At 36.1% G+C, this 144,179-nt stretch overlaps 4 protein-coding genes across 5 annotated transcripts in view; 3 read left to right on the plus strand and 1 right to left on the minus strand.

Moving 5' to 3' along the window:
- The first annotated feature begins 6,721 nt into the window (after positions 1-6,721).
- Positions 6,722-22,661, plus strand: LOC306875747 (uncharacterized protein). The gene is made up of 12 exons (XM_079426465.1): positions 6,722-6,827; positions 10,196-10,322; positions 12,607-12,678; positions 12,786-12,912; positions 14,036-14,168; positions 14,459-14,620; positions 14,850-14,918; positions 15,042-15,227; positions 16,147-17,632; positions 19,158-20,110; positions 21,342-21,459; positions 21,540-22,661. Exons 3-12 carry the CDS (start codon positions 12,621-12,623, stop codon positions 21,734-21,736), a joined length of 3,489 nt encoding a protein of 1,162 aa, XP_079282591.1. The 5' UTR covers positions 6,722-6,827; positions 10,196-10,322; positions 12,607-12,620; the 3' UTR covers positions 21,737-22,661.
- A 1,562-nt stretch (positions 22,662-24,223) lies between these two features.
- creg2 (cellular repressor of E1A-stimulated genes 2) lies at positions 24,224-28,486 on the plus strand. The gene is made up of 4 exons (XM_079426996.1): positions 24,224-24,737; positions 25,532-25,701; positions 27,020-27,133; positions 27,663-28,486. The coding sequence occupies exons 1-4, from the start codon at positions 24,330-24,332 to the stop codon at positions 27,802-27,804; spliced, it is 834 nt and encodes a 277-aa protein (XP_079283122.1). The 5' UTR covers positions 24,224-24,329; the 3' UTR covers positions 27,805-28,486.
- Positions 28,487-30,535: 2,049 nt separating this feature from the next.
- Positions 30,536-76,773, plus strand: LOC306876408 (alpha-1,3-mannosyl-glycoprotein 4-beta-N-acetylglucosaminyltransferase A-like). Its single transcript, XM_079427542.1, has 16 exons — positions 30,536-30,700; positions 31,025-31,296; positions 47,840-48,007; positions 48,672-48,812; positions 53,138-53,271; positions 57,900-57,946; positions 58,077-58,190; positions 61,343-61,418; positions 64,897-65,011; positions 65,835-65,965; positions 66,951-67,058; positions 67,567-67,760; positions 70,825-70,903; positions 71,347-71,407; positions 72,157-72,269; positions 73,009-76,773. The coding sequence occupies exons 2-16, from the start codon at positions 31,203-31,205 to the stop codon at positions 73,033-73,035; spliced, it is 1,602 nt and encodes a 533-aa protein (XP_079283668.1). The 5' UTR covers positions 30,536-30,700; positions 31,025-31,202; the 3' UTR covers positions 73,036-76,773.
- An 11,260-nt stretch (positions 76,774-88,033) lies between these two features.
- LOC306876440 (inositol polyphosphate-4-phosphatase type I A-like) overlaps positions 88,034-144,179 on the minus strand; it is a 58,763-nt gene continuing 2,617 nt past the window's right edge. Inside the window, exons 2-23 of one of the 2 annotated variants that reach the window (XM_079427606.1) lie at positions 137,848-138,061; positions 103,383-103,427; positions 102,730-102,848; positions 102,473-102,589; positions 102,321-102,400; positions 102,093-102,201; positions 101,454-101,544; positions 100,855-101,002; positions 99,666-99,796; positions 99,453-99,557; positions 99,248-99,356; positions 97,602-97,788; positions 95,615-95,833; positions 95,387-95,528; positions 94,568-94,600; positions 94,287-94,459; positions 93,228-93,351; positions 92,871-93,138; positions 92,011-92,108; positions 91,806-91,918; positions 91,465-91,619; positions 88,034-89,762 (exon numbers count right to left, since the gene is read on the minus strand). In XM_079427606.1, coding sequence (XP_079283732.1) covers positions 89,630-89,762; positions 91,465-91,619; positions 91,806-91,918; positions 92,011-92,108; positions 92,871-93,138; positions 93,228-93,351; positions 94,287-94,459; positions 94,568-94,600; positions 95,387-95,528; positions 95,615-95,833; positions 97,602-97,788; positions 99,248-99,356; positions 99,453-99,557; positions 99,666-99,796; positions 100,855-101,002; positions 101,454-101,544; positions 102,093-102,201; positions 102,321-102,400; positions 102,473-102,589; positions 102,730-102,848; positions 103,383-103,427; positions 137,848-137,947 — 2,799 coding nt within the window. In that variant the 5' untranslated portion in view covers positions 137,948-138,061 and the 3' untranslated portion in view covers positions 88,034-89,629. Of the gene's footprint in view, positions 89,763-91,464; positions 91,620-91,805; positions 91,919-92,010; positions 92,109-92,870; positions 93,139-93,227; positions 93,352-94,286; positions 94,460-94,567; positions 94,601-95,248; positions 95,529-95,614; positions 95,834-97,601; positions 97,789-99,247; positions 99,357-99,452; positions 99,558-99,665; positions 99,797-100,854; positions 101,003-101,453; positions 101,545-102,092; positions 102,202-102,320; positions 102,401-102,472; positions 102,590-102,729; positions 102,849-103,382; positions 103,428-137,847; positions 138,062-144,179 lie in introns of both variants that reach the window. The other variant, XM_079427605.1, reaches the window with a different exon arrangement.

Here is a 144,179-nt window from a genome sequence, read left to right on the forward strand (position 1 = left end):
TAAAAGTGATTTTTCGAGATCTGGAAAAGATATGGAAATTGATACAGTTTGGGCATTTTGACATGGAAATTTTCTAGTTATGCCAAGCTCTAAAATATTTAATCAGAAAAAAAAAAAAAAAAAAAAAAAAATATATATATATATATATATATATATATATATATTTACAGTATAAATATACAGTACAGTATATATATATATATACTGATCCACTGATCTAATAAAATAGAATAAACCATCTGTAATATATATTTTAGTTTAAAATGATTTAGACAGAATACAGTTAATTCTGATTTACTGGAGAAAGATGCCAGAACATGTAAAAATGACCAGCAGGGGCAAACGGGACCATGCTAACCAGCCAAACCTTGACTCCTTCATGCACTGCAGTCAGTGGTGGATTAAGACCCTTTTGTGCCCCTGGGCAACGACACGTAGAGTGCCCCCACACGCCACGCCACGCCACAAAAAAACTTGTGAACCCACCTCTTACAGGTGTAATCTGTTCTAAAATGAGATATAAATCTGAACTGTATGCAGAAAATTGAAGCATTTTAGAACTAGTGAAGCGAACTGTTACAGGTATAATAATCCAATCTGTTAATCACTTCAGACTCTATGGCCAACAAAGAAAGTGTGGATAGTCTTTTTAGTGCCATTGTTGCCCTCAGCTCATTTTTCATTCATTTATATTTCATTTACAAAATCATTTTCTAATGTTTTACTCCCTTGTGTAAAAAGGGTGTTTTCAGAAATGTGACAACGAGTGCATGGTCTTGTTTGCAATTACATATACAGTGCTTAACAAATTCATTAGGCCACCACCCAATGTTAGGTTTGTGCCACAGCTGCCCTAAACTAAGTATTGTTGTATTGGTGATTACCAAAACATATTTTTATGTTTCTGCAATGGTTAATCCACCAGTATGTGTAAAATCTTTAGTCACAGTGGGTTCGAATGCTAAAATATAATTATTGTTGGGATTGAATGGATTCGAAGATAGATTGCACAAAGGTTTAATCAAAAGCAGGTCTTTGGGAACAACTAGAAACTATTTGGAAGTCAGTAAACAACAGAGACTGTGGAAAAGTGCATAACAAATATGCCAGCAAGAATACAAAAATAAATTATATATATATATTATATATTTTTGCACTGAAATACAATACGTTTTTCAATATGTTTGCTGAATCAAAAGCCCACAAATGTTGCATGATGTGAGTGTACAGGCCTTTGTGAACCAGGGAAATCTGGTGCATTTCATAAAGCATCAGCAGCATAGATGAAGTTCAGTTTAGTTCACACTCTTTGTGCCTTTTGGAAACATTAGTTCAGTCATGTAAGCAAATGCACAGCACTGTGCGCACACTGTTTTCTGTTTCAACAGATACTTGTCAGCAAGCATCTCCACTTCTCTCCTTATCCTCAGCTCTTCTGTGACAGTAAATTGAAGATGGCAGCTTCGTGGGCACACTAATAGTCTCTAGAGTCGAGTGCTGGGTAAGGTGCCGCCCCCTGGCCGAACTGTTCCCATTGCCTTCTCTCCCAAAATCCGGTCTACTTGCTGCCATGCATGAATTGCCAGCCACAGGAAAGTTAAAAAAGAGGAGGCTAAATTAAGTGCCCTTTCATTCCAGCATTTTCATGGTTTGGCTAAAAACAGGGTGCAAGATGATTCACATTTTATAAGCCCTCTCTTGCGGCCGCCTGCGTCACCCTGGCGCTCGGACTCTACAGCTCATTCACACATCTCTCTCCCTTTCTCTCTCTGTCCTGGTCTTATACTTTGTCTTCTCTAGCATTCTGTGCTCACAGATAAATCTCTTTAATCGCAGGTGATATGGAATAGTTCACATAAATGCATGGGCAACATTACGCATTTCAGAATATTAAATGACAATAATTGCTGTCTCGATATGTTATTAGACTTTTCAGCGTTTGCAATGTGTCACTGAATAATGCCTTGATGAATAACGCCTTGATTCATTCTGGTTGCTGAATGAACAAGACAGTCCATAACAACCCTGTAGCAGATGTAGCCTAACGTTCATGCTTTTAGCAGAACACAAACTTAGTGGTTGGAAGAAAAAGAAATAGGAAGGGGATAGACATTTCTCTAAACAAGTCTGACAGCTACTACCATTCTGACCACTGTCCATTATCATTTCCGCACCATGGCTGCTGTTGGCCTGGCAACTGCTGCCAGAAAAAACATAAGGCAGAGGAACTGGTATGGGTGAAGTGCACAGATGTGCTACTGGACAGTGAGCTTCACCTCAAACTCAAAGCCTATATGTGTTGTGTAATACTGCCCTCTGCTATTCATGAGTAGTTTTGCAATGAGCATTAAATGAAAAAGTCATTAGATTGTGTGAATTGGTGGTGTATGTTGTGTGATGACTACATTTGCATGTTTCCTTGTATGAAACATTTGTATGAAAATGACTTTATACTCTAATGTAGGCTATACATTTTCATGAGCCGCTGTGAAATTACCCCAGACAGTAAAATATTTATAATAAATCTTTGTCTGACAATGGAAATGACTGAGTATCGGTTTTCTGTGACAATATTCTATCAATAATATCATGTATGTTTTATATCAGCTGTTTAGAATCAGAAATAGAGATGTCAGATCATGGATAAATCACTCTTTCAAGATCTCACTGGTCAACAGTTTGCAAAAAGCGTGCGATTCAGTTTGATTCATTCGAAAAGCATTCATTCGAGTCGTTTGTACTAAAATAGTAAACAGGATGTTTTATAGAAAACAAAATGCTGCATGGGGTGAATGTTTACCTACGCATTGTAGAAAACAAAACTTGCAAATTGTTTGTCAGCGATGATGCACCTGAGCATGGAGCTTGCGTCTGAGGAGAAAGACCTGTACCAAAAAAAAAAAAAAAAAAGAGAGAGAGTAGGCCTATCACTCACCTAACAAAAAATGTTAGGCTATTTGGTAACACTTTATAATCATGTCATGAATATGAAGGAGGTTTGATGCATGTTTATGACAACTGTCCTTAAGTGTCATTTGCTCAGTTATGTAATTTTTAATGCAAAGATGACATTTTTTTACCTAACTCTACCCCTAACCCTAGCCCATAACAAAGACATCTCAAACAATGTCATCTTTGCATTAACAGTTCCATAACTGAGTGAATGACACTTAATGACAGTTGTTATAAACATGCATAAAAAACCTTCATATTCATGACATGTCATATGCACACCCCTTTAAGTAAAGTTTAACCGGCTATTTGAACATTTTGCTAACGTCCCATTAAGTTATGTAGGCAAAATGTTATTTTTGAAAGTCATTTGAACAAAACATTCCAAATAACGTTGAAACAACTTTTTATTTTTATATATTTATTTTTTGTTAATATTTAAAAAACTTTTTTTATTTGGTCATGTGACTGTTAAAGGTAACATTAAAGGTGCACTAAGCGATTTTTGCCAAACGATGATATTTGAAAGCACCGAAACAAACACGCCCATACCCCAAGAGGACCTCACCCCTATTTTGAAATCTCCGCCCCACATGTACGTACACAACCATGGCAAAGGCGATCGCAGAAACAGATGACACACAAGCATATTCAAACAAAAGCCAACACAGGTAAGTTGTGTGAAATGAAGCAAAATCAACGTTACTCACCTATCAAGAAGAAACAATGCAACCTCAGCGTCCGATTCCAGCCCTTTCTGCTCCTTGAGTTCCCGCCACCGCTGGAAAGTCCTACCTCTTGCCTGATCGTAACCCTCGTTTTGTTCCTCCGATATTTTCCTCTTTTTTTATCTACAATTTCTCTCTTGTCTATAATCGATCTGCTAATATCTCTATCAAAACAAGACACGCCCCCTTACTGCTGATTGGCTGCAAGTGTGTTTTGGGACACGGTCCGACACTGTGGTTCAAAGCAACTTTCAAAAATAGCTTAGTGCACCTTTAAGGGGGACGTTCCATTTTATGATTTTGCAAACATTATGGGAATGTTACTTTTGTACGTTCTCTAAACTATCTTAAATGAACGTTCAACTAAAATGTTTCAGGAAAACGTTCCATAAATAATGTAGGCTATTGCGTTAATGTTTTGAGAATGCTATTAAATACCAGATAACTTTGAATGAACGTTCTATTAACATTACTGGAAGATCTTTATTCAGAACCATTAGCCAAAGTTCTGAGAACGTTAGACATGTTTTTGATGGGGGGCCTATTTTCTATCCCCTAACCCTAACAGAACCTACCCCTTACAGAAAACCTTTGCTTTTGTTAATCTTTGTTTGCATTGTTAAACTTTCAGATAAACATAATTTACAATTTTTTTCCCCCCTCATGGGGACCTCAGGCCACCCAATGTCAAATAAATTCAGGTTTTACTATCCTTGTGGGAATATTTGGCCCCCACAATGTAGTACAAACACACACACACACAAAATGATAGTCCGATTCATGAACAAATGATTCTCATGGGTCGGAGTTACCAATTTGAATCAGTCTGACGAATCCTGAATCACTGCAATTACTTCAATGTCATCCAGTAAAATTTTATTTCAAAAATGTATTTCTTTCGCCTAGAATGTCTAAAATATTCAGTTAATAAAATTAAGAGATTTAAAATGAACTTCTAATTAACATCTATCATAGCTTCATCCCGATCAGGCCAATCTGCTTTTAGTTTCCAGGAAAACATGCTATTTTGGACACAGTTTCCTTCTTCTAGCAGCGGGATACAGTGAACTACACATGTGCTTCAATATTATGACCACATATTTACTAAGGATGCTATTCCACAGAAAATAAAAAGATCCACCACAAAGACATGGTAATGAATTACATTCCATAGTTACAACTGTACACAGACTGACTGAACAACTCTCCAACCTCCATTCATGCCAAAGCAGGAGGAAGCTCTGGGCAGTTGGCGAGAGGAAATGGCGTGGCCGGTCTGAGGTTTGGAGGAAGAATGGGAAGTATGCTGTTACTGTGGTGCTGGTCAGACAGCAGGCTTTAGGTTTGCTCACCACAGCTGCCCTGACCACATCTGTCCTTTGCTCTCACTCAATCTTCTCAGCCATATAAACTATAAAATGCTTCCTCACTAAATGCGGCTCCACCCAACTCTTAAACTGTGTACATTAAAAGAACACCCCCTACTACACCCACATAACAGTGAATAAAACGGGCTTGCTCGGCTGTTAAAACTGTTGGAGCGGCCCAGCCAGCTCTTCATTCACATGTTCTGATGTTGTCTGTGGTCATCGTTGCCCCTTTATGAACAAGCAGGAGAAAAATGAGGAGTCAACATCACTACATTTTCTTTCAGTAGATGAGCTGCAAGTTAAAACCATCCTGTAGCGCCAATTTATTCTGAATCATATTTGAATGCTAGATTTACAAAACATCCTCTTAAACCAGGTTTTATCACATTATTTGTCTCACTGAAACATTTCTTAACCATATTAGCCTCACAGTCATATTTATATGTTTTATCTGTGATTATAATCTGAGAGAATGTCTGGAAATTACAGGGAATGTTTTCTATGGTATTATTGGAATAATCTAACTATTTTATTTTTTATGAATTTATTTTTTTATTTTAAATGAAACGTAAACCTGTGAAATATTCAAAAGAGAACCTGTTATTTGTGCATGTTTGCATAACGGATATATAAAAGTCATTATGTTTTCTTTTAAGGGTCGCTTCTCTGTAGGATACTGTGATTATGATCTGAGAGAGTGAGACTACTGTGGACATTTTTCATACAAAACACACTAAGAAGACATAACCTTGCTTCAAAAGCTTCTCCACTGTCTGGCATATCTATGGGACGTATACTAACCCGGACAACTGGAAATGTGCTTTTGATCCCATTTACAGCTTTTAAATAATGCGAAAGGAGTGATTTTATCGCCTCTTTTAAAATGTTCTGATATGAATCATTAGCATTATAGTAATTACAACTATAGTAATTGCTATTACTTCTATTCTGCTGTTTTTAAATATTTTTTATGCACTACTATATGATGGGGTGAATGATACTGATATGTATTTATTATATGTTAGCTTCTGTAATTATAATAAAAACCGAAGTGCATTTGTAAATAAGGTAGTAGGCCTAATCTGTAAAATTTTCATTGCTAGTAAGTACCCTTAATAAAAACGTTTTGCAAAGGGGTCATTTTTACCGACTCTGTTCATATCAAATAAAGTATATATGTGACCCTGGAGCGCAAAACCAGTCTGAAGTCGCTGGGGTATATTTGTAGCAACAGCAAAAAATACATTGTTTGCATCAAAATTATATATTTTACTTTTATGCCAAAAATCTATAAATTTCCTACCATAAATATATTAAAACTTCATTTTTGATTAGTAATGTGCATTGCTAAGAACTTCATTTGGACAACTTTAAAGGAGATTTTCTCAATATTTAGATTTTTTTGCAACCTCAGATTCCAGATTTTCAAATAGTTGTATCTGGGTTAAATATTGTCCTATCCTAACAAACCATACATCAATGGAAAGCTAATTTATTATTCATCTTTCAGATGATGTATAAATCTCAATTTCCAAAAATTGCCACTTATGGCTGGTTTTGTGGTCCAGGGTCACATATAGTGTGCAGCAGCAGCGCCATCCTGCGGTCACTGGGGGAACTTCCAGTCGTCGTGTAAAAGGGATGATTTGTGTTATATTACACCTTGTGTGTGGATAACGTGACGTATCGCTTGATAGGACGGTGTTTTGCTCCACCGCCTCAGTTAAAGAGCAAGTGAACGCCTCACCTGCGCTTTCTCAGTGATTTCCATCAGCAGGTGAGTATACGCGACTACATTATATTTATATGAAGTTTTAGGACAGTCGTGTTAGTTATCGTGTTAATTGTGGTTACGGTGAGTTTATGTTTTGATTTTTAAATTGAAACTCATAAATATGCGGGAATTGTGACATGTACAGTGATTGTTCAAACGATAACCAACATTATTTCATGCGTTTTTGAATATCTTTTTATATAAATTCATATTTACATGGGCCACTTGATTTGGGATATTCATAGCCTACTAGAAAAGGCTTGCTGTTTGTGAAAGGACTGATGATTTTTTTAATAACTGTGAATCAAAAGCAGTCTGTGTTTGTGTTGTATTTGTTTGCTTGTTTGTATGAGTTATTGCTTCTTTTGCCTGTCATATTAGAAACCATTAGTTGCAATGAAACATGCATGAATTCCCTGCAGGAGGAGATTAAATCTATAATCGCCCTTAATCTCGATATGTGCTCCTCATCTCAGTTCATGAGAAATATAGAGAGCTGTCTCTAAATAACACTATTCATCATCTCTCAAGGGAACAGACTGGAGTGATGATGGTCATGATGCTGAATCTCATACTGAGATTTTTTATATTTTGACAATATGTGACCCTGGACCACAAAACCAGTCATAAATATAAATTTTCCAAAATTGAGATTAATACATCATCTGAAAGCTGAATAATAAATAATCTTTCCACTGATGTATGGTTTGTAAGGACATGACAATATTTGGCCGAGATACAACTATTTGAAAATCTGGAATCAGAGGGTGCAAAAAAATAATCTTTCTTAAAAAGTTCTTAGCAATGCATATTACTAATATTACTAAGTTTTAATATATTTACAGTAGGAAATTTACAAAATATCTTCATGGAACATGATCTTTACTTAATATCCTATTGATTTTTGGCATAAAAGAAAAATGGATAATTTTGATGCAAACAATGTATTTTTTGCTGTTGCTACAAATATACTCCAGCGACTTCAGACTGGTTTTGTGCTCCAGGGTCACATATTTTCCTGAGAATTCAGCATGATTCCCCTGTAATACAATTTTTTATTACAGTGACTTTACGTTGCATTTTTCTAACAATTTTGAGAGTTTTATTAATTTTTTGTACTTTATGCACATAATACATAGGTATAACATATTTTCGCCACAGATCACCAGACTAAGAGGTATTTAAAAGGAAAATATATAAATCAAATCAGACTATAGTATGAATGCAAGCAGGCCATAAATATCTGAAACAATTCAGCATGCAATGTCAATAGGCTATATTTTCTTGTCCAGCAATAAATGGAGGAAAGTGTCAGCATTATTGAAATCCGGGTTGCATTGAAAGAGGAATATGTGCAGATTACTTTTGCCTTCAATATGCATGTCTGAATATGAAAATGCAAATTGACAGATGGATTAAACTGAAGGCCAGACGCATAATGTAGGCTGGCTGAAAGTCACCCAGATGTCGAGCTGACTTTTGTCCAGTAGGAGGAAAGGAGAGGGATTTGCGGCCAACTCTGGATCCTGACACAGATTTATGCCTGTATCTGGGGCAAAGCTGCTCTGTGCTTTGTGGAGCGCCATATACAAAACGTTCCATCCTCAGAGATAATGGCTAGTTTAATGAGAGAATAACATTGTTAGGGTTAAAAAGTCAGTGAAGGAGACACACGTGTCTGGATGTTTGTGTACCATGGACCCAGTACTTTCTTTTGACAGCCTTGTCTGTCATTTCTTTATCTCACCTTTTAAACATTTCAAATAGGCTGTAGCCTACTTTCACAGTTACTTATAGTAACACAGGAGGGAGTTGAAAGCTCCTGTCGTTGTCTGCACAGAAGGAAAGGAAGCACATCATCTGTTCAGCTCCACCGTCTCACCTAAGCGTATGAATCTAAACGTGCTTATGATCTCAGATAGCAGTATCTGCTCATTTATTTCTTGTCATGCTCACAATACTGAAAAGTAGATCATGAGTCTGGTTCAGATGTGGTTTAACAAGTGGTTATTAACTTACTTATATGGTAAAATATTAATAAAATAACCAACCACATGTAGTTAAGACAGCTAAATATAAGCTTAATATTATTTTCATATTTCAAATTCATCTGTCACTTGGTAATATGGCTAATGCTAAATTAATATTTTGCCCTATATTTGTAACATTTGTTACATTATAGTTTTTTTTATTTTTATGTTTTTGGAAAAAAGTCACCCAAGGCGGCTGCATATAATTGATCAGAAATACAGTCAAACAGCAATATTGTAAAATATTATTACAATTAAAAAATAAAACACACAGTTGATTATTCCTGTGATTGCAAAACTGCATTTTCCGCATCATTACTCCAGTCTTCAGTGTCAGATGATCTTTCAGAAATCATTCTAATATGCTGATTTGGTGCTTAAAAATATTTATTATTATTATTATTATTAATGTTTTTGAGAAATCCTTAGGATACTATGATGAATAGAAAGTTCAAAAGAACAGTATTTGAAATCCAACAGCTTTTGTAACATTAAAAATATCTTTAATGTCACTTTTGATCAATTTAATGTGTGTCTTTGCAGAATAAAAGTATTCAAAATAAAATAAAACAAGCTAAATTTAAAATACATGCACTAAAGAAGAAGAAAAAACTTCTCAATGCATAATTATGCTGTAATACAGAGTATGCCAAGTGTGTAATACATGATGAATCATTAAAGTTTAGAAACAAAAGAATTTAACCTGATGTATCAGGTATACGCACATATTTCGACAAACAAATCCTTACAAAAAGCATGTATTTACATACATAGGTATCCATAAACACACAAAGAAATTCAGACCACAATCATAATGACATTTAAGTATTAACATATACGGAAAAAAAGACACTGAATGGGTCCCAGATCTCAAAAAATATACAAAAATAATCATTTCTTTCTAGAAATCATACTGACCTCAGTGTTTTGAATGGTAATGTATATATACAAAAATAGAAGATGGATTTTTCATCCAGGTTAAGTGACCTTTGAGTGGAATGTGATGGTGTTTAAATGATTTGCATACAAAACTGAACTACTCTGACGTGTCGATGCAATGCATGATGCAAGCAAAACAGGGTGGTGTCTTGATGCCTTCATTCGGCCAGCAGCAGCACACTCTCTCTGCTCCAAAAGCTGTTTAGTGTTTAGTAAGAAGCTTAAGCATGCAGGGAAAGTATGAGTTGGAAATGTAACAGAGTTCGCCAGTCAGTGTGTGTCCAACTCCTTACTGCCAAACATCAAATCCATCAATGCGTCTCTTTGTCAGAGCCTGCTTTTCCTTTTTCTCTTCTTTGCTTGCTTTTTTTCAGTAGTTGCTCTCTCCGGTCTGTCTTTCAGCTCCTCTATCTCTCTGCATGTTTGTGATTGGGACAGAGCTGCCATGGTTCATAGGATGTAAGGACCTGTGTATCTTCTAAAAGGAAGAACAGAAGCTAAATCACACAGAAAAGAGGAAAGAGAAAAAGTAAGTAATGTCATTTATCTTGCTTAATATTATTTGAAGTATATATGTGACCCTGGACCACAAACCCAGTCTTAAGTCGCTGGGGTATATTTGTAGCAATAGCCAAAAATACATTGTATGGGTCAAAATTATCAATTTTGCTTTTATGCCAAAAATCATTAGGATATTAAGTAAAGAGCATGTTCCATGAAGATATTTTGTAAATTTCCGACTGTAAATATATTAAAGCGTAATTTTTGAACAGCAATATGCATTGCTAAGAACTTCAGTTGGACAACTTTAAAGGCGATTTTCACATAATTTTTTTTTTTTTTTTTTTTTTTTTGCACCCTCAGATTCCAGATTTTCAAATAGTTGTATCTCGGCCAAATAATATCCTATCCTAACAAACCATACATCAAATGGGAAAGCTTATTCATTCAGCTTTCAGATGATGTATAAACCTCAATTTAGAAAAATTGACCCTTAGGACTGGTTTTGTTGTCCTGGGTAACTACAGTACATCATCATTCATAGCAATTTCATTATTTATATATAATATATAAATATTCAATACGTAATCAAAGTCAGTCATTAGTATTAATGTTTAAAGTTTGGGGTCAATACGATTTTTATTTTTGAAAGAAAATATTTTTATTCTGCAAAATATTACGAAAACTTTTTATTCATCGAAGGAAGTATCATTAAAAAAAAATGATGGCTGTTTCTACAAAACATCTACAATAAAGCTCCTCAACATTAATAAAAACAACTGTTTCTTCAGCAGCAAATCATCATATTAGAATGATTTCTGAAGGATCATGTGACACTGGAGACTGGACTAATGATGCTGAAAATTCATCTTTGCATCACAGGAATAAATTACATTTTAAAATATATATTAAATTAGAAAACAATTATTTGAAAATGTAATAATATTGCTGTTTTACTGTAATTTGGATTGAAATAAATACAGCTTTGGTCAGCAAGAGACTTCTCACTGACCCCAAATATATGAATAGTATTGTATGCAAGGTTTGTTTTGGTCCATTGCTCTTCTGTGTGTATTTATATTTGTCATGGCAGCATTTCGGGCCTTTTCAGTTGGGAAGTTTCTGATTAATCTTTAGTTGTAGGATTAGCGCTGAGTGAATATTTACATTGATCTCTATGCAGTGTCATCCAGCACAAATATTATCTTTATATTCTGTGTGATTGGTGTTTGATGCTGCTGTAGTTATAAGCCTTGTTGACATGGCAGCGACTGCTTTACAAATGTCAAAAAAGGGATGGACTGGGTGGACTTTGCATGTTTTTTTTCTGTTGCATATCTGCATTATCAAGGCATGATCAGTGATAAGAAAGGTTTGTTGTTATAATTAAGGACAGTGACGCCCATAAGGTTGAAACAAGTGTGAGGCCCATTGTCCAAAACAAGGACACCATCTCACATATTTCACTTAATGTCTATGTAAACAGGACAACTGGTTCTAAACAACTCCGTTTGACAATGAGGAAAGAGTACTAAATAAATAACAATCTAGCTTGCATGCCAATGGTATCATACATGACCCCTGATTTAACGCAGCCTGCTTTTAATATGCGATTCATATACAGCACAAAACAAGTTAAATAAAACATCACGTATATACACTACCATAGAGACAGAAATACAGTAAAAACAGGAACACTGTGAAATATTATTACAATTTCAAGTAACTATTTTATATTTTAATATATTAAAAATGTGTTTATTCCAAAGCTGAATTTTCAGCAGCCATTACTCCAGGCTGTATTATTTTTTTGTGGTAACTGGGATACTTTTTTTTCAGCATTCTTTGATAGAAAGTGTTTATTTGAAATATAAATTTTCAAATAAATTTTTTTTTTATGTCGTTACTGCCAATTTTGTTCATGTTCATGCATCCTTGCTAAATTAAAGTATTAATTTCTTTAAAAAAAATATTAACATGGAAAACAATGATCACATGGAAAATATGACGGCAGAAGAAACCTTTGGTCTCTGTTGGGTTGAGAAAAGCCTTCTGTTATCAGATCCAGAATTTAGCCACGTTGATATCATATCCATTCCAGAGATATGATATTCCTCTGCGCTCCTTTGAAGAACAACTACTTAACTCTATTGTGAATTTAAGAACAACAGTTAAAAGTTAGTAAACTATAATTTGCTATTGTCTTACTACATTAGAACAGTCCCTTTGATAATTTTCCAAACCCCGCCTGTATTTTTTTTTACTCCTCATTCTCTCTCCTCTGATTTCTGTGTAACTGTCCTCATTAACAGCTGTACCGGTGAAGATGAATGTTCTGGAGGCTTCAGGAGACCCAGAGGGAGAAGGCAGTGACGACTTAACAGGTCAGAAATCTTTCAGTAAAGCTCAATGCTGTCATCAGTAAATCCAGACTCAATTTATTTGAATATATGACATACTATTCTAAAGACATGATATGTTTGATGTTTAGGAAGGAAGAAGTCCAGGTTAAAGTCTAGGTCACGCCTGTTTGGGAAGATAAGGAGGAAACAGGATGACAGTGGCATGAAGCAGAGTCAGTCTGAAAGTGACATCACACGGAGTCTGGAAGACTCGGAGTAAGTGTTCACAGCGTCAGCATGCTGTGATTTAAGAAAAGCTAAACTCACCAATGTTAATATGGACAAATTTAAAATGCACATTTGATCATAAAATGAAAAACTTTGAAGCAAGTTAAAGCTATACATGTTTTGATGATCCCTTGTGAAAATGAAATGTACGTCATTGCATTTAAAGTAGTGTACTTCAAATCTTAAAAGTATATTTTAAAAAAATAGTATATTTAAAAAAGATAATATTAATGAAATGAATGCCACTTAAGTGTATTTAAAGAGATGAAAACCTTTCATGTTTCTTAACACACTAAAGTTCTCATAAAATAACTTAAAAGTTTTGCTTTAAGGTATATTTTACATCAGTGTTTTACTATTTTGTCAAAGACTTGTTTTAATGACAAACTAAAGCATGTGTAAAGTACTTGACTATAATTCTAAACCTAGTTTGTTACTCCCATTATTACACTTCTTTTTTCATTACATGTTGCCCCAAAAATACATTAATATGCAAATTAGATTGTATATAATGAGAAACCCGTTTATGGCCATTTTACACACATTTTACAGAAAGAAAAAAGGTATATCGAATCATTCTGTTATAACATAGTTGATAATCATCTTTATACAAATTTTGGTAAAAAAAAAAATATATATATATATAAAATCTTAAACTAAAAATGTATTGGTGATTTAAAAAATCTATTGTTTTTGCCTATGCATGTTCATTCATGTCTTTTTATTTTTTTTTAAAGAAATTGAGTCCCAATGTCCTCTAACGAAGACATAGCATAATATATGAATGAAATATAATTTTTTTTTTACATTATTCTAAATGATCTAAACAATTTAAAAACATGAAATAAACAATTTTTTTCCTAAAACTTTTTTCTCGGGTCTTAAGAGGTTAATATATTTGAAATGTACTAAATTGCAACTTCACCATTGCAAATGCATATGAAATGTACTTAAGTTCTAAATGAAGTGGGTCAAAAGGCACTTTTAGATTCAGCTAATTGCATTTATTATTTACATAACAAATGCTCTTTGTTTAAAAAAAAAAAAAATGTACTTCTTTTTTCACATGAGATAACATGCCCCTCTTTGCTTTTATATCTTTTCTTAAAAGTTGCTCCAAAGGCATGCTGGGATCCCGGGCATTTTCACATGACAGCATTTTTGATGCAGAGCACAGTCATTCAGACCCTGAACCACTAAGACGTTCTCAAGAGAACATTCATGGCAAAATTCGATCTCTGCAGGTAAGACAGACCACACTGACCACTTTAATTCAACGATGAACTGCCTTTAACTGAAAATTGAGTGTTTACTATTGTCCTTTTGCATTATTGACACACTATTTTTCTATTTAATGCTGCTTTGACACAATCTGTATTGTTAAAAGCGCTATATAAATAAAGGTGACTTGACTTGACCATACACAAAACACTCTTATTATAGCTAAAATGCCCCACTTTATAAACACTCATCAGTGTGACTGACGGAAATATTACAAATAGATTTTAAGATGATTTATTTTTTGTTTGATCAGATAAAACTCCAGCAGCAAAAGCTGCATTTAGGTCCTCCCCCACTTCTGTTGCCCATTAAACGGCGTGAAGACTTAGGTGGAAGTTCAGAAGATGACAGCCTTCCTCATAGCCCCTCTGAAGTATCCTGTGGAGAAGGACTATACATGAGCATATCGAACAAGGTGCTTCAACTACAGCAGCATTCCAGTATCTTTGTTGTGACATAGTGTATTGTCACTAATATGTGTATGTGTTGGTGTTAAATGCATGTTTTCTGCATAGCTTTGGCCTTTCAGACTATCATTAATCAAACATCTGCACGAGTTCGGGTGGCTCATTTTGTGTCTCCATTACTGCTGTTACTACCCCCGCCTAAATCTGATGTAAACTTCTATGTCATGATGTTTTCAGTTTTCTATCCCTCCCAAAAACCATAGCACCTTGAACTTAGCTGAAACAGGAAGTAAGGAGGAAAAACAGGTAGCCTGCTGCCATTTCACTGATGTGTTGACATTATACCTGTCATTCTTAAATTTGAATGTTTTTTTGGTCCTAAATATTGTCTAATGTAGCTTTTAAATGAGCACTCTCCTTTGCTTCCAGGCCTCTTCACAGCCGCTTTCTCCTCGGCCGGTCAGCCCAGCACCTGCACTTGCCCCTGGCTCAGTGGACTTCAGCACTCCTCCACAATTCACTTCCCTCCTGGACAACTCTGCTGCCCGTCACCGTATGTCCCTCAAACCTAAGAACCAAAGAGCCAGTGCCAAGAACAGGAGGCTGACCACTTCGGTGAGCCTTTTTAATGGACCCTTCTAAACTTACTATCCATCTTGTTATCCATTAGCGTCACCCTGGTTCCCTCAAAAAAAAGCCAGTCTGATTTTTCCACTGGCTTTTGAAATATTGTAGAAAGTAAGCTCTGTGACCAACAAAGGTTTGTGATTCTTACACGTTTTGTTAATCAAAAATCATCATCATCAGCCTTTATAAATTTTAAAGCCTAAATACAATCGCCAGAAATAAAAAGCTAAAGTTAGGCTATAAACAAACTACAGCATCAACGCTTAATCTTCTGACAACTCTTTCAGTCTTTATTTTAAATCTACAAGTTGGAAAGCTTGAATTAGCACAGTTAGAAAAGTGGTAATTCACAACGAGGCTGTGAAAGTGGACTAGTTAGTAGATATGTTTACGTGCTTGGCATGATGATGTTTAGTTTTCTCAATAACCTCTGTAGTCTCATTTAGCCACTTGCTAACATCCTTATTTTTAAATACTTTTAATAATCAAGAGTGTCTGCGCTGATAGCCTCGTGGGCAGCATGCCGAAATATGGCACAGTTGCTCTTTGGGTGTCCCGAGTTCGAATCCCGCCTCCTGTCAGATCTCCACTGTCCTATCAAAAAAAGTGCAAAAAAAAAAAAAATCACGAGTGGGGTATTACTGATATATTATATGTTGTAGAATAAAACATGGAAATATCATGAGCTTGTGTTAACCACAGAACTTATTTCAGGCATTTAGCCAAAAACCCATTGACTTGAGGACGATGGAACCAGAAGTTCAAAAATCCTAATTTCTGAGTTTTAGGACTTATTCCTGGTGCACACTAATGCTTGTGGAAGAACAGAACTTTTAAATATTCTTTTCCATATAACAGTTCATATTTAATAGATTTTCTATATTTGTACATTGCACTTCCTGTGTAGGCTGGAAGCAGAGCACGATCTGAGAGTTTGAACAATCTGGACCGATCACTGACTACTAGGGAGGAAGAGACTCCTGTAAAAGAGATACCTCGCGCTCGCTCGTATTCCTCTCAGGTCTTACGGGGGGAGAGGCTTACGACTTCACAAATCAAGAGTCCAGCTCCAGTTTCACCTTTAATGTCTCTGCAGACTTCTGGAAATAGTAGACAAGTTTCTGCTGAACCTGAGATTGAGAGAAACATTCTGTCCACATCACCTCCAAGCCCTAGCCTACGGGAAACAACTCCAGCTGCGTCACTAGTAGCCAAACCACCAATCCCAGTGGTGCCAATTGACAAAAAGGGACAAGGAGAAGTGAGTGAGTTGCTCAGTAGCTCCAAACTACTCAAGAACAGCCAAAGTAACATTGCGTCAACTGTAAGCCTAACTGTAAGACCGAGTGTAACTACCACACCAGAATTGAGTCCTGTGAAAGATGAGAAGTCTAATGCTGTGCTAATACAAACCAAGTTGGACAAAAACAGTGGTCAGAATTCAGTAAATATAGAGAAAAGCCCAGCCTCTACTCATGTTCCAACCAACGTGATTTGTGGAGTAAATCTGAGACCATCATCTCTGAGGAGAAATATACCTTCCACAGATGACAAACTTGAGTCCAGGACCCTTCAGCCAGTCAACACAGTGTCAGCTGTTAGTAATGAAGATCACACTCAAACAGAATCCATAAAGCGCCAAAGAACTGTGTCTGGATCATTCCACTTCAATGTCTCCTCAGACAAGAGTCAAGAGCGTCCAAGGACTGCAAGCTTCACTGGAGTAGTTGGACAAGCTGGACTGAAAAAGGAATCTCCATCTCCTGCCAAACCTCCTTTAAATTTCAAGATGGAGCAGCAAGTAAGTTCACAAGTTGAGAAAACAATAAAAGACCCATCTGTTAACTTACCACCAACATCAAAGAAGGAAGACAAAATGGACACTTCTCCAGTGTTACCAACAAAGTTCACTGATCTAGCAAAGAGCCGTCCTTGGGCCCCGGATGTGGAGGAGAGTCAGTACAATGAGAAGCAGGAGATTGGGGTAGAGGCTACTGAAGAAGGAGAACAGGAGGTGGAGGTGGCAGAAGAGGCAGTTGAGGATGTGATGGAAGATGTGACTGTAGGAAAAGAGAGAGAGGCTACAAATGCATTTGGAGTGAAGCTTCGCTCTACCTCTCTTTCGCTAAAGTTTCGCTTGGACAAAGCTCAATCAGAAGACAGAGTGCAACACCACAGTGCATCGATTTCACCTCCGGCCTCACAGTCTGATTTAACTAGCTATGTGCAACCTAAAGAGCAACGCTCTGGGATAGGGTCTACAAAAGTCCATGCTAAACTCAAAGAACCTCCTCTCCAAACCGATGCGTCCTCAACCTCAGTTCATTCCTCCAGTTCGCCACCTAAGAGTTTCTGTAGAGACAAAGAGAGAGCTGGCGTCCTCAGACAGGCTGGTGAGTGTCTTTTTGTGGTTCCCCAAGGTGCATGAAGATTAAGCCTCTGGCCTATTTAGTTGCAATTATGACAAATGTGAACAGCTACATATCCTATGAGAATGATGATCCAGGTCATACCAGGAAACAGTCTGTGCTTGTCTGAGTCAGAGCATTTAGAAAACTGATTTGTCCAAATGTTTAACTGTGCCTGTCTGTAATTACACTGATGGCAGTTACTCAACTGAGTAAACAAACGGTAGATTGGGCTCATAGATCTCTAAGTTATATCTTGTCTTATTGAACTAACAAAGGACTTTACTAAATCACTAAACCAATAAAGTATTTATTACCTTTATGCCTATTAATGATTAGTTGATTCTAGTGTAATTTAAAAAGAATACCGACCAGCAGAGCAGTACAATAAATAGTGATACATGATTATTATAAAATCATAAATAATTTATGTATTACAGTATGAAAATTAACCATGGTTTTACTAAAGTAAAAGTGTAGTAACCATGTTTTTGACAGATTGATTGCCATTTGTATAAATGCCAAGTTCTGTCATGAAACTAGATGACGCAGGCTGATAGATCCTTAATGTAAACTGATGATATTCACAGTGTTAAACTACTTGGCACAAGCTTATTGGTTTTTGTTGCATACGCGGCCAATGAGCTTGCTGCTTTACATTTAAAAGGCTTGTTAACATTCAGCAGAGCTGCTCACAGCACACTTTCAGAGTTCCTCTGAAACCCTCCACCTTCCCCAGCTCCACCTGTATAGATCTGCTATAGGTTATTATATGCTATTTGTGCAGCAGCAGTATGTCTGAAATACTCATAGCACCGTATCTGTGTATGTATTGTCAGTAGCAAGTTCCTGTACTTGCTCGCAGCAGCAGTGATAATCTACAATTACAGCAACAACCAACAGCAGCAGCAATTATATTGTCATATCCATTACCATGCTAAATTCTTCAGAGAGTTGTCATGATAGAACCACACTTTTACTACAAATACCATGGTTAAACTATGGTTAGTGTAGCAAACCTATGGTTAATTTGTTGTAACCATGGTTTAAATAAAATAACCATGTTTTTTGCTAATTGTCTATTTTTTATATCAATATTAAACAAAAATTGGTGCTACAACAACTTACAAGATGCATGCACATTAGCAAAATTTTGTGATCAAAAATGGTCCTCTGTCCATTATCAATTGTATTGCGATGCATAAAACACAGCTCACAGAGAAGTCACCGCTTTCTATTGGTCAGCATGTGAATTCACGTGAAATTTGCGTGGGGAACTTTTCATATCCTTACGTGAAACTCTTGAACCTATGCCTTGAAATTTCACAGAGCAAAGGTACATATTGGCAGTTTTAGTAGCATATAAACAAGAGCACACTTACTGTTTTAAGTCATACCTGATTTCACGTTTTACCCATGATGGTTAGATCACCTCTTTCTGTGCAAATTAGTAGTTTTGGGCCAAATAAGATGAATGGTATTTTGATAAATAAATATTCTGCATTTTCAGAACCTCCCCAGCCCTCATCATTAGCCAGCAAGTCCACTAAGATTGTACCTTCACTAGGGAAAGAAGGTACAGACTTGGCTCCAGAAGAGATTACAGCGGTATCCTCTCAGGAGAAAGCTCCAACATCTACTGCTTCAGAGGTGTCCTGGATGGAGATGGCCAGAGAGAAGACCAGAAGTCTCCAACAGCTCTTTACCAGTAGACTGCCAGAGTTTCCTAGCTTGCAATCACGACCAACAACCTTGACCACAACACAACCACAAACCCAAACATCCACTTCACAAACCAATTCAAGAATCACACAGAACATTTCAAGCCAGTCGACGACTACACAACCTCTTTTGAGACCTACAGAAACAAAACCGCTGCCATCTGCACAGCATTCTGGAAGATCCGCACAATCTGCCGCTCAGCTGATGCAAACTCAGACTAGAACAACAACAAACCAACCTTCAGCAAATTCAAATCAGACTCAGATTGACAGTACCAGAGAAGTCCAGTTTCAGTCCAAAATTCAAGTGTATAATTCGACAACAAAACCAACCCAGTCTACAGTTACATCGAATGTGCAATCCACTGCTGTATACACAGCAAAACAGCCATCTCAGGTATTGGCACCGCAGACACCACCCATCCAGCTGTCATCACCACTGCGAACAGCATCACAGACCCCCACACAAGCTATACTGCGTCCCACAGCACCCCCAGGTTACCCACATCTGTCGTCAAGCCCAAAGTTAACATCCCTACAGTCTGCCAATACTGTCTCAAAGGATCAGCCTCAGAATGAGGGGGGAGAGCCCAGTGTAATCTCAGGGAAAGCTGACTGGGCGTCTGCGTCTCAGGGGAAGGGGACCGGGCCTGAAGATGGCAGACCAGCGTGGGCAGCAGGATTAGGAAACAAGACCTCGCTCTTACAGCACTGGGAGAACCAAACAACTGCTGCAACCAAGGTATAATCTGCAAACACACTCAGTTTATTCAGTCACATAAAAAAACAAAGAGAGGACACTTACTTTTTCATCCTCAGAAAAAGGAGTGTGATTGTTTCACACTAGTCAAGTTTCCATCTGTCTTGCAAAAAAATAAAATGTTTAGTGCATCAATCAAATTGATGTCAATCATCTTTTTTTGTTTAAATTTAGTGCACAAATTTTATTTCGACACTTGTCATGAAAAATGAGTTTGGAAACACATTTCTGTCAAGAAAAATTACTTTAAGGTAAATACATGTGGGGGGTCACATGATAGAATTAAACTTGGATCCATGTCCGTAATATAACATTTGTTTGTTTGTTATTTTGATTCTTTTAAATTCGACTAACGTCACATTTATGTTATGTTTTTACTTTTATTACTTGGATGTTGGTGAAAAGTTAACACATAATGAATGCTAACACTGATGCAGGTAGCTATCATACAAAACTGGTCAGGGAAAATTATAATACTAATTAGTGTATGACTTAACTGAAAAATTGGATTTTTAAAATATGTTATTTCAAATTACTGAACTTGGTAGTAATGTTGTACTAAGGTAGTAAGACATCATTAAAATATGTGACATCAGTGGTGTCATATGTCACAATGTGACATCAGTGGTTCAAACTCAATTTTATGAAGCTACGAGAATACTTTTTGTGCTAAAGGAATACAAAATAATGACTTTATTCAACAATTTATTCTTCCGTGTCAGTCTTAGAAGCGTGTTAAGCCCGAATAAATCTTAATGACCCAACATTTGAACAGCATTGTTAGTTAGGACAGGTAATATCATAATGCATTCAAATATCTGCTTATCAAAAATCATTGAACTCATAATCCAGAGAGATGTAAAGACTTTAACAAGAAAAAAAAATACCACATGGTGTCACTAGAGTTCAAACTGTGTTTATTTTGCACCGAAAAATTATCTTATCCCTTGGACATTTATAAGCCACATTGACTTTTGAGGTTTAATTATGAATACGAATCATACATTTATAAATTAAAATAAAGGACTCTTTATGGAAGGGACATGTACTACACTGTACAAAATCAAAAGTTGCGAAAACTAAAAAATCTCCTGAAGCTGGTTGCCTTAAACGTTTTATTGTGTATTTGCGCATAATATCTACTACAGTATGTTCTGTTCTGCCGTTTTGCTTTGTCAGTTGTTTCAGATTTCCTCTTTACTGATTCCGATAGACAGGTGATCTGAAATCCACAGCAGAGTCCCAAACCACATCTCAATCTACAGCTCCTCTCAGACCGATCTCAAAGCTCTCTGGCACAGGCACAGGATCCGACTCAAGTTTGTCAATGCGTAAGTGGGTCACACAATATCGGTTTTACATGAAAGCTACAATTGAAGTATATGCTCATACATACCGTCTATATTTCTAGAAGCATCAGTCTCTCCTGTTTCCACGAGGTCAGCAGACAGAGAGGATAAATGGCAGCAGAAATCAGTGCCACCATCATCACCTTCATCATCACCGTCATCATCTCCTCTGCAGTCTATCCATGACACTGCCCAACCATCCTGGATGGAGCTGGCCAAGAGGAAATCCCTGGCATGGAGTGATAAGACTATGGACTAAAAAACAGAGACATGGATGAAGAGTTTACAAGTGCAAGAAAGAAATATTCAGGGTTGGAGGATCTGAGGGCATTTTCATGCTAGTGTTTCCTGAAGTTGCATCCATGCAGTCAGAGATTTGCTTCATGTGAACTTCAGTAGACTTTGAAGTTGATGTTAAAGCAGTGGGTTCTGGAAGTGAACCACTATTGCTTATGTATATTATTGAGGGAAAGTAGCACATTCATCAGTCAGTAAACCTCCTAATAGCGTTTGTCTTCTAAAACCTCATGTGAGCTGCTTGCGTTCTCTCCATGTGAAGTATGAATGTATGCACAGCAGATAAGTACCAACGAAACAAAAGGGAGAAGTTAATATCTTGAGCTTAAAGTCATGTTCTCTTGCAACACTGGCTAACAGCTGCTGGTAATGTATTTTGTAAATGCACCACAGTGCAGCACAACAGAACTGAATGAGAAAGTAGATCAGAGGTGGAAGGGGAGGGAAACAAATTCAGGTTGAGACCCAATCAAAAGCACCCTGAGTGAGATCTCAGGAAGAGAAATAGATGGCACCATATGTTTTCCCTACTCAGACGTGTGCAGACACACAAAAACAATAACCATCTCCCATGTAATATGTTGCAATATGTAATCAATGTTTCTCAGGTTTAACACATTGCATCATTGTTTTCGTGTGAAAATGATTAATATTATTATTTCCTTTCCAATGACAAATTTTATTTATTTGCATGAATTCCATCCAACATGTATTGTGACATTATATCACCTGTTGATTTTTTGACACCTATTAGATTTGAAGATTTCTGTTATTTTATGTTAAATGTTAAATTATGTGACTGTAAGAATATTTCAAATTACTCGGAGCTTGCTTTTGAAAATATTAACTCAACTTCCTTCACCAATAAATTAATCTTACTAAATCTGGGACATGTGATTTATCATTTATCATGAATATAAAATATCAATAACACAACAACAACAAAAATAATAAAATAAATATTGTTTGAAAGTAGAAATTAATTTTGATGTACTTTACACAATGTAAGAAGCTTCATCAGTTTAATTTGTTCTGTTTTATTTTAAAAAGTAAACAAACATATATATATATATATATATATATATATTAGTGCTGTCAAATGATTAATCACATCCAAAATAAAAGTTTTTGTTTAAATAATATACAGTGCCCTCCATAAGTATTGGAAAAGTAAAGACAAAATTGCTCTGTTGGCTGTGGAGTCAAGACATTTGCAAATATGATTAAAAGATGAATATGAGACAAAACTACAGAATGTCACATTTTATTATTAGCCGTTTCAACACATACATGTTTTACCAAATAAAAAGAACAGCACTTTTAGAGTTCATCCCTCTATCTGATGTGAGCATAAGTACTGGGACAGTTGAACATAAGGCAGATATAAAAGATTAAAAGCTATTATTTAGTTGCAGATCCCTTGCGCACAATCACAGCAGTGAGTCTGTGACCCATAGACATCACCAGACTCTTGGTCTCATCCTTTGAAATACTTTTCCCAGCCTTTAACGCAGCCGATTCCAATTGTTACTTGTTTTGGGGAGTTTCTGCTTTTACTCTCCTCTCCAGCTGGTGAAATTCATGTTCAATCGGATTTAAATCTGGAGATTGACTTGGGAAATCTAAGACTTTCCATTTCTTTGCCCTTATAAATTCCTGGACTGAACTGGCAGAGTATTTTGGGTCATTGTCCTGATGCAATATGAAGCACTTTCCAATGAATCTGGTGGCATTTTCTTGAATATTGGTAGGCAAGATGGTTTTGTACCCTTCTAAATTTATTCTGCTACTGTCCTGGAGTTGCCTAGCCAGTCTCCAGACCTGAAACCCAATAGAAAATCTATGGAGGGAGCTGAAACTCCGTGTTGCCCAGCGACAGCCCCAAATCCTGAAAGATCTGGAGAAGACCTGTATGGAGGAGTGGGCCAAAATCCCTGCTGCAGTGTGTGCAAACCTGGTCAAGAACTACAGGACACGTCTGACCTCTGTAATTGTAAACAAAGGTTTCTGTACCAAATATTAAGTTCTATTTTTCTATTGTATCAAATACTTATTTCATGCAATAAAATGGAATTTAATTATTCACAAATCGTACAATGTGATTTTCTGGATTTTTTTTTTTATATATAAATATATTCTGTCTCTCACAGCTGAGGTGTACCTACGGTGAAAATTACAGATCTTTCCATTCTTTGTAAGTGAGAAAACTTAAAAAATCGGCAGTGCATCAAATACTTATTTGCCCCACTGTATATATATATGACAAATATGGAATGACAAATTATACAATCAATTGTATTAAAAGATCTATTTTTTCTCTTTTGTTTACTTTTAATGTTACCTATTTAAAAAAAAAAAATATTGTACAATATTTTGTACAGGGAGGAAAATAAAACAGCAGAGATGAAGGTGACCCGCTGCGGTTCTCGGGCGGTCCAGCTGGTGTCGCGCTTTCAGAAGCAACAAGCCACTATCATCATCATGTAACGCCATACCTAGTGTTGCGAAACAAACATGCCGTTTGAAAGGGCGCAGCGTGAGTGAATGTGAACGCCATGCTGCTGCTTCATCTGCTCTCTGTATTGACGACGCTGCTGTGTGTCGGCGAGAGTTACACGATCCGCAGCGCGGTGTCGTGGGCTGTCGCCGGTGATGCGGCGGAGGAAGAGCTGGACACGCACTCCGACGAGGCGCCAGCTGTGCTCGTCGATAATATCGGGATCTGGAAACCAGCCTATCCGTCCTCTGTGTACCGGGACGCTTCAGAGAAGAAACCCGAGCAGATATCGAAAAGCGAGGATGTGTCCTCCGCGTCCCGTGTATTTTCGTACCGGATGGAGGAGGTGAAGGTGCCGCCGAGCGTCGCTGCGCCTCCGCCGCACGAGGAGACGGCCAGAGTCGCGCGATACATGGCGCACTACAGCGACTGGGGTCACCTGGCTACCATCTCCACACAGGAGCAGGTGGTGCTTTATTTCCTAGTCTGGATTTGCAAAGTTAACTTGCAGCTTTGATGTATTTTTTTTTTTTTCAGTTATCTACAAAAGTGTTAAGTCAGTGGTTCTCACCAGAGGGCCTCAGCAGACTTTGATGGACTTCAAGATGACTTAAATGATTTAAAATAAGCAACAAAAATCAATCAAGACATTAATTTTAATTAACCTCTTCAACAGCTGCTATTTTTCTTTGAAGATTCAGTGGGTGGCTGCATAAACTGCTTAGACTAGTCACTCATTTTTTCTAGTCATAACTTTATAAAGTCATTTACATAACTTATATTGGTCTAATTTGAATTCTAAAAGTAAGATTAATAACCACTTGGTTAACTACTAGTTAACGTAGTCTTGGAAAACCTGGATAATATACGAGGTAGCCTAGTTTTAATGGTGATTTCTAGACCTGGAAAAGTCATGTAAATTATTACATCTTAAACCATTGGCTTTTTTTGTAACAAATGTAAAAAAAAAATTATAGTTATGCCAAACTCTAAAATACTTTATCAGGTAGAAATTGTGAATACATTTATTTGAAAAAATCCTTATCCAGTAAATCATGCAGGACTTAAAGAAGTCATTGGAATATTGTTGCAGACAAAGGTTGATTAAAACCACTGTATTAAGTGTATTACAGTCTTAAGGAATAAAGTACGGTACATTAAGGCCAATCTTTATCACTAATCAAGTTCTTTTTTTTTTATTACAGGCACGCATGAAGTGTCTTTAATGTAGGCTGTTTTCTTTCCCCATCATCTTTTTAGATTAAAGGACTTCCTTTTGGAAACATTTTCTCTGTAAGCGACGGTCCAGCTGACAACAGCACTGGCGTTCCTTATTTTTATGTGACACCGATGGATAACACTGTAACGGATCTTCGCAGCTTCCCTTTTGCTTCCTTAACGTTTTCTGAGGCAGAGGGAGATTTCTGCAGGTATGTCTCTGAAATAAGTAGGGCTCGCTGCAGCCCACAAGATCCAGGGGGCATGGTTGGATCCACATCTAGGGGGTGGAGATGGGTAGGTTTAGGGGTGGAGATGGGGTGGGTTTAGGGATCAGGGGGTGGAGATGGGGTGGGTTTAGGGATCAGGGGGTGGAGATACGTAGGTTTAGGGATCAGGGGGTGGAGATGGGGTGGGTTTAGGGATCAGGGGGTGGAGATTGGTAGGCTTAGGGGTGTAGATGGGGTGGGTTTAGGGATCAGGGGGCGGAGATGGGGTGGGTTTAGGGATCAGGGGGTGGAGATACGTAGGTTTAGGGGTGGAGATGGGGTGGGTTTAGGGATCAGGGGGTGGAGATGGGTAGGTTTAGGGGTGGAGATGGGGTGTGTTTAGGGATCAGGGGGTGGAGATGGGGTGGGTTTAGGGATCAGGGGGTGGAGATAGGTAGGTTTAGGGGTGGAGATGGGGTGGGTTTAGGGATCAGGGGGTGGAGATGGGTAGGTTTAGGGGTGGAGATGGGGTGGGTTTAGGGATCAGGGGGTGGAGATGGGTAGGTTTAGGGGTGGAGATGAGGTGGGTTTAGGGATCGGGGGTGGAGATAGGTAGGTTTAGGGGTGGAGATGGGGTGGGTTTAGGGATCAGGGGGTGGAGATGGGTAGGTTTAGGGGTGGAGATGGGGTGGGTTTAGGGATCAAGGGGTGGAGATGGGGTGGGTTTAGGGATCAGGGGGTGGAGATTGGTAGATTTAGGGGAGGAGATGGGGTGGGCTTAGGGATCAGGGGGTGGAGATTGGTAGGTTTAGGGGTGGAGATGGGGTGGGTTTAGGGATCAGGGGGTGGAGATGGGGTGGGTTTAGGGATCAGGGGTGGAGATGAGTAGGTTTAGGGGTGGAGATGGGGTGGGTTTAGGGATCAAGGGGTGGAGATGGGTTGGGTTTAGGGATCAGGGTGTGGAGATTGGTAGATTTAGGGGTGGAGATGGGGTGGGCTTAGGGATCAGGGGGTGGAGATTGGTAGGTTTAGGGGTGGAGATGGGGTGGGCTTAGGGATCAGGGGGTGGAGGTTGGTAGGTTTAGGGGTGGAGATGGGGTGGGTTTAGGGATATGTAAGGTGGGAGGCATTGGATCTGGATCCAACCACGCCCCCTGTATCTTGTGTTCTGCAGCAAGACGCTCCTCGAAATAACTGGAGTGAGAAGCTTTTTACATGTAATTCATGTTTACATATCAAAACAAAAAATATCTTTGACAGAGATCATTGTATAATGATCATCTAAAGCATTTTGTCTTCTGACTTCATTTTCCTGTGACAGGAAGCAGGTTTATGACCCTGAGGACCCCAGGTGTGCTAGACTCACTTTGACTGGTAAAATGGTGGAGGTGGGACCGGAAGAGCTTGAGTTTGCCAAAGAGGCTATGTTCTCCAGGTAATTATGCAAATTATAAATCATGCACACATTTACATTTCAGTGACCGCATCTAAACATACTTGTTGATCATAAGATCTGTGTTCGTTTGTGTCTGTTGGTTAAGTATGATTAGTGATGTTTGCTTAATATTGACATTATATTCTAGGCTCTTCTGTATTTATATGCTGCTTTTTGTATCTGATGCAACTAAAATGTGCTAAAATGCTAATAAACAAACAGTTTAGTCTGAACCTTGCCTCTGCATTAGAATACTTTACATATACCAATAGCAGTAAAGTATAAATACAAAGCAGCCTCTGGGGCAGTTCCCTAAGTTGCAGTTTTATATCTAATGTCTCCCTGAAAGGTACATATTAGTATCATAAAAGTAAATATAATTATTGTAAAACTTCATATTATTAGTACATATTAGTAGCTTTTAAAAAGGTACCACCCCAATGGCAGTTCTGTACCTTTTTGAGAAATTATCGGGCAAGCAATATTCCAAATAAATATGTGTGTCAATTTTGGTGTGTGCTTTGTTTAGGCATCCTGTCATGAAGAAGTGGCCCCCTGGACATGATTGGTTTTTCATGAAGCTGGTTTTGCAGCAGGTTTGGCTGCAGGACTGGGTTGGAGGAGTCTCTGTCATTCCGCTTGAGGAGTATTTCAAAGCAACACCTTTCTGAGAAAAAAGCAACATCCTATAGTGAAAATTGTACAAGCAGAATTGACCTGATTGTGTACAGAAGGTGGTTATGTTTTTGTTACAAACTACTTTCAGCTAGTGTTTTTGTGTTTTTCTGGCCATGATGCCAATTCAGTGCCTCTGAACATATTCCTGAGGATTTATTGAATATAAAATTATGTTAACATTATCTATAAAACAATTTCATAGTTACTTAAGGTTTGGAGATCTTTATCACATGTAGACACTGTATTGAAAAGAAAGCTATTCATTCATTATAAATAAACAACTCTCTCATACTAAATAAATCTACCACAGACCTTCACAAAGAAATGTCATAAATACTTTAGTACACAAAGATGAGGAATATACTAAATAGTTGTGGAGTTCTTGCCTGTTTTCTCTGAAATCCTGTATTGAAGGTCTGACATTTTTCATTAACAGCTGAAATGTGTGTGCAAAAGAGTTTTTCATCGGTATTTATAGCATTTAATGCTTTTCAAGTTCAGTTTCAGGTCTGCATTTATACTTCTCGAGGACAGCGACTTGTGGTACAGTACATGTTACACTACCTTGCGCAATTACAATGTAATTGACACCTTAATGAAATATCGCAAATATCTGTTTGTGCCTTGCATTGCCTCTTCACAATGATATACATGTGCTGCACAAATAAACATATAAAAAATACATATTGTGTGGAAAGAGTAGTCATTGCTGTTTTGTGGTTGGCGTTTTAGTCTTTTGATGTAAATGAAGAACAAATAACATAGATTACAAAAGGGAGTAATATGATTATGTAATACAGAATTAAGATTAAAATACTATTGTCAAGAGACTTCAGCAAAAGTGTCTTATGTAACGTGGTATCTGGCTCAAGTAAAATTAAAAATGGTCTGTGCAGGACAGGTTATAATTATTATAATTAATCATCTCCATTTGAATGATTTCAGCTTTATCTTCAGCTGTACGAGTTCTTGTAATCTAAACTTTTCTGTGAGACGTACAAGAGAAAAAAGGAAGCTTTCGATGAGGAAAAATAATCACGTAGGCATCACAAAGTAGCACTGCTTGACTGTATGACTGAATTGCTGGCTGTAAACGATCTTGAAATAAAAGAGAAGAGCATATAAATAAAAATAGATTGGGGGGAAAGTCTGGAGGTGAATATGAAAGACAAAAGCGATTCGTACGGGTTACAGTAATACCACTTTAATGGCACTACATTCAAATAACAGGATTAGGGGACATTAAATGAAAAGATATGACATGTTTGCATACAATAAAGGGTTAGGCCCGCAAGCTATCAGATCAGAAAATCCGATCAATTATTCATTAAATGTGCATTCCCTCTGGCGTCTGCATTCAGACAGCATACATGCACATCTAGATGCATCTAAATATGGCAGATGACTTTTTTTTTTTTTTTTGGCCCAAATTAGTATAATTATATGAGTATAAGCTTATACATTTACTGTACTTGGAAAAAATAAGACATTGATGCGGTAGGAAAACCTTTTTAATAAAAATCTATATCCAGCCTTTGTTCAAATTTGAGTGTTTTCAGTGCAAATAATTTATTTTTTATTTGTATTATGCATAATTATGCACTAAAGAGAAATGTACATTCACATGATATAATATTACATTGTTCTAATAGTCTAATAGTAAATGTACAAAAGCAAGCAAACAGTATGGTTTAAAGCGATATAGAAAATGAGAAACATCATGATTTCTTTGTGTGTATGTAATTTTCCAAGTAATATTAATAATAAAACATATAAAAAAATGAAATAACTCATTAGGCCTATACCACATGCACCCAGTGGTAAAACTAATTCTGCACTTTCTTTTAAATGTGAATTTAAAATCAATTAATGACTTGACAGTGTTGGGGAGAAACTACAAATTACGTAATTTAATTATGAAATTGTAATCAGTTACTAATGTGTAATTAAATTACAGTTACTAATGAAAATGTGAATAATTACAAAGGGGGTTACATATTTATTTGATTCCTTTCATAAATTGCAACGACTGCTGTAAAATATGAGACGCCAATGTTTCAAGAGTTTAGGACAGAATAGGACACATGCTTATTATTATTTTGTTTTTTCCAAGGCATTGTTAGATGCCAGTGTTTCCTGTCATAGCTATGCAAAGATTTGATTTCAAAAACAGTATAATAGCAACTAAACTGTTTCTTGTTATGATTTTAAATCTGTACTTAACCTCAGAATAACCTTAAAGTAAGTCTTATTTTGTGGTAGCTGTGCTTTAAAATTAAATTATTAAAATCTTAATTCAAGTGATGAAGGGCTAATCAGTGTCGAGTGCTGTAAAATTAACCCTGCATGGTTTATATGTTTGAAAATGATTAACACTTGAAACCATTAGAAATTTAGAGAAGTAATCACATAGGGTAACTATTACATTTCCAGAGTAACCTTCCCAACATTGATTCCAAATATAGTATTGCATAGAGAAATATGTACAGTGCATGTCAGTCTCCATGCAGTGAGAGCTTGTTTATGAATACAATGGAATAGTATATCAGATGGAATTTATAGACTCCCAATAGTTTAAACAGAATTGAGGGAGCGTGCAATGTGTTCAGTGCGCCGCATGGTGGCAGACAGGAGCCGTGCGCTGACTCCAGCCAATCAACGTCAGTGGTGGGCGGGCTCTGATGACTCCAGCCAATCATAGGTCTGGGCGAGAGATCGTAGCTTACTGTAGGTGTTGTCTTCAACAAAGCTTGATTGAGAGATCACATCACCGCTGTCAGGACGCTCCGTCAAATTTGCTATTTTAATGATCATTAATAAACGTGTTTCTGCTCGTTCTTTGACTGGATAGTTTCGACGAGATCGAGCTGTTCAATAACAGGCTGAAAGGTAAGAAGTGTTGAACTTGGGGTTGTCTGATATATTTTGGGGTCCTCCGACAGGTAGCTAGTCAACAAGCCCCGAATTATATGGCTGTTTTTAACAATTCAGTGTTTTATTTGACCCAGTCAGCCCTTCCGCTAAATTAATTATCCTCTGCAGTATTTCTGTGTGTCTCTTGGTGATTAATTTCCTTAGAAATAAGGCTGCATATATATATATTTAAACAGCTGCTTAACTATGTTGTAATCGGAGCGGACCGCACAAAAAACGGAACCAAAACAATATGATTTCAGTCGGTTTCTGTCATTATCTGTTCATGGTCTCTTCCAGTAACGGTAGGCATGCAGATTGCACATCTTTCTCTGGAAATGCATCAGTTCCGCTGGGCTTCCTCGTGACTCCAGCAGCGCCCGAGAGGAGGAGGACCGCGGGCAGGCAGCAGATGATCCGGGTCCCGCTGATGCTCGGCTGGATCAGGAGGAGGACCAGAGGCAGCTGCTGAAATGAGATGAGGCTCAGACATGGAACTGTTGCCACTGCGATTGTTTTCTTCACGTCGTTTCTCAGTCTGTCCTGGTACACGGCTTGGCAAAATGGCAAAGGTGAGTTCATCTATTAATTCATTTATACGAGCAAGAAGCGATTGTTTCTTAAATCCAGTGCCGCAACACAAGTGTGAGGTTTCATCAAGTATCACTTGAATTTTAGTCAGTGTGTAGTGTGTATGTTTGGGCATAAAACGATCTGCGAAGTTACAAATCTCAAAGATTGTTTTTAAAAAAAATCCCTTTTCAAGAACTACAACGAACAGCTGGTTTGGACTACAAAGTTGTTTTCCTGTATTTGTGACGTCATAAAGTGTAAGTCCCGCCTCCGGACATTTGAATGGTTGGCTGGTTGAGCTCTGCACTTTCAAAATCAAAACCAAGTGCAGGTGTTTTCATATCACTGTATTTCTGAAGGAACCCAACTATTTTCAGAAAACTTTGGATGTCAATCTCGCATATGATTTGTGGCGACTCGCCACGATATCAAAACGGACCGATTTTCCAAAAGGCTTCGTTGAATAAACATGAGCACGTATGCACGTTTAAAAATCAAAACGAGGCGCGGGTGTTTTCATATCACTGTATTTCTGAAGGAACACTGTTTTTACAAAATGTTCGATGTCATTTCATGCTATATTACTGATGAAGTAGGGTTTGTAAGCTCAGCACTGCTTTGTGTCAACAGCCGTTACCCGCGAAACTTCTATTTCACCCGCCCTGCTGGCAGAGAATGAATTAGCATTTTTAATAAATCCGTCTGATTTCCGCAGCAAACATATTTTGCTTATCAAAAAAATAATCTACTCTAGAGGGGCTTAGCTGTTATTGATTCTATTTGGATGTCTAACGGACGTTAAGTTAGGGCCACAAAAGCGCGCATGCGCAGTAACGTTTGTTTATGTTGTTGCCGCTGAAACCATCTATATATGCCGCCACAAATAGTCTATGTTACTATGGTATAAATAAATTCAACTGTATAACAGTTTCAGTGCAATTCATGTTATAATGTTAGAATTAAAGAACAATAAACATAATACATATTACCGTTGCACTTATCTGTACATAGTCAATGCAGTTATTTTTAAGCTGTTGTTGACATCCTATCTAAAACGTGATTTAGCTCAAAAACACAATAACATACCACTTTAATATGTCTTGCAATATCCGTGCTTGCAAAGGTTCTGCGCGATCCTCTTGTTCAATATTCTCGAGGTCTGAACTGATATTCTTCTTGATAGACTCTGGTAACAAAAAGTGTTGGGAAATGAGACCTGTGGCCATTCTGTTGGGTTGTTTGTCCAGTCACAGATACCGTATGGACAGTCCGACCTAATACGGCTTGGTTTTTCAACGTATCTTGCTCTGTCGAGCAGCAGAAATTATTTTATGTAGACCATTTTGGGTCAACACCATGCTTTTCCAATGAGGGGGAAAGAACCGTTTTCCCCCACGCCGACTCCGCCCACACAGCTATGACGTGACACCGACGAAGTCTATGGCAATATTGACGAACTTGCTGTTTTGGCAAGGGGCGGGGCAATACTGAAACGCCGTCTAAGCTGTTCGCCAATCACAACGCACTGAGACAGCTAACCAATCACAACACATTTAGTTTTTCGGAAGGCGGGCCTTCATTAAACCCGGAACTAATCGAGCCGTTTGCGCAAGTCTGGGGAGAGAGGTATTGTAATAATGTAAATTATGTGAAAAATAATGCGATTTTCGAACCACCAAGCATGAGAGCATGTTCTAGTACACCCCCAAAACAAAATCAAGACTTTGTAAAAGAGCATAATAGGACCCCTTTAATTTGACACGCTCTAATGAGAGAAACCCACTCTGAGTGAGCACTGAGTAAAATAAAACGCTTGCAACGTCCGAAATCAAATGTGACCCTGGGGGCGTATTACAGAAACCTCCTAACTTGACGACAAACCCTAAAAACTGTCTTAACTTTGGGACAACCCCACAGCTGTCCTAACTTCAAAATTATTTGAAAGCTAACTGGACAAAAACGCTTACAACTGTGCTTTCCAACAATGGTATTACATTTATTAATAGTTGAAAAATGAAGAACGAAGATGTTTAATGGTAGAAAGACTCTTGGAGGACTCTGAAAATGTGTTATATTTTGGTAATTACAGTGCCGCACAACATATTACAGTTAGCACAGAAACTGCAACCACCATTATGGAGACCAACACAATTGTCACGGAGCATTACTGGTTGTAGTGCAAGTGACTAATGCCTTACGTTTTTTTTGCAAAAGGTGATTTTCAAAGTGAAGTATCTTTTGTTTACCTCATCAGCAGCTCGCGCAGTGTTGGCTGCTTGATAACAGACCTGAGAGTGGATTGTCGAGCTTGATTATGCCATTTAAGATTTCCTAACTAGAGATAAGATATTATTTTGTAAGATAGGATAAGAATCCCAAATCAAGTTAAGATTTGCTTCTGTAATACGAATTTGCGAAAAAACCTAATTTAACACATCATATCTTAAGTTAAGTTTAAGAAACTTTCTGTAATACGCCCCCTGGACCACAAAGCCAGTGCAAGTTAATATGCAAGTTCCTTCAAACTGATTAAGATCCTCTTTTTGTTAAATTTAACTTTTTGATAGCACTGGTGAGGTGTGCAAATTTGATCAAAGCTATTAATTGTAGTAACTATGGTATTTTGGCCTAAGCTATTGAATACTGTGGTAATATTTTGCAAGGTGCTTGATGGTTAAATAGCTGGGTGACCAAAAAGGTTGCAGATTCAAACCCCACAAGCGGTGGTCGGTGAACTGATATTGGGCACCACAGGTTGTGGGAATGCATCCAGTTGGCTGTACTAGATGACATTAATCTTAAAGGAACTTTATATTTTCTGTCCATAAAGTGTGTAACGCGAACTCCGGAGAAGTCTTGATGTGGGGAATTTCAGGTTAGGATAATACCAAACCACCCTAGTTGGAAATCAATGGGCTCTGGAGCACATTTTGACAGCTCATTGTTCTATGGTCGATCATTCTCTAGTTAAATCCATCCGTGTATTGATTAGTTGTATAAAGCAGAACGTACATTTGTGTATGCTTGTTGATGATGTTTGCCAAACTCAGATCTTTCATCTGTTTCTCCTTGGGATTTAGCCAAATCTAGAGGTTGACCAATTTGCATTCATCCTAATTTGCATTCCCAAAGCAAGCAAATGGAAAAACATTTGTAATGGCTGTGAGATGTTGTAAGATATCAGATATTTTAGATATTGGATTCCATTTTCATGCAAGTTAGGGTTAGAGTATAAGTTGGTTGGTGTTTTTTTCACTTGTTTTTGGTGAATTTCATTCTTTAAGAATTTCAAAAGTCTCTATTTTCCACATTTACATTATACAGACTTTTACTGTACATTTATTCATACAACTGTATAAAGTTATATAGATTTTTGACTCAAAGTTAGACTACAGTCCTGGAGAGGAATCTGAAAAATTCCCTCTCCCCCAAAAACCTGTTTTATAATATCATATTCAACCTGTCGTTGAGAAGCTGTTCATTTGTTGAAGATTATGTTTATCGCTTAAAGGCACAAAGAGACACTTGTGTGTCAGCTCATTGGACCGATCTCAGAAATGTAAGCTAAATCCAAAAAATTGTGATGTACAACTTTAGCAGTTGAATATCAGAGTCAGCTGGGAAAATCTTTGAGAGAAAGGTCACTGTATTCATTGACATGAAACCCTCCCACATATGTGCACACCTCGGAAGCCTGGTCACCGAGGGCATATAGTGACTCATTATTTCATAGTTTGATGCCACTCAGGTCTGAATAATTCTTGCATTGACTTGCTGCTCTGTTGCCTTTTCTCTGTCAGGCCCGATCTGCATAATATTGAGTGGTGTTTGTATAGGGAAACACATTTACAATGTTTTCAGTTCAGCCTGATTGCTTCGTTATTGCCTTCTAAGGTTCAAGGTTCAGCCTGATTAGAAGTTCAGCAGATCTGAAGTTTTTTGTGGGTGTTTGTGGCCTAGCATTGTCATAGTAATTGATTTGTACATGTGTACGGCGAACTGTATTTAATACAGTTAAATATGGCTGTGCTGAGTCCTATCATTATAAAATATTTCCACTTTATATAAAATATCTATTTCATTAGAAATTCTTTATTTCAGATCCTTTAATTAATGAATTTTTGTGTAATCATAAATAAGTACAAACTCACAGCATTTCTTAGCATGGTCAAAACCACTTCTATGAGACACCATACTGAAGATTCAATCAATATTCAGTTATGATATTCTGATGCATTATGATGTTAAAGTCACATGTTAATATTTGTTTAGATTTAATGAAAGAGGGAGAGGGGATGGAGTCATTTAGTCAACTTTACAATTATTGCTCTGTTATCAATAACAATTGCAATACCACAGCAACATTATTTTACAGTATTTTGGTAATTATTATATAATATAGTAAAACAATGTACTCTGCAGTTCTAAAATAGGTGCTCAGTAAAAAATCTTGAACGAATGATCATTTAGTAAGGATTCATTAAATTGATCAAAGTGACAGTAAATACATTGTATAATGTTATAATTGTTTTCACAAAAGATATTAAGCAGCACAACTGTTTTCAACATTGATATATATATAAAAAATGTTTTTTGAGCAGCAAATCATCATATTAGACGGATCATGTGACACTGAAGAGTGGAGTAATGATGCTGAAAATTCAGCTTTGCCATCACAAAAATAAATGACATTTGAATATATATTGAAAGAGAAACAGTTATTTAATATTTCAAAATCTTACTAATTTTACTGTATGTTTGCATTGATTAGCAGTATTTCTAAGAACCAGGTTTTTTACTTCACTATGGCATGGTTAAAGATTTGGCATCTTAACTGAAAGGTTATATATTTAGAGCTCATAGGGCTGATCTGTGTATCTTTCTTATGCCCTTGATCGAGGCACTTAACCCTAGGTTGCTCCAGGGGTCACTTTAATATGCCTGCTAAAAGTTGCTTTGGATAAAAGGGACTGCTAAATCAAACCAGTAATTAGATGTAGGGCTGCACGATTCTTGCTAAAATGTGAATCACGATTTTTCTCCATGGGAATTGAGATCACGATTCTCTTACACGATTCTCATTTTTTCAACCAAAATGTATTGCACTCAAGTACAAAAAAAAAAAAAAAAAAAACACAGGACATTCAGTATAATAAAGTACTGGAGTAACAAAAAAAAGTCTCTTTTCTTTATTTTAGACCCCTTAAATTGAATAATTTTAAAGCTTTAAGTTGTTGAACATAAGAGAACATTAACAATAATAAATAAAAATATAGCTTTTTTAGAAAGAAAGACTGCTTTCTTATCGCTCTCGTGGTACTTTGATGTCATACGGTGATCATTCTGCGAACGTGCCTATTGACTCCGTTTAGGTCTGCCGCCTTGTTACACGTCACGTGAGTGACAGCGGACCGTGGCCAATGAGGGAGAGGAGACAAGTGATCAAGATTTATGATGGATTGGTGAATTAATCTACTATTTATGTATGAATCGATATTTTTTCGATTAATCGTGCAGCCCTAATTAGATGGCACTTTACATCATTCCGCTGCTCTCCTGTTATAGTACCAGAGGTTAAAATGAACGGCACCGTTGCCTTATTCCTCCTATTTTCTTTTATCCTGCTCCGCTGAGCCCACAGAGGCTTTGCATCCTCAGGGTGTGTGGAAAGCACAATGGGCCAAAAATAGCAGGCCAGGAAGGCGTGATTAGCCAAGGAGAAGCGGTGAGGAAGGCCGCAGTTTTCTAATGAAGCTCACGGAGAAGAGAGACTCAGCGCTCATCACATATACAGTACTTACTGCTTGTGCTTTTGTTGGGGCTGGATTGTTTTTCTTCGGGAGGAGCCCACGCGTGCACTGTCAAGAGGAGAGAAGGAGAGCGAGGGGGTTGTGTTAAGCACACTGCTGAGAGAGAAACACAGAGATTTATAATGGAAAGCAAATGAACTCGCGAGAGTTTCACCATGCAAAGAACTGGATCTCTCTGACTTGCCGATGCTCTCATTAATAACCATCATCTCGTTCTGAGTGATGCACAATTCCCTATTTTGCCTCCAGGATCATTCTGCTGTCAGCATTCCAGACGAGTCCTCATTGAGTCACCATTACACTCTTATCACTGTGGCATCCCCTCCATTCTTCCTCCATATTAGGCTGGAGAACACATTCATCGTCGCTAAGTCCTTGTAAGTTTCCAGCCCTTGACATTTTTCAGCTTCACCACCTCACGTACTCATGTCTCCAGTGCCAACGGCGGCAGTTCTCGAGAGCTGTCGCTTGAATTCCTGTGCTGTCATTCCTGGCAGGTGTTATTGGCCTCCCTGTGTCACCTCGCTCTGTCTTTCTCTCACACTCTTATGTCAGGTGCTGTGGAGTTTGAAAAAAATGTGGTACGTTATTTCTCTGTAGGGTTGGGAATCGAGAACCAGAAAATACTGGAACAGTTTGGTTTTGTTTCATTATTAGAACGTTTTATTATAATTATTTCTGAAAGGGTCAATCTATCGTTATTTAGCTGTTTAAAGCCAATACCAACTTTTATTGTTGTTCATACGTTTCTGTACACATGAGCAAAAATATCTCTTAACCTTATATATCGGGCTGAGCAAAAATTCATATCTCGGTATTTTTGGGCTGATTTGCGGTATACGGTATATATCTCGGTATTTTGTGTTTGGTTTAAACCAAATAAAGTAAATGTAACCATGTAGGCGCATATTATGTGCAAAAAGGGTTAAAATCACTTTACATTCTAACATTGTAACATTGCAATCTAAAAACAAAAATAATGCTTTTTAAAGCAGAAGTTAAATTTACTAATAAAACAATAAAACAGCAGAGACTAGACTAATTGAGTAAACAGGCTATTTTGATTAGCCCATTACATACAAATAGACTTATTGTAGGTTTAAAATTCTACATATATCACATTTATTGTCCAACTACAAATATTTCAGCAAAATGTATATTTTAGTCAGTTATTGGTCTCCATTTTAGAGCCTTTCATTTAAAGCTTGTTACATGTTTGGAACAAATTGGATTATGCACTTTCTCCGCAGCAGTTCAAACTTGATATACCGCCCAGCCCTACTTATATATGGGGTTTGTTCTCTTTGTATTAGCGCTATCAAGCAATTAATCGCATCCAAAATAAGTTTTTGTATACATAATATATGTGTGTGTACTGTGTATATTTATGATGTATATATAAATACACACACATGCATGTATATATTTAAGAAAAATGTTACGTTTATAAATATACATGTAAATATTTTCTAGTGTCAATTTTTCTAAATTGAGATTTATACATCATCTGAAAGCTAAATAAATAATCTTTCCATTCATGTATGGTTTGTTAGGATAGGACAATATTTGGCCGAGATCTGGAATCTGAGGATGTAAAAAAAATTGAGAAAATCACCTTTTAAAGTTATCTAAATGAAGTTATTAGCAATGCATATCACTAATCAAAACTGAAGTTTTGAGATATTTACGGTAAGAAATTTACAAAATATCTTCATGGAACATGATGTTTACTTAATATCCTAATGATTTTTGGCATAAAAGAAAAATGGATAATTTTGACCTATGCAATGTATTTTTGGCTATTGCTACAAATATACTCCAGCGACTTCAGACTGGTTTTGTGATCCAGGGTCACATATACACAGTAAAATAAATGCTGTTTATTTACATTTTTTATTAGTTAGAATCTTGAAAAAAATGCATCATGGTTTCCACAAAAAAAATATTAAGTAGCACAACTGCTTTCATCATTGATGATAAATGTTTCTTCAAATCAGCATATTAGAATTATTTCTAAAGACTGGAGTTATGATTCTGAAAATTCAGTGTGCCGTCACAGTATAAATTACAATTTAAAATGTATTAAGATATATATTATTACTTTAAATTGTAGCAGTATTTCACAATATTACTCTTTTTTTCTATATTTTTGATCAAATAAATGCAGCCTTGCAGGCGATTCCTCATGATTCCCATCCATGTTCTACTTTCGGTATAGCTGTCTCCCATATTACGCTGACGGTTCACAGAGATGCTTAATCCAATCAAAGCTCACAGCTAATGGAGCCAAGCATTAGCTCTCGAGGTCCAAACATCAAAATGGGAACAAAATAGAGCCAGAAAGCACTGTAAGCAGAACCAGGAGCGCTTGACAGCTTGTGTGTCTCATCAGGGCCGGATCTGAGGGACACAGTGACAGGAAGAGGAATGAGGGCTGGACAGATAGCGAAAAGACACTGTGCAAAGAAATGTGACAGATGCCTCATCTGCATCGCAATATGGCAGTTAGCTTAGATTAGATTATCAGTTAGATTAGCTTTGTCAACATGCAATAATATTGAACTGCTGTGCTGACTTTAACAAAAATACTATAGATAACATTATAACAGTCAGAATACAAGACCGAATACTGAATTTACATAAAATATCCTTTTTGGCTCTCTCAAGTTTCTCAAAGGAGAGGAACTTTTAATTGATGAATACACTATTACAGGGCAGTACATGAAAAAGAGGATATACCTTTTACATATACCTTGTTTGTGGAATAAGCAGAGCTGTATTTAGGCCCTTGCTTGTAAAAGAATAGAGGATTTCCATCATTCTGTACACTCTGCAATTAATGAATGCAGTTTCTTTCTTTCTTTCCCGGCATATACGCTAACTGGCCAACAGGGGAAAGATAGAGTGACTCTTTCATTGTTTGTAGGGTCTGAGAACTACATTTGTATCCCAGCCATTCCAAACCCCTACCTTTCCCTTTGTTCTTGCTCATGGCCCTTTCTCTCTCCCAAAACAATTCACCCACATGTCATATGACCAACACAGTGACTGTGTCACACAATGGCTTGGAGCATTTCCTCTATCTGCATTCCTTATTCCCTCATTCATAATCTATTTATGTTTAGCGTCAGTCATTTAAACAAGCCCAGTGGTGATGAATTCAAACATGATGTGAAGTGGATTGATTTGGAGATTTCACTCTGCATGTGAAAACTGACACCATCGGTCTGGTTTGAAGATCAAGTAATAAACTTTAGTGAATGATCAGAGAGCTTTATCAACAGCCCTGATTTTTGTCTCTGTGTGTGTATGGAATAAAACAAAATATGCTGGTATTATGTGTTTTTGGACACGGTATCACAGTAATGTCATGGTTTGTTTATATGGTGTGTGATGTAGTAATAAAAGTGTCACTCTGGCTGATTTAATGCTTAATATTTGGCCATTCGAGATTGTGGCTTCTGCTTATAACTTTTTTGAATCCCAAAATATCCTGACAGCTTTATATTTGTTAAATTATTAATAGGTTAATATATATTAAAATAAATGATAATATAAATCCAGCCATACAGTGCTTTTGACAAGGGATGTTGAAGTCCGAAGGGTAAAAGGCCATAAATGCTAATTACTAATGTAGTACCTTGTGATCCCATCTGTGCAGTCATACTGTACTGTTGGGAAGAGATTTCTGAAGGTTATAAAGATTGAAGTTACAGTAAGTGAGCCGTGCAGATAAACAGGGTGGGCTCATTTCCTTGGGTGTGGCGATCTTGGCTGCAATCAACAGCAACTCTTGCCCTGTTTCTTATTTATTGTGTGTTAGATGTTGTGAACTTTCCATATCCCTTTGGATTTTGATCTCTGCACTCTGTCCTTGTTGGAACCATGTGTTAAAAGCATGTGACTTTGTCCTCTAAAGACGCTGAAACACACACACACACACACCCACCGATGACTTTTGTGCTGCTTTGGACTCTGGTCCCAGTGATTCTCAAAAGTGTTTGTGTGTGTGTTCTGTGAGTTAAAAAAAAACAAAAAAAAAACTTTCTGTTCCTCTAATATTCAGTGTTTATTAAAAAATAGTGAAATTTAATTTCCAGTCTAAAGCAACTAGAGGCGTTCTGTTTAATAATGATAAACTCATCTGTTTCCTGTGGGGTTAGGCTTATCTGGTGCAACATGCAATCATATTTGACCGTTTTTAATTTCTTAATGCACACTTCCAGTCTAATCGTGAATGATTCATTGGTGCATGTTGCTCTAAAGAAAAATCTTTGGTAATGTTTGTTTAAAATGTAATGACTTTTCTGTTTCAGCTGACGTCATCTAGGTCACACAGGCATTTGGGTAATGCTGAATATTGGTTAAATGGCTATTCTTACTTTGTTTTAGCAAACTGTCATGCGGTCTGGCCCATTTTACATGATCCGGCTAATTCCTGATGGACTATTCACACAGAAGGCGTTTTTGCATTGGAAAACACAAGATGCAGGCAGTGGAATGGGATAAAACGCAAAGTTGAGACTCGATTTCCTCGAGCACTGTGTTTCATATATGAGACCCTACGCAAGACGCGAGAGCAATGGACAAACACATCCATCAAACGCATGTTTACGTAGACAAAGCAATGGAAAAGCAGCACAGTGGAATGCAAAACCTGTGAAGGATTACTGCTGTATGATAGATATTTCATGTTTGCATGCAGGTGACAGCTTGAAGGGTGCTGTTATTGTTATTGGTTAAACACTCATCCCTGTGTAGAATTTGCTGTCCAGAATTTCTTTTTCATGTTGACTTTCCAGGAGTTTCACCCAAAAACCTTGAGAGCTGAGAGACTTTCTGGACTTGCTGGCCCCTTGAGAACATCAACTTATATTCCCATGATGGAACTGAACTGCATTTCGGCACTTTGATTCATATTTCATGATGCCGTTTGAAAGTCTTCTTGGCTTCACCTTGCTTCGGGGTCTTAAGCAGCTTTGTTTTTTCTCTTGCTGATGTGGTTGCCTGTGGACTTTCATCTTTTGTTCTCTGTAGTGCGTTTCTCCATCACACGACAGAACAAAGCCAGTCCCTCTGAAGGCTCTCTGTTCTCTCCGCTGTTCCACAGGTTAAATTTTTCCACTGATGTCCTCTGTGAGTGACTTTATTTTTTTCTCATGACAAATTTCAGTGCTCACCCTGAGTAATCCCTGAGGGGCGCGAGTGAAAGGCTGGAGCAGCGCTCCTGAAGTGCGTTTGGGTTTGAGAGGGGTCGGGAAGAGCTTTCACAGCTGCAGAAGAATAAAGAAAAGGTCACATGGTCATTCACACTACACTGTCTTCACCTAAAACCAGTAGCTCTGCCTACAATAACAAATTTACAGCACATAAAATTGATACCTATGCTTTTTCTGTCTCAGAAACATCTCTTTTTATAACCGAGGCCCCATAGCTGGGAAAAAGCACTTTTAAAGTGCGAAGTTTAATAAGTGAAATCTAGTCATTTCAATAAGAAGCTAGCTACATAATCCGAATGTTTCATGACTGGGCAAAAAGTTGCTCATGCAGACGTTGCTCGTGATCAAGATGGTCATGTGAATTTCAGCATCGACCAACAAAGTGCTTGGTTTGAAAATGACTTCTGCTTGAGTGTTGCTTCATGCAGTGCTGGACAGTGGCTTTTTTTCATAGAAAAAATCTGTTTCACTAATGTGACTGCACCTTTAATCAACAATCAAATACTTTATTCTGATTGGTCAATCACGGCATTCATCAGTCAAGTAATCTTTTCTAAAAAAAAAAATATTTTTCCTATAATAACTGTATTTTTCGTAAATAACTGTGACGGTTTATTGTCTATTATATCATTCTACACTCTTATTCTTGCATATTTAAGTAGCATTATAATAAGTGGGCTAATGTACACTCAGCCATTCGTTATAGGGAACACAGCATTTATTGTATGATTAATGTACGGATGACTGCAATATTTCTTATTTCATTGCAGTATTTCACCTCTTTAGACGCCAGTCAAATCCCGATGGATAAAATCAGCTATTGCCCTAAATAAATTTCACCTCAGTATTATCTTTCACTTGTGCAAATGTCACGTTTAATGGGTTGCTAATGCTGTTTTCTGTTGTCAAATACACTGATTGCTATGATGCCTCCAGATGTGTTTCTGGATGATGAACCAGAGCATGTGTCTGCATTTTGGTGATATAAGATATTGTGCATCAAGAGACATCCAATATGTTTAAGAGTAAAAAAATACAGGAGGAACATCCCCCATTTGGTTCAGTATTAAGGTTATTTTCCTTAGAGCGGTTCATTAGCATGCTGTTGGCAGGGTGGTTGACAGCGTGATTGGACAATGTGTCCATTTTTTGTCCTCAGTATGTAAATCAACAGCTTTTAGTAAAGTAAGCTTAATCCAACACCAAATGGATTTTAAAACTAGGTTGGGACTTTTGTATACTTCTGTATTATACACAGACAGGTTCGACGTGCCTTGAAACACAATCACCGAAATTCAGAGGATTTGCACACACACTTTGGCTCATCCATCACATGCACTTTCTATATGAACATCTGGGTAGAGGCCGGAGGGGCAGGGGAAAAGATGACAAGATTACTGGGATGTGCAACAGTTTATGTGCTAATCCATTTAAAGTGGCTGCAGTCTGTCAGGATATTGAATGGACTTTCTGTGGTTGAGACAGATACTAGGGTAATGGTGATTTAAAGGCCGACTGTCCTTCATGGCTGGTTAGTAGATTCTTGCAAAATTAGCTATAATCTGATGCTGGCATCATGTTGCAGTGCAGTAAAGAACTATTAGAAAAGTCATCTATTCTAGTGGTTTTTATTGTAGAATATCAAATTCTGGAAATTGCATGACATCAGGTTAATTCAATTATGTATGTATGCATGCAGTCAGTCAGTCACAGGCGGCTTCTGTTAATAATAAAAAATTGGGGGAAAAAACAGTTTTATGTTAATTACATCAGAATGACCAAAATATCATATGTATGAGGCCAGTATTTTGGCAGACTAGTGCAATAATTTGTAATGCTAAATCATACCAGTCAGTTTTTGTGAAGTCTGACTAACAGACTTGTAATGTGATTGTAGCTCGGCCTCGTCGTCCATCATTTATTCACATTATGACACTGTAAGACTTTAAATTGAGTTGGCTAGCTTCATGTATAACTGTCACTCTTCAGGATGGTGAAGTTGCTAAATACTGCAGAGACGTTGATATGTAAACACAGGTGAAGTGAAGTGCTCAGGTTCTGACGTCAATATCATGAAAATTTCCAAAAGGAGCTGTTTTTTCGGCATGAATGATCTGAGTGTACTGAGAAGGGAGCTTTGAGTTGAGAAAGTGAGTTGATTTTTTGTTGTTGTTATTGAAAGATGGTCTGTCTTATATTCACCAAGGCTGCATACATTTGATCAAATACAGTAAAAACAGTAATATAGTGAAATATTACAATTTAAAGTAATTGTTCTCATCATTACTCTAGTCTTTAGTGTCACATGATCCTTCTGAAATCATTTTATTATGCCTTTTTGCTGCTCAAAAACATTATTGTTGTCAATGTTAAAAACTGTTTGGCTACTTTTTTGTGTAGTCCACAATTTTTTTCCCCCTCACGATTCAAAGTAATAGCATTTATGTGAAATGGAAATCTTTTGTAACATTATGAATGACTTGATCAGTTTAATTGCTGAATGAAAGTATTAATTTCTTCTGTCTAATGTATCCCAGTGTGCATAGATGTTTTAAAATGAGTACCGAGCTGTTCAGTATGTGTTCTTGTTTGAGCCAAAACACCTTTCTCATCCTGTGTGCTGTGTAAAGCCCTTAAGGATGGCAACAGCTGCATCCATTCTCTCTTGTACATCACTCAACAAGCTCTCTGCCCAGGAGCTGCGGCACTGTGTTGCATCTTATTTAACGTATACGAGCTTGTGTGTGTCTGAGACAGACTAACATATAATAGGCCTGCAGCTCTTTAAAGTGTGCCTTCTTAATTCGGATTACAACCTAGAAGCTTGAACACACTTAGGGCAGTGTTGATTTCTTTATAGTCACACAGGCCTAACATTTACATTTTTGTTTGCCGATGGTGTCAGATGTGTTATGAAAATCTGCTGATCTGCTAACAAACGTGTAATGTGATGCTCTTGTTATTGTTGGATGGAGTGCCTTTACTCTCCGACATACTAAAGTCATTATCTTTGGGAATATGAGAGTTTCCCAGCAGCACTGGCTGATTGTTTGCAGTTCAGTAACAGTTCAGCGTGATCAGTAATATAGTGTTGAGCACAGTTGTGATCCCATGGTTGTATTTTAATGGGGTATTACAGCATGCCTGCATTAATCAGATCTAAACTGGTTTAGCAACTGCTACACTTTTGTGTGTAAACTGCATCTGAACAGCAAAACTGCCTTAAAAGAAGTAGAATCTTTTTGTAATATTATAAATGGTTTTATACTGTCACTTTTAATAAAGTGAATGCATCCTTGGTGAATAAGTGTCATTTCTTTAAACTTTTCTTTTTAATCAAACTTTTAATTGGCAGTGTAATGTGTGAAGAAAACAAAAAAGATATAATCTATGAACAAAATATTTGTGTGGTACATCATATTTCCCAGTCAAGCTGTAATTTTCTCTAGTTTCGCAAAACGGAAAGTTTAAAAATATATATTGTTTTACAATTAAATTTTTATGTTCATTCATTTAGCAGACATTTTCATCCAAAGCGACATACAAATAATTATATGCAGCTGTGAAACTAGCTTCTTGGGCATTTTATTTGCAAATGTTTCAAATTTGAGACGTTGTAGAAGCATTCAGAAAAAGTTTTCATTTGATTTTCTTACACTGCTGGACAGTTTTAGTACACACATTACTAGTTAATGAATTAGTAAGAGTGCAAAAAGTATGTTAAGAGTCCAAAAGAGCCCAGAGTTGAAGAAAGCCCCATTTAAATCCATTTATAAAAAGAAATGCAAGTCAAGAACACAGGATGTAAACCCTGCACTACTGTAGCTGAAGGGGAAACTGAAATGCTGAGATGCTGGATCCTTACAAAACCCCCTCCGTGGTAATATGAAGAGCTTGCTGGGAATGTAGAAGCTGAGGATAAAAGAGAGATCAAGAAGAAACCTGTGAGAGACTTGCTGAGGTCAAACAAACCGTCATTCTTCAGCTGTCATAGCAGAAGTTCAAAGCGATCAGGCTCCTGTCTGTGTGAAGAGACTGACATTTCTACGTAGACACAAATTGATGCTCTTGTGGCAAATTGGACGTGAACATTCTCACAGAAATTGAGCTTTTGGATTCGCTAAAGAAAATCAAAGTTGATTGACCGAAAGGTTTTGTTTCAGTCAGTACTGTCTCCATTGTGTGTAGAGACCAAAACATTGAGCTTCATGAAGCTCCGAGACCCTTTCAGATGCATTAAAGGCAAGGTCTTGTTTCAGGGTGAGGTCTGACTCGCAGCATGTTGAGTCTGCAAATAAAGACCCAAGGCTAATCTGCTCAAGCAGAGGGCACTTCCCACTGGCACAGCCTCAGACCACAATCTCTCTCTCTCTCTCTATTCTTCTCTCGCTCCTTTTCATACTGAGCAGCAGAAAGATAACCTTCCTGGAAGTAACCCCATGTCTCAGAGCAACTATGATGCAAACAGGAAAAGGCAGGCAGGTCTGCTTCCTGAAAATAAGGCTTTTGCTGACTTTAGTTCAACTGTAGTTTCTTTACATTTAGGAGGTTATTTTTTTCAGCCTCAAACTTGTGACAATTTCATGTTAATGTTCATTGAGCTTTTTTGTAGCCTAGCAGCAGTTTTATGCAAAACACCTAACAATTTAAAAGGGCACATTTATTTAGTCGTGACAGAATTGTTGTTTAAGTGTCATTTAGCAAGTGGTTTTTCATTTTATAGTCACCTGATCTTGAAAATTAATGAAGCGTTTTCATGCAAAATACTTCTTAATTTTTTTAATGGTAAGCAAAATCAATTTTATGTCCAAGCGAGTATATACAGGTCTAGATAAATTTGGACATGTTTACCCAGATGTGTCACTGAGCTTTACCTCCAAATACTGTTACACTATTATAAATTATTTCAATACATCCTGATATTTTGAAAATTAACCCTTGTCTTTGGTATATGAAAATAAAACTTCAAATAATGGTCCAGCACAATAATAATAATCACAATAATCCAGCACAATAAGGCTGGAATATTTGTTTGTGTTGTCTCTCGTTTGTTAATATTTATATTTGTATGTAAATGTAAGTTGTTCGCATAATCTCCAAGGACTCAACTTCTACTTTTGTCATCTTACCCCTGATGTTGGTTAAGTGCTGTCATTTGAAATCACTTATTTTTAGTTGTTCACGAAATAGAATTAAGAGTATTAATTGTACATCTCATTTTTGCTTGCCTAGCAGTGTCATTTAGTGTTATTCATATTATTAGCTTTTTTCACTTAAATTTTAGTTTTACTGGTTTGTCTTTGTGTCAATTTTATATATATTTTTTTCATTTAACTAAAATTATTTTATTTTTGTTTTAGTTTCAGTAATTTTAGTTTTTCAAATTAAACTTGTTTCAGTTAGAAAGGCTGTCTAATTTTTGTTTTTAAGTTTGAGTTTTTCATGTAATGCTTCATTTTAATGACCTCACGTTATGCCTCTCTCTCTGTCCACTCTTCCTCTTCTCTCTGTAGAAAAGCTGGTAGCCTATCAGAGGGAGTTTCACGCCCTGAGGGAGCGTCTGCGTGCAGCGGAGCACCGAACCCTGCAGCGCTCCTCTGAGCTCAACGCCATCCTCGAGCAGTTCAGACGGGCCATCGCGGAGACCAACGGCAGCAAAGATGCTCTCTCCAACTTCTCAGGTTACTGCATGTTAACATGGATCTACACAAAAGAGTTGATCACTGTATTATTATTATCTGTCATGCAGTGAACTGGCATATGTTCCACATATATATCCTTTGTATAGCTGCTTCCTGTTTTGTATTTAGCAAGCAGTTTATTTACCTACATGTTATTAAAGAGGGCAGCAGTGCCTGTTCAAGAATTTTTTTCTATTTATTTTTCCCATAGGGATTCAAATAAAGTTATAAGCCATGAACAAAAGCAACCCAACTATGAAGTGAATTATAGCATTAAAAGCTTTGAATAAAAAAAAAAGGATTTGAAAATTAGACAAAGCCAAACTTGAATTGAAGTGTGGGGGGGATTGTTAAATTTCCAAGGAACAGCTGTCTTCGACTTCATAATGCAGTTGTACCTTGAGTATTGTTTGATTTGCCTTTGCCTAAGTTCTGAGGATCAGTAATTTGAGTGAACAATAATTATATTTTAGCATACTGTGACTAAAGAGCGGACACATACTGGTGTGAATTAACCATTACAGAAACAGAAAAAAAAAATTGTAATCGCCAATAGTGTTAGTTTAGGGCGGCTGTGGCACAAATCTTACATTGGTTGGTGGTCTAATAAATTTGTTAAGCACTGTGTATTGTAAGAGTGCTGAAGTACTCTGGTTTCTTACAGATGAGACACAGAAGTTGCTGAAGGAGTTGGCTCACAGGAAGCCCCTCCAGGTGCCAAATATCTACCACCATCTTCCTCACTTGCTCAACAATGAAGGCAGCCTGCACCCTGCCGTACAGGTGGGCCAGGGACGTACCGGAGGTGAGCCAAACAACATGCTATTCATCAGCGATCACAGTAGATCATATCAAACATCTGATAAACAGACTGAAATATCACTGTCTTCAAATCAAAGCTGAAGTTTGAATGTCCTTTGAATATAACCAAACATTGATTATTGACTAAACTGTGCTAGTTTTCACTGTTCTTTAGCCAAGTTCACTAGACAGAAGCAAATCACTGTTAATAGCCTTGTTGTCTGCCACATCCTTGCTTGTCGTATTATGTTACACGCCTGTTATCCACAGGCCTGGTTAGTGTGTCGGAGTGGACGCTGCAGCCAGCAGCTCTGAGACCTTTTGTCCCTCCTTCACACACCCCAAACAGGCCTATCAGATTCTCAATAGAGAAATCCAGCCCTCCTGGGTTCAGTGGGGGTTATATAGAGGATAGTTTTGGGGATATTAACATGTGGGAACATAAGGAATAGGAGCCACTTACCAACATTTTTTGGGGGTAGCGCAGTTGTGAAATCTTTTGAGTTATGAAATTATTATAATGCATTTTTGGTTTAAATCAAGGTATTAGAATATAATTGTTATTATATCTCATATCATATCATAATTGTTTATCCTAAAAGTAAGAAATATTTGGTTCATTCATTCAATATTAGCTATTTTACATTTTGAACATTATATATTTATTTTCTCCTCCCTTTGAGTTGTTGAGCTTATTCATTTTTCTTTCTGAATTATGCACGAATATGTGGTTAGTTGCATTTTGCATAGCTCTTTACTCCTCCGGCTTCCTGCAGCCCTTCTGGTAGTTTTGAATTTTGAGTTTTCAAAACATAAGTAATTAAATTGGAAATGCACAGGAAAACTGGGAATTTTGTAAACGGACAGCAGTAAATGTGTTTTATGAGCTCAACACATGAACAAACACTGGGGAAAAAATATAACTGGTGCATGAATATGTGGTTAGTTGCATTTGGCATTGTTGCATAGACGTGCAATGATGTGCGGCACATTTTGGGTTCACACCCTACTCATTAAAAGCTATCGCATTAAAATACTAGGAAATACCTCAGATAAATTGTCTGAAGGAAATAAGACTGAGAAAAAGGAAATAAACAGGAACCCTGGTATATTTCTGCTGTATTTAATGTATCCATAAGCTGACATAGTGGTTGTGATTGTAGGCATGTAAACAAATATTTAAGATCTGTAGACAAAATGTAAAAGTTTAAGAATCTCTTGATTATTAATGTGCACCCTTAATGTCTGTAGTGGTTGCAGCCCTGTTTGATTGGCTGGGATTTTTTTCTTTTTAGCGTAGTGACCAATCCACTGATCTGGCTAATCGACACCCTAAGCCTGGAGCTGTCATGCTCTTTTGTGGTGCGCTCCATTTTGTTCTTGTTTGTATGACACATTGTACCAAACTATTCTGTATCAGGCAATATGTGGGTTAACGACAGATGAGTTAAGGCAACGGCTAGGTGGCTTTATTACAAGCGACATCCTATGCTAGGACAGACTGCAGTGAATGACAACAATGACGTTAGAGAATGTAAAAAAAAAAAAACCTTGTGTGACTGACCCCTGTTACACGAGGAGGTTGTTTTTCTGAGCATATGGGAAAAACAGAGAGAACTTATTGCTATTGGAAAGCTGAAACCCACCCATGCTTTACGCCCGCCTCCTCCAAACCCACAGACGGGCCTCTCCTGCTGGCTACAGTAATCTCAGCCTCCTGTTTCCAGACTGTCTGTGGGCAAGACTGCGGCCGGCTCTGGCTCGTGCCCGTGCCTGCGGTCCCTCTCTTCTCAATGAGATCGTGGCTTAGAGGGCTATTTTTAGAGCTGTAAATGGGGACATCTTCTTCTGCCCAGACCCTAGAGACTGTGCACCATATCCCATGCTCAACACCACCCCCTGATCGATATAAACTCGGGTTTGCAAACAGCCGTTTAAGAGTCCACGGAGAAGATCTAAAATATTCATGTCAGTTGTATGAACAATAACTAATGGTCTAATCATAAGCATTATACAAGGAAAAGTTTTTGAAAAATATTCTTACCATTCACATTTAAATGTAATGACTCTGAATGTCATGTGGTGTAACCATCATGTAAAAATTTAAGTTGTAAAATATATAAAAAGTGTTTTTAAAAATGTTATAAATTATGAATTCAGAAAGTTTTTGGAGTTGCGCCAGTTTCTGGAGAGTCGCACCACATGATTTTTTTTTTCACAAATAACGTTGTCTCGTTATAAAAAGATAACATTTTAAGGGACTTTTAAGAGACTTTTTTTGGTCGCACCACATCATTTTGGCAGGCAAAATGTCCTCAATTAAGCATTGCAGAAATAATGTTTTTAAAAGAAATAATAAAGAAGGAATATGCCAAATTCCTTCATTTTTATTTCAAGAGTTTCATTCTTGTAATCCCCCCCCCCCCCCCTTCTTTATGCCCCTAAAGAAAACACTTTATTTTAAGGTCTAATTCTCGCTATTAACAAACCATTAACTATGATTTTTGCCTCAATAAACTCCTGATTTGCTGCTAATTAGTAGTTAGTAAGGTAGTACTGTAGTTGTAGAATATGGTCACACAGAATATGTGCTTTACATTAGTACACAATAAGTACTAATACATAGCCAATATGTTAATTATAGGCATGCTAATAAGCAACTATTCATAGTGAGAATTGGTCCTGATACTAAAGTGTTACTTGAATTTTTATTCAAAACTAAAAAACGCTCAATTAATGAGCAATATGCAATATATTATGAATGCAATGCTGTTAATTTATTGCTAATTTATTTAATGGAAGTTGTTATCAGTTGTTAATGAGTAAATCTAGCTTTAGCTTTAGAGTCACAATGGGGGTACCTAAACCTGCAAAGGCTGAAATCCCTTGATATACACAATAAAAAAGAGAGGTCTGAGAGGATTTTTTTAGAGATGCTCACATTCAACAATATAGCATTTCAGTGAAACCCCCTACTGTCTCAAACACGCAGTTTTTCTGCCTCAGTAAGGTACTGTAACATCCCTAGAGACCGTCTGTGTATAAACCTGCCATAGTTTAGTCTCAAGGCACGTTGAGTGGCTGTCTCAAAGAGAAGCATACAGACTTCACATACTGAAGAAAGAATGATGCGGCTCTTTATGTAACCGAGCGCTGCTTTTGTGAAAGAGAAGAGGTGGCGTAGGAGAGGATGACTTGTGTTGAATGCACATTAGTTTAAAAACATGCTTTTTTTTTTTTGTAATGTGCCACTTTTATTTTTTTCTTTCTCTCGGGTGCTTTACCTCTCTGTCTGAAAAACTTCCTCTCTTTAATGTGCTCTCTCTATCTCTCCCTCTGTCTGTCTTTGATCCTCAACCTACTTCACTCCTTACTCACGTGGTGCTACCTCTCAAAACACTTTCTGCAAAACAACGACATATTTTACTATCTTCTGTGTGTTGCTGATGAAGTGTGACAGGGCTTCTGTCAGTCTGACACACACACAAACAAAGACAGACAGCACTTCAACCTAAGCACCTGTATGAAAGTGCTCCTGTCCATTGCTGACATTTAGTCTGCATGCTTGAGTTTTTAAGCAAGCGTGCATATCACCAATATGATTTATCTCATGGATTTTCACATTCAAAGATTCAGGTTTGCTATTTAAATCATGTCCAGATTTTTTTGTAGTTTGTATTTTTTTTTTTTTTGTAGAAGAGGATGAGAAAGCTTTTAAAGTTTTTAATAAACATTTTATATTTATTATTCATATATAACATTTATCATATATATATATATATATATATATATATATATAGAGAGAGAGAGAGAGAGATTTTTTTTATACAAAATTTTTATTTTATTATTATTTATATTGTTTTGGGGGGGAAATGTATGGAACCCCAACATGACGTGATCTTGAAGGATGAAGGATCTTGTTTACTCATTATGTACTGATTGTATCAGGAGTCAGAGTCTGTTCTTGTGCTTTGCTTTGCTTTTCTTCCTTCCTGAAGGGAAGCTGAATTTCATTGCTTTTATGATGCTCAGAGATGCAGTACAATAGAGCAGAGTAATGCATTTTCCCTGGGCACCTCCTTGTGTGTCTTTCATGTCTGGACTTTACTCTTGTGCTACTCTGGATGCTCTTTCTCCTTCTGATTTCAGGTATCAAGCCACAATAATACAGCCACAGAACCTCAATCAACTTCCGTGTCACATATTCATGGCAGTCTCTAAACAAACCGATTTCACATTATTTAGAGTAGTTTGTCATCTGCCAGGCGATGACTGTATGATGTGCTGGTAAATTTATGTTTATGAGGTTTTGTTCGCTTTTCTACGCAGTTTCCATGGTGATGGGCATCCCCACGGTGAAGCGGAAAGTAAAGTCATACCTGTCAGAGACGCTTCATTCACTCATCGATAAACTCTCGGCGGAGGAGAAGCTCGACTGCGTCATCATAGTGTTCGTGGGAGAGGTGAGCATTTTTCTCATTGGTTTGAGAAAGTGTGTTTGTTTGTGTGTGAGGATTGTGGCTGGCTCTGTCTTCCTGTTTGTGAAGATTTGTCATGAGCAACTTGATATGATGGAAATTACTGTGCCATGCCCACATGCAAACACTGACTAAACAAGTGGTTCTCAGTGAGGTTCTAAGGTCTCTCAAATGTCAAAAGCACACAAAAACATTCCTATAATGTTGGTTATGTCTGTGAATGTAAGCAGTTGGAGAAGAAATTGCATGTGTATCAGTATATTATATCTTTGAAATAGTTTCTCTTGGACAGAGTGACAACATACTACTAACACAACTCAACCAGGCCTCGTCCTCTTGGACATGAATTATTAAAATATGGGATATTGTGATGTACCCAGGAAGAAAACTCTGGACTACATAGTGCTTTGTAGCTTTACAGATCTTTTTTGTGCTCAAACATCAAAAGGAAGTTTAAAGTTTACAGTTTTGGTACCGTGTCATGTTTACTTAACATTCAGTGTAAGATCGTGAGACCATCGACGGCTTTGTAAATGGCTGAATTGGGTCAGTGGGGTTTGTTGTTTGCTGTCTTGTTACCACCCGTTGAGGGGTGTGGGCGGTTCATGCTGAGAACAGGGGTCTCAATGCTTTTATGCTGCTGTCTGAAGGCGAGAGCAAGAGGAACAGACATGCAGACATACCCGGCAGGATTTGTCTCTTGCTTCATCTCACAATTTTGTATGTCTGAAATTGGTCTGAAATTGATTGAAAGGGTGATTTTGGCCCAGCAGACATTGTTACCAGCAGTATTTACCAGTCCCTCCAGTTTTTTGCGATTTCCGCAATTGCTGAATACAATGCAAAATAAACAAAATGTCAAATTTTTTTGTGATCCTGCATAATTCGTCATTTAACCGCAAAATAATTGCAAAAAAATAAATAAAAGACCTCACATAACATAAAATTATAATCATCTAACTGAATTTGTTACGTGGATTGAGATGTTGTTCATACCCTAGCCCAGTCAGGTGTGCCATGGAAAATTATCCAAACTTCATATCTCTATTATATTTTGTTGTCATTATTTTAAATCAGAGGGTTTTAAAAAAATTTAACCAATGATAAGCATTAAAAAGAGCTTGTCAGTAAAACTTCGTAACTCCATTGGATCATCTCTCAGTGAAACCTCGTAACTTCACCCCGCCTCCAGTCAGATTGACGTGCCGCGCACAGCCTGGAGGAGGCAGATCTCCGCTTTTTCACAATGAAAGGGTAAATAAATAATTGATGTTTGAATAGTACAGCGTTTTCTTTACTCAAACACTATGTCTGTAAAGGCTAATGTTTTTGTGTGCTTGAAGAGCGGAGAAGTAGGTTATTTGCCGTCTAGCCAATATACTTTTGTACGTTATAAATATCCTGAAATGGTCAGGATACCCTACTGTATCTGAAAAATACCAGTTTTTCCAAATTCAATCCTTGATTCAAATTTCTCATAACTAAGCTTAATTGATTTGGTCTAAAGAGAGAAGAATTAATGACTATTTTTGTTTGAATACTACATATAAAATAGCTACCAAAATAAATGTTGGTAACTGCAGTTTGATTAAAAGTAATGACTAAAAGTTGACAAAAATGCAATGACTTTTCATCGACTAAAACTATGACTAAAATGTGACTTAAGACTATTAAGCTTTTTCGTCTCAAGATAAAGACTAAAGGCCATTGCACACTGAGTCCGAATTTTTCGTCCGAAATTTTCGCACGTTGAAAAATAAATACGACCTCACGTTTTGTCAATCACGTTTGCACACTGCCTCCGAAATTTTCGTCCGTCAAAAAAAAATTCGGATCGGGTTCGATTTTTTTGCGTTTTTCGCATCCGTATAAAGCATTTTGAGATGCTTTGAGAATGTGTTTTGACCATTCAGAGCCACCGTACAAGCGAAAGCCAAAATCCAAAACAGTGTCAGACAAATTAATACACTTCGTCTTGCAGCACAGCGCACTTTATGACAAACAAATTGCGGAATACAGAATATAAAGAACTGCTGTAGCCTATTTTTTATGCCTGGCGCGCACCTTTCCGATGCCGCAGTTCGGTGTGTGTGTGTCTGTGTCGTGTGTGTGTGTGTGTGTGTCCATACCTCAGACAGTCTCTATTCAGGATAAATTGGTTCACGGAAATTGGTGGTCTTTTTATTATGTGGATTCAGTATCGCTAGCAAAGTATCAAACTGAGGCATTGACATCCTGAAATAAACTTTGAATCTCTCGAGATAATCCCGCAGCTCTGGTGGAACCTTCCTCTCTGCGCAATCTAAGGATTGGATGGACCCAATATTTCCTTTTTCTTTTTTTAAAAAGAGAGAGGACAACAAAATCATCCTCGCTACTTAAAGACATTTTGTATAGTTTTGCGAATTTTTTCGCAACGGATTAATTAAAACGCATCGGACTCAGTGTGCAAGGTCTCTGTGCGTGACGAATTTTTAAGATTGCGAATGCTAAATCAAAAATGCCTGCCAAAATTAACACTGCGGAAGAGAGGGGCGGGGTCAACAGAGCTCATTAACATTTAAAGTAAAATGCTGCAAAACGGCTTGCTCTGACAAGAGCTGTTTTTGACAGGTTTAAAAAGGTATTTTTTTAAAGCATTGAGAAATTATAACCAAACTATGTTACAGACTTTTCATTAAGACCCTAAAGAATCATATCAACTTGTGGAAAATGGGCATCCGATGACCCATTTAACCTTGATCAAAAAAAATGAAAAAAGAACAGTGGTTGTATTTTCAAATGCTACCAAAAAACTACATTGAAATTAGAACCGTACACACAAAATGCTGCATGAAAAAGGGAAATATTGACAACTTTTCAGATTTTTTTTTTCGTTTATGACTTTTTGCACCTTTAATTAATATCTTCAAAATGCACAAATGCACAAAAATTTAGATTTTTCAACTTTTCTTTGGCCAGATTATAAGTAATGCATCTCTCGCACATTTGATTGAGAACTAGAACAATACACATTACTTTAAAATATGATTTTAAAATAGACATGGCAGAATCCCGTCCCAGCTTTGTGACAGGTGAACAGAAATGCGATGTCCAGGAGAAATGCAGTCACTGTGCCAAAAGCGACAGGTATTGCTTTCAGGAGAAGCCTTTAATGTCAAACCTTCACTGAGGCAAAGGGCCTTGGAACATTAATATAAATCTAAATATAATTTAGAAATATATAAAAATAGACAAAACTTCCTCTTACTTCTGCAGATACTGGCAGGCCCAGTTTCAGAATTAAATCAGTGAGGATGCATCTGAAATTAGTCTGTTTTGACATATTTTTGCCTTTATGGTTATTGCTATCGTTGCAATGATAGGGACATCTGCATTTAGGTTATATATGCCAATGCCACTCTGGTCCTTGTAGCATCATGAAAAACAAAACTTGGATTATAGTCAAAAAAAAGTGCGCAGGGTGTGCTCCAAAAGCTGTCACTCACTTCAGTTCATCGATATCTCAGTTGAAATTGGATGCACTGCTAAATGCTGCACAAACACATTGTAAATAGAAACATTTGAAGCTCTGGAGTGTTCACCAGTATCCTATTTTTATAGCTTCAACTGAGTCCTGCTTTCGTTTTGAGGGTGTTTAGCATCTCTAGCACCCCCATAGAACCTTGACTATATACTGGCAGCTGATTAAATGCAAAGAACATTTAATGAAAAAATATATAATACATGTTTTTAGGCATGTAAAATTATCAAGATACTACCTTTATGGTCATAAAAATATCAATGCCTTTTGAATTATTGAGGTTTTTTCTAAAGCATTGGGTTACCAGAAGCCACGTCGGTAGAGCTATGGGCGCTTTTAGTCTCTGTAGATATGCTAAAAATGCATTTATACTACATTTAAAAAAACAAGCTGTGTATCAATTCTAAGATTTTTAATGAAATGGGAATTTTGAATAACAAAAACGAGTTTGCTCGTTTCAAACAGATTTCTTTTCAGCTGTTATATATCATAAAAGTTACCTTGGTGGTTTCCATAAACTGCCAATTACTAATGTCTGTATAAAGGAGTCTGTATAAGCAGGAAAAAAAGTTAGGTGCAGCTTAACAACTAACAGTACAGTGTTTCTATACATCTTGGCATAAAAAATGTAATTATTTTCCTCCAGTCTGTGGTCTGGTGTTTTGTACCCGCCTCTGTGACTGTGGTTACTGATGTTTTCTGTGTGATCAGTCATCAGCTATTCTTGTGTTTTTTTGTAATAATGGTAGTACAGTAATTAGTTTGGAGTGCTTTAGTAAAGCGGGAACACCCAGTGGCAGTGCATCTAAGGAGACTCTTGTGTTACCCCAGCACATGTGTGTGACAGAGAGAGGATATCCCTTCCCACATCACTCACTGCAGTTCTGCACCCACAGATGGTTTAGGGTGAAGAAAATCAGTGAGAAAAGACAGAGATAACAAACAGCCCAGAGCAAAGTCACTCCTATTCCCAATTGCTGGTGTGTTTACTTAGTTGTTACTGCACCTGTATTTGTGCTGAGCGTGTGTGTGTGTGTGTGTGTGTGCGTGTGTGTCTGCGCTAACCAGTGCTTTGTTTGCTTCCTTACAGACGGACATAGATTACGTAAACAGTGTGGTTGCAGGCCTTGAAAAAGAGTAAGTAACCTTTTCTTTTGCCAAACTGAATTTCCTCAAGATTAAGTTTTGTTATGATCTCAATTGTACGTTTAACCTAATGGTTCAGATGCCTTGCTAACTGTTGTTCTTGACTGTCATTGTCCATCAGGTTCTACACGGAGCTGAATTCTGGGTTACTGGAGGTCATATCTCCCCCTGCCAGCTACTATCCAGACTTCAGCAACTTGAAAGAGACCTTTGGTGACTCAAAGGAGAGGGTGAAGTAAGTATTCAGGAAACATTATGCTCTATAGGAGCCACATACTTCTACAAAACACTAATAGACTGTGTGGGAAAATACATACTTCTGGGTATACAAGAAAACAGTTGCCTTGTTGCATACTGTAAATGTTAGTATATAGAAAAATTTATTACTTAAAAGTGACCTAATTTATTACCTAAAATTACTACATACACTATTGTTCAAACGTTTGGAATCGGTGAGATTAAAAAAACTAAATCTGATCAAGGTGATGATCAAGGCTGCAGTTGCTTGATCGAAAATACAGTAAAAATGCTGTATTATTGTTAAATGGTATTAAACATTAAAATATGTCGTCTGTTTTAATATATTTTAAAATGTAATTTATTCCTGTGATGAACAGCTGGATTTTCAGCATTATTACTCCAGTCTTCAGTGTCGCATGATCCTTCAGAAATCCTTCATCCTTCATCAATGTTGAGAACAGTTTTGCTGCTTAATATTTTTGTGGAAACCATGATATATATTTTTCAAGATTCCTTAATAAATAGAAAGTTTAAAATAGATATATTTTGTAACAATATAAATGTCTTTACTTTGATCAATTTTAATGCTACTGAATAAATGTATTAATTTACTTAAAGGCAGGGTAAGTGATTTCTGGAAGCCAGTGTTGATATTTGAAATCACCAAAACAAACACGCCCCTACATCCCAAAATGGTCTCACCCCTATTTTAATAGATCCGCCCCACATATAGGCTACGTAGCCTACGCAACCCAGACAATGATTAGTTCTGTGAAACATAAGCCGCTTTTCCACTGAAATTACCTGGAACAATATGTCCCAGGAACTTTTTTTCCCCCAGACCTGTTGCTGTCTGCATTTCCATCACGGTCTAAACTACCCAGAAGATTAGACAAATAGTCTGGTGACTTAACGTTAGGTCTGCGCGCGTTTCTCAATACCAAGTACGCAAATTTTGGACTTGCATCCTCTGTAGTCCAGACTTCAAGAGTTAGACTCGGGAGTGTGACCTCCCGCGGAGGAACGACGCAAGTCCGGTAATTCTGCAAAGAGCAGCGTACTTGATAACGTCAAAATTTGAACAGCAGTATGTTTCTCAAAAAAATATGTGTGTGCATATTTCATTGAAAATTGTATGCCGCCTGGACATTTTTTGGCATACTGTACTCAATGTACTTTTTATTTGAAACAATGCTACTTATGCATGATACTATAATAGTATGCAGTAGTGTAGTATGCCAATGGACATTAAGCCCATATACACTACCAGTCAAAGAACTGGACACGTCTACTAGTTATTACTAAGTGGGGAGTTGTGTAGTCCCCAAATATGTAACCATTTTAAACATACTTCATGTGAAATATCTTAATTGATATCTTGATATCTGCTTTTTATTTGTCAACAAAACTATTTCAAGGCATTTATTTTCAGTGGAGTGTGTTGAAGCGTTTGACAGGTGCTGTGTGTAGGTGTATTGATCGCGGTCTGTCATATGGTTGCTCTGGCTGTTGCTGTGGCGAGTGCGCGTGACAGTATTTATGTGCCCATAGAGATTAGCCCGGATCTCATATTTCAGTGCCTGAGTCAGAGCTGATTTACTGTCACAAATGTGATTAGAGAGGGAGAGAGACAGAGCGAGAGGCGTGGCAGATTTGTTTGGAGACAGGAAGCCAGTAAGCTCAAGGTCAAAGACATCAACTCATTCCTTCATTACTTACTTCCTCCTCTCTCTCTCTGTCCTAAAAGGACCTCTCTTCTCATCTCCTGCTCTCCCTAAATCTTTCATCCACAGCTGTCTCAATTTAATCTCTATCACTCTGGGCATCTCTTTCTTTCACGGCCTCCTCTGTCTTTTGGTGTCATGCTCTCTATCTTTCATAATCTGTCCTAGGGTTGTCACGACTGAAAAAATAGTCTGCGTCAATGCCGAATATTATTATTATTATTCTCAATACCAATTTAAATACGAGCGAAATATTTATAGACATGCTATTCAACACACTCCTTTGTTTATTCAAATTAAATAATAATATAACATATTAAATAAATTCATTCAGAGCCATGCAATTAAGAGCATTAAAATAAGAGCAGTAAGTACACAGTATTTTACAAACATACACTACCATTAAAAAGTTTGTTCTAAGATGTTATTTTTTTAAATAAATTATTACTTAATTATTCATTAAAAAGCAGCTACAGATGTTTTTAATAAAACTTTCTGTTCATCAAAGAATCCTAAAACAAATGTTCCACAAAAATACTAAGCAGCCCAACTGTTGTTAACTCAACTCAACATATATATATTTATTGAGCAAATCAGCATATTAGAATTATTTCTGAAGGATCATGTGACTCTGAAGACTGGAGTTACGATGCCAAAAATTCAGCTTTACCTTCATAGAAATAAATTGCATTTTAAAATTTTAAAACAGAAAACTATTCTTACAGTTATATTTAAATCATTCATTAGGTTGCAATTCCTAATTAAATTATTGGCTGTTTGATTAAATTAAATTGAACTACATTTTTGCTCTCATTTGGTTTTTGTGCCTTAGTGTTGATTTTGCACAATCAAGGCCATTTCCAACATGGATTCCGAGTGAAACAACTTTCTTTTTGTACCCAATGATGCTATCTGACATGACTGTGTGTGTGTGTGTGTGTGCATGTTTATGTGGTTTATGAGGACACAAATTTGTATAATGACATGGGTATGACAGAGGTATTACAATATGAAGGTGGTTTATGAGGACACTGCCTATGTCCCCGTAATTCAAAAGGCTTAAAACACATACTAAATGGTGTTTTTTTGAAAATCTAAAAATGCACAAAGTCTCCTGTGAGGGCTAAGTTTAGGTGTAGGGCAATAGCACACACAGTTTGTTCAGTATAAAAACCATTACGCCTATGGAGAGTCCATGCGTGAGTGATGTGTTTTTGTGTATAGACTCACCCACAACCCTTATTTAGCTTTTCGGCTGTGTATGTTTCTGTTACTGTCAGTCACACTCGTCATAAGCTTGACATCTAGAGTTTCCCTCCCGGTCAGCTAGCTGACTCATCAACAGGTTAACTTGTACATTAAACCTTTGCTTTTAGACTACTGGACATCTCCCTCTCCCTCATGTTTTTGTGTTTCTTTGTAGATGGAGGACCAAGCAGAACTTGGACTATTCCTTTCTAATGATGTATGCTGTGAACAAAGGGGTCTATTATGTCCAGGTAATCAAATTACCAAGTTTAAATGTTAAGTGTGTAATGTCTGCACAACTAGCGTTACTCAATGGAATTAAAAATCAAAAGACTTTTCAAACAGGTTCCCAAAACACTCCTCTGTCTGCTATTGGTCGGTAAACTCACACCATTGGTTGAGTCAGTGTGGCTGTGTCAGGATACAAATAGAAACCGAGCAATGTTTTGAAAGCTTCATAGTGTTTACACTTTGGGTAAAGCAACCCACGCATGCTTTCTCATAGCTGTTTCTGCATTAACATAAGCTAAATATTGCAGAAAGAATTTTAACTCTGAAACGGTTATATCGCCTATATGATGATCTAAACGTTTTTCAATCTGATGTCTATTGACAGCATTTGTGGCATGCTGTAAATTACCACATACAATAATTAAGATGCACAATAAATTGGTACTGTATTTGGTATCGGTTTATATAGATTTTTTTAAATTATTCAGTGCCAGTTACTGGAGATATATTGTCCTCTATTGAATATTTAATTGTATAGGTTAGCTCCCCCATTTATCTTTGGCATTATCTTACATTCTCTTAAAGTTCTTTTTTTTTTTAATTGCTTACAATTTAATTAATAACAGCAATAAATGTGATCTTTAGCAAATCTTAGAATTATTATACATTTTCAAATGTTACTTTATAATACTTAAATTCACCTGTGGCATTTAAGACGGTTGGTTTTAGTGTTATGTTTTTATTTTATGTATAAATTGTTGATAACACTTTACTTAAAGCCTTTATGTATAATGCATTATAAAAGTAGATTTAATGCATTAATTATGCCTTGTAATGCACCTTATAATGCATTGTACAATCTCATGAATAATTATAACCACAGTTAATACATTAACACTTATCAAGTCATTGTTACACTATGCATTTTAAATTTTGGTTATTAACAACAAGATATAATGTATTGCAATGCACATTATGAATAATTTTAATGCATTATACCCTTTAATAACTCTATATAATGCATTATACATAAAGGCTTTAAGTAAAGTGTTACCAATTTTTTTTTATAAATTAAATTATTTATTTTTAATAGTGCAGTCAAATGGTTAATCGCGATTAAAAAAAATTGTTTACATAATAAATGTGTGTACTGTGTATATTTATTATGTAAAGACACATACAGCATAAATTTTGAAAATATTTACATGTATATATTTATAGTATATCATATATAAATATTTGTATATATATATAAACGTAACATATTTTTCTTAAATATATACATGCGTTTGTGTGTATTTCTATATGCATAATAAATATACACAGTACACACATAATAATTGTAAACAAAAACTTTTATTTTGGATGCGATTAATCGTTTAACAGTACTAATTTTTATTTTAAGCAGTTAAACTTAAACTATTATAAAATCATTGTTGATTGAAATAAAGCTGATATAAATATTGAATGAATAACTTAACACTGAGAAATGTTGGATTGGCAACTAACTGAACTGAAAAAAGACAAGCATATAACAGTTACAAAAACACGAATTGAAAATATGAAAATAAAAGCTAGTTTAAAATATCATATATAAATAATAATAATTAAAGTGCTTTACTGATGTTACTTCTCCATTCATGATATTCCCACACGGTTACTAAGTTAAGCAAGTTTACTTCCAGTGACATTAGTCCAAAAAAAAAAGAATATAACTTCTTTACAATACATATATTACTGTGAACGCATATTTCATTAATTTATGAAGACTGGAGGTCGAATCAAAAGTTTTGTCTTTGCTAATTAACAGCATGTCACACAAAGACTTGAAGTTGAACAGTCGAGACCAGTGTTAAACTTAAACCTAAAATGTCGATGAAATATCTTTTGATTGAATTGTCCGCTTTCTGTCCGCTTCCCAAACGGTGTCCGCTTCCCAAACGGTGTATATTTGAGTGTAGGTTTCTAGTTAGTGTGCCAGATCCCCACTGGAAGCTGTTCAGTTCCAGACAGAGACAAGTACCCCAAAAGCTCTCTGCTCAGGGGTTGCTGTGGTTACTCGTGTATCTGGATATACCCTAAAGACACACTTTGGCTCTGTAGCGGTTGTCATGGGAACGTGGCTTGGTGGTTTTGGGATTTCTGTTTTTATGAAGTGATAATGATTTTACAGCTGGGAATATGATCAGGGGAAAGAATTTGCTACGGTTAGAGCAGCTGGTCGCAGCAGATTGAAAGCGGCGTAACGCTCAACTTGACACCTCTTATTTGTTTCTCTCTCCTGGACAAACAAACATGAAAAGCATAACATGATGAAAAATATCAATTATACCAGTTATTTTTGCAGTGGTATCAGCTGTAATCCTGTATGTTTAGTGCTCACTATTATGCCTACCTTTCATCAAATCTGTTGAGCATTATGTGAATAATATAAATTAATAAATGCGTTTTTATATTTATACTAGTTTCAAATTGTTAAATATTTATCCAGTATCACAAATGACTCTCATGTAACATCATACTTGTGATGAAAATCATCATACTCTTTATGAAAAGCTTTATATTGATTTATTTTATTACATTCACACTACCTTTCAGATGTTTGGTGTTTTATTTCTTTTTAAAATTCAAACTCTTATTTATTGAAGTACTAATATGATCAAAAGTGACAGTAAAGACATTGTTACAAAAGATTTCTGCTCTTTTTGAACTTTCTGTTCATCAAAGTATCCTGGAAAAAGAAATGGACAGTTTTATCATAGTAATATTAAGCAGTAAAAACGCTTTTTAACATTGATTTATAGAGGGATAGTGATAGATTGATCATTTATCACGTGACACTGAAGGCTGGAGTAATGGCAGCTTCACCAGTACAAGAACTTTCAAATATATTGCAATATAAAACAGTTATTTTAAATGATAAAAATATTATTTTACTGTATTGATCAAATTAATGCATAAGACTTCTTTAAAAAAAAAAAAAATACAATAACAATAGTTTATTTTGTGTGTATTTAGCACTTTTCTAATATTTCCATGTTTCCTAAGACAAGCATCCTGTATTAATTTGTCATTCCACTTTCATGTCTCATTCTCTCGTGCTTCTCTCTGTCTGTGTGTAGGACTGTACTGAATGTTGTCATACATTGTTTTTACTTTCATTTTTTTCTTTGCTGTGCCAATAAATCTCTCTAGTGTCTCCATGTCTTTGTGCTCTCAATACACGCTGTGCTCTCTTAGGAGAGGGGAAAGGTATTGCTTTCATGTTTTTTTGGAACTCAAGTTACTCAAGAGTATAGGACAACATGGTTTAGCTTTGCTTTAGTGTCTGTCTGTGCTTACATTGGTGGCTAGAGGTCTGTTTTTTTTTTTTTGTCCCCTCCCCTTCCAGGTTGATTGTTGGATGTGGTATTTTTAGTAGGTGCAGCATGTGTGAAAGTATATCTGGTTTATGAGCTGTTCTGTATGATTCATATCCGTTTCCTGTTGTTTTAACAGTTAGAGGACGACATCGTTGCCAAGCCCAACTATTTTGCCACCATGAAAAACTTTGCCCTACAACTCGCCACTGAGGACTGGATGATCCTTGAGTTTTCACAGCTGGGCTTCATTGGTGTGACTTCTGTATATTTAATATCTGTATTTCTAAATATCTTTTTTCTTATACATGTCTAGCTTCAATTACTTGAGATATTGTCATCATTTACTCATCTTCCTGTCGTTCCAAACCGTATGACTTTTGTGCGTCCATGGAATACTAAAATATATATTTTGAAGAATGTTTCCACTCCTCTCTTCAGTACAATGGAGTCACAGTATCCAAGAGCAATCAAGCCACCAAAAAGTACCGTAAAAGTAGTCTATATAATTTGAGCTGCATTAAAAATTTCTCCTTTTGTGTCTATGGAGAGTCAGAAAGCTCTCAGATTTCATCAAAACATCTTAATTTGTGTTCCAAAGTTGAACAAAGGTCTTACAGGTTTGGAATTACATGAGAGTGAGTAATTAATGATGGAATTTTCATTTTTGGGTGAACTATCCCTTTAAGACTTTCTTGTTTTATTTATATATATATATATACATATATATATATATATATATATATATATATATATATATATATATATATATATATATATATATATATGTTTTATTCAACAAGGATGCATTAAGTCATTTGACACTGATGACTGGAGTAATGGCTGCTGAAAATTCAGCTTTGTCATCACAGTAATAAATTACATTTTAAAAATATATTATAATAGTAAACTTTTATTTGTAGTAATATTTCACCATACTGCAATTTTTACCATATTTTTATCAAATAAATGCAGCCTTGGTGAGAATAAGAATCTTATTTAAAAACATTTAACCAATACACCCATAAACTTTTGAATGGTAGTCTTTTTAATTTATGCTCTTTTTTTCACTTTCAGGTAAGATGTTCCAAGCCCCAGATCTAAATCTCATTGTGGAGTTTATCTTCATGTTTTATAAGGAGAAGCCCATTGATTGGCTGCTGGATCACATACTCTGGGTCAAAGTATGCAACCCAGAGAAAGATGCCGTAAGTTAATGCTCTCTGACTGTAAGTGTGTGTGTTAGAGGTCTGCAAGCCCGTCGGGACCCAACGCTGAGTCCATTCGGGCCGGGCTCAGGCCATTTTTTTTTTTTTTATAATACTGATTATATTATAAATATTACACATGGCCTACGCAATAGCAACACATATTCGCATGTATTAGCATACATGTGACAGTTGACCATGCAGAGCATCAGGGAGAATTTGGAGCGTGGTTACTAATAAAAGTTCCCAATGCTTCGGGAAAAGCCGCATTTTGGATCATCCATGCATTTGATGATGATCCTGACTCACCGCCTTTAGAGTGTTTCAGAAGCGCTCCTGCTCAAAATCGAAAAGAAAAAAAAAATTTCCCCTTTATTTAATGTCTTTATTGCATGCTTTGTTGATATTTTGAGTGCACACAAATAAAAGTAGACCCTTTACAGTTCCGAGCTTGCACTCTCCGCACAAACAACTGGATATGCATCAGTGCACATTAACCTAGGTTAAGCCGTTAAACTAACATTGTGGAGCTGTTTTATAACTATAGATTTAATTTTAGACAAGTCGTGATGATTTGAGAAGGCTAAATATATCAAACATAGGCTATGATCAACTCACTGTCTGCCGCTGGCCGCTTGGTCGTTACTTTGCCGGTAATTCTGATAAGCTGTCGGACACGGGCCGGGCCAGGGCTGGGACAGGGCCTATATTTTAGGCCCGTGCAGGGCTCTAGTGTGTGTGTGTGTTTCTGTGACCTTGAACTCTCCTCTGCTGTGGTGCGTCAGGCAGTGGGAGGCTTTTCACGCCTCTTTCACACACTACCTTGAGTGTAGCAGAACGGGAACTTGTTTTTCAGATCTTTTTTTTCTCCCTACAGACAGACACGTTATCTCTCTTATCTATATTTCTTTATTTTTAACTCTATTTGTGTTACTTCATTCTCACAGTCTAATGTATTTGGCTTCCTCATTCTTTTTCTCTCCAGAAACACTGTGAGAGACAGAAGTCGAGTCTGCGCATTCGTTTTAGGCCCTCTTTGTTTCAGCACGTAGGCCTGCACTCCTCCCTTACTGGGAAAATCCAGAAACTCACGGTAACTTTTATTTCATGAGTGTTGTTTACACTTGTTATAAACATCCGTCTTGGGTGACCTAACCTGCAAAGTTTAAAACCCTTGTTTTAGCATAAAGGATGTTCAACAAGCAAGTCCTTTATTTGTTATTCGGGACACATTATTGTTTACACTACAAATGTAGTTTTAGTGGTTGTTGTCTAAAACTTATTGGAACCCGATTACACCTGTATTTATCGCTGACCGCTTGTTTTATTACTGGCTCTTCATGTCAAATCAATCCTCTTGCTCTTAAAAGTACTCTAAAGTTTCTGATTCTCTTGCACACAAACTTGCTGTGGCTTCCTGTTATCTTATAACGTCTTGTCTTACCCTGTATCCTGTTTTCTTGTACCAAAGTGTCTTTTCTTTCTTGAATAACTGACTTTTTACCCAGTTTTGCTTGCTGTTTTTGCTATTAAGCACTGACTAATAAATTAGTCCGGCCATCAGCTGCACTTCCTGTTAACTTTGCTTTCCGCTGTGTTAGGATAAAGACTTCCTGAAACCTCTGCTGCATAAGATTCATGTGAACCCGCCGGCGGAGGTGTCCACCTCTCTTAAAGTGTATCAAGGTCATACACTTGAGAAGACCTACATGGGCGAAGACTTCTTCTGGGCCATTACTCCAATGGCTGGAGACTACGTCCTGTTCAAGTTTGATCGTCCTGTCAACATAGAAAGGTCAGTCTGTCTCAGGATGACTGAGAGAGATGCACACACACTCGGGGATCTATGGTAATGATGGCCCGGTGACCTAGAGCCAGTGTGAGAGGACATTTGAGGGACCAGTATTGCATTTGTCTATTTATTTAATATACTATTCACATGCACATACACACACCCACCCAAATAATTTCTTTCTGTAATCTTCACCCTCTCCTAAAAGTGATGTTTGCACTCACTCAGAGAGCTTTCAGAGGCACGTCTCCATGTCTCACTGTCCTCACAGGGGAGTAGAGGTGGCTAATGAGAAGCTTCTAAAATAAGACTCTGCAACCAAAAACCTCTGGAGAGGAAGACAGAGAGAGATGTAATGGAGAAAACACATTAGCCACGTTTACATAGACCTTTTTTTTTTAAATATCATTCCGACTGATGAATCCAAACGTAATTTTTACATGAACATTAAATAAAGTGATCAGGTTGATGTTTTAATTTAAATAAATAAAAATATACATTACACACATATATTATGTAAACTAAAACTTTTATTTTGGATGCGATTAATCGTTTGACAGCACTATTTACATAGAGCATTTTCATTCAGATTGGCCTTTTTTTCCCTGATTGTGATTGAAATACAATGCTCTATGTTGAGCAGATACACAACTCTAGGAGAAGATCCTTTTTTTGGGTCAATCTGGGTCAGTACATTGGATTTTTGGTTGCCCTGCCAGAATGACCTGTATTTTTAGCAACTAATCTGTATATGTCAGAAATTATAGTTAGAATTTTCCATCACACTTTATTTTAAGGTCCAGTTCTCACTATTAACAAACCATTAACTATCACATTTGCCTCAATAAACTACTAATTTACTGCTTATTAATAGTTAATAAGGTAGTTGTTAAGTTTAGGTATTGGGTAGGATTAGGTTTGCAGAATATTGTCATGCAGAATATGTGCTTTAGAAGTACTAATAAACAGCCAATATGTTAATAATAGGCATGCTAATAAGCAACTAGTTAATAGTGAGAACTGGTCCCTTTACTAAAAGTGTTACCAAATTTTCATAACCATGCTGTTATCATTTACTCATGTCGTTCCAAAGCTCTTCTAAATAACACATTTTGAAGAATGTTTTAACTAAGGGTGGAACGGTTGTTTACGGTTCAGTTTGTATCATGGTTTTAGAGTCAGTTTTAAATAAAAATAAAGAAAATAAGAAGAATCTATCTAACTACAAGCAACAGCACAAATAAGTACAATAGACTAAAGATACAAATAAAACAGTGATTTTCAGGGTTTTTTTAGGTAGGTCTAGCATTAGTTTTTAGGTACACAAATTGAATAAAGTAGTCAAATGTAAAACAGCATTGCATATTTGACTGTTTAAATTAAAGATTCATCTTTATTAAAGTAAAAATTCTTTGTTGTTGCTGTTTGATTAATATTAAGAACGTGCTGTCACTTTAAGAGAATGCACAGATCCAGTGCACTGATGCTGTACGTTCAGCCAGCTATGTCAGCTATATAGGACACTTACCAAGACGGGCATTTTGACACATTTTTTTGTGTGAATTTGTCCATTCAAATGCAATACTTCAGAGAGAGCTTAATATTTGCGCGGGTTTCCACCCCTAGTTTTGTACATACAGTGACAATTTCTGTATTTCACGAAGCCATCTTTACAAGTCCACTGGGTACTCTGTTGCCAGCATTTTTCAAAATATCTTTTACAGTATGATCCACAGAAGAAATTCAAACAGTAACAACATGAGGGTGAGGAAATGATGACAGACAAATGATGGTCAACTGTCTGTAGTTTCAGTACAAAAGAAATCATGGTTTCTGCAAAAAATAACAAGCAGCACAACTATCTTTAACATTCATAATAACAAGAAATTAATTTTTTTTTTTTTTTTTTTTTTTTTTTGAGCAGCACATTAGCTTTGATCATGTGACAAGTTACACAAAAATTCAATCTACCGGAGCTTTGAAAAGTGTTTTTTCTTTTTGTGATTTGTAAAAGTCTTGTCATGTGATGAAGTCTTGTAACTGGGAGTGAACCTGCTGTATAGGACAAATTTCAGATTTCTGTTATATGTGACCCTGGACCACAAAACCAGTCATAAGGGTCAATTTTTCAAAACTGAGATTTATACATCGTCTGAAAGCTGAATAAATAAGCTTTCCATTGATGTATGGTTTGTTAGGATTGGACAATATTTGGCCGAGATACAACTATTACAAAATATTGAGAAAAGCGCCTTTAAAGTTGTTCAAATTAAGTTCTTAGCAATGCATATTACTAATCAAAAATGAAGTTTTGATATATTTACAGTAGAAAATTTACAAAATATCTTAATGGAACATGATCTTTACTTAATGTCCTAATGATTTTTGCCATAAAAGAAAAATGGATCATTTTGACCCATACAATGTGTTTTTGGCTATTGCTATAGATATACTCCAGCGACTTCAGACTGGTTTTGTGGTCCAGGGTCACATATTGTATCGTATCATATCATACTGAAGACTGGAGTAATGGCTACTGAAAATTAAGCTTTGCCATCACAGAAATAAATTACATTTAACAATATATTAAAATCTGAAACTGGATATTTTAAAATTGTAATAATATTTTACAATATTCCCGTTTTTACTCTACTTTTGAGGGTTCAAATCTCTCTCACACTGGTCATGGTACATCAAACCATCCTTACAGATGATCCTGTTAGTGAATAAGGGTATTTCCATGAGGGATTGGATAGATGCGGACATACGGTTATGCTGTTTGCCCATTAATTTTCTTTGTCTAACAGAGTCCTGACCTGTTCAAAGTGTTTGTGTGAGTAGAAACGGTGCTAACAAGATGAAGTGTCAATTTACTTGCGTGTGACTGGATTTAATTGGCAGCTCAAGTAGGGGCCTATTTAGAGACCCCTTATCTGTGTGTTCTGGCTTCGCTATCATAGTTAGACTCAGTCTTGTCCATGTCCTAGCAGTGTTTGTACATGCGTGTTCAGGAATATTCATGAGTTAGTACATGCATATTCATTAACAATCATCCTTTGATTGGCAGGTTCCTCTTTCGCAGCGGAAACCAGGAGCACCCAGGAGACAAAATCGAGAACACTACTGTCGAGATCCTGCCCTTTTCGGTAAATAAAAAACACACATTCTCAATTAGACTTATACGGTTTCCTCTAAATGTCCAAGCAAGCCCCGGGGTGACAGGTTTGTCAGAGTCTGAGCGCAGGTTGACAGGAATATCTGGCGTAGGTCTCTTGTGTACGCTGCCACCAGGGCTAATTTTAGTCAATCGCAGGTTGAGCTACCGTGGTAATGAGGCAGCGTACTGCCATCCTGCTGTGATACAGAGCTTAAAAGCCTTCGAATGGGCTTTGATGTTTGTTCTTGAAGACGTTCCTCGAATAAATTAGGCTGGTAATGCATCTGAGTTTGTGAGCTTGGGTTTACTTATTATTTTATCATTGTACACAAACATTGCCTCCACAGTTGTGTCTAATATTTTTAGGATGGTGCTAGTCCCTTTTGAACAGGCTCTTGAAGTGCTTCTAAACGAGGATGTTATATCTTGCAGGACACTGAATTGAAGACCAAAGAGAAATACAAACGAACAGAGGACCGCTTCTATAAACTTGGTGAGTTGTTACATTCATGCTCAAATCAGCACTTGAAGCAAATGATTGCTGTGCCTTCCTTGCAAATAGGAGAAACCAGTGTGCTGTAACTCTATAAAACAATGATGGCACTTATTCAGCATATGCTCAGTACATCTCTCTTTCTGCCTGAGAAAGTATTCGAGTTTGAGTTTTTTTGGTTTGGGTTTTTTTTAGACCCTGTGTTTCGAATGACTCCTTTGAATTTGAATTTAAACTCGTATAGATTTTATAACAAACATAATTTAAATTAAGATTTGTATGAGCATCTCGTCAGTAAAGCCGGTTCCTTGATTAGCGGTAAATCTCCACCACCTGTTTTCACTGACGAGATGCTCATGCATATCACATGAGATATAATATCGCCCAGCCCTACTTTCAACACACAAAGCTATAAAGAAATATATATGTACACACAGAGTATAGACCACTACAGTCTTTGCAAAACTGTAAAAGACACACATCTTCCGTTATGTAAACCACAATCAACATCTCGATCTTTCTTTTTTTTTCCACTGCATTTTTCCTGTAATGCACTCTAGCTTACTTTCAAAACATGCCACTGTGGTTATTGTGAATATTGTTCTCTTATGATAAATTTATGATTTTTTTTATTTATTCAGAAGTCCCTTTGGAAAGAAGTATACAAATAACTGAAATACAAAATGTTACAATCGCTTATGGTCTCCCCTTTTAGAGAGACATGTTTTTTTCTTTGTGTCTCTCTTTAGCTCAGTTTGAGAAAGGAGTGGCAGAGGGGACGGTTGACCCTGCCTTTAACCCTGTGGTGGCTGTTCGTCTGACGGTCCAGAAGGACTCTGTCGTGTGGGCAATTATTAGCGAGGTCTGTATGCTGCCTTTGTTTTAGGCCAGTCTAGGGCTGGACAGTATCTATCATAGTATTTGTAGAGATTTCGCTGTGATATTCCTGTTGTAAGTTGCATTTATTATATTATTCATTAGTTTAGATTCAGGAGTTGCATATGTGAAGCTCTTTTTGCACTAATGCCAGACTTATTTGTTAATAATCTTATATTTTGCTTTGTCTCCATCACTTTCAGGAAATACAACAGGAAAGAAACATAATCTTAGATAAAAGAAATACCTTTAATAAGAGTTATGCATAAATGGTCAATACCATGTGATTTATTTAGTACATAAACTATTTTTTCCTTTGAATTTCCAGCACAAGTAACAATTTTTTTTTTTATACATACCACTCCTGTTATATGAAATTTCGGCAACACTTTAGTATAGGGAGTTTTGGGTGGTATTGTGTTATTACAATGTTATTACTAATTTAGGAGTGTTTTGATGAAGCAACAAGCCATACATCATATCTCTTCGCTGTTTTGCATTTTTTTGTCAAAACCAGCCGTAACAGTCATAACACTGTCTGGCACATGAGGACATTTTGACGGATGCCTGGTTTAGTTTTGACACTGAAATCGTCCAAAATCAGAACACAGTTGACTGTTGCTTCAAACTTGACGTGTTGAATTGTTTTTTTGCTGTTGATGTGCATAGATGAGGTTCTTCGTATGCCTGGTTCTTGACAGATGTTCTTTAATGTCTCTTGTCAGATCCATATCAAGAGGATACCTGGGTAACTACCTGAATGTCTCCAGTGGACGAGGCCCTCTGGTCACCAAAACAGGGACGTGCTGCTCGCATCTACAGCGGATCAAGAGCGACCCTCACGTGATGGAACCCTGGCTTTGTTCTTCACCTCTTAAATTTTACTTTCCTCTTTTTTTGTCATTTGGTAGTTTTTTGCCTCTGGTAGTTTTGTCAGTTTCTCTTCTCTTCTACTTCCCTTTGCCTCTGTCGTCAGACTTCGTTTTATCTTTTACCGTTCCCTGAATTCTGTTGTGTGAATGTGACTACTACTGTACAGAAGAAAAAAAACACTTTTATGACGATGTTTTCAGACACTAAATTTGTGTCGTAAAGAATTGCAATCATCGCTGTCATTAAGGTTTGAAGTTCAGGATTCAAGGGTGCACCATTGCTGGAGAATATGTCCCCTACTGATGAAGAATGTCCTCAGCGCTCTGCCGTCTTGGACTGTAACTGACCTTGGGTCAGATTTTGGGCTGAGGGATGAACAAGTGGGACGACAGAAGTTTTTGTTTTGAAGTTGTTGGTTTTTTAACAGGTAGGTTTTAGGCCGTTGATGTTTGAAACTCTTTTAAGAACATTTCGAGACCAGTTTATTATTTTATTGACTGCTTTGCCAAAATCTAAAAACACATTTCTAAAAAACAAACAGCATATCTTTGGGCCTCTACCTGGTCAACAGAACTGGCTTTTCTTCCTCTGTGTTGGTTTAATGTCAACGAATCAATCGTGGCTTTCAATCTGAAGGTTTTTAATTGCTGATGTTATTATTATTATGACGATCTATGAAGGTGAATTAATTTATTTGAAATAAATCTTTAATTTGTACAAAAGGTAAATGCTTTTATTTTATATTCTTTGGAAATGTATGATGTGGCAGAGAGTTTATTGTGGCTTCAAGTCGAGTGATGGTTGATGTTTGTATCTTAGTGTAGTTGAGAAGGGTGCAGGGCCGCCCACTTCTGTGCCTTAACGTCCAGCGTCCCAGTAGGGGGCCTGGTAAAGGACTGCCTTGCGACCTGTGTCAAAACGCTTAAATCATCAATAGGACAGTTTGTTAGTTGCTTGATTTAAGTGAGACGTTCAAGTGTAGAGCATGGCATGTCCATTTTCATGTTCCCTAGTCTGTCATGTCTTCATTTGTTCATGGAGCATTTTCCATCTCAAATAATCCGCTTTCATCATGTCAGTCAGAAAATGTTCTCCTTTCTATGCTGTATCACAAGTATCTGAATGTTCAGTGAGTCATGATTAAGTCCAGATGGAATCTGCAGATTTGTTTTCTGCACAGAATGAATTTAAATGTGGTGAAATGATTAACGAAGCTGAGGGTACTACATTTTAATGGTAGCTGAAAGCACAATCTACAAAGTCCCTAAAGAGACATGGTGGTGGGGAAATTAAATGTTGATTTTTGAAAAGCACTGAAAAATTATATTTCAAAGATCTTGCTTCTCTCAATGTATTAGTATTCCACCAAGAAACTTTGTGTTCTTTCAGAAATGTTTTGCGTTGCCTGACAAACTTTGCATTAAAGTGCCCCTGTTATGGATAATGAAAGGTTCATATTTTGGTTTTGGGAGTCCCCAACAACAGGTTGACATGCATGCAAGATCAGAAAACACTTTCATGGTCTTATAATATGCATTTTATTTTTTACCTTATTTGCCCAAACGATTCGTTTAACGATGTTTCCAAACCCCTCCTTTGCGTGATGCTAATCTGCGGTGATTGGTCCAATTGGTCTCATTTTCATGTCATCATGCCTGATAAAGCAGTGTTTGTGAGCGCAGTGCTGCTTTGTGTACAGCGTTACCGGGGATACCGCTTTTTTTCCGCTTTAAAAACGGCACCTAGCGGCAAAGAATGAATTTGCATTTTCATTCAGACCAACGCGAAAAGACCAACAAGTGGGCGGGCAATATACTAATGTCTCATGTTGACATCAACATAAAACAGCTTGGGATTCGTTTTAAAAACGACTCGTTTCAATGATTCAGAGTCGACTCTTTCTTTTGAGAGACAATAACTTTATACACGGTGCACTTTTAGATTTAAAACTTTTTTCATTCACTTAGAACTGTTATACACTGCATGAATAAAGGTAACTTTCAAAAATTCATAATAGGGGCACTTTAAGCCAAATACAGTGAGTTTTTAGCAAAAATAAATAGTAAAAACCTGAAATAATTCAGCCATACATTCTTCTCGCCATGAAAATAGCTACAGAAGCTAGTGTGACGTTAAACACAAACAAACTTTGTGTTTGCTCGCAATATTTTTGTGATGGAAATATGAGGTATGACCAAGAACTATATTACAGTACTTTGCGAGAGAACGCAAAGGTTTCGCTAGATAATGAAAATGTTTTGCAAGCGAATGCAAAGTTTATAGGGGAAACGCAGCACTTTTTGCGGATTAACGCACATTTTATTGGGGGAACATAGAATTGTTGTGAGAGCATTGCAAAGTTTCTTGGGGGAGTGTAGTACTTTTGTGTGTAAACGTAGACGTTTTGCGTGATGCAATGTTTCTTGAGGCAATGCAATACTTTTGCAATTGCTCCCAATAATTTTGTGATTGAAAATATGAGGCGGAGGAAAGAGCTGAGAAAACGCAACATTTTGCGAGCCAATGCAAACTAATGCAAACATTTTGCAAGCAAACTTAAAAGTACAGAAATATATTTTTCATCACCTTGTCTACTTAGGAATTCTGTAACAATCAAATAAGCCACAATATGTAAAAACGCATAGAATGTAACGAATGACTGCAGTTCAAATGCTTCTATAGAGTGCTGCTGGTGCAGATTCTATGTGGACGTAGTCAGGAGCAAAATATTACCAGAACCATAGATTTATAATGGAAATTGAATGGAACAGCTACATTTCCAGCTATTTTCAGAAGTGTTAAGTGTGCTGGTTTTGACACCTGGATTTATTACACTGTACATTTATTATATTGTAAAGCTACGGTTCCTATTTATTTTGCTTGTAGCTCCTGGCGTAGGGACTTGATGGTGACGTAACTGCTGTACAGATTTCCGAAGTGCTCTCAACTCATGTGATTGTATATATCTTTAATAAGATGAAAGTTTTAGTTCAGTCTGTCATTGTATAATCCTTGATGCTTCAAGTTTCAGAACATATCCTTTTTAGATGCATACATACTGTTTACCCTTATTTTAGTGACTACTTGGAGCCGGATGTGAATGGCAGTTTGTGTTTTGTAATAGAAAGCCAATGTACTGTCATAAACATTTGTTTACAGTTTGTGTATGATCTCTCCTGAGAGGAGAGATGGAGATAAATCCTCGGTCTGAGTGTAGAGCACTGTATCATCATTCTCCTTTACATCCTCATGTGACGTGACTTCTGGAGAATGGACTAGTGAAACCACAGTGGAGTGGTTTTCATAGTGTTTTGCCATATTGCTGCCTTTTTAGTCAGATTTGTGCTCAATGATCTGTTTCCACATCTGTTTTAGCACTGAGAGATGGATTGTTATCCGTTACCCTCTCATTAAACTCTCATGGGCCGGTTTCCCATCAGCGCATGTCCATCTCGAAATCCACCCTTCAGTCTTGCATTGAGATGAATCAGACATGAAACGTGCTCCTCTTGTGTGGTGCATTCTAGACTTTCATGTGCCTTCATCTGTTTTTCTCCAGCTCTGACATTGATTTGAATAAACTGTTCCAAAATAAACCAGTCTTGACATAATTCATCATTTTATGTTTCTGCTCTGTTCCCTCATTGCTCATTTATTGAACTAATTAATCTTACATGTTTAATCATGCAGCTTTGTTTTGAGGAGGTATGTTGTGATGTGATGTTAATAAAGAGTGTTGTATGCATGAATTATGCTATTTTAGGGCCTAAACAATATTTTCCTACAGCCTTCAAAAAAAGAATAGGCCTAAATTTAGGATTTAACAAACTAGTAAAGGTATTTATGGTACATATTTGTCAGTACTAATAAAATTTTAAATGCACAATAACCAGTTTTATATATTTCTGATGAATCCAGTTTGTTTTAATCTCATGCATTCTAACTAGCCTAACTGAATCTTACTTCTTCCACAGGTATATGTATTATAGTTAATAACAACAATTAATCAATTTAATTGCTTTCACAATGAACCGGTTCTAAGCGATTTGAATAACTTCAAGTAAATAAAATGAAAGCACAATGCCGTGATTTTTTTTGAGTGCCAGATATGTGACTATACCTTTTGTTTTTTGTGTCTTACAAGTATGCATCACATTGTTTAATTTGTTTGTTAAAACTTTGTAGTTCAATTCGATAGTAAAATACAGGCCAAATACACACTGGAAAAGGAGATCAGAGTGGCAAAGAGGAATTATTCTGAAAAGCTCAGGATTCAGTTAACTTCCAGCGACTCCGTATCAGTGTGGAAAGGTCTGAAAGGGATCACCAACTACAAGCACTGTGGAGAATCAACAACTGGTAGACGATCTGAATGAGTTCTACTGCAGGTTTGAAAAAACACCCCACACCCACTCTGAACACTTCTCCACACAACCAATAACACCTCCTGCAACCCCCCTCGTTCCCACACCTGCACTTCAGATCAGCGAAGTTGATGTGCACTAGGTCTGAAATCCTGTGCTGGCCAGCTGGCCCCCATCTTCACACAGATCTTCAACAGGTCACTAGAGTTGTGTGAATTCCCTTCATGCTTCAAACGCTCCACCATCATCCCCATCCCGAAGAAATCCAAAATTACAGGACTAAATGACTACAGGCCTGTGGCTCTAACATCTGTGGTCATGAAGTCATTTGAAAAACTGGTGCTGGCCCACCTGAAGGACATTACTGGACCCTTACTAGATCCTCTTCAGTTTTGCTACAGAGCGAACAGGTCTGTGGACGATGCAGTCAACATGGGATTGCATTATGTTCTGCAACATCTAGACAGACCAGGAACCTATGTGAGGATCCTGTTTGTGGACATCAGCCCAGCTTTTAACACTATCATTCCAAACCTCCTCCTGCCCAAACTAACTCAGCTCTCCGTGCCCACCTCCATCTGTCAGTGGATCACCAGCTTCCTGACAGACAGGTAGCAGCTAGTGAGGCTGGGAAAATACACATCCAGCACCCGTACGATTAGCTCTGGTGCTCCTCAGGGCTGTGTTCTCTCCCCACTGCTCTTCTCCCTGTACACCAACGACTGCACATCTAAAGACCCCTCTGTCAAGCTCCTGAAGTTTGCAGATGACGCCACACTGATCGGCCTCATTCAGGAGGTGACGAGTCTGCTTACAGACAGTTCTACTCTGCCATCATTGAATCTGTCCTCTGCACTTCAATAACTGTCTGGTTCAGCTCAGCTACCAAATCTGACCTCAGAAGACTACAGAGGGTAGTCTGGACTGCTGAGCGAATCATTAGCCGGGTTTCCATCCAAAGTTGCAAATTTAACTTATGCGCAAAATTGGAATATTGCATAAAACATTTGCGAACATGCACCGTTTCCATCCAACTAGTCAAAGAGAACAAAATCACTTCCTGGTAAACTGTCACTAAATAGCCTATAGAAAACTAGGATAAGCTACTTAATATAATAATTTTCATATATGAAAAATGACTTGCGCCTCAGAGCGAGCAGATGAAAAGCAATAAATGCTGTCATTGCTTTCGTAGGTGAATGCTGCTGTTTGGGAACGCAGTTGTGTAAGACAATTATACAGAAATACTTTGATGACAGACTTTGTTCAGGCATTTCAGAACGACCATAACATTTTAGATGCTGTGAACGAGATCAGTCCGCTGCTAGTCAAGTTATTCCGTCTCATAGCGCAAAGTCACATGACTTTTTTGATGCGCTTCGAGGAATTTATTCGCAAAATGCGTTTCCATCTCCCATTATTCACATTGACCCTTTTTCGCATAAGTCAAAAACCACCTCAAGCGAGCGTAAAAACTCGTAATTTTTTGCGAATTAAGGGATTTTTATTAAAAATTTGGCGTTTCCATCACTCGTTTCTCATGCGATACTTCAAAATGCGCATTGAAACAGGGTGATGGAAACCCAGCTATTGGTACAACCCTCCCTACTCTCCAGGAACTGTACTCATCCAGAGTGAGCAAAAGGGCTAGCAAGATCACTTTGAACCCCTCACATCCAGCACACTCCCTCTTTGAACTGTTGCCGTCTGGTCGACGCTACAGAGCTCTGAGCACCAGAACGGCCAGGCACAGGAACAGTTTCTTCCCCCAGGCAATCCATGTTATGAACACTTGACAATAATTGTGGAACACACAACACTATTATACACTTACTCACTTATCTAACACACATACTTAGTTTACGTTTCGAATTTGCACATAATATACCTGTACATACAAAACTGTCTATTGTATTACACCTGTACATACAACTGTCAATTTGTATAGTGTTACTCCCTATTTACTTGTTCTATTTTTTATTCTTTTATCTGTGTTTTTTGTTCTGTTACTGTCGTCCTGTTGCACTATGGAAGCCTCTGTCACGAAAACAAATTCCTTGTATGTGTAAACATACCTGGCAATAAAGCTGATTCTGATTAAGTAGTAATTTAAAGCTTTAGATATATTGTGCATGTCTGTGAGGCATGTATTCGCTGAGTTTCGGCTTCATTTTTGTGAAGCACTCCTGTTCAAGATGAGACGGCAGAAAGTGCATCATGTTTGTTTTCTTTATTTTATAAAAGCACATTTGTTGCACACAAATAAAAGTAGACCCTTACAGTTCCAAATTATGTATTACTCTTACCTTTATGAGCAAAAATGACAGCGTATCGACTGAAAAAATTGCAAGTGATTGCGCTGGCGTTCCATGTCTTGCAAAGCGTGCTTTAGCTTCCACTCTCCGCGCAAACTATTGGATACAGCGCACATTTATCTAGGTTTAACGTTTAAACATTGTTATATGCTGGCTATTTGCCCGATTGTGCTGTGAGTTTCATATGTGTCGTCTATGGCTGCTGCCATGGCATAAGAATCACAGGAGATTGCCACATTTGTCATTTGAAGCCACATTTGTCAGCGGAGCCGTGGCCACTAAAGACACCTTAGAGAAACAAGAACAACACATGATAAAATTCATGAAATGCAAGATGATTCCACTAACTTATATTTCATAGCATATAATCATATAGACCTCTCCAGGATTCTCATTGACCGGATCATGGCTGACACGGCACCCTCTTTCTGGACCAGATGCAAGCCAGGCGCATCGGGGTCCGGGGCGTCCCCAAGTCCATCTTTGCCATGAAATTCTCCAGGAAACTGTCCCAAGATCGATTTAGTCGCTCAACAGAATACAGGAATCTAAAACAATTCAGAGACACAATCAGGTTTTCTAATTATGCTGTAATGGCTCATGATTGCAACAACAGTAAATAAATACATTGCTACTCTTCAAATGACACATTTAAACTTCCCTAATATTTCCAGGTTTTTTCATGCTCACTGCGTGAAATTTCTCATTTGTAGACCTGTCTTTCCCCTTCTTTTTGTTCCCCAGTATTTCATACACCAATTTTTCCAAGTTTCAAAGTTATGCAAGCATTGCACGATACTTGCCAGAAATGCTACCTCTCCTCTAACCAAAGGGTCAAAGTATGTGCTCTTTGAAATACCTCTACATAAAAAAGCATGCAATCAATTATTCACAAAAATCGTCTACACATCTAGTCTTGTAATTTCAAAATCAATATGAATATTGCATAATGACTGCACAATACAAAAGAAATGTCCATCTCATTGTGATAGCATATGGGACCATCTCACCTCCAGATGCTTGCACACTTGCAGGTTTTTGTGATCTCAATCTTAATAGTCGAATATTCTCCATATGATCGGTTTGATTAGGGGTGCTACATAAGCGTTTTGTAACATCAAATAACATATTTTGAATCTTAAAACGGTGTATTTATGTTTTGTATTTTTAAAAGGATCTAGTATAAAATGACATTAATATTTTGGCACCTCCATAGCTTATTTTTAACGTCGTCTTTTAGTTTTAGACTGGAAATATTGTAAAGAGGACTGATTACTGTACCAGCAGCTGATCAATTACTCTACAATTACCTAATTAGACACACCTGAACAAGCTAATCGATGTCTTTTAAGGTCACTAGGAAGTTACAAGCAGGTGAGTTTGATCAGGGTTTTAGGGAAAAATGTGTGGCACTCAAGGGCCAGAGTTGAGAACCTTTGTTTTTGAGGTAAACATTCCAGGATTTTATTAATGCAAGTGAACAGAGCTCCATATTGAATGTTTGACATTCCAAAATCCATATTTTAAGCACAAGTAAGATTATTTAAAAACAAAAAGCTCTGTGATGTCCATTCACAAGATGGTTTACTTCACAATTCACAACTGTGATGTCACACGTGATGTGGTGACAATTATATATAAAAAGTGTGCATATATATAGATAATTTTTCCTGAAAATAAGATGCAAGATGCTTAACTTAAACAAGGACTTTTGGAAAATCAAAAATGCTCAAAGTCCTGTTCACTTGCATTAAATGGAGAAAAATGTTTTCTTCTGAAATCATATCTTCTGTTCTGCTAAAAAGGACATTTACTTCAGTGGCGCTGAACCGCGTTTCTGGATCCCACCCCACCAAACCGACACGGCACATCTTGCATGTCTGTTTCTGATTCAGCCCGTTAAAGTGACGCCAAAACCTGTAAAGGGTGAGGGCTCTGTGTATATGTTTGGGAACCACTGTTATACATTATGGATGACCTGGGGGGGTTAGTAAATAATAATGGAATTTTTTTTTTTGGGTGAACTGTACTTTTTAAAAAAATATAGTTTTAGTGAAGTTTTTTTCTTCTCACCAAGGCTACATCTATTTGATGCTGTAAAAACAGTAATATTCTGAAGTATTACAACTTGAAATAACACTTCTATTTGAATATATCAGGGATAGGCAACATCAGTCCTGGAGTAGATCCAGCCCTGAAAACCCCTCACCTGCCTGCGTCCCAATGTGCATACTATCCATCCTTAATTCTATGTGATAGTAGTAATTTTAAATACTATTTAGGGGAGATAGTATGCATATTGGGACGCATGCGTTAGTGATCGTGAAGTCCTTGATTAGCTTGTTCAGGTGTGTTTGATTAGCGTTGGAGCTGAACTTTGCAGGACATCAGCACTCCACGACCAACGTTGCCTATCCCTGGAATATATTAAATATAATTTATAATTTCAAAGTTTAATTTTCAGTATCATTAATCCATTTGAGTGGTAGTATATAATGGTTTCTGAATTAATATGAACTATATATTGAAAATGATCAGTCATGTTTGCTCCAGGGAGTTCAATTTGAGTGGTTCTGTGTCATATTGTGACATAAGAGATGCTGCGCTCAATGAAATGGTTGCTGACTTCATGGCTGGGGAATGACCAGCTTGAATATGAGGCTGTGAGGGCACAGTTACTGGCTGATGGTGTTTGGGTCCAGAGAAACAGTGCAGAGGAATTTAGTTTGAATTGACTCTAGAGCAATATCCCAAAGACCACAGAAGACTGTACAGTGTCGCTGGACCAAACACCATGTGGCACCTTGATGGCAAATCGCCAACTATAAATTGATGAGGTAAATATACACAGGTTACACAGCTATATATATATATATATATATTTTTTTTTTTTTTTATAATACACGTTATGTAGCTTATAATAATTTTTTAGACGTACAGTACAAATATTTAAAACAATATGGATTTTATTCATTTTTAATGATGTCTCTATGTCCTCCAAGGCTGCATTTATTTCATCAAAAATACTGTAAAACATTAATACTGTGAAATAGCATTACAATTTATTTTCAGCTTCATTATTCCAGTCTTTAGTGTCACGTGATCCATCAAAAGTCATTCTAATTTTGCTGATTTGCATCCTCAAGAATTGTTTTTTTTAAGTGCTACTTAATATTTATGCTGATACCAATAATAACCGACAGCATAGAATTATTTCTGACAGATCATGTGACACTGAAGACTGTAGTAATGAAGCTGAAAATTCAACTTTGCATCACAGCAATAAATAGCGCTTTAAAATATTTTGTTGGTTTTATGCATTTACTGTTCACAAAACATCATGGTCTTCAAAGTCACGGGTATAGCCAGACACAATGTGAACCTGTTAGCCTTCACCAGAGCGACCTCGCACTGAACGCTCTTTGTTTGCATGTGTCATTGTTTTCTAATAGAATAAATGAAACGGGACAAAGTTAATCTTGACAAACTATATATAATTCTGAGGGTCTAAGCCTCAAGCATCGACGACAGATCGCTGTTTTTCGATGGAAAGCTTATAAGGAATGAGTGGCACAAATTTGCTACATTTGTGTAAGCAGTACACATCCAAACACGCAGAGTAAAAAAGCCGTACGTACCTTTATCATTGTAATAACGAGCCACAAACGCGTCCACTGCTGAAATCCCAGTTTAGTTAGAGAGGTAAGGGTCCACAGAAAAACATCACAGCGAGCACTTTTAGTCCAGCGAAACAATAACGTTGTAATAAGGATGAATATTCCTTTGTTTACGTTTCATTTCTTCAGAGAGTTATTGTTCGCGTCCGTTATGGAATAAATTACGCTCAAAAACAGCGTCTTGGTGGTAAAAAAAACAAAACGATGTTGTAGAATACGGTCTTACAAACATAATGAGACCGTCTACGGAAAAAAAAGTCTCAGAAAAGCGGAATATAGATTATTTGAATTTGGCGCTCCCTCCTGCCGGCAGTGACGCTTCTGTGACGCACGCTGTCATCTGAGCGGGGCATAACTTAGCGATCTGCTTTATCCATAAAAAACTGTTTTTTTTTTCTTCTACATTTTTTATATGTGTGTGTGTGTATTGTGTGGGGAATGTGGCCGTGTCTGCATGATTATAATATGTATGGACGCACATCAGCGTGTTTATTAGCGACTCTATGACGGCTATCATTGTGATTCATTGATCAGCTATTATTGATTATATGGCCCATCTGTTTGATTATAATCTGAATGGAAGCACATCAGCGTGTGTTTACTGACTCTATGACCATGTCTGGCAATATCACTTCACGTCTGGCAGTGATATTTATCATTGTAATAACGAATAACGAAGAATACTTCAGTATACATACTATATACAAAGCATTTTTTTTCAATTTTTTTTCCTTTTTTATTACTCAAATAATTATTTTTGTATTTTTTAGTGCTCAAATAAATCTGTCTATTATTTTATAATTGAAAAACTATGCAGGAACATGTATAATGACTAAAATAGCTTGTATAATTCTGTAATCCATTTGGTGGTTATTTTTCCTCAAACAGGGGGGTGGGGGGCACTATAAATAGTTTCAGAAAAAATATTGCAGGAATCTCATTTTTCATGGTATCTTCTTCAAATTTGAAATATGAACTGATGAGACACATGGCTTTCGATCCATTACTTTTCTGGATTGCTCCAGGACTTATTTCATGTATTTGTATATGAAATAAAAAAACATTCAGTGTGGAAAAATATTTTTCAAGGCACGTCAGTGTCTATAACTTTTTATCTTTTTGAGCATTATCAACTCTGGATGATAGATAGTAAAGCCCAGAGTCTCTTCTTTCCAAAGATACCTAATTTGTTTGTGTAAGCACACTTTGTCACAAACTGTTACCATTTTAATTCAGGTAGGTTATTTTCACCTGCGAGGCCCTAAATGGGGTTGAAGGTTAACTTAAGCATAAAACGCAAACAATTATAATCTTTCATGTCTTGAACATTCACTGTACTGCTGAAAATGTATGTAAACTCAGTAAGTGACTACCTTGTTGCTGTTATCTGGAAAACCCACAACTACTCTGTTCTGTGACGAGTTTCATGAGTGTTTGTTCTGTTCTTCAGAAAAATCCTCCATATTTGAGCACATTAAAACAGTGACGGTATGTCTGTAAGATGTAAAGTGTTCAAATACGCAGAATATGAAGGAACAAACAACAGATTCATGACACAAAACATTTGTAAGTTCTCCAGGTAATGGCAACACTGAGTTTGTTTTGCAGCACAAACCTGTTAGCCTGCACCAGAGCGACCTCGCACTGAACGATCTTTGTTTGCATGTGTCATTGTTTTCTAATAGAATAAATGAAACGGGACAAAGTTAATCTTGACAAACTTTATATCATTCTGAGGGTCTAAGCCTCAAGCATCGACGACAGATCGCTGTTTTTCGATGGAAAGCTTATAAGGAATGAGTGGCACAAATTTGCTACATTTGTGTAAGCAGTACACATCCAAACACGCAGAGTAAAAAAGCCGTACGTACCTTTATCATTGTAATAACGAGCCACAAACGCGTCCACTGCTGAAATCCCAGTTTAGTTAGAGAGGTAAGGGTCCACAGAAAAACATCCCAGCGAGCACTTTTAGTCCAGCGAAACAATAACGTTGTAATAAGGATGAATATTCCTTTGTTTACGTTTCATTTCTTCAGAGAGTTATTGTTCGCGTCCGTTATGGAATAAATTACGCTCAAAAACAGCGTCTTGGTGGTAAAAAAACAAAACGATGTTGTAGAATACGGTCTTACAAATATAATGAGACCGTCTACGGAAAAAAAAGTCTCAGAAAAGCGGAATATAGATTATTTGAATTTGGCGCTCCCTCCTGCCGGCAGTGACGCTTCTGTGACGCACGCTGTCATCTGAGCGGGGCATAACTTAGCGATCTGCTTTATCCATAAAAAACTGTTTTTTTTTTTTTCTTCTACATTTTTTATGTGTGTGTGTGTATTGTGTGGGGAATGTGGCCGTGTCTGCATGATTATAATCTGTATGGACGCACATCAGCGTGTTTATTAGCGACTCTATGACGGCTATCATTGTGATTCATTGATCAGCTATTATTGATTATATGGCCCATCTGTTTGATTATAATCTGAATGGAAGCACATCAGCGTGTGTTTACTGACTCTATGACCATGTCTGGCAATATCACTTCACGTCTGGCAGTGATATTTATCATTGTAATAACGAATAACGAAGAATACTTCAGTATACATACTATATACAAAGCATTTTTTTTTTCTATTTTTTTTCCTTTTTTATTACTCAAATAATTATTTTTGTATTTTTTAGTGCTCAAATAAATCTGTCTATTGTTTTATAGTTGAAAAACTATGCAGGAACATGTATAATGACTAAAATAGTTTGTATAATTCTGCAATCCATTTGGTGGTTATTTTTCCTCAAACAGGGGGGTGGGGGGGACTATAAATAGTTTCAGAAAAAATATTGCAGGAATCTCATTTTTCATGGTATCTTCTTCAAATTTGAAATATGAACTGATGAGACACATGGCTTTCGATCCATTACTTTTCTGGATTGCTCCAGGACTTATTTCATGTATTTGTATATGAAATAAAAAAAAACATTCAGTGTGGAAAAATATTTTTCAAGGCACGTCAGTGCCTATAACTTTTTATCTTTTTGAGCATTATCAACTCTGGATGATAGATAGTAAAGCCCTGAGTCTCTTCTTTCTAAAGATACCTAATTTGTTTGTGTAAGCACACTTTGTCACAAACTGTTACCATTTTAATTTAGGTAGGTTATTTTCACCTGCGAGGCCACAAATGGCAGTGAAGGTTAACAGGTTTAAGACATGAAAGATTAAAATTGTTTGTTTACTTAAGCACATTGTGTTTACCTGCAACTTTGAGCAAGACCAGATGAACCAATATTTTCTATTTATTTAAAATCCATTGGTTTTCGACATAAAACTTGGTGAAATGATTTCAGTGTGTGAGTAATTTTTTAATTCCAGCATATTTTAAATTTAATATTTACTTAAAGTCTCAGGGGGTCCTTCAAGTAAATAATCTAGGCCAATGGGTGTTGGCTGAAAAAAAAAAAAAAGATTGAACCCTTTGATTTAGGCCATTGTTACATTATGTGAGCTGCTGTCACCACAGTCCTGACACAAACGAGCGTTTACCCGCTGCTGAAGTTACTGCATCATAGAAATGCACTGTTTTAAATGTATTTTAATGTAATGGTCTTTATTGTAGCGGTATGTTTATTAGTATTAATCTCCAATCTGTCTAGTTTAAGATCAGATCAGATCAAAGCAGTTATTATTTCTTTATTTTTAATCACTTTATTTTGAGATTTAACACCAAATCGAAATATTTTTGATAGGCTAGTTAAAAGAAATAAATGACAAACGGTTTAATTTGTATTATTATTAATAATAATAATATAGGCCTAATTAGGCCATTATTATTATTATTAATAATCATAATAAAATGCATAAGCTAATTTGTTTTTATCCATGAACAAAAAATACGAAAGATCTATCTTAATTTTCGGTTTTCCGATCATATTAAAGGACTCATATCCTCTGGGCCTTGGATTGGAGATGAATCCTAAACATGACGCTATAATAAATATTAAAATATGTTTAAAACCGTGTATTTTTATAACTACACTGTAAAAAAAAAAAAAAAAAGAAAAGTTGAGCCAACTTAAAACAAGTTGAGAAAACTCAAAAATCTGCTGAAGCTGGTTGCCTTCAAATTTGAAGTTTATACAAAAAAAGTTGAGAATCTCCTTCAAAAATAAATTGAGAGAACTCAAAAATCTGCTGAAGCTGGTTGCCTTAAAATTTTAAATTGACTCAACTTTTTTTTTTTTTTTTTTTTTTAGTGTACAGCAGCATGCAAATGCTCGTTATTAAACAGAATGACTTGTTCTCCATATGTACAAACTTTTGCGAACTTTGAGCACACTAGACATAGTGATCATATTCATATTGGGAAACACACAGCAAATTCTCAGATCTATGTGGATCATATACTAAACACTTTAATACATTATATATATATATATATATATATATATATATATAATTTATATGATTGCTAGTGATGTATATGAACACTATAGTGAACAAGGCAATAAAGAAGCTTGAGGTTTAATCTGGTATGTGAATTTAATTTTAAAGCTGTATGTATGGAGGGAAGAGAGAGGCATTTTGTACAGCATTTTACATTAAAAAATAAAACCAGACACCGTGAGACCAATAGGGCAGCATGCTCTTACAACATAGCAGTGCTTTAGCACTTACAATAAACTCTTACATGAAAATGAAAATAAAATGATGTTTACCAAGTGGTAAAATAATTACATGTACATTTATTAAAAATAATAGTTGTGTAAACTTAAATAACTTTCCATGCAGTGCATCTGGTTTTTAAAGAATTGTAAATAATAATAATTTCAGCAGAGGTTAAGACCTATGCTCTTGTCTCCCAAATTGCAAATACAAGTTGTTCAATCTGTTAATATACAAACCAGAAATGACAGTCGATTTGTGCATTTATTTGTGCAGAGACAAAGGCTGATGATCATTACATGTAGAGTTAGTCTTAATCTTTTATGATGCAATGCCCATCATGGTTTTCATATAACTATTACAATAAAATAAATAGTCTAAATGCATCCCTCTGCTTTACAAAAACATAAGACTGCATTCTTCACATTTCAGGACCAGTTGCAGCAGTGCTCCTTGTTACATCAGTACTGACATTCATATCAACCAATATAAATGTCCTAAACATTGAACTATGAAAACATACAAACAGTCAATGAACACAATAGTGTCTTCTCACGTTATTTCCTTACAAAGAATGTATATTCACACAGTATGCTCACTGTACAGAGACTAGCTGTGCTTGGCAACAGTATGAGGAAGCTTGTCCTCTTAAACTCTACAGTCAGGAGGGCAAAGGCCTGCATTAAAGCACTAACACTTTCGTAAAGAGAGAGTCTTACTGTAAATAAATAAAACAGAATCTGCCACATCACAAATAGTCATACACAGATTAGAAATATCTACATGTGGATCTTAACCAATGGTGGACTCTCTTAAGGCAGCTAGTATTGTGTATACTTTAAATGAAGTGAGGGTGAACTTTGAGGCGCATGGATTCTCTAACATAGCTTGACTTTTCCTTATCAATCTTAAAACTGGATGACTTGGGAACAAATCATCTACTATATCACTGCACATACACATTACCTTTAACATACTGAACTTTAAATACAATCTAAAGGATGATAAAACACAGCTTTGCTTCAGTGCTGATTTTGAACTTTGTATTTTAGTACAAAGACCACGTGTGGTACTGGAAAGCATTGAAAAATTTACTTAACTAAACCTAGACGGAATGATTTAGATGCTTTGGGATTATTTGGGAAATTCTTTGATAAATTAAATGATCTTGTTTTTTTTGTCTTTTTAAGTATTAAGAGTCTTACCTGCTTTCAGTGCAATAAACAAGCAAGCTACTCATTTATCTTCAAGTGATTTGAATCTCTTTTCTTCTCAGAGCCAAGAGGTTGGGGGATGTAGAAATATTAACATTGTCATCTGGATGATAACCAGAGCGTATTTCAGCATGACTGTGCATAATACAACTTTCCTTCATGTATGTGGTGTTAAAGTAAAGCGAACGAGGAGAAACATGCAGTTCTAGTCACGGTGGGCCAGAACAGCGGACTGCTTTCAGTTCAAGTCTCCACTTTCCCAAAGGTGCCCTCTGGTGGTCTGTACTGTTTAGGGAAAGTCTTCAGCTGGAGGGAGTTGAAAGCGTATTTGCGGCTTCCTACGTTTTTCATGGTGTTTTCCCGCCTGCAGCCCTCGCTGTTGAACAGAGGGATAGAGAAAAGGCCCATCACACCAAAAACAAGAATTATAACTAGAACTAGATCAGTGTCCACACCAATGAATGTTAACATTATGTTTATTACAATAATCACATGTTATAGTTTGTAGCGTTAACATTCTGAATGGCTGTTTTTATCGTTCATCAGCTAGAAAAAAAAAATATTCTGGAAGTGATTCCAATGATATCCTTCCTCTGTGTTGTTATCATTACAGTTGGTTGGTATGCTATTCTTTTACAATTAGAATGATTTTTAAAACTATAAATTTAAGGAATAAACTGATACGACAATATGATGTCTAAATGTAAACGTCTTGTAATAGCAACACTTCTAATTTTGATAATACGACTTCCAACAGAACTCTATTACTTTTTATTTCATTTTATATAAAAAAGAAAGGACTTATGTTAACTACTGATCACACTGCAAAATTATTATGTTCTTCCCCTGTATTTTTGTCTCGTTTTCTAGTGCAAATGTCCAAAGATTCATAAATCAAGATACATTATTTGAGAAGCAAAATGACACGAAGGCTTGTTTTATGAGAAATTAATCAAATCTTAAAAAGTAAAACTAAAAGTAATATCCCATTGACAGGTATTTCTTCTTGTTTCTTATCATAAACTCATTTAATTTTCTTCCATTTCTCAGAAAACTAATACAGTATATTAATTTTGCATCTCGAGTAAATGTATCTTGATTTTAGTCTGTTTACATCCTGTATTTGTACTGGAAAAGAAACTAAACACAAAAACACTGTGGAAGATAATCTTTTTGTGCAGTGCAGGCCATTTTTGATGTCATGAAACCCTAAAACACGTTTTTCGAGATGTTAACATTTATGAACAGGTTGCACATCAGTGAAAACAACTTTAGCACTCATTATGTCTATTATTAAGGTAAAACGTTCCTACGTCACTTGTATCTGCGTTAATCTGGTGATTGGCTGCCGTGGCTGGAGAGTACACGTCTACGTCATCAGTTTTCTGAGCTTATACGTGACATACGTGAAGTGACATACGGCCAAGTATGGTGACCCATACTCGGAATTTGTGCTCTGCATTTAACCCATCCATAGTGCACACACACAGCAGTGAACACACACACACTGTGAACACACACCCGGAGCAGTGGGCAGCCATTTATGCTGCGGCGCCCGGGGAGCAGTTAGGGGTTCGGTGCCTTGCTCAAGGGCACCTCAGTCGTGGTATTGAGGGTGGAGAGAGCGCTGGACATTCACTCCCCCTACCTACAATCCCTGCCGGCCCGAGACTCGAACCCGCAACCTTTGGATTACGAGTCCGACTCTAACCATTAGGCCACGACTTCCCCATGTACTTAATACTTGTACTTTTAATATTCATTTGTCTGTACAATGTGTTGTAGTTCTGTGTTTTATTGGCTGTTTTCTCCCCTCTTCCCACCCTCTACACTCCCACTTTTCCACAGCTTTATTTCTACACAGCCAAGGTGTGAAAGACCAGTGCTGAAACAGGGTGGTTTCATGACACTTTAAGACTTTCTACTTTGATTTAAGGCCTTAATTTGTGAACATCTGAATTAAGACTTCTCTTGACCTGCAGAAACCCTGCTTTATCATCAGCGTTATAGTTATTGTCCTTGTTGTGATCCGTCCTTAATGTGTGAATACGATCCCTAACTGTAAATTATCGTCTCACCTGCGCATACAGTCCAAAGCCTGTGTGAAGACCTGCGGGGCCATGCAGTGCTCTTGCTGGAGGATTTGACATTGCTCCAGGGTCACTGACATGGCCGTACGATCCTTCGCACTCTTGCAGCTGGTCACACGCACACCGTTCAGACGCCGACAAATCTGACATAACAAGTGAGGAAGATATCATCCTGGTAATGTGCATTTAAACTATTACAAGGAGTTCACTAGATTATAGTGAGAGAGTCTCGGATCGTAGCTCCGTGAATCAAAAACAAACTGAATTGTGATTTCCCATGTTTCAGTATAGATGCAAGAAAACATAAGAATGATGTTAGATCACTGTACCTCTGCTGCCTGCAACAGGATGTCCACATTCTTGCTCTTCCTGGCATTAACATTTTGACTGAGGAACTTGAGTAGCTCAGGCACACAGTTCTGACTGCGAGAGCGGGGCAGACCTGTAGATGGAGTCATTCAACTGGTTAGGACTGACATAAACCATCTACCAACTTTCTTCCATGCGCAGTCTATGAGAGTGTTTAGGACTCACAGTCTTCAGGCAGGACTTCTTTAAACTGGTCATAATAGGAGGCAAGACGAGTTAGACTCTCCATATTCACTACTTCCTGCAGCGACGTGTCTCCAAACCTAAAGGGTAATACAAAAGGAATATGAATACTAAAACGTGTATTGTATACTGAAATGTATATTGTACATTGACAGTCCAATGAATTACATTGTATGAATAACTGAAGAAGTAAATATCGGGTTGTATACACACACATTGTTCATTAAATCTGCATACAAAGGATTCCACAAAAAGGAACAACTTAAACTTTCCGTACACAAAATTCACATGCTTTGGCTGATGCATTAAGCATCATGCATAAGCAATAAAAGCTGCGTTATAGCTCAAGCTGTGAGGTTCCTCTCATAAAACCACAAAATTGCATGTGTAGCTACAGCTGGCTAATGAGATGTCTGTAATCTGAGTATGTGTAAATGATGTTTATTGTGTTTGAACTGTTTATTTTTAGATGTCAAACTGGACACTGCTTGAGAATCTTGCTGCACATGTGACAGCGTGTATTTAGAGAGCGTCATGTGTTTGCTGAGAGTGAAATAAGGCTGTAAAGGAAAGGTTGAGTGGAAAGCCTTAGAGATGTTCTGGGCGTGTTTTATGCAAATAACTAACCTTAGGCACACAATTGTTCATTTATAATACTCCAAATTCCCTAACATTAGAACGAGATTAAGAGTTAATTAATGTGCTTTTGTATGTGAATTAGCCTGACAAGTTTTCTTGTGCGTATAAATACTGATAATCCATGTAATTATTCGTGAACGAGACCCAGTGTAATCAAATCAGTCCATACAAAGAAACAAAGTATATTTAATTCATACACTTACTTTTCCGCTAGCGTTTGTTGCTCATTGATTCCTACATTGAATAATACCGGTTGAACTCGCAGCAGCATCCCATTTTGGATCTCCCGAGGTAACACATCAAACATCACCCCCGGTAAAGGAACACGCACGTTAAACCCATCTCTGTTGCCCGTGATGACAGGCAGCATGTCGGGGCTGAAGCTGGAGGTCGCCTGGGTCACTTTAAAGGTGACATTCCGGAGGTCCATGACACCTACACTCATGTCTTCCAACATGGCGAGTTCCTCCCCTTTAAGACGAAAGAAGAGCTCACACATTCAGATAAATGTACCTTCATACATAAGTGCAACATGAATTGAAATGGGTTTGTATGTTTACCATAGGTGCTCAGAAGCGCCTCAAACTGGACCAGTAAGCCAATAGTGTGGAGCTGTCTGAGGAAGCCGCTGTCACTTAGACAGTTCCTCAATTTTATCACAAATCCACAGATCAGGGCCGTTAGCTACAAAGAAATATGTATATTATTAGAATGCATATGAAATTGTAATTTATAGTCAGCTTGGGAAATTGCATGATTAAAGTGTTTTATAGAGTACTCTGAAAGCAGAACCATTTTCAATGCGAAAAACACACAAATAAATTTTTGCCAACCATGGTAAAAATGAGTTATGGCAAAAAAAAAAAAAAAAGATTTATGGCCACAGTATATTTCAAATATATGCTAAATAAATATTGTACACAGCACAGCTTAAGGAAATATCAAATTGAAAATATACTTTGTTTAAACCTAAAAAAAATAAAAAAAATAATAATTTATATATATATATATTTTTTTTTTTTTATTTTTTTTTTTTAAAGGTTTAATATATTGCAAAATATATTACAACAATACTTAAAGCAGCAGAAAAATACATTCCCAATTTTAAAATACATTTTGGGTAAATACAAATAAATATAATATATATTTTTTAAATAAACTGTTTGAACAATAAAAATATATTTAGATTGAAAAATAAATATTAAGTAGGAAATACAAATGAGAAACACCATATATATTTATGTAAATGTTATAGTCAATATTAGCAATATACTTTTTGGTACCATTTATTTGTATATTTGGAAATATATTTAAAGTATATCAGAAAATATTTTTTTTTCTGTATAGACAGAATTATTTTTGTTATTTTTAATGAAACCAATTTAACATTGTAAAATACCCTTACAGCTTGGTAGCTGAACACAATATCAAATTAGCTGAAATGTTTCACAAATGTAATGCAATGGGTGATGGGATTCACAGAATTTTATAACTGAGAAGAGTTTCTCATTTCTGTAGAAACCACTGGAACTTTCTACAGAGCACATTCTACGTGGGCCTGGTTATACCTGATTGGCAATAAAATGATGTTGTTTATCTCTTAAATAGTCTGTACTAACTGTCTGACAGAAAACCACATCTCTGCGGTACTGTAGTGACAAACTCATGGCGATAGTGGGAGCGCTGTCTTGCATCAGTAGAAACACCATGGACTTCTTGGCTTTGTCGCTCATCATTGCTACGCATTCATTCAGAGTGGTCAGGAGAGGATACAGAGCTTCACTCCATTCACCTAGAGCCATAAACACAGACAGCTTATGTCAGGAGCATTCAGAAAACTGGACAGCCCACAAATATAGCTGCAGCTGGTACAAATAGTAGTTTGCACTGAGAGGCTTACCAGGAGAGGAGCCTTCAACACTGGGACTGCCATCTAAAGCGGGACAGAGAGAGAATAAGTGTTGTTACAGAGCCAATGTTAGCCAATACTAATTACTTTTAAAGCCAACGGTAGAGTAGATCTGAAAACTCTTTATGAAATCTTGCCATTTTTGGTTTGTTAGCATAGACATGCATATCAAAACATAAGCAACTACAAGCAGGCATTTTGCTTCAGAGTCTCTACCAATGAAACCCTTGTGAAAAAGAAGTGTGCTTAACTGTATAAAATATGCACTTGTAGCATACTTAAAATCTTTATTTTTAAAAACCTATACTAACAGATAATATAATATTAATAAAATGGAGTACACTATTTTTAAATATAAATTTAAACTATAATACATTTTATTCTATTGCAGTTAACATGCCATTAAGTATCCAAAAACATTACATTCAGTTCAGACTTAAGTATATTTTTTAAAGCATATTATTTCCATAATAAGTAGTAGTTTAAAAATCATGCTAAAGCATAGCTCTTTTTCAAAAAGAACTCCTTGATGGTTGAAAGTCAAGCAGAAATATGGCACATTTGATTTTGAATGATGTGCAGAATTAAGAGGATGTAAAACTGAAAGCATCTGTGCTATTTGAGCAGTTTTAAAAGGAATCAAAACAGAACGTAACACAGGGTGGAACCTACAGGAGCGAGTGTTAGGACTGGATGGGCATGCAGGGTTCATTAAGGGTGATGAGGACTGAGCTGAAAGAGGGTGTGATGAGGTTAGGGGGGAGGAGCGACCGTCACCAGGGTTGATCCAGAATGCATTGCCCTGGCTACCTCTCTTGCTGGTGTCGGCCTGCTGGTCAGACAGGAAGACATCTTCACTGCTGTCGCTCTGCGAGCGCTCTCTCGTCAGCAGCCTGTCCACACAGTGGATCACACACTCCAGACTCTTATCAACATTGAGCCAGATCTTTTCCTGAAGCAGAAACAGAAAAACATCAGCTTTTTCAGATTTCTATGTAAATTCATGAGAAGATAATAATGTCAGTCTCTGAATCTTACCCACTCCTCCTCCTGCCAGTTTAAGTTCATGGATGCTCTGTTCCCTTTCCCGCTCCATTTGGCCTGTGGAGAGCCCTGGTCGTTCCTCAGGACCACGCGCTCAGTGTCATGGGTGGACGGAGAACCTCTGGAGGCGATGAACTCTGGGCGTGCAGCACTCAGTGCCTGGATAGCTGCAGTTAGCAGCTTACTGTCACACACTGTCACCAGCTGGCGCGTCTGAGAGAGTCACAGAGATTGCACTTACTCATTAAGTGGACCTCAACAGCTTTTACTTGGTAGATCTGTTGTGCATGAGAAATAGCTTTCATTAAAGAACACTTTTCACATCCCTGGGACAAGTAAACAAAACAAATAACATACATTACATAAATAAAAATAAATATTAAAAACCCTCTCGATTTATCATTTTAATAAGTGTGGAATACTGGAATTCAATAGAATTTTTCAGAAACTTTGATTAATGGTGACTCATAAATAGTCATATTCAAATGCACAAGAAATACTGATCTGTTAGCAGTGTTGGGGGTAACGCATTACAAGTAACGCGAGTTATGTAATAATATTACTTTTACGTGTTACCTTTTTCCCATTTATTGACTGCTGTGTGAACGTGCTGTTACTGTAGTTCTAGACTAAACGTGAATGTGCATTCATTCCTAAAACAGATTTAGTATTCATCAAAATGGATTAATCTGAAATACACTCAAACCAGACATCAGATATAATTTTTGATACTGTTTTACTAGTGGGTGCAGGACACTATCCCCTGGTTTCACAGACAAGACTTAAGCTAGTCCCAGACTAAAATGCATGTTTGAGCTGTCTCAACTGAAAATATCTTGCTCTGATATATATGTCAGTGTCATTGTTCTGTGTCAAGATGCACACCTTAATGTTTTCTTCGAAGGCATTTTTGTAAAAGTTGCTTAAATATCTTAATTTAACTAAGGCCTAGTCCTGGTTTAAGCTAAGCCCCGTTTGTGAAACCAGGTCTATTTATGTAAGTGAGGATAGCAAAATAAAGTAAACTGTGACATATTGTACCCAAAAATTCTTCAAACAGTGAACTACCAGTAAAACTGATAAACATTTGGGAACAAAAATTATTCAGACACTTTGACCTGACCATGTTTTGCTTAAGTGCTTTTTCTTTAATTGCTAATTCGAACTTTTTACTCCACAGACTGAACAAAATTATGCATTGCTTGGTAACTGGTCGACCTAAATTGGTATTATCTAATTGTGTACTTAAATTTAACAGCTGACAGCTATTCAACCTAATTTATTCCACACTTTTCTATCAAAGTTATCTGACATTATCAAGATGAATTTGTCCTGACACAGATTAACTCGGAGTTCTTGTTATATTGTATTACCATTTTCTAAACTATAGTGAATAAACTGTGATAATGTTAAAGGTGTCTGGATACATTTAGGTTTTACTGTATATTATACCACAATAATAGAATTATAATAATATATAGAATTTAAGTTAATACAAAATTAAATAACAGTTATAATAATGATAAAAAAAATAAAAAAAAAACTATAAAATTTAATAAGTTATAATAATTATAGAATTATAATACTGTATTAAATTAAAAATTAAATATAGATATAAAAATGTAAAATTAAAAACAGAACTTTTTTTATTTATAATAATCCAGTCAAATTATTTTATTAAAATAATTGTATTATTTTACATTTTTAAATTGAATTGTACATACAAATGATAAGTAATAGTGTAAATAAATAATAAATTAACTTAATAAAATAACGAAACGAAATAAAATCACTTTGCCATTTCATACAAAACTGAAGTATTTTAATAGCTGAAAGAGTATAAGCTGTTTTGGGCTCGGGTCGGTAATTCTGATAAGCTGTTGGACACGGGCTGGGCTTGGGCCTATATTTTAGGCCCGTGCAGGACTCTAATTAGATGGTCAGTGAACAGACTGTAGATGGTTCAAGCAAATCCTCTCACCTTGTCTGTGAGGATAGCGAGGGTCCTCTCAAGTGCATTGGTTGAGCGCTCTTTGGCAGCGCGGGACAGCCGCTCAGTGTAGTAGCTGACCTGCGTCTTCAGAGTGTTGATATGGGAAATTATTTCTTTAGCTTTCAACACATCCTGTGGCTGGTACCGCATAGAAAGTGGTGCCGATTCCCCGGCACTGAAACGAGACAGACCATTAAAAACAAAACAACAACATATTCTCCAATTCCTCATTTGTAATCACTTGTTCAGCTGCACAAGCTGTGACCAAGTTGACTACACGGCAAATGAGATGGCGTGATATACAAGCACACACAGAAAACGTACACAAATGCCAAGTGGATGGAGTGGGAGAGCAGTTTTGTGCTAATACATCATCTCTAAAAACACAAATGTTGGTGCAAACAAGAAAGATCCTTCACGTTTAATGGAAGTGAAGTAAAGGACTCGACCCTGACCGATCATAAACAAGATGAAACACCACCACATATGAAAATGACTGGAAAAACAACCCTGAAACTCACCCTTCACCCTCACTTGAACTGATCGGAAAGCAAACAACATAAAGTCAACTGATTACAATCGCAGTCATGAGATAAATGTGAAATAAAATATTCATATATAAAAAAAAGTTCCCCTCTATGGAACATTATTTCTGCCACAGAATAAAAAAAATAGAATTTTTTCTCACAATTCTGACTTTTGTATGATTATGAGTTTATTATGGAAGCCCGTTTCCACCACTGAATAAAAAAATAAAAAAGGTAATTGCGACTTTTATATCAAGAAATGAATGAGAATGAAAATGAGAAATTAAGTCAGAAAGGCGAGATATAAACTGCCAATTCTGACTCAGAATTGCGGAATATAAACTCGTAATTGCGAGTTATAAAGTCAGAATTGTGAGCTATAAACTCGCAATTCTTTCAGTCTTTTTTCTCCTTAGAACTGGACTTTATTACTCGCAATTTTGAGAAAAAAGTCAGAATTGCCAGTTTGCCAATTGATGCAATTCTGAGATGTAAACTTGCAATTGCGAGAAAAAAAATCCGAACTGTGAGATAAAAAGTCGCAGTTACCTTTTTAATTTGTATTCAGTGGCGGAAACAGGCTTCCATAGTTTATACAGTATATCGCAATTCTGAAAATAAAGTATTGTGAGTCTATAACTCACGACTGCAAAATATAAACTTACAATTCTGAGATAAAAAAATTCTGAATTGTGAGAAATAGGCTCATAATTTTGAGAAAAAAAGTTACACTTGTTACATTTTGTTGTTACAGTGCAATTATACATTTAAGCACTGAGTAATATTAATGAACTACATGTACTTTCTATATGTTTAGGGTTAGGATTAGGGTTACTTGCATGTAATTATGCATAATTTGTTGTTATTGCAATAGTAAGTCCATGTAACGTGTAACAAGGATACCGTAAAATAAAGTGTTACTAAAAACATGATGTTTTTTAGCTTTTTTATTTTGCAGCTATAAAAGCTTCCATACCTTTTGCTACAAGAATAACACAATAATAAAGAAAATAATAAAAAGGAATTAGAAAAGCCAAGAAACCTAGCAGAGCAACACAAAAACTTTGATTCATATTGGTCACCAATTTCTTAATAAAAAGGTCTTACTGCTTTTTGGCTTCCTCAAATTTCTGAATGAGTTTCCTCAATCCGCTGCCCTTAAAGCCCTGATGATGTGCTGCAGGGGCCCCTGTGGTCACCACGTCATATGTGCGATCTGTTCAGAGATACATTATGTGAAGACCAACCCATTTCGACAGAATACTGAACAATTTCAATGCTGAAATGCAAATATTGACCATAGGTCTCTCACCATAGCCGGACTCGCCCTGCACTCTCATCCTCTGAACGTGGAGGTTTGTAGCTATAAACTCTAGTTTTTTCTCTCCTTTCAGAGTGCTAGATTTGAAGGAAGGACCTGATGGATAGTAGGTGAGAAGAATCAGATAAATACAATGTTGAAATCACCTTTAATTATAGTGCTCTCACTTCCTCTTTCTGGTTGAGCAGGTGCCACAACACTTACCCTTGTATTCATGTAAATTACTGAGAGTCTCCTGATAGGTGAGGATGATAGTCTGGTACTGAGTGATGATCTGTCTCCGCAGATTCTCCCAGCAGGGGGACAACTCACCCAACTCTTCTAACTCACACACCCTGCGTGCAGACAGAAATGTGCAACAATAGAATAAAATCTTATTTATAAATTTAATATTATAGGAATTCATAGTGCTCCAGTCTTGCTAGTTAGAATCTTACAAATCAATGTAATTTCCACATTGTCAAAATGCAATGTGCTGCACAAAAGTGAGTCTTGACCAATTCTTAAAGGAACAGTGCACTCAAAAATGAAAATTTGGAGAAGATTTCCACACTCTCAGGCCATTCAAGATGCAGATGAGTTTGTTTCTTCATCAGAACAGATTTGGAGAAATTTAGCATTACATCACTTGCTCACCAATGGATCCTCTGCAATGGGTGCCGTCAGAATGAGAGTCTAAACAGATAATAAAAACCTCACAATAATCCACAAGTAATCCACAATCAATGTCTTGTGAAGTGCAACGCTGCATGTTTGTGAGAAACAAATGCATCATTAAATCATTATTTTTCCATTATATTGCTTTCTCCAGTAAAAAGTTGTCTCGTCTGAATCAGGAGAGAAATATGCACAGACCCAAAGAGCCCAAAACAGTTCTAAACAAATACGTTGGAGTACTTTTTCACTGGAGGAAGCATTATTATGAATTATGGGCTCTTACAAACACGCAAAAAAAAAATTTCCACTTCACAAGACGTTATTTGGACTGAAGTTGTATGGATTACTTGTGGATTATTGTGATCAGCTGTTTGAAATCTGATTCTGATGACACGCATTCACTGCAAAGGATCCATTGCTGAGCAACTGACGTAATATTACATTTCTCCAGATATGTTCAGATGAAGAAACAAACTCATCTCCATCTTGGTTGGTCTGAAGGTGTGGAAATTTTAAGCAAATTTAAATTTTTGGGTCTTTAATCCTGATGTTTCAGAAGTGTGGAAAACAAAAACTCATATTTTAAACTGGGGACTCCGTTACCTTTGAGGTATGAAACTCGCAGTATGTTTTTATTGTAGCTTGTATAAATACAAGGAAATTTGGATTTTCCACTTCATGTCCCCTTTCAAAAGAGTCATTCTGAACATGAGCACTAACAGTGAATTGCATTTACCTGGCAGCATCTTCCTCCAGCAGTAGTTTGACGAACTGTCTCGGTATGTGCAGGGAGAGCACGCTCTCTGCCATCTGTTCCAGGACACGCAGGTGGTTTCCATCAGTCGTGGGAAATCGGTACATCCGTGAAATAGTGCCTCCAAACACTGCATCAATCAATGGGTGTGTGCAGTAGTGAAAGGCATGGAAAAGAACATCAGCTGCATTTTACTGCATTTACTGAAGTATTCATTTGTAACTAACTAAGATTATTAAGTGATTTAAACAAATTAAACCTTATTTGAACTGTTACCGCAATTTCTGGGTGAAAACAGTTTTCAGTGTACATGCTGAGTGGTGCAGCACTTTATTGAAGCAGAACTAAAGGCTTAAACCTAAACTTAAAGAACACTTCAAACTCTTCATTTGTTGCCTTAAACCACTGTTTTAATGGCTGCAGGAACCTCTTTCACAGCTTGCGGCATTCATGAGTCTTCACAGCAGGAAGTGAAGGCTACAGCCCATGGGCACATCAAAAATAAAATGCTTCTTCCAGATGGAATGTAGCTGCAATAATTAAGATTTGTTTGTATATAGACATCAAAATTAGACACTCACCTGCCTTTAAAAGAGCGTCTTTACATAGGGATACTGATTTTGCTTTAACTCCCATGGATTCGGTCAGACTTTCATCAACAGGTAATACCATCTGTGAGAAACACGAGTGCAATTATACAGAAGATATTCATGTTCTTTGTGACAGAGATTTAAATAGACACAGTTGTACAAACCAAAACAGAGACTCGTCTCTTTAACAGAAGTGCTAGTTCTCTCTTAAAAAAAAAAACTACTACTGAAAGTCAGTGTTGTTACTTATCATGGATTGATAACTAAAACTAAAACCATTAGAGATTAATTGAAATAAAATAAATATTTACTGAAATTCCATTTAATATAAATACAATTATTTGTTTAGTTTCATTTAGTTTAAGTTGAAGCACTAAAATTAAACTATATAGACATATAAAAAAAACACAAAAAAATAAATGGAAATTATAAAAATAAAAAACCCATTCAAAATATTAATAAATACTATAATATTATATAATGATACTTAAATAACAATGGCTTTGTCTATGGATATTTATAAATATATCAGCCATCAGTAATTGAAATATTGGTTTTGGACAGTGGCCAAACCTCAAATCAGTTGACCACTAATGTATAGTGTGAAGAGCAGCGTACGTAAGCACTCACCCTGCCATTAACCGTGTCTGAACGTGCCAGAGGAGCTCGCTGGTCTCTCCTCTCCTCTATCTGCCATGCGATGATGGTAATGTTACCCATCCGCTCGCTCTCTGCTGACCTGAGCCAGTAAAAATGCCCACAAATAGGTGTCAGACTACATAATTCCTAATAAATTCTATGCTAACGTTATGCTCTGGGATTACACATCGGCTTTGTACCTATATTTATCTCACATACCGCAGAGTGAGGTGTAGCCTGTGGTGTTTGTCTTGAAGCAGCTCTTTCACTGTAAACATCGCCGAACCGAGCAGGTACATCTAATAAAACAGAGAGTTTATGAGGCTGAGCAAAACAGTGCAGAGTGTTAAGAATAGCGGTTTGTGTCTTACAGTCCCCTGTGAGCGGTCTTTCACATCGTAGACAGACAGCTTGATTTGAGTGTGCTGGGTAATCAGAGAGTCCTGGAAGAAGGCAATGCTGCTCAAGAAGATTGGATTGCTAGTGCCCTAGGAAAAAAGGGAAATTCCTGCATTAAATTCAGCTCAATATGCAAAATCTGATATTTAACAGGTTTTAGAGCCAGTTTAACATGCTACATAGTTCCACATGATCCAAACCTTAGTAATATGATAGCACTTATCCTCACCTCTATAATTTCCGTCTGTGCATGTTTGGTCCAAAACGCCTGTGGAGGGGTGGTGCAGCTCACTGCTACAAAGCTACTGGGCTTACGGTCCAGTGATGGAGTGACCAGCTCACTGCATGCTGGGAAAAGAAGGACAACAATTCAGTATTTTACTCATGAAAGGAGAAAAGTGTAATTGCACTCATAGTAGCATTACAATCCAGTCTTTGTTAGCAACCATCTGAACGGTTTCCTGTGATGTACACTGCCATACAAACAAATGTCAAATAAGCCTAGGTGGCTAACTGCCAACAACATGATGTTTCATCATGGAAAAAGTAATATAACTGCCAAAGATTTCAGCCAAAGCCAGACAAAACCCAGTGCACCTACCACAATGGAAATATTTGATTTAACAGCTCATAGACAGGCTGTACAAATGTTTATTGCATGTGAGCTAAGAGGCTCATAAACAGTTCATTTCCTTCACAAACACAGTTGGCTGCATATTGTTAGTGCTGGTAGCCAAATAAGGAGGAAGAATATGAGGTGAAGATTCTTCAAATCCACAAAGATGAGTGGATATCAGCTTTGGTGGTTTTGTATTACTGACAAAAACTTTGGTAACGCTGGACCTTGATCATTTTATGATTGACTGAACTGCTGACACTCACCCAGACTGAACTCAAGCACCGGCTCATCGGGATCCTGACTGTTTCCTAAACACACGAGAAACAACACACAGAATTTCCATGAATGCCGAGTCTTTTATTAGATATTAGCAAATGATATAAAATAATGTTCATTTTCTATTAAATGCTGAGATGCGAGATGTGTAATCTAGTCTGGGTAAAATCAGCCTCGGGAACTGCATATCTAGTCACATAGCAGAGGAATTTTATTAGTCATCATAACACAAGATAAAGCATAAATGATAATTACATTATTGATTTAGACAAATTGTGCATCTTATTTCCTATATATTTCCACTAGTGATTAGAAATAAGTTCAATTTTGATCAACACAGCCATTAAACACATGATCGAAAAATATCCCCCACACTGTTTTCAGACAAATATAAAAAAAATATTGGGAAAAATGTGAATCTATTGATAATTATGGTATTTATATTTTTTGTGTGTATGATAACGTTTATATGTTACTCATTAAAAAAAATACAATTATTAAATATTTAAGCAGTTATATGATTTTTTTTATGGAAATGGACATAACTTTATTATTGAATCACAAATTTAAATAAATTCTCAATTAAAATCTGAACAGTGAATAACCTTGAGTTAAATACAACTTAAAGGCTTAGTTTATCAGTATCTTTTGTGTTCCTGAGAAGAAAAAAGTCTTACATGTTTGGAACAATATGAGGGTAAATAAAATATTATTTTAATTAATTTTATCGCTTCTATTTAATTTTTGAGTGAACTATCCCTTGAAGGTCTATTTCGAGCACCTGTGGCATTATAATTATTACCACAGAAAATCTTATCTCATATCTTTGTTTAAAGATATGAGATCTTTTTGTTTTTTAAAAGCAGAAATGTATTACCTCACCATGTGCGCATGATTATGTGTCACTGACATAATGATCACTATGGTATAAACTTCTTGTAGGCCTACAGGCAAAAGTTAAATGTATAGGTGAAACCCCACTTAATCAAGCTAATAATAATAATAATAATAAATATAGCTGCAAGCAGCGATGACGGGCCCAAGCCGTCAGCATACGCCACCCCGGTGGCATCGATAAAACGGTGCCCAGCGAGCACACGCATTACAGTAACCCTCTGGCAGTTTGGTTTTAAGGGATACGGCAATTAAAGGGTTAATCCAAACCATCAACTCTGTGAAACACACACACACAGAACAACATATAAAACTTTAAATTCTGTCAAAATATATTTTTCATTGGTAGTTCATGTTAGTTAATGCATTTACTAATGCTAAAAAATGAGAAATTATTATAGTTACCAAAGGTTTTAATGATTTATAAGCATTTTTTAATGATTTATTTTTCCATTAACTAACATGAATAATTTTTTCTAACACAAATGAATAAAGTAAAAAATATATTGTTACTATTTAATGTTATTTGTGAATTAACCAATGTTAAAAAAACAGCATTATTTAACTGTTGTTAATTTACATCATTAATAAATATATACCATTTAATGTTGATCAAAATCAATTCCAAAATGTGTTAATATATTATTAAATTTTAAAGTTTTATCTTTTGAACATGACTATTTTTCTAATATTAAAAATATTTTGTTCATTGTTAGTTCGTTGTAAGTTCATACTATCAATGAAGAATTAACATGCTGTAAAAAATATATTTTTCATTGTTAGTTCACGTTAATTAATGCATTTCCTAATGTTAAGAAATGAGACCTTATTATAAAGTGTTATCAAAATCTTTAATGATTTATAAGCATTTTTTAAAGATCTTAAAAAACAGACCCTCTCTCTCTCTTTCTCTCTCTCACCCAGCTCCTCAATCCACACAGTCACTCACACCCCACCCCACCCCCACCCCCACCCCTCACTCAGAAGCAGTGACAGGGAGCTCTCACTCAGAAGCAGCTCTGATAGTTTTTTAATTTTCTCCTCTGCATAGTGTATTGCAAATTCATGAAATTAATCACACATCCTCAGACTGTATTGTTCTGTGTATGTAATTTTTTATGAAGTGTTTGGAAGCTGCTCTTAAAAGATAAAAAAAAAAAGTTTTCTCTTTTTTACTGTAACTTTAATAAATTGCCATTAAATCATCGTTCAAGATATCCTAAATCCGTCCGCAATTTAGCATCTTCAGTATTTTGGCATCATGAGAAAAAATGTTTGGTGTGATTTACGTGTTTCTGTTTGGAGGAGTATGAATTTGTTTACAGCCCGTTTTAAAAAAAAACCCACATTAAAATAAATATAGCCGACGTCCTGTTGGTCGTAGCTAATGACTGTTAATTAGAAAGTTGTCCGGATTAATAAAACCAATTTATGTACCGAGTTTGGTGTCTGTAGCTATCATTATTTATATAATCATTAATAATTATATACCATTTAATGTTGATCAATATTAATTCCAAAATGTGTTTATATATTATTACATTTTAAAGTTTATCTTTTGAACATGACTATTTTTCTAACATTAAAAAGATTAATAAATGCTTTAAAAAAAATTGTTCTTTGTTAGTTCATACTATCATGGAAGAATTAACATGCTGTAAAAATATATTTTTCATTGTTAGTTCACGTTAATTAATGCATTTCCGACTGTTAAGAATTGAGACCTTATTATAAAGTGTTATCAAAATCTTTAATGATTTATAAGCATTTTTTAAAGATTTTAAAAAACAGACCCTCTCTCTCTCTTTCTCTCTCTCACCCACTGCCTCAATCCACACAGTCACTCACACAGTCACTCACAGCCCACCCCACCCCACCCCTCACTCAGATGCAGGCTGGCAGGGAGATCTCACTCAGAAGCAGTATATCAACTCTCTGATAGTTTTAAAATTTTCTCCTAAGCATAGTGTATTGTAAATTCATGAAATTAATCACATATTCTCAGACTGTATTGTTCTGTGTATGTAATTTTTTATGAAGTGTTTGGAAGCTGCTCTTAAAAGAAAAAAAAAAAAAAAAAAAATCTCTTTTTTACTGTAACTTTAATAAATTGCCATTAAATCATCGTTCAAGATATCCTAAATCCGTCCGCAATTTAGCATCTTCAGTATTTTGGCATCATGAGAAAAAATGTTTGGTGTGATTTCCGTGTTTTTGCTTGGAGGAGTATGAATTTGTTTACAGCCCGTTTTTAAAAAAAACCCACATTAAAATAAATATAGCCGACTTCCTGTTGGTCGTAGCTAATGACTGTAAATTAGAAAGTTGTCCGGATTAATAAGAACAATTTATGTACCGAGTTTGGTGTCTGTAGCTAAAACTAACCCCCCCATTTTTGACAAAAGGTGGCGCTATAGAGTGCCTCTTCCACGCCCGTTTATGAGCTTTTTCCAGTGTCTAACTATCATTAATACTGATATGTGTGTTGAGTTTCATGACATTCTAAACATGTTATCTGCCTCAAAATCACCAGAAACGAATTTTCAACTTTGACACGTTGCCATGGTAACATAATTTTAGATATCAATATTCCCTTCACAGTTTTACATCGGCCGTGTTTTGACATTATTCTGGTGAAGTTTGAAGGAAATCGAGTAAAAATAAGATGCTGAATTCAAAGCATTTTGAAAACGACACACTTCCTGCAGCCAGTTGGTGGCGCTATAACTTTCAGTCATAATAGTCACATCTATCCGATCGGCATCACACAACGAACAAATCAATGAAGTTTGATCTACATCATACAATGTATGTGGACGTTATTAGGCATTTCCTGTGTCTCATTTTTCGCCATAACTTCATCGCCTCGCCACGGGCAAACCGTTCGACATATCAAAAATATCTTCGCAATTTAGCGTCCCCAATGTCTTGAGATCATGTTCACCGAGTTTGGTGGCAATCGTATGGAAATCCTCAGAGGAGTATATCAAATTCCAGAGCATGCGCTTTTTAAACAGCCCTGAATAGCCGACTTCCTGTTGGGCGGAGCCTAAAACATGCAGCGTGAAAGTTGTTCAGCTCAATGAGTTCTATATGTGTACCGAGTTTCATATGAATACGTGCAAGTATGTGTGAGCTATACATCAAGCTTTCTGACAATTTTGCAGGGGGCGCCGTAGAGCCCCTGTGCCACGCCCGGGTCCCAGCCTCAGCGGCGTCCTAATGGCCGCAGGTTCCAATGTGTGTGCCAATTTTCAAGAGTTTTCGGGCACGTTAAGGCCCCCAAAAGTACCCGGATAGTCGAAATAAAAAATAATAAAAAAAAAAAATAAAAAAAAAAAAAATAAATAAATATAGCTGCGAGCAGCGATGACGGGCCCAAGCCGCCAGTGCATATGCCACCCCGGTGGCATCGATAAAACGGTGCCCAGCGAGCACACACAATACAGTAACCCTCTGGCAGTTTGGTTTTAAGGGATACGGCAATTAAAGGGTTAATCCAAACCATCAACTCTGTGAAACACACACACACACAGAACAACATATAAAACTTTAAATTCTGTGAAAATATATTTTTCATTGGTAGTTGATGTTAGTTAATGCATTTACTAATGCTAACAAATGAGAAATTATTATAGTTACCAAAGCTTTTAATGATTTATAAGCATTTTTTTTATGATTTATTTTTCCATTAACTAACATGAATAATTTTTACTAACACAAATAAAGTAAAAAATATATTGTTAATATTTAATGTTATTTGTGAATTAACCAATGTTAAAAAACAACATTATTTAACTGTTGTTAGTTAACATCAACAATAATTATATACCATTTAATGGTGATCAATATTAATTCCAAAATGAGTTAATATATTATTACATTTTAAAGTTTTATCTTTTGAGCATGACTATTTTTCTAATATTAAAAATATTATGTTCATTGTTAGCTCATTGTAAGTTCATACTATCAATGAAGAATTAACATGCTGTAAAAAATATATTTTTCATTGTTAGTTCATATTAATTAATGCATTCCCTACTGTTAACAATTGAGACTTAATTATAAAGTGTTATCAAAACCTTTAATGCTTTATAAGCATTTTTTAAGGATTTTATTGAGAAGTTTAAACAGACCCTCTCTCTCTCTCTCTCTCTCTCTCTTTCTTTCTCTCTCTCTCCCCCTCCACACTCACTGAACTCACACAGTCACTCACACCCCACCCCTCACTCAGAAGCAGTGACAGGGAGCTCTCACTCAGCAGCAGCTCTGATAGTTTTTTAATTTTCTCCTCTGCATAGTGTATTGTAAATTCATGAAATTAATCACATATCCTCAGACTGTATTGTTCTGTGTATGTAATTTTTTATGAAGTGTTTGGAAGCTGCTCTTAAAAAAAAAAAAAAAAAAAAAGAATTCTCTTTTTTACTGTAACTTTAATAAATTGCCATTAAATCATCGTTCAAGATATCCTAAATCCGTCCGCAATTTAGCATCTTCAGTATTTTGGCATCACTAGAAAAAATGTTTTGGTGTGATTTCTGTGTTTCTGTTTGGAGGAGTATGAATTTGTTTACAGCTCGTTTTAAAAAAAAACCCACATTAAAATAAATATAGCCGACTTCCTGTTGGTCGTAGCTAATGACTGTAAATTAGAAAGTTGTCCGGATTAATAAGAACAATTTATGTACCGAGTTTGGTGTCTGTAGCGATCATTATATATATATAATCATTAATAATTATATACCATTTAATGTTGATCAATATTAATTCCAAAATGTGTTAATATATTATTAAATTTTAAAGTTTATCTTTTGAACATGACTATTTTTCTAACATTAAAAAGATTAATAAATGCTTTAAAAAAATTTTTTCTTTGTTAGTTCATACTATCATGGAAGAATTAACATCCTGTAAAAATATATTTTTCATTGTTAGTTCATGTTAATGCATTTCCTAATGTTAAGAAATGAGACCTTATTATAAAGTGTTATCAAAATCTTTAATGATTTATAAGCATTTTTTAAAGATTTTAAAAAACAGACCCTCTCTCTCTTTTTCTCTCTCTCTCACCCACTGCCTCAATCCACACAGTCACTCACACAGTCACTCACACCCCACAACACCCCACCCCCACCCCTCACTCAGAAGCAGTGGCAGGAGCTCTCACTCAGAAGCAGGCTGATAGTTTTTAAATTTTCTCCTAAGCATAGTGTATTGTAAATTCATGAAATTAATCACATATCCTCAGACTGTATTGTTCTGTGTATGTAATTTTTTATGAAGTGTTTGGAAGCTGCTCTTAAAAGATAAAAAAAAAAAAAAAATTATCTTTTTTACTGTAACTTTAATAAATTTCCATTAAATCATCGTTCAAGATATCCTAAATCCGTCCGCAATTTAGCATCTTCAGTATTTTGGCATCATGAGAAAAAATGTTTGGTGTGATTTCCGTGTTTCTGCTTGGAGGAGTATTAATTTGTTTACAGCCCGTTTAAAAAAAAACCCCACATTAAAATAAATATAGCCGATTTCCTGTTGGTCGTAGCTAATGACTGTAAATTAGAAAGTTGTCCGGATTAATAAGAACAATTTATGTACCGAGTTTGGTGTCTGTAGCTATCATTATATATATATAATCATTAATAATTATATACCATTTAATGTTGATGAATATTAATTCCAAAATGTGTTTATATATTATTACATTTTAAAGTTAATCTTTTGAACATGATTATTTTTCTAACATTAAAAAGATTAATAAATGCTTTAAAAAAAAAGTTATTTGTTAGTTCATACTATCATGGAAGAATTAACATGCTGTAAAAATATATTTTTCATTGTTAGTTCACGTTAATTAATGCATTTCCTAATGTTAAGAATTGAGACCTTATTATAAAGTGTTATCAAAATCTTTAATGATTTATAAGCATTTTTTAAAGATTTAAAAAAAACAGACCCTCTCTCTCTCTTTCTCTCTCTCACCCACTGCCTCAATCCACACAGTCACTCACACAGTCACTCACACCCCACCCCACCCCTCACTCAGCTGCAGGCTGACAGGACCTCTCACTCAGAAGCATTATATCAACTCTCTGATAGTTTTTAAATTTTCTCCTAAGCATAGTGTATTGTAAATTCATGAAATTAATCACATATCCTCAGACTGTATTGTTCTGTGTATGTAATTTTTTATGAAGTGTTTGGAAGCTGCTCTTAAAAGATAAAAAAAAATAAAAATTATCTTTTTTACTGTAACTTTAATAAATTGCCATTAAATCATCGTTCAAGATATCCTAAATCCGTCCGCAATTTAGCATCTTCAGTATTTTGGCATCATGATAAAAAATGTTTCGTGTGATTTCCGTGTTTCTGCTTGGAGGAGTATTAATTTGTTTACAGCCCGTTTTTAAAAAAAACCCACATTAAAATAAATATAGCCGACTTCCTGTTGGTCGTAGCTAATGACTGTAAATTAGAAAGTTGTCCGGATTAATAAGAACAATTTATGTACCAAGTTTGGTGTCTGTAGCTAAAACTAACCCCCCCATTTTTGACAAAAGGTGGCGCTATAGAGTGCCTCTTCCACGCCCGTTTATGAGCTTTTTCCAGTGTCTAACTATCATTAATACTGATATGTGTGTTGAGTTTCATGACATTCTAAACATGTTATCTGCCTCAAAATCACCAGAAACGAATTTTCAACTTTGACACGTTGCCATGGCAACATAAGTTTAGATATCAATATTCCCTCCACAGTTTTACATCGGCCGTGTTTTGACATTATTCTGGTGAAGTTTGAAGCAAATCGAGTAAAAATAAGATGCTGAATTCAAAGCATTTTGAAAACGACACACTTCCTGCAGCCAGTTGGTGGCGCTATAACTTTCAGTCATAATAGTCACATCTATCCGATCGGCATCATACAACGAACAAATCACTGAAGTTTGATCTGCATCATACAATGTATGTGGACGTTATTACGCATTTCCTGGGTCTCATTTTTCGCCATAACTTCATCGCCTCGCCACGGGCAAACCGTTCGACATATCAAAAATATCTTCGCAATTTAGCGTCCCCAATGTCTTGAGATCATGTTCACCGAGTTTGGTGGCAATCGTATGGAAATCCTCAGAGGAGTATATCAAATTCCAGAGCATGCGCTTTTTAAACAGCCCTGAATAGCCGACTTCCTGTTGGGCGGAGCCTAAAACATGCAGCATGAAAGTTGTTCAGCTCAATGAGTTCTATATGTGTACCGAGTTTCATATGAATACGTGCAAGTATGTGTGAGCTATACATCAAGCTTTCTGACAATTTTGCAGGGGGCGCCGTAGAGCCCCTGTGCCACGCCCGGGTCCCAGCCTCAGCGGCGTCCTAATGGCCGCAGGTTCCAATGTGTGTGCCAATTTTCAAGAGTTTTCGGGCACGTTAAGGCCCCCAAAAGTACCCGGATAGTCGAAATAAAAAATAATAAAAAAAAAAAAAAAAAAAAAAAAATAAAAAAAAAAAAATAAATATAGCTGCGAGCAGCGATGACGGGCCCAAGCCGTCAGCATACGCCACCCCGGTGGCATCGATAAAACGGTGCCCAGCGAGCACAAGCATCACAGTAACCCTCTGGCAGTTTGGTTTTAAGGGATACGGCAATTAAAGGGTTAATCCAAACCATCAACTCTGTGAAACACACACACACAGAACAACATATAAAACTTTAAATTCTGTGAAAATATATTTTTCATTGGTAGTTCATGTTAGTTAATGCATTTACTAATGCTAAAAAATGAGAAATTATTATAGTTACCAAAAGCTTTTAATGATTTATAAGCATTTTTTAATGATTTATTTTTCCATTAACTAACATGAATAATTTTTTCTAACAAATTAATAAAGTAAAAAAAATATTGTTAATATTTAATGTTATTTGTGAATTAACCAATCTTAAAAACCTATATTATTTAACTGTTGTTAGTTAACATCAACAATAATTATATTCCATTTAATGTTTATCAAAATTAATTCCAAAATGTGTTAATATATTATTCAAATTTAAAGTTTTATTTTTTGAACATGACTATTTTTCTAACATTAAAAACATTTTGTTCATTGTTAGTTCATTGTAAGTTCATACTATCAATGAAGAATTAACATGCTGTGAAAAATAAATTTTTCATTGTTAGTTCATGTTAATTAATGCATTTCCCAATGTTAACAATTGAGACCTTATTATAAAGTGTTATCAAAATCTTTAATGCTTTATAAGCATTTTTTAAGGATTTTATTGAGAAGTTTAAACAGACCCTCTCTCTCTCTCTCTCTCTCTCTCTCTCTCTCCCCCTCCACACTCACTGAACTCACACAGTCAGTCACTCACCCAGTCACCCACCGCACACATTAGGAGCACAGAGACAGGAGAACTCTGATAGTTTTAATTTTCTGCTCTCCATAGTGTATTGTAAATTCATGAAATTAAGCACATATCCTCACACTGTATTGTTCTGTGTATGTAATTTTTTATGAAGTGTTTGGAAGCTGCTCTTAAAAGATAAAAAAAAATTGTGTTCTCTTTTTTCTGTAACTTTAATAAATTGCCATTAAAACACCGTTCAAGATATTCTAAATCCGTCCGCAATTTAGCATCTTCAGTATTTTGGCATCATGAGAAAAAATGTTTGGTGTGATTTCCGTGTTTCTGCTTGGAGGAGTATGAATTTGTTTACAGCCCGTTTAAAAAAAAAAAAAACACAAAAAAAAAAAATAGCCGATTTCCTGTTGGTCGTAGCTAATGACTGTAAATTAGAAAGTTGTCCGGCTTAACATGAACAATTTATGTACCGAGTTTGGTGTCTGTAGCTATCATTATATATATATAATCATTAATAATTATATACCATTTAATGTTGATCAATATTAATTCCAAAATGTGTTTATATATTATTACATTTTAAAGTTTATCTTTTGAACATGACTATTTTTCTAACATTAAAAAGATTAATAAATGCTTTAAAAAAAATTGTTCTTTGTTAGTTCATACTATCATGGAAGAATTAACATGCTGTAAAAATATATTTTTCATTGTTAGTTCACGTTAATTAATGCATTTCCTACTGTTAAGAATTGAGACCTTATTATAAAGTGTTATCAAAATCTTTAATGATTTATAAGCATTTTTTAAAGATTTTAAAAAACAGACCCTCTCTCTCTCTTTCTCTCTCTCACCCAGCTCCTCAATCCACACAGTCACTCACACAGTCACTCACAGCCCACCCCACCCCCACCCCACACTCAGCTGCAGGCTGGCAGGGATCTCTCACTCAGAAGCAGTATATCAACTCTCTGATAGTTTTAAAATTTTCTCCTAAGCATAGTGTATTGTAAATTCATGAAATTAATCACATATCCTCAGACTGTATTGTTCTGTGTATGTAATTTTTTATGAAGTGTTTGGAAGCTGCTTTAAAAAGAAGAAAAAAAAATAAAAAATCTATTTTTTACTGTAACTTGAATAAATTGCCATTAAATCATCGTTCAAGATATCCTAAATCCGTCCGCAATTTAGCATCTTCAGTATTTTGGCATCATGATAAAAAATGTTTGGTGTGATTTCCGTGTTTTTGCTTGGAGGAGTATTAATTTGTTTACAGCCTGTTTTAAAAAAAACCCACATTAAAATAAATATAGCCGACTTCCTGTTGGTCGTAGCTAATGACTGTAAATTAGAAAGTTGTCCGGATTAATAAGAACAATTTATGTACCGAGTTTGGGGTCTGTAGCTAAAACTAACCCCCCCATTTTTGACAAAAGGTGGCGCTATAGAGTGCCTCTTCCACGCCCGTTTATGAGCTTTTTCCAGTGTCTAACTATCATTAATACTCATATGTGTGTTGAGTTTCATGACATTCTAAACATGTTATCTGCCTCAAAATCACCAGAAACGAATTTTCAACTTTGACACGTTGCCATGGTAACATAATTTTAGATATCAATATTCCCTTCACAGTTTTACATCGGCCGTGTTTTGACATTATTCTGGTGAAGTTTGAAGCAAATCGAGTAAAAATAAGATGCTGAATTCAAAGCATTTTGAAAACGACACACTTCCTGCAGCCAGTTGGTGGCGCTATAACTTTCAGTCATAATAGTCACATCTATCCGATCGGCATCACACAACGAACAAATCAATGAAGTTTGATCTACATCATACAATGTATGTGGACGTTATTAGGCATTTCCTGTGTCTCATTTTTCGCCATAACTTCATCGCCTCGCCACGGGCAAACCGTTCGACATATCAAAAATATCTTCGCAATTTAGCGTCCCCAATGTCTTGAGATCATGTTCACCGAGTTTGGTGGCAATCGTATGGAAATCCTCAGAGGAGTATATCAAATTCCAGAGCATGCGCTTTTTAAACAGCCCTGAATAGCAGACTTCCTGTTGGGCGGAGCCTAAGACATGCAGCGTGAAAGTTGTTCAGCTCAATGAGTTCTATATGTGTACCGAGTTTCATATGAATACGTGCAAGTATGTGTGAGCTATACATCAAGTTTTCTGACAATTTTCCAGGGGGCGCCGTAGAGCCCCTGTGCCACGCCCGGGTCCCAGCCTCAGCGGCGTCCTAATGGCCGCAGGTTCCAATGTGCGTGCCAATTTTCAAGAGTTTTCGGGCACGTTAAGGCCCCCAAAAGTACCCGGATAGTCGAAATAAAAAATAATAAAAAAAAAAAATATAGCTGCGAGCAGCGATGACGGGCCCAAGCCGTCAGCATACGCCACCCCGGTGGCATCGATAAAACGGTGCCCAGCGAGCACACACAATACAGTAACCCTCTGGCAGTTTGGTTTTAAGGGATACGGCAATTAAAGGGTTAATCCAAACCATCAACTCTGTGAAACACACACAGAACAACATATAAATCTTTAAATTCTGTGAAAATATATTTTTCATTGGTAGTTCATGTTAGTTAATGCATTTACTAATGCTAACAAATGAGAAATTATTATAGTTACCAAAGGTTTTAATGATTTATAAGCATTTTTTAATGATTTATTTTTCCATTAACTAACATGAATAATTTTTTCTAACACAAATGAATAAAGTAAAAAATATATTGTTAATATTTAATGTTATTTGTGAATTAACCAATGTTAAAAACAACATTATTTAACTGTTGTTAATTTACATCATTAATAATTATATACCATTTAATGTTTATCAAAATCAATTCCAAAATGTGTTAATATATTATTAAATTTTAAAGTTTTATCTTTTGAGCATGACTATTTTTCTAATATTAAAAATATTTTGTTCATTGTTAGTTCATTGTAAGTTCATACTATCAATGAAGAATTAACATGCTGTAAAAAATATATTTTTCATTGTTAGTTCATGTTAATTAATGCATTCCCTACTGTTAACAAATGAGACTTCATTATAAAGTGTTATCAAAACCTTTAATGCTTTATAAGCATTTTTTAAGGATTTTATTGAGAAGTTTAAACAGACCCCCTCTCTCTCTCTCTCTCTCTCTCTCTCTCTCTCTCTCCCCCTCCACACTCACTGAACTCACACAGTCAGTCACCCACCCAGTCACCTACCGCACACATTAGAAGCACAGTGACAGGAGATCTCTAAGTTTTAAATTTTTCTCCTCCGCATAGTGTATTGTAAATTCATGAAATTAAGCACATATCCTCACACTGTATTGTTCTGTGTATGTAATTTTTTATGAAGTGTTTGGAAGCTGCTCTTAAAAGATAAAAAAAAAAAGTTCTCTTTTTTCTGTAACTTTAATAAATTGCCATTAAAACACCGTTCAAGATATCCTAAATCCGTCCGCAATGAAGCATCTTCAGTATTTTGGCGTCATGACAAAAAATGTTTGGTGTGATTTCCGTGTTTCTGTTTGGAGGAGTATGAATTTGTTTACAGCCCGTTTAAAAAAACAAAAAACCCACATTAAAATAAATATAGCAGACTTCCTGTTGGTCGTAGCTAATGACTGTAAATTAGAAAGTTGTCCGGATTAATAAGAACAATTTATGTACCGAGTTTGGTGTCTGTAGCTATCATTATATATATATATAATCATTAATAATTATATACCATTTTATGTTGTTCAATATTAATTCCAAAATGTGTTAATATATTATTAAATTTTAAAGTTTATCTTTTAAACATGACTATTTTTCTAACATTAAAAAGATTAATAAATGCTTTTAAAAAAAATGTTCTTTGTTAGTTCATACTATCATGGAAGAATTAACATGCTGTAAAAATATATTTTTCATTGTTAGTTCACGTTAAATAATGCATTTCCTAATGTTAAGAAATGAGACCTTATTATAAAGTGTCATCAAAATCTTTAATGATTTATAAGCATTTTTTTAAGATTTTAAAAAACAGACCCTCTCTCTCTCTTTCTCTCTCTCACCCACTGCCTCAATCCACACAGTCACTCACACAGTCACTCACACCCCACCCCACCCCTCACTCAGATGCAGGTTGGCAGGGATCTCTCACTCAGAAGCAGTCTAACAACTCTCTGATAGTTTTTTAATTTTCTCCTCTGCATAGTGTATTGTAAATTCATGAAATTAATCACATATCCTCAGACGGTATTGTTCTGTGTATGTAATTTTTTATGAAGTGTTTGGAAGCTGCTCTTAAAAGAAAAAAAAATAATAATAATTCTCTTTTTTACTGTAACTTTAATAAATTGCCATTAAATCATCGTTCAAGATATCCTAAATCCGTCCGCAATTTAGCATCTTCAGTATTTTGGCATCATGAGAAAAAATGTTTGGTGTGATTTCCGTGTTTCTGCTTGGAGGAGTATTAATTTGTTTACAGCCTGTTTTTTAAAAAAACCCACATTAAAATAAATATAGCCGACTTCCTGTTGGTCGTAGCTAATGACTGTAAATTAGAAAGTTGTCCGGATTAATAAGAACAATTTATGCACCGAGTTTGGTGTCTGTAGCTAAAACTAACCCCCCCATTTTTGACAAAAGGTGGCGCTATAGAGTGCCTCTTCCACGCCCGTTTATGAGCTTTTTCCAGTGTCTAACTATCATTAATACTCATATGTGTGTTGAGTTTCATGACATTCTAAACATGTTATCTGCCTCAAAATCACCAGAAACGAATTTTCAACTTTGACACGTTGCCATGGCAACATACTTTTAGATATCAATATTCCCTTCACAGTTTTACATCTGCCGTGTTTTGACATTATTCTGGTGAAGTTTGAAGCAAATCGAGTAAAAATAAGATGCTGAATTCAAAGCATTTTGAAAACGACACACTTCCTGCAGCCAGTTGGTGGCGCTATAACTTTCAGTCATAATAGTCACATCTATCCGATCGGCATCATACAACGAACAAACCACTGGAGTTTGATCTACATCATACAATGTATGTGGACGTTATTAGGCATTTCCTGGGTCTCATTTTTTGCCATAACTTCATCGCCTCGCCACGGGCAAACCGTTCGACATATCAAAAATATCTTCGCAATTTAGCATCCCCAATGTCTTGAGATCATGTTCACCGAGTTTGGTGGCAATCGTATGGAAATCCTCAGAGGAGTATATCAAATTCCAGAACATGCGCTTTTTAAACAGCCCTGAATAGCCGACTTCCTGTTGGGCGGAGCCTATGAAATGCTGCGCGGAAGTTGTTCGGCTCAATGAGTTCTATATGTGTACCGAGTTTCATATGAATACGTGCAAGTATGTGTGAGCTATACATCAAGCTTTCTGACAATTTTCCAGGGGGCGCCGTAGAGCGCCTGTGCCCCGCCCGGGTCCCAGCCTCAGCCGCGTCCTAATGGCCGCAGGTTCCAACGTGCGTGCCAATTTTCAAGAGTTTTCGGGCACGTTAAGGCCCCCAAAAGTACCCGGATAGTCGAAATAAAAAATAATAAAAAAAAAAAAAAAAATAATAATCCTTAGAAGAACAATAGGGCCCTGCGCCTTACTGGCTTGGGCCCTAATAATAATCCTTAGAAGAACAATAGGGCCCTGCGCCTTACTGGCTTGGGCCCTAAATATAGCTGCGAGCAGCGATGACGGGCCCAAGCCGTCAGCATACGCCACCCCGGTGGCATCGATAAAACGGTGCCCAGCGAGCACAAGCATTACAGTAACCCTCTGGCAGTTTGGTTTTAAGGGATACGGCAATTAAAGGGTTAATCCAAACCATCAACTCTGTGAAACACACACACACACAGAACAACATATAAAACTTTAAATTCTGTCAAAATATATTTTTCATTGGTAGTTGATGTTAGTTAATGCATTTACTAATGCTAACAAATGAGAAATTATTATAGTTACCAAAGGTTTTAATGATTTATTTTTCCATTAACTAACATGAATAATTTTTTCTAACACAAATGAATAAAGTAAAAAATATATTGTTAATATTTAATGTTATTTGTGCATTAACCAATGTTAAAAAACAACATTATTCAACTGTTGTTAGTTAACATCAACAATAATTATATACCATTTAATGTTGATCAAAATCAATTCCAAAATGTGTTAATATATTATTAAATTTTAAAGTTTTATCTTTTGAACATGACTATTTTTCTAATATTAAAAATATTTTGTTCATTGTTAGTTCGTTGTAAGTTCATACTATCAATGAAGAATTAACATGCTGTAAAAAATATATCTTTCATTGTTAGTTCATGTTAATTAATGCATTCCCTACTGTTAACAAATGAGACTTAATTATAAAGTGTTATCAAAACCTTTAATGCTTTATAAGCATTTTTTAAGGATTTTATTGAGAAGTTTAAACAGACCCTCTCTCTCTCTCTCTCTCTCTCTCTCTCTCTCTCTCTCTCTCTCCCCCTCCACACTCACTGAACTCACACAGTCAGTCACCCACCCAGTCACCTACCGCACACATTAGAAGCACAGTGACAGGATATCTCTGATAAGTTTTTTAATTTTCTCCTCTGCATAGTGTATTGTAAATTCATGAAATTAATCACATATCCTCAGACTGTCTTGTTCTGTGTATGTAATTTTTTATGAAGTGTTTGGAAGCTGCTCTTAAAAGATAAAAAAAAAAAAGTTTTCTCTTTTTTCTGTAACTTTAATAAATTGCCATTAAAACACCGTTCAAGATATCCTAAATCCGTCCACAATTTAGCATCTTCAGTATTTTGGCATCATGAGAAAAAATGTTTGGTGTGATTTCTGTGTTTCTGTTTGGAGGAGTATGGATTTGTTTACAGCCTGTTTAAAAAAAAACCCACATTAAAATAAATATAGCCGACTTCCTGTTGGTCGTAGCTAATGACTGTAAATTAGAAAGTTGTCCGGATTAATAAGAACAATTTATGTACCGAGTTTGGTGTCTGTAGCTATCATTATATATATATAAACATTAATAATTATATACCATTTAATGTTGATCAATATTAATTCCAAAATGTGTTAATATATTATTACATTTTAAAGTTTATCTTTTGAACATGACTATTTTTCTAACATTAAAAAGATTAATAAATGCTTTAAAAAAATTGTTCTTTGTTAGTTCATACTATCATGGAAGAATTAACATGCTGTAAAAATATATTTTTCATTGTTAGTTCACGTTAATTAATGCATTTCCTAATGTTAAGAAATGAGACCTTATTATAAAGTGTTATCAAAATCTTTAATGATTTATAAGCATTTTTTAAAGATTTAAAAAAACAGACCCTCTCTCTCTTTCTCTCTCTCACCCACTGCCTCAATCCACACAGTCACTCACACAGTCACTCACACAGTCACTCACAGCCCACCCCCTCCCCTCACTCAGCTGCAGGCTGACAGGGAGCTCTCACTCAAAAGCAGCTCTGATAGTTTTTTAATTTTCTCCTCTGCATAGTGTATTGTAAATTCATGAAATTAATCACATATTATCAGACTGTATTGTTCTGTGTATGTATTTTTTTATGAAGTGTTTGGAAGCTGCTCTTAAAAGATAAAAAAAAAAAAGTTTTCTCTTTTTTACTGTAACTTTAATAAATTGCCATTAAATCATCGTTCAAGATATCCTAAATCCGTCCGCAATTTAGCATCTTCAGTATTTTGGCATCATGAGAAAAAATGTTTGGTGTGATTTCCGTGTTTCTGTTTGGAGGAGTATGAATTTGTTTACAGCCCGTTTAAAAAAAAAACCCACATTAAAATAAATATAGCCGACGTCCTGTTGGTCTTAGCTAATGACTGTAAATTAGAAAGTTGTCCGGATTAATTAGAACAATTTATGTACCGAGTTTGGTATCTGTAGCTAAAACTAACCCCCCCATTTTTGACAAAAGGTGGCGCTATAGAGTGTCTCTTCCACGCCCGTTTATGAGCTTTTTCCAGTGTCTAACTATCATTAATACTCATATGTGTGTTGAGTTTCATGACATTCTAAACATGTTATCTGCCTCAAAATCACCAGAAACGAATTTTCAACTTTGACACATTGCCATGGCAACATAATTTTAGATATCAATATTCCCTTCACAGTTTTACATCGGCCGTGTTTTGACATTATTCTGGTGAAGTTTGAAGCAAATCGAGTAAAAATAAGATGCTGAATTCAAAGCATTTTGAAAACGACACACTTCCTGCAGCCAGTTGGTGGCGCTATAACTTTCAGTCATAATAGTCACATCTATCCGATCGGCATCATACAACGAACAAACCACTGAAGTTTGATCTACATCATACAATGTATGTGGACGTTATTAGGCATTTCCTGGGTCTCATTTTTCGCCATAACTTCATCGCCTCGCCACGGGCAAACCGTTCGACATATCAAAAATATCTTCGCAATTTAGCGTCCCCAATGTCTTGAGATCATGTTCACCGACTTTGGTGGCAATCGTATGGAAATCCTCAGAGGAGTATATCAAATTCCAGAGCATGCGCTTTTTAAACAGCCCTGAATAGCCGACTTCCTGTTGGGCGGAGCCTATGACATGCTGCTCGGAAGTTGTTCGGCTCAATGAGTTCTATATGTGTACCGAGTTTCATATGAATACGTGCAAGTATGTGTGAGCTATACATCGTGTTTTCTGACAATTTTCCAGGGGGCGCCGTAGAGCCCCTGTGCCACGCCCGGGTCCCAGCCTCAGCGGCGTCCTAATGGCCGCAGGTTCCAACGTGCGTGCAAATTTTCAAGAGTTTTCGGGCACGTTAAGGCCCCCAAAAGTACCCGGATAGTCGAAATAAAAAATAATAAAAAAAAAATAAAAAATAAAAAATATAGCTGCGAGCAGCGATGACGGGCCCAAGCCGTCAGCATACGCCACCCCGGTGGCATCGATAAAACGGTGCCCAGCGAGCACAAGCATCACAGTAACCCTCTGGCAGTTTGGTTTTAAGGGATACGGCAATTAAAGGGTTAATCCAAACCATCAACTCTGTGAAACACACACACACACAGAACAACATATAAAACTTTAAATTCTGTGAAAATATATTTTTCATTGGTAGTTCATGTTAGTTAATGCATTTACTAATGCTAAAAAATGAGAAATTATTATAGTTACCAAAAGCTTTTAATGATTTATAAGCATTTTTTAATGATTTATTTTTCCATTAACTAACATGAATAATTTTTTCTAACAAATTAATAAAGTAAAAAAAATATTGTTAATATTTAATGTTATTTGTGAATTAACCAATCTTAAAAACCTATATTATTTAACTGTTGTTAGTTAACATCAACAATAATTATATTCCATTTAATGTTTATCAAAATTAATTCCAAAATGTGTTAATATATTATTCAAATTTAAAGTTTTATTTTTTGAACATGACTATTTTTCTAACATTAAAAACATTTTGTTCATTGTTAGTTCATTGTAAGTTCATACTATCAATGAAGAATTAACATGCTGTGAAAAATAAATTTTTCATTGTTAGTTCATGTTAATTAATGCATTTCCCAATGTTAACAATTGAGACCTTATTATAAAGTGTTATCAAAATCTTTAATGCTTTATAAGCATTTTTTAAGGATTTTATTGAGAAGTTTAAACAGACCCTCTCTCTCTCTCTCTCTCTCTCTCTCTCTCTCTCCCCCTCCACACTCACTGAACTCACACAGTCAGTCACTCACCCAGTCACCCACCGCACACATTAGGAGCACAGAGACAGGAGAACTCTGATAGTTTTAATTTTCTGCTCTCCATAGTGTATTGTAAATTCATGAAATTAAGCACATATCCTCACACTGTATTGTTCTGTGTATGTAATTTTTTATGAAGTGTTTGGAAGCTGCTCTTAAAAGATAAAAAAAAATTGTGTTCTCTTTTTTCTGTAACTTTAATAAATTGCCATTAAAACACCGTTCAAGATATTCTAAATCCGTCCGCAATTTAGCATCTTCAGTATTTTGGCATCATGAGAAAAAATGTTTGGTGTGATTTCCGTGTTTCTGCTTGGAGGAGTATGAATTTGTTTACAGCCCGTTTAAAAAAAAAAAAAACACATAAAAAAAAATAGCCGATTTCCTGTTGGTCGTAGCTAATGACTGTAAATTAGAAAGTTGTCCGGCTTAACATGAACAATTTATGTACCGAGTTTGGTGTCTGTAGCTATCATTATATATATATATAATCATTAATAATTATATACCATTTAATGTTGATCAATATTAATTCCAAAATGTGTTTATATATTATTACATTTTAAAGTTTATCTTTTGAACATGACTATTTTTCTAACATTAAAAAGATTAATAAATGCTTTAAAAAAAATTGTTCTTTGTTAGTTCATACTATCATGGAAGAATTAACATGCTGTAAAAATATATTTTTCATTGTTAGTTCACGTTAATTAATGCATTTCCTACTGTTAAGAATTGAGACCTTATTATAAAGTGTTATCAAAATCTTTAATGATTTATAAGCATTTTTTAAAGATTTTAAAAAACAGACCCTCTCTCTCTCTTTCTCTCTCTCACCCAGCTCCTCAATCCACACAGTCACTCACACAGTCACTCACAGCCCACCCCACCCCCACCCCACACTCAGCTGCAGGCTGGCAGGGATCTCTCACTCAGAAGCAGTATATCAACTCTCTGATAGTTTTAAAATTTTCTCCTAAGCATAGTGTATTGTAAATTCATGAAATTAATCATATCCTCAGACTGTATTGTTCTGTGTATGTAATTTTTTATGAAGTGTTTGGAAGCTGCTTTAAAAAGAAGAAAAAAAAATAAAAAATCTATTTTTTACTGTAACTTGAATAAATTGCCATTAAATCATCGTTCAAGATATCCTAAATCCGTCCGCAATTTAGCATCTTCAGTATTTTGGCATCATGATAAAAAATGTTTGGTGTGATTTCCGTGTTTTTGCTTGGAGGAGTATTAATTTGTTTACAGCCTGTTTTAAAAAAAAACCCACATTAAAATAAATATAGCCGACTTCCTGTTGGTCGTAGCTAATGACTGTAAATTAGAAAGTTGTCCGGATTAATAAGAACAATTTATGTACCGAGTTTGGGGTCTGTAGCTAAAACTAACCCCCCCATTTTTGACAAAAGGTGGCGCTATAGAGTGCCTCTTCCACGCCCGTTTATGAGCTTTTTCCAGTGTCTAACTATCATTAATACTCATATGTGTGTTGAGTTTCATGACATTCTAAACATGTTATCTGCCTCAAAATCACCAGAAACGAATTTTCAACTTTGACACGTTGCCATGGTAACATAATTTTAGATATCAATCTTCCCTTCACAGTTTTACATCGGCCGTGTTTTGACATTATTCTGGTGAAGTTTGAAGCAAATCGAGTAAAAATAAGATGCTGAATTCAAAGCATTTTGAAAACGACACACTTCCTGCAGCCAGTTGGTGGCGCTATAACTTTCAGTCATAATAGTCACATCTATCCGATCGGCATCACACAACGAACAAATCAATGAAGTTTGATCTACATCATACAATGTATGTGGACGTTATTAGGCATTTCCTGTGTCTCATTTTTCGCCATAACTTCATCGCCTCGCCACGGGCAAACCGTTCGACATATCAAAAATATCTTCGCAATTTAGCGTCCCCAATGTCTTGAGATCATGTTCACCGAGTTTGGTGGCAATCGTATGGAAATCCTCAGAGGAGTATATCAAATTCCAGAGCATGCGCTTTTTAAACAGCCCTGAATAGCAGACTTCCTGTTGGGCGGAGCCTAAGACATGCAGCGTGAAAGTTGTTCAGCTCAATGAGTTCTATATGTGTACCGAGTTTCATATGAATACGTGCAAGTATGTGTGAGCTATACATCAAGTTTTCTGACAATTTTCCAGGGGGCGCCGTAGAGCCCCTGTGCCACGCCCGGGTCCCAGCCTCAGCGGCGTCCTAATGGCCGCAGGTTCCAATGTGCGTGCCAATTTTCAAGAGTTTTCGGGCACGTTAAGGCCCCCAAAAGTACCCGGATAGTCGAAATAAAAAATAATAAAAAAAAAAATAAATATAGCTGCGAGCAGCGATGACGGGCCCAAGCCGTCAGCATACGCCATCCCGGTGGCATCGATAAAACGGTGCCCAGCGAGCACACACATTACAGTAACCCTCTGGCAGTTTGGTTTTAAGGGATACGGCAATTAAAGGGTTATTCCAAACCATCAACTCTGTGAAACACACACACACAGAACAACATATAAAACTTTAAATTCTGTGAAAATATATTTTTCATTGGTAGTTGATGTTAGTTAATGCATTTACTAATGCTAACAAATGAGAAATTATTATAGTTACCAAAGGTTTTAATGATTTATAAGCATTTTTTAATGATTTATTTTTCCATTAACTAACATGAATAATTTATTCTAACACAAATGAATAAAGTAAAACATATATTGTTAATATTTAATGTTATTTGTGAATTAACCAATGTTAAAAACAACATTATTTAACTGTTGTTAATTTACATCATTAATAAATATATACCATTTAATGTTTATCAAAATCAATTCCAAAATGTGTTAATATATTATTACATTTTAAAGTTTTATCTTTTGAACATGACTATTTTTCTAATATTAAAAATATTTTGTTCATTGTAAGTTCATACTATCAATGAAGAATTAACATGCTGTAAAAAATATATTTTTCATTGTTAGTTCATGTTAATTAATGCATTCCCTACTGTTAACAAAAGAGACTTAATTATAAAGTGTTATCAAAACCTTTAATGCTTTATAAGCATTTTTTAAGGATTTTATTGAGAAGTTTAAACAGACCCTCTCTCTCTCTCTCTCTCTCTCTCCCCCTCCACACTCACTGAACTCACACAGTCAGTCACCCACCCAGTCACCCACCGCACACATTAGAAGCACAGAGACAGGAGAACTCTGATAGTTTTAATTTTCTGCTCTCCATAGTGTATTGTAAATTCATGAAATTAATCACATATCTCAGACTGTCTTGTTCTGTGTATGTAATTTTTTATGAAGTGTTTGGAAGCTGCTCTTTAAAGATAAAAAAAAAAAGTGTTCTTTTTTACTGTAACTTTAATAAATTGCCATTAAATCACCGTTCAAGATATCCTAAATCAGTCCGCAATGTAGCATCTTCAGTATCTTGGAAGCATGTGAAAAAATGTTTGGTGTGAATTTTTGGTTTCTGCTTGAAGGAGTATGAATTTGTTTACAGCCCGTTTAAAAAAAAAAAAAACACATAAAAAAAAAAATAGCCGATTTCCTGTTGGTCGTAGCTAATGACTGTAAATTAGAAAGTTGTCCGGATTAATAAGAACAATTTATGTACCGAGTTTGGTGTCTGTAGCTATCATTATATATATATATATATATATATATATATATATATATATATATATAATCATTAATAATTATATACCATTTAATGTTGATCAATATTAATTCCAAAATGTGTTTATATATTATTACATTTTAAAGTTTATCTTTTGAACATGACTAATTTTCTAACATTAAAAAGATTAATAAATGCTTTAAAAAAATTGTTCTTTGTTAGTTCATACTATCATGGAAGAATTAACATGCTGTAAAAATATATTTTTCATTGTTAGTTCACGTTAATTAATGCATTTCCTAATGTTAAGAATTGAGACCTTATTATAAAGTGTTATCAAAATCTTTAATGATTTATAAGCATTTTTTAAAGATTTAAAAAAACAGACCCTCTCTCTCTCTTTCTCTCTCTCACCCACTGGCTCAATCCACACAGTCACTCACACAGTCACTCACACCCCACCCCACCCCCACCCCTCACTCAGCTGCAGGCTGACAGGGATCTCTCACTCAGAAGCAGTCTAAGTCTAACTCTCTGATAGTTTTCAAATTTTCTCCTCTGCATAGTGTATTGTAAATTCATAAAATTAATCACATATCCTCAGACTGTATTGTTCTGTGTATGTAATTTTTTATGAAGTGTTTGGAAGCTGCTCTTAAAAGATAAAAAAAAAAAAGAAATGATCTTTTTTACTGTAACTTTAATAAATTGCCATTAAATCATCGTTCAAGATATCCTAAATCCGTCCGCAATTTAGCATCTTCAGTATTTTGGCATCATGATAAAAAATGTTTGGTGTGATTTCCGTGTTTCTGCTTGGAGGAGTATTAATTTGTTTACAGCCCGTTTTTAAAAAAAACCCACATTAAAATAAATATAGCCGACTTCCTGTTGGTCGTAGCTAATGACTGTAAATTAGAAAGTTGTCCGGATTAATTAGAACAATTTATGTACCGAGTTTGGGGTCTGTAGCTAAAACTAACCCCCTCATTTTTGACAAAAGGTGGCGCTATAGAGTGCCTCTTCCACGCCCGTATATGAGCTTTTTCCAGTGTCTAACTATCATTAATACTCATATGTGTGTTGAGTTTCATGACATTCTAAACATGTTATCTGCCTCAAAATCACCAGAAACGAATTTTCAACTTTGACACGTTGCCATGGCAACATAATTTTAGATATCAATATTCCCTTCACAGTTTTACATCGGCCGTGTTTTGACATTATTCTGGTGAAGTTTGAAGCAAATCGAGTAAAAATAAGATGCTGAATTCAAAGCATTTTGAAAACGACACACTTCCTGCAGCCAGTTGGTGGCGCTATAACTTTCAGTCATAATAGTCACATCTATCCGATCGGCATCATACAAAGAACAAATCACTGAAGTTTGATCTACATCATACAATGTATGTGGACGTTATTAGGCATTTCCTGGGTCTCATTTTTCGCCATAACTTCATCGCCTCGCCACGGGCAAACCGTTCGACATATCAAAAATATCTTCGCAATTTAGCGTCCCCAATGTCTTGAGATCATGTTCACCGAGTTTGGTGGCAATCGTATGGAAATCCTCAGAGGAGTATATCAAATTCCAGAGCATGCGCTTTTTAAACAGCCCTGAATAGCCGACTTCCTGTTGGGCGGAGCCTATGACATGCTGCGCGGAAGTTGTTCAGCTCAATGAGTTCTATATGTGTACCGAGTTTCATATGAATACGTGCAAGTATGTGTGAGCTATACATCAAGTTTTCTGACAATTTTCCAGGGGGCGCCGTAGAGCCCCTGTGCCACGCCCGGGTCCCAGCCTCAGCGGCGTCCTAATGGCCGCAGGTTCCAATGTGCGTGCCAATTTTCGAGAGTTTTCGGGCACGTTAAGGCCCCCAAAAGTGCCCGGATGATTGAAATAAAAAATAAAAAAAAAAATAAAAAAAAAATAAAAAATAAATATAGCTGCAAGCAGCGATGACGGGCCCAAGCCGTCAGCATACGCCACCCCGGTGGCATCGATAAAACGGTGCCCAGCGAGCACACGCATCACAGTAACCCTCTGGCAGTTTGGTTTTAAGGGATACGGCAATTAAAGGGTTAATCCAAACCATCAACTCTGTGAAACACACACACACAGAATAACATATAAAACTTTAAATTCTGTGAAAATATATTTTTCATTGGTAGTTCATGTTAATGCATTTACTAATGCTAACAAATGAGAAATTATTATAGTTACCAAAGGTTTTAATGATTTATAAGCATTTTTTAATGATTTCTTTTTCCATTAACTAACATGAATAATTTTTTCTAACACAAATGAATAAAGTAAAAAATATATTGTTAATATTTAATGTTATTTGTGAATTAACCAATGTTAAAAAACAACATTATTTAACTGTTGTTAATTTACATCATTAATAAATATATACCATTTAATGTTTATCAAAATCAATTCCAAAATGTGTTAATATATTATTACATTTTAAAGTTTTATCTTTTGAACATGACTATTTTTCTAATATTAAAAATATTTTGTTCATTGTTAGTTCATTGTAAGTTCATACTATCAATGAAGAATTAACATGCTGTAAAAAATATATTTTTCATTGTTAGTTCATGTTAATTAATGCATTCCCTACTGTTAACAAATGAGACTTAATTATAAAGTGTTATCAAAACCTTTAATGCTTTATAAGCATTTTTTAAGGATTTTATTGAGATGTTTAAACAGACCCTCTCTCTCTCTCCCCCTCCACACTCACTGAACTCACACAGTCAGTCACCCACCCAGTCACCCACCGCACACATTAGAAGCACAGAGACAGGAGAACTCTGATAGTTTTTAAATTTTCTCCTCCGCATAGTGTATTGTAAATTCATGAAATTAATCACATATCCTCAGACTGTATTGTTCTGTGTATGTAATTTTTTATGAAGTGTTTGGAAGCTGCTCTTAAAAGAAAAAAAAAAAAAGAAAAGTTTTCTCTTTTTTACTGTAACTTTAATAAATTGCCATTAAATCATCGTTCAAGATATCCTAAATCCGTCCGCAATTTAGCATCTTCAGTATTTTGGCATCATAAGAAAAAATGTTTGGTGTGATTTACGTGTTTCTGTTTGGAGGAGCATGAATTTGTTTACAGCCTGTTTAAAAACAAAACCCACATTAAAATAAATATAGCCGACTTCCTGTTGGTCGTAGCTAATGACTGTAAATTAGAAAGTTGTCCGGATTAATAAGAACAATTTATGTACCGAGTTTGGTGTCTGTAGCTATCATTATATATATATAAACATTAATAATTATATACCATTTAATGTTGATCAATATTAATTCCAAAATGTGTTAATATATTATTACATTTTAAAGTTTATCTTTTGAACATGACTATTTTTCTAACATTAAAAAGATTAATAAATGCTTTAAAAAAATTGTTCTTTGTTAGTTCATACTATCATGGAAGAATTAACATGCTGTAAAAATATATTTTTCATTGTTAGTTCACGTTAATTAATGCATTTCCTAATGTTAAGAATTGAGACCTTATTTAATGATTTATAAGCATTTTTTAAAGATTTTAAAAAACAGACCCTCTCTCTCTTTCTCTCTCTCACCCAGCTCCTCAATCCACACAGTCACTCACACAGTCACTCACACCCCACCCCACCCCCACCCCTCACTCAGCTGCAGGCTGGCAGGGAGCTCTCACTCAGCAGTCTAAGAGCTCTCTGATAGTTTTTAAATTTTCTCCTAAGCATAGTGTATTGTAAATTCATGAAATTAATCACATATCCTCAGACTGTATTGTTCTGTGTATGTAATTTTTTATGAAGTGTTTGGAAGCTGCTCTTAAAAGATAAAAAAAAAAAAAAATTATCTTTTTTACTGTAACTTTAATAAATTGCCATTAAATCATCGTTCAAGATATCCTAAATCCGTCCGCAATTTAGCATCTTCAGTATTTTGGCATCATGATAAAAAATGTTTGGTGTGATTTCCGTGTTTCTGCTTGGAGGAGTATTAATTTGTTTACAGCCCGTTTTTAAAAAAAACCCACATTAAAATAAATATAGCCGACTTCCTGTTGGTCGTAGCTAATGACTGTAAATTAGAAAGTTGTCCGGATTAATTAGAACAATTTATATACCGAGTTTGGTGTCTGTAGCTAAAACTAACCCCCTCATTTTTGACAAAAGGTGGCGCTATAGAGTGTCTCTTCCACGCCCGTTTATGAGCTTTTTCCAGTGTCTAACTATCATTAATACTGATATGTGTGTTGAGTTTCATGACATTCTAAACATGTTATCTGCCTCAAAATCACCAGAAACGAATTTTCAACTTTGACACGTTGCCATGGCAACATCATTTTAGATATCAATATTCCCTTCACAGTTTTACATCGGCCGTGTTTTGACATTATTCTGGTGAAGTTTGAAGCAAATCGAGGTAAAAGAAGATGCTGAATTCAAAGCATTTTGAAAACGACACACTTCCTGCAGCCAGTTGGTGGCGCTATAACTTTCAGTCATAATAGTCACATCTATCCGATCGGCATCATACAACGAACAAATCACTGAAGTTTGATCTACATCATACAATGTATGTGGACGTTATTAGGCATTTCCTGGGTCTCATTTTTCGCCATAACTTCATCGCCTCGCCACGGGCAAACCGTTCGACATATCAAAAATATCTTCGCAATTTAGCGTCCCCAATGTCTTGAGATCATGTTCACCTAGTTTGGTGGCAATCGTATGGAAATCCTCAGAGGAGTATATCAAATTCCAGAGCATGCGCTTTTTAAACAGCCCTGAATAGCCGACTTCCTGTTGGGCGGAGCCTAAGACATGCAGCGTGAAAGTTGTTCAGCTCAATGAGTTCTATATGTGTACCGAGTTTCATATGAATACGTGCAAGTATGTGTGAGCTATACATCAAGTTTTCTGACAATTTTCCAGGGGGCGCCGTAGAGCCCCTGTGCCACGCCCGGGTCCCAGCCTCAGCGGCGTCCTAATGGCCGCAGGTTCCAATGTGCGTGCCAATTTTCGAGAGTTTTCGGGCACGTTAAGGCCCCCAAAAGTACCCGGATAGTCGAAATAAAAAATAATAAAAAAAAAAAAAAAAAAAAAAAAAAAAAAAAAAAAAAAAAAAAAAATAATAATCCTTAGGGGAACAATAGGGCCCTGCGCCTTACTGGCTTGGGCCCTAATAATAATCCTTAGAAGAACAATAGGGCCCTGCGCCTTACTGGCTTGGGCCCTAAATATAGCTGCAAGCAGCGATGACGGGCCCAAGCCGTCAGCATACGCCACCCCGGTGGCATCGATAAAACGGTGCCCAGCGAGCACAAGCATCACAGTAACCCTCTGGCAGTTTGGTTTTAAGGGATACAGCAATTAAAGGGTTAATCCAAACCATCAACTCTGTGAAACACACACACACAGAACAACATATAAAACTTTAAATTCTGTGAAAATATATTTTTCATTGGTAGTTGATGTTAGTCAATGCATTTACTAATGCTAACAAATGAGAAAATATAGCTGCGAGCAGCGATGACGGGCCCAAGCCGTCAGCATACGCCACCCCGGTGGCATCGATAAAACGGTGCCCAGCGAGCACAAGCATCACAGTAACCCTCTGGCAGTTTGGTTTTAAGGGATACGGCAATTAAAGGGTTAATCCAAACCATCAACTCTGTGAAACACACACACACACAGAACATATAAAACTTTAAATTCTGTGAAAATTTATTTTTCATTGGTAGTTGATGTTAGTTAATGCATTTACTAATGCTAACAAATGAGAAATTATTATAGTTACCAAAGCTTTTAATGATTTATAAGCATTTTTTAATGATTTATTTTTCCATTAACTAACATGAATAATTTTTTCTAACACAAATTAATAAAGTAAAAAATATATTGTTAATATTTAATGTTATTTGTGAATTAACCAATGTTAAAAAACAACATTATTTAACTGTTGTTAATTTACATCATTAATAAATATATACCATTTAATGTTGATCAAAATCAATTCCAAAATGTGTTAATATATTATTAAATTTTAAAGTTTTATCTTTTGAACATGACTATTTTTCTAATATAAAAAATATTTTGTTCATTGTTAGTTCATTGTAAGTTCATACTATCAATGAAGAATTAACATGCTGTAAAAAATATATTTTTCATTGTTAGTTCATGTTAATTAATGCATTCCCTACTGTTAACAAATGAGACTTAATTATAAAGTGTTATCAAAACCTTTAATGCTTTATAAGCATTTTTTAAGGATTTTATTGAGAAGTTTAAACAGACCCTCTCTCTCTCTCTCTCCCCCTCCACACTCACTGAACTCACACAGTCAGTCACCCACCCAGTCACCTACCGCAAACATTAGAAGCACAGAGACAGGAGAACTCTGATAGTTTTTAAATTTTCTCCTCCGCATAGTGTATTGTAAATTCATGAAATTAATCACATCCTCAGACTGTATTGTTCTGTGTATGTAATTTTTTATGAAGTGTTTGGAAGCTGCTCTTAAAAGAAAAAAAGAAAAGAAAAGTTTTCTCTTTTTTACTGTAACTTTAATAAATTGCCATTAAATCATCGTTCAAGATATCCTAAATCCGTCCGCAATTTAGCATCTTCAGTATTTTGGCATCATAAGAAAAAATGTTTGGTGTGATTTACGTGTTTCTGTTTGGAGGAGTATGAATTTGTTTACAGCCTGTTTAAAAACAAAACCCACATTAAAATAAATATAGCCGACTTCCTGTTGGTCGTAGCTAATGACTGTAAATTAGAAAGTTGTCCGGATTAATAAGAACAATTTATGTACCGAGTTTGGTGTCTGTAGCTATCATTATATATATATATAAACATTAATAATTATATACCATTTAATGTTGATCAATATTAATTCCAAAATGTGTTAATATATTATTACATTTTAAAGTTTATCTTTTGAACATGACTATTTTTCTAACATTAAAAAGATTAATAAATGCTTTAAAAAAATTGTTCTTTGTTAGTTCATACTATCATGGAAGAATTAACATGCTGTAAAAATATATTTTTCATTGTTAGTTCACGTTAATTAATGCATTTCCTAATGTTAAGAATTGAGACCTTATTTAATGATTTATAAGCATTTTTTAAAGATTTTAAAAAACAGACCCTCTCTCTCTTTCTCTCTCTCACCCAGCTCCTCAATCCACACAGTCACTCACACAGTCACTCACACCCCACCCCACCCCACCCCTCACTCAGATGCAGGCTGGCAGGGAGCTCTCACTCAGCAGTCTAAGAGCTCTCTGATAGTTTTTAAATTTTCTCCTAAGCATAGTGTATTGTAAATTCATGAAATTAATCACATATCCTCAGACTGTATTGTTCTGTGTATGTAATTTTTTATGAAGTGTTTGGAAGCTGCTCTTAAAAGATAAAAAAAAAAAAAATTATCTTTTTTACTGTAACTTTAATAAATTGCCATTAAATCATCGTTCAAGATATCCTAAATCCGTCCGCAATTTAGCATCTTCAGTATTTTGGCATCATGATAAAAAATGTTTGGTGTGATTTCCGTGTTTCTGCTTGGAGGAGTATTAATTTGTTTACAGCCCGTTTTTAAAAAAAACCCACATTAAAATAAATATAGCCGACTTCCTGTTGGTCGTAGCTAATGACTGTAAATTAGAAAGTTGTCCGGATTAATTAGAACAATTTATGTACCGAGTTTGGTGTCTGTAGCTAAAACTAACCCCCTCATTTTTGACAAAAGGTGGCGCTATAGAGTGTCTCTTCCACGCCCGTTTATGAGCTTTTTCCAGTGTCTAACTATCATTAATACTGATATGTGTGTTGAGTTTCATGACATTCTAAACATGTTATCTGCCTCAAAATCACCAGAAAGGAATTTTCAACTTTGACACGTTGCCATGGCAACATAATTTTAGATATCAATCTTCCCTTCACAGTTTTACATCGGCCGTGTTTTGACATTATTCTGGTGAAGTTTGAAGCAAATCGAGTAAAAAGAAGATGCTGAATTCAAAGCATTTTGAAAACGACACACTTCCTGCAGCCAGTTGGTGGCGCTATAACTTTCAGTCATAATAGTCACATCTATCCGATCGGCATCATACAACGAACAAATCACTGAAGTTTGATCTACATCATACAATGTATGTGGACGTTATTAGGCATTTCCTGGGTCTCATTTTTCGCCATAACTTTATCGCCTCGCCACGGGCAAACCGTTCGACATATCAAAAATATCTTCGCAATTTAGTGTCCCCAATGTCTTGAGATCATGTTCACCTAGTTTGGTGGCAATCGTATGGAAATCCTCAGAGGAGTATATCAAATTCCAGAGCATGCGCTTTTTAAACAGCCCTGAATAGCTGACTTCCTGTTGGGCGGAGCCTAAGACATGCTGTGCGGAAGTTGTTCAGCTCAATGAGTTCTATATGTGTACCGAGTTTCATATGAATACGTGCAAGTATGTGTGAGCTATACATCAAGTTTTCTGACAATTTTCCAGGGGGCGCCGTAGAGCCCCTGTGCCACGCCCGGGTCCCAGCCTCAGCGGCGTCCTAATGGCCGCAGGTTCCAATGTGTGTGCCGATTTTCAAGAGTTTTCGGGCACGTTAAGGCCCCCAAAAGTACCCGGATAGTCGAAATAAAAAATAATAAAAAAAAAAAAAAAAAAAAAAAAAAAAAATAATAATCCTTAGGGGAACAATAGGGCCCTGCGCCTTACTGGCTTGGGCCCTAATTATTATAGTTACCAAAGCTTTTAATGATTTATAAGCATTTTTTAATTATTTATTTTTCCATTAACTAACATGAATAATTTACTAACAAAAATGAATAAAGTAAAAAATATATTGTTAATATTTAATATTATTTGTGAATTAACCAATGTTAAAAAACAACATTATTTAACTGTTGTTAGTTAACATCAACAATAATTATATACCATTTAATGTTGATCAATATTAATTCCAAAATGTGTTAATATATTATTAAATTTGAAAGTTTTATCTTTTGAGCATGACTATTTTTCTAATATTAAAAATATTTTGTTCATTGTTAGTTCATTGTAAGTTCATACTATCAATGAAGAATTAACATGCTGTAAAAATATATTTTTCATTGTTAGTTCATGTTAATTAATGCATTCCCTACTGTTAACAAATGAGACTTAATTATAAAGTGTTATCAAAACCTTTAATGCTTTATAAGCATTTTTTAAGGATTTTATTGAGAAGTTTAAACAGACCCTCTCTCTCTCTCTCTCTCTCTCCCCCTCCACACTCACTGAACTCACACAGTCAGTCACCCACCGCACACATTAGAAGCAGTGACAGGAGATCTCTGATAGTTTTAATTTTCTGCTCTCCATAGTGTATTGTAAATTCATGAAATTAATCACATATCCTCAGACGGTCTTGTTCTGTGTATGTAATTTTTTATGAAGTGTTTGGAAGCTGCTCTTTAAAGATAAAAAAAAAAAAAGTGTTATTTTTTACTGTAACTTTAATAAATTGCCATTAAATCACCGTTCAAGATATCCTAAATCGGTCCGCAATGAAGCATCTTCAGTATCTTGGAAGCATGTGAAAAAATGTTTGGTGTGAATTTTTGGTTTCTGCTTGAAGGAGTATGAATTTGTTTACAGCCCGTTTTTAAAAAAAAAAACACATTAAAAAAAAAATAGCCGATTTCCTGTTGGTCGTAGCTAATGACTGTACATTAGAAAGTTGTCCGGATTAATAAGAACAATTTATGTACCGAGTTTGGTGTCTGTAGCTATCATTATATATATATAATCATTTATAATTATATACCATTTAATGTTGATCAATATTAATCCAAAATGTGTTTATATATTATTAAATTTTAAAGTTTATCTTTTGAACATGACTATTTTTCTAACATTAAAAAGATTAATAAATGCTTTAAAAAAATTGTTCTTTGTTAGTTCATACTATCATGGAAGAATTAACATGCTGTAAAAATATATTTTTCATTGTTAGTTCACGTTAATTAATGCATTTCCTAATGTTAAGAATTGAGACCTTATTATAAAGTGTTATCAAAATCTTTAATGATTTATAAGCATTTTTTAAAGATTTTAAAAAACAGACCCTCTCTCTCTTTCTCTCTCTCACCCACTGCCTCAATCCACACAGTCACTCACACAGTCACTCACACCCCACCCCACCCCTCACTCAGCTGCAGGCTGACAGGACCTCTCACTCAGAGGCAGCTCTGATAGTTTTTTAATTTTCTCCTCTGCATAGTGTATTGTAAATTCATGAAATTAATCACATATCCTCAGACTGTATTGTTCTGTGTATGTAATTTTTTATGAAGTGTTTGGAAGCTGCTCTTAAAAGATAAAAAAAAATAAAATGGATCTTTTTTACTGTAACTTTAATAAATTGCCATTAAATCATCGTTCAAGATATCCTAAATCCGTCCGCAATTTAGCATCTTCAGTATTTTGGCATCATGATAAAAAATGTTTGGTGTGATTTCCGTGTTTCTGCTTGGAGGAGTATTAATTTGTTTACAGCCCGTTTTAAAAAAAACCCCACATTAAAATAAATATAGCCGACTTCCTGTTGGTCGTAGCTAATGACTGTAAATTAGAAAGTTGTCCGGATTAATTAGAACAATTTATGTACCGAGTTTGGGGTCTGTAGCTAAAACTAACCCCCTCATTTTTGACAAAAGGTGGCGCTATAGAGTGCCTCTTCCACGCCCGTTTATGAGCTTTTTCCAGTGTCTAACTATCATTAAAATGGATATGTGTGTTGAGTTTCATGACATTCTAAACATGTTATCTGCCTCAAAATCACCAGAAACGAATTTTCAACTTTGACACGTTGCCATGGCAACATCATTTTAGATATCAATATTCCCTTCACAGTTTTACATCGGCCGTGTTTTGACATTATTCTGGTGAAGTTTGAAGCAAATCGAGTAAAAATAAGATGCTGAATTCAAAGCATTTTGAAAACGACACACTTCCTGCAGCCAGTTGGTGGCGCTATAACTTTCAGTCATAATAGTCACATCTATCCGATCGGCATCATACAACGAACAAGTCACTGAAGTTTGATCTACATCATACAATGTATGTGGACGTTATTAGGCATTTCCTGGGTCTCATTTTTCGCCATAACTTCATCGCCTCGCCACGGGCAAACCGTTCGACATATCAAAAATATCTTCGCAATTTAGCGTCCCCAATGTCTTGAGATCATGTTCACCTAGTTTGGTGGCAATCGTATGGAAATCCTCAGAGGAGTATATCAAATTCCAGAGCATGCGCTTTTTAAACAGCCCTGAATAGCCGACTTCCTGTTGGGCGGAGCCTATGACATGCTGCGCGGAAGTTGTTCGGCTCAATGAGTTCTATATGTGTACCGAGTTTCATATGAATACGTGCAAGTATGTGTGAGCTATACATCAAGCTTTCTGACAATTTTCCAGGGGGCGCCGTAGAGCCCCTGTGCCACGCCCGGGTCCCAGCCTCTGTGGCGTCCTAATGGCCGCAGGTTCCAATGTGCGTGCCAATTTTCAAGAGTTTTCGGGCACGTTAAGGCCCCCAAAAGTACCCGGATAGTCGAAATAAAAAATAATAAAAAAAAAAAAAATAATAATCCTTAGAAGAACAATAGGGCCCTGCGCCTTACTGGCTTGGGCCCTAATAATCCTTAGGGGAACAATAGGGCCCTGCGCCTTACTGGCTTGGGCCCTAATAATACCTGTTAGTGCCAACCCCATCATCTCTGAGGACAAATCAAATGTGTTGGCTCGGTACACCGACCATGGCCTGTGGCGTGGACTGCGCTCTCTTCCTGCCATCTCGGCTCCAGTTACTTCAGTGACCAATGAAACTAACTCGTACGCTCCCACTTTATGTTGCCGGTAAAGGTTTTCCAGTAATCCAGGCTCTGTTTCAGTCTCAAGGTTTGGAATCTAAAAGCAGGAGAGAAAAGGGGACAAAAAAGGATGAGTCAACATTTGCGTCACCATCTGTCTGGAGACTGAAGAACCAGCGGACCCTGAGGCTGTTAACCTGAGACAACCAAAGAATGAGACTTGTGCTTGATCTCAAACCACTATGTATGTCTCTGCATTATTTATGCAGTTTCATATGAGGACATTTATAATTGAACACAACGACAGAGCTGCAATCAGAGGGAGTCAGTGCCAGAGAACTGTCTTATGTTTATGGCTGGATAATTCATGACTTAAGAGGAAATGTTTCACAAACAGGATGCTAACAAAGGATTCCCACGCAACTTTAGACATAGCTAAATGAAGGAGTTACATGCCTCAAATGACAGCAAACATCATATACGGCAGAACACAATCATTTGCACAAGACATTTACAAATATGATTAAAAGACGAATATGAGACAAAACTACAGAATGTCACATTTTATTATTGGGTGATTCAACACATAGATGTTTTACCAGCTAAGACGTTCAGCACTTTTAGAGTTCATCCCTCTATCTGATGTGAGCATAAGTTTTGGAACAGTTTCCTCACAGGTCTTTATAAGTGATCAGCTGTGTCCTGTTGCATTAATTCTTCAGATATTAAACGCAGGGAATGTGTCGTATCAGTTATATCCATCAGAATACTCATCTCTCGCCTGCAGTTATAGACCTCCATAAACTCTAGCAGAAGGTTTGATGATTACCACACTCATATTAGCCTTGACATTTCACGTCTTATTAACCACCAGTCTCTAAAAAGATTTCTCACTCAGACTTGCATTCAATTATGATTTAAAAGAAACTGTCTTCATGCCAAATGCACCAATTCGATACGGACTGCATCAGGAGAATTTGGAAATATACGGAAACACAGATGAAAGGACTATGGTGAGATGTTTGTCTCTCACCTCAAAGATCTAGCTGTAGTCACTCAACTGAATCACTCACAGCTAAACACAAACACATTTAACAGATATACAAGCTGCTTCTTCCACTCATAATGTGACATCTGGAGTGAGGAATGAAAATAGGGGATGATTTTCTAGAAAATAAAGGAGGTTATGATAAATTACGGATATTTTATTTATATTAAATATAAATTATGGGGATAATATATTTATATTTAACTTATACACAACAGTTTTGGATTAGTAAGACTTTTTTCTTAAATAAAGATATTTATAATGTTATAAAAGATTTTAAAGCATTTCAAATAAATGCTGTTTTTTTTACTTTCTATTCATCAAAGAATGCTGAAAAAAAGAAAATATCACAGTTTCACAAAAATATTAAGGAGCACAACTGATTTGAACATTAATAATAACAAGAAATGTTTTCTGGAGAATCATTTCTGAAGGATCGGATGAAATTGAGCTTTTCCATCATAGGAATAAATTATATTTTAAAATATATTCAAATCAAACATTATTTAACAGTGTTAAATAATATTTTTATTGCATTTTGCATATTGCCTTTATGAGCATAAAAAAAAAAATAATAAAAATATTAATATATATATTTTTTTTTTTTTTTTTTTTTTTTTTTTTTTAGGGAAGGATTCAAAATCCTATATTACAAATCATAAATTGACTTCTTTGTTTTGTATTTATGTCTCAGCACTGCAACACATACACGTACGATCATTTTAAGACATTGTTGACACAAACACTGACACTACATATTGGACACTATAAAATGTTTATAAAATTAAGGTCTCAGTAACCTAAAAAAACAGATTTTGGTCAAGAGTGTCTTACCGAAATCTAGCTGTTTTTCATCTCGTCCTCTTCTGGAGGAGGTCTTTTACTCAGTGATTAAGAACGGCACAGGGGTGACGGAACAAACAACCGCTTCTGACTTACTGGTTGCCTGTCACATGATGTTAACCAAAATAAAAAAGAACCATTGTGCGAACATTACCTATTGTTATGAGCTAAATTATGAAGTACAGTATATGAAGTACATGCATGGAGTGAGAAAAATTATTAATTCAAACAAACAAAGCCCCTTTTATGTTTTAGTAATAAGTAAAAGCACAGACGAAATGTGGCTTTGTGTTTGCTGATTTTTTTTGCATCAGATCCGAGAATAAAACGTGTGTTTGGATGCCCTAGTGAGCGCTGCTCGTTCAATTATCAGGAAGTGGAAGTTACAGCCAACACTGCTTCAAAGAGGTCATGCCTGGCTGCAATCTCTTAGTGTAAAAATGGAGATGACTTACGAGAGAAGTCACAAACAGGACCGCTTTAAAGGGAACTACTGTAGAGTACCTGAAAATGGTGCACAGGCCAGCCATATCTTAACGTGTGGCACCAGCCTGAAGCTGCACATTATCCCAGAACATTCACAGACCAATCAGCTATGAGCCTTTCCTGCTGTTGTAGATTTCAGGAACAAGAAAATTAGTGAATAATTATGTATACTTTCATTCAACAGAACCCATGTTTATAAGATGAATAGACTTATTGTTATTATAACGTTAGTATTGTGACAAGCGCATATAAATATTGCTAGAAAGAGCTGGTTCAGGGAACATTTTTCAGGGAACAAATTTTGCGTTACAGAGGGCAATGTTGTCAAAATGATAACACAGATCTGTGAAAATGACTAAAAAACATCGTATTGTGCATGCATATCATTTTATAAAGAAACCACATGCCATGTAGCGCACAGATTGTAAACATAATTACGTACACCCATAGCGATACCGACAATAACGGTATCATTTTTGAACACTTACGCTTTGAAACCCGTTTACAAAAGTTTGCACTTTCAGGTACGCCAAATGCTGTCGTCATGTAAATTAATCGCCAAAAGACACTTTTTTTTTTTTTTAGTTGAAACCAGTGTTGTGTAAAGGCCTCCTTAAATTTAAACCTCCTCGCATAAAATTCAAGGCATTAATGTTTGCCTACAAAACCACCGCTGGCTCTGCACCCCTTTACCTAAATGCATTACTTCAGACTTATGTGCCTCTAGAAGCTTGCGTTCTGCAGGTGAACGTTGCTTCATTCTGTCGTCCCAAAGAGGCACAAAATCACTTTCACAGACTTTTACATTAACTGTTCCCTCCTGTGGAACGACCTGCCCAACTCAATCTGAGCAGCTGTGTCCTTAGCCATCATCAAGAATCGACTAAAAACACATCTCTTCCATCTTTATGTGACCCTTTAGCACTCTCTATTCTAATTCTATTCTGAAAAAAAAACAAAAAAAACTGTGCCCCTTTTAGGCTTGCATTCTATCCATTTCTAATCTTTTTGTATTTTATCTATTTGTTTTTTTAAATGTATTATACAATTAACAAAAACAAAAAATGCCTCTAACACTAGCTTGCTCTATTCTATCTGTTTTCTTTTTATTTATTATATAATTTAAAAAAACACCCTTGCTACGTGTACAGCGTTAAGCTAAGTGAGGCTTGTTATAGCGCTTGCATATCATTGCTCTTTTATTGGATTTGATTGCTTCCGTTGTCCTCATTTGTAAGTTGCTTTGGATAAAAGCGTCTGCTAAATGACTAAATGTAAATGTAAAGTAAATTAGTAGGACAGGAGCTGACTTTAACATAACTCTCATAAAGTATTTAAATGTACACTACTGTTCAAAAGGTTTGGGTCAAATTTAAAAAAAAAAGAAAATGCCAGAAAGGAAGCATTGAATTGATGAAAAGTGACAGTAAAGACATTTATGTTACAAACTATTTCTATCATAATAAATGCTGTTCTTTTGAACTTTCTATTCATCAAAGAATCCTGAAAAAAAGCACAACTATTTTCAACATTGATAATAAAAATAAATTATTCTTGAGCAGAAAATCAGCAAAAAGATCATGTGACTGATGCTGAAAATTCAAAGCTTAAAAATCATTTAAGCATAATTTACATTTTTAAATAGCTATATTAAAACGTGATCACATTTTGCATAATATTACTGCTTTTACTGTGTTCCTGATTAATTAAATGCTGCCTGAGTGTGTATCCTACTGACCCCAAACCTTTGAATGGTAGTGTATATAATAAACAAAAAGTAAACATTCATTTCAGACAGTCTGTGGAAATAAACTGGAGTAGCTGTGCAGTGTGTCAGAAATAGAGACGGGTGTACATTAGGTGAAAGCTTATGTCACACACTTTCAATCTAGACAGCTGCGCTGTCATAAAGGGTGAGCGATTTATTTCTGGCTCATCACAGGACACTGGGACAAAGGACAACTCCTGTTTCGATATACAACTACTGAATTATGATGACATAATAACTGTTTCAAGAGCAATATTTGCCGTTCTACATTTTCTACAAACAACTCAGCTCAAACCATTTACACACATAAAGACCTGATTGAAAACAGTTATTTTTGTGAATAATGGGTTATGGACAAAACACAACAATCCATCCGTATACAGACCCTGCCATGCACGCTATCGCAGTGTCACTCTAAACTGTCAGTTCTCAGTCTCCCACAACCACATCCTGACCTTTTGCTTAATCAGGAAGTGTGAGTGACTTTCTCTTCAGCTGAGACTTTCTGTTTAACTGTGACCTCAGCTGTATACATGCTACAGACCTGCATATTCAGGCCTACTAATCAATAGCTCTGTTCAGGTGCTGTTTCTTGGGTCCTAAAGCAGATGTTTGACTCATCCAATGCAATGCGGATGTTTCATACAGTGCAGGCTTGGCACAAAATCCATCAAGGGTGGAAAGCACATTTTTAAACCCAAATTATCAAATAGGACAGCTTACAGTCTCATGGACTTCATAGATGTAAAATGCAAGTCTACAAAGAGCATTCGGGAGAGGGCCTATCTATCTCTAACACATGACAGGAAACTGGAAATGGAACAAAAAGAATGCCAAAAGAGTTCTGGATGTATTGTATCCTTTGAAACACTTTGGCAGGGAAATCTAAAGTAATTATGGCATGGACAACACTTTGAGCATCTCTGAAACTAAAAGAGGAACAGAGGTGGGCAATATAAGGGAATTTTATATAACGCCTTCATGTCTAAACACAGATTAGAGTGAGATGAATCTAACATTTGGTCAGAAATCAGCAGTCATTTACACCTTGAGGTTGTGTTTTTGTAAAAGAAAGCATAAATTACAATAATAAGCCAAGAACTGAGTCACGTTTCTATTTATGTGAGATCTTATGTGCATGGCAATCATACAGAGGAAATTAATTCATGTGTGAGAGTGTTTTTGCATGAACAGCGCTTTATGTGCAAATGGACTAATCCATGAAAACACTTCCATTCAAAAGTTTGCAGTAGGAATGAGTTTTTTTATTAAGATATTAACCCTTTTTTTTCACCAAAGATGCAGTAAATTAATAAAAAGTTACCGTAAAGAGATTTATAATGTTACAAAAGATTTATATTTCAACTAAATGCTGTTATTTTGCACTTTCTATCCATCAAATAATGAATTTATCACAGTATTCAACAAATAATAAGCAGCACAATTATTTTTTATCATTAATTGTAATAAGAAATGTTTCTTGAGCATCAAATCAGCATATTATTGATCTCTGAAAGATAATGCGACGCTGAAGACTGGAGTAATGGCTGAAAATTCAGCTTTGCCATCACAAGAATAAATTACATTTTAAATTATATATATAAAAAATAAAAATATTTTAAATTATTTTTACTGTATTTTTGTCACGATAAATTAAGCCTGGGTTATCATAATAAAAATGCACTTAAAAACAACATTTTCAAACAGTAGACTTGCAGTTTCCCATTTTTATCCATTTTTGTTTTGCAGAGAAAAAGATTGGATGGATTTCTTACTGAAATTGTGCATCTCTCAACTTTCATATACATAAAGCTATCAGGAAAAAGTCTTTGTATGATAAAAAGGCCATCTTTAATACAAATAGTTCATCCAAAAATGAAAATGATGTCAATGTCTATCTACTCACCTTCTTGTCAATTGAAACCTATATGCTGCATTTTTTCCAAGGGACAAGAAAATAAATATTTTGAAGAATCTTTACACAGCTCTTTGTCATAAAAAACCCCAAAACATCAAGCTCCACCATTAAAGTAGTTCATATGACACTTGCATAAGTCTTCTGAAGCCATA

The sequence above is a fragment of the Barbus barbus genome (genome assembly GCF_936440315.1).
Source record: "Barbus barbus genome assembly, chromosome: 10".
Taxonomy (NCBI): Eukaryota; Metazoa; Chordata; class Actinopteri; order Cypriniformes; family Cyprinidae; genus Barbus; species Barbus barbus.

What these genes read in the sequence shown, in the direction of transcription:
- LOC306875747 (XM_079426465.1), top strand. Translation starts at nt 12,621, where the DNA reads ATGAATGTTCTGGAGGCTTCAGGAGACCCAGAGGGAGAAGGCAGTGAC. An exon ending in AGGCAGTGACGACTTAACAG is followed by an intron (nt 12,679 to 12,785) that starts GTCAGAAATCTT and finishes TTTGATGTTTAG; the next exon opens with GAAGGAAGAAGTCCAGGTTA. An exon ending in CGACTCAAGTTTGTCAATGC is followed by an intron (nt 21,460 to 21,539) that starts GTAAGTGGGTCA and finishes CTATATTTCTAG; the next exon opens with AAGCATCAGTCTCTCCTGTT.
- creg2 (XM_079426996.1), top strand. Translation starts at nt 24,330, where the DNA reads ATGCTGCTGCTTCATCTGCTCTCTGTATTGACGACGCTGCTGTGTGTC. An exon ending in CCATCTCCACACAGGAGCAG is followed by an intron (nt 24,738 to 25,531) that starts GTGGTGCTTTAT and finishes TCATCTTTTTAG; the next exon opens with ATTAAAGGACTTCCTTTTGG. An exon ending in AAAGAGGCTATGTTCTCCAG is followed by an intron (nt 27,134 to 27,662) that starts GTAATTATGCAA and finishes TGCTTTGTTTAG; the next exon opens with GCATCCTGTCATGAAGAAGT.
- LOC306876408 (XM_079427542.1), top strand. Translation starts at nt 31,203, where the DNA reads ATGAGGCTCAGACATGGAACTGTTGCCACTGCGATTGTTTTCTTCACG. An exon ending in AAGGGGTCTATTATGTCCAG is followed by an intron (nt 61,419 to 64,896) that starts GTAATCAAATTA and finishes TTGTTTTAACAG; the next exon opens with TTAGAGGACGACATCGTTGC. An exon ending in TCGAGATCCTGCCCTTTTCG is followed by an intron (nt 70,904 to 71,346) that starts GTAAATAAAAAA and finishes TATATCTTGCAG; the next exon opens with GACACTGAATTGAAGACCAA.